At 43.1% G+C, this 144,179-nt stretch overlaps 3 protein-coding genes across 4 annotated transcripts; 2 read left to right on the forward strand and 1 right to left on the reverse strand.

Annotated features, from left to right (window-relative positions):
* Positions 1–21,769: 21,769 nt before the first annotated feature.
* HAO2 (hydroxyacid oxidase 2) lies at positions 21,770–33,624 on the forward strand. Of its 2 annotated transcripts, XM_063106977.1 has the most exons (7): positions 21,770–21,900; positions 23,889–24,040; positions 25,332–25,615; positions 26,849–27,058; positions 31,884–32,042; positions 32,394–32,463; positions 33,569–33,624. In XM_063106977.1, exons 1-7 carry the CDS (start codon positions 21,770–21,772, stop codon positions 33,622–33,624), a joined length of 1,062 nt encoding a protein of 353 aa, XP_062963047.1. The 2 variants fall into 2 exon arrangements, with proteins under 2 accessions (XP_062963047.1, XP_062963048.1); XM_063106978.1 differs by lacking the exon at positions 26,849–27,058.
* A 14,773-nt stretch (positions 33,625–48,397) lies between these two features.
* On the forward strand, positions 48,398–55,256 carry LOC134384801 (3 beta-hydroxysteroid dehydrogenase/Delta 5-->4-isomerase-like). The gene is made up of 3 exons (XM_063106564.1): positions 48,398–48,542; positions 52,073–52,237; positions 54,445–55,256. The coding sequence occupies exons 1-3, from the start codon at positions 48,398–48,400 to the stop codon at positions 55,254–55,256; spliced, it is 1,122 nt and encodes a 373-aa protein (XP_062962634.1).
* A 14,142-nt stretch (positions 55,257–69,398) lies between these two features.
* On the reverse strand, positions 69,399–72,802 carry ZNF697 (zinc finger protein 697). The gene is made up of 2 exons (XM_063107135.1): positions 72,559–72,802; positions 69,399–70,783 (listed from the first exon to the last, which is right to left on the reverse strand). Exons 1-2 carry the CDS (start codon positions 72,800–72,802, stop codon positions 69,399–69,401), a joined length of 1,629 nt encoding a protein of 542 aa, XP_062963205.1.
* Between the last annotated feature and the right edge of the window lie 71,377 nt (positions 72,803–144,179).

Genomic DNA, 144,179 nt, shown 5'->3' on the forward strand with positions numbered 1-144,179 from the left:
CCTTCTGTTTTTCCAAAAGGATGCTGGGATCCTTCTGCAAAAACTTCACAGCTGCTTGCCAGAGCTTCCCTTCCCAAGGACATAGGCAAGTCTGTGAAGGCTCAAATATCAGGAAGTCCACTTATATCCTTCTCCCAGAAAATGATAATGTGATCAGCCAATTCTTATGCAACTAATAGGTACTACTCAGGATGTGCCTTTACAGAGCCCTGAAAGCTTCTCTGGCTAGAAAAAAAGTCTCTGACAGTACACTATATCATATAAAAATAATTCATGGTGTGGCACCCTATTACACACCTAATTATAGGGTAGTGGTTTTAGGAACTAACTTTACATTCAAGAAAACTGAAGCATAGAAAGGGTATACATCTCTCCAGAATTAAGACACCTAAGGAAAGACAGAGCCAGGATCAGAATTCAGATTTTCAAGTTCTCCATTCAGTTTTCTTGACACTTAAACCATGTTGAGGTGTTTGAGGATGCCAAATAAATAGCTCCCCTCTTTGCCCATGTTCTGTACAAACTGACAAATAAAACAAAGGACTGGCAAATGGAGAACAAAAATACCCTTTGTTTCTGATAGAGGCCAACTTGCAGGATATGGCTATCCGTTAGCCAAAGGGACCTGCCACCACTGGAGCCCAGTAAAGAAGAAGAACCCTATCCTGGAAGAGCAAAATTAATTGCTTTGTCTCTGTGAGCAACCCACTCCCAAGAGGGTGAAGGGTGGAGCTTAGCTTAGCATGCTCAGATGAATCAGCCAGTTAAGGTACTCCATCCTGCCCTGGGGAAGGGTGGAGAAAGGAGAGGGAGAGGCCAGCAGTTACCCAAAATGAGCTCTCTTTCACAACAGGAAGAGTTGGGTAGAAATATTCCTACAATACACCAGACTTATTTAATATCAGTCTAACTTAGGCATCTTTTAAAAAGTCCACATGTCACCCACCTCACTTCCATAAAGCCAGATAGATATGTGTCTGTCTCTCTCTTAACAAAAACAATAACAATTTTTCAAGCCTTATTCTCTGAAGTACCGGGAGATGGAGTGGGATGGAGTGTATCATCCTGAAATCACACCACCATATTCAACCATCAGGTCTGCCTCTGTATAAATTTGACCTGGCTGACCCTGACGCAAGATAAACCTCTCTGCATTTCACCAATTTGTTAACTAATAAGAGGCTACCTTAATTTTAATAAAGTTGTCATTTCCCATCCTACCCCCACCTTCAGATGTAGTAGTGTTCTTTTAGACCCAAATGGACCATCTTCCAGAAAAATCATCTGTTAGAAGAATCTGGATCTGAAACAGTTTGCCATGTTAGCATATTCCCAATCCATGACCAAGTCCAGCTGCATATTAGCTTCTTGCAGCCAATGCACAATGAATGTTTTAAGAATAAGAATTGATAGATGGATTTCCCCAGACCAAGGCAGCAAAGGTAACCAATTGCCAAAGCATTTTATAAAGTAAGTGGAGAGCAGGGATGGTTCTCATCATACCCTGTCTCCACCATCTTGATTCATCTACAGTGCAAAAGAGGGAGGATGTGGGTGTAGAATTGCATGTGTGTGTGCGTGTGTATTCATGTGTGTGTGTGCGTGTTTCAAATTGCATTTTTTGGCTACATCTCCAGTGAGATGATTAAAGAACTTTAGCTCTTTGCAACCAGCTCAGCCAAAAGTTTGACTATGCTTCGCTGTTCCAATATGGTTCTCATTTGCTTTCAACCTCATTCATTTCTTATTATTTGTCTTTCAGAGAAAAAGGCAGCAAGAAAAATCAACCTTGGGCTTCGTTAATTAAGGCCCGCATTCTTGCTGGCATATTTCAGGAAGACAATGAGTAACTTTTGCCCCACTCTCTGGAGAACCTTATAATGTGGTTCTATTCATTCATCAGGGCTCCCTGCAGCTTTGGGGCCCACCCCAGTTTGGTGGTCCTCACATTCATTCTCATATGGAACTGTGGACAATGTATCAGTTTGTAAAACCAATGTTTCTCTCCGTGGAGCTCCAGCAAGCAACTGCTATGATAATCTCATAGATCTTCATTGGGAAGAAGACAAGGAGCAAGGATTTTTATCTGACCTTGTGATTTTCATAATTAAAATAAAGAAAAAAGGTCAGCACTAGACCACCTCCTCCCCGCTCTCCGCAAAACCAACCATTCTGATTCTGATTTCCTGTTTACTTGGTATGTGAGATCCTGACCCAACCTAAGCTCAGTCTCATTTTTCACGATAAACAGAAATGAAGGCAGAGAACTTTAGGGTTATTTTTCCAAATGTGGAACCTGATAGAGTCACAAAGAGAAGCCATATGTCTGCCTTCCTGTCTCTTTTCCTCTTCACACGTATGCCTGTGGAAAGAAGACTACCGTGGTTCAATCATTTCGCCCAAGCCCCTTTTGACATTTCCACCAAAATACAACATTCAGGGTGAGACTATTTTAGGTAAGAGAATTTTTTAGGTAACTTTATTAACTTTTTTAGGTAACAAAGAAAATTCTCCATCTATTTATTCAACTCTTCTGCTCAGGGCAATGGTATGGGTGTTATAGGGTTTCAGAAATGAACTCAAAATCTGTGTTAAAGGAGTCCACATACAGGACAGATGTGGAACAGAAAAAGGAGAAGCAGATGGCCGAGGAAGAGGAGAGATTAAATATGCCCCCTTATGATGTCACTGTCACTGATCTTTGGTTTTGTTGATTCTTTCTTCACATGTCATCACAGTTCTAAGCCACTTTTCCTCTGGTACGGTAGCCTGGTGAAACACGGTTAGGGTGAACAGCCACACAGAGGCCCCATGCACCCCGAGGGCATGTGCGGGACAGGTCTCTGGTCAGCTCCTCTTGTTTTAACCTCATGGTGGGATAGGCCTGATGAAAGCGGCCCGAGTAACTGGAAACATGGAATTTCCATCTGCTGAGATGAAGAAATTTGCAGGGTTGAATCCTGGGGCACTCCAATGCTTAGAAGTCAGGAAGAGGAGGATGGATCAGCAAAGGAGACAGAGAAAGAGCAGCCAGGGAGGTGAGAGGAGAACAGAGAGAGATTTATGTCCTAAAGGCAGACTGAGGAAAGTTTCCAGAAGGCAGTCACCTCCTTTCTCAGATGCTACTGACAGCTCAAGATGAGAACTGAGGATTAAGCCCTGGATTTAAGGCTTAAATCTTTGCAGACTTTGAACTGCAAGGGTTCTCACCACATGGCTCCCCGTCCCCAGGTCTCAGTTCTTTGGTAGCACTAGCTTTTGAAATTCTGGGGCTTTTTCCTCTAGTGGCTGCTTGCCGGGCATCACTCGATTCCAGTCACTGCAGCAAAGGAGGGCAGAGGAATCAGGAAGCTCATCAAAGCCCCGATTTTCTCTGTCCTCCACACTCTAATGAACTCTCATTCAGGAGTCTTCTGCCATCTGCTCTCCCTTATTAAACTTCCCAGACCTCAGCCACTGCCACCTGAGATTTGTTAAAAGCTAAAGTGGTGATGCTGGGCAGGGTACATGGGGTCAGGGGAGGCCTGAGGCAGTGCCAGGCTGCTGCAGGAGGAGAATAGCAGTGCCCCTTAATTTTTATGTCCCTGGCAACAAAGCCTGTTTTTGGAACCAAGGCTTGGCTCTGAGGCCTGTTCCTCCTACTCTTCCTGCTTTACCCTTCATGAGGAAAACACTGAACCAGGAAGAGAAGACCTGGGTCTGGGGTCAATGGGGGGCTTTGAGAGCATAGTGTGTAGAGTGGCCTGCCTGGGGAAGTCCCTCTGGAACAATGTGCCTTCCTTTTGCCCTGCCCACCACTGGCCCCTTGCCAGTTTAAGCGCTTGAGATCCCTGTTACCACACCATTGCTTAGCTTACAAGACAAATATGCTAAGCTATCTCTCTTTGGAAAAGAAAACCAAGGATCTACAAGATCCTTTTGTGGTTGAATTATAACCAACATTCCTCTCTGTCTACTCCCACTCGGCTTTCTCCATGCCTTTACTTGAACCCTTCTCAGAATGTTTTATGTACAGACTTCTTTGCCATTTGCAGTAGATTTTATACTCACTGGGAACCAATTATTCTGCCACCTCTCTATCCTTCACACCCACACCTAGCACCTTACTGTATCAGTCAGGATGACTGCAACTGAAGTAACAGGTAACCTGCTCAAATGGATTTAAAGGACAGCTTATTCCCTTATATAACAAGAAGTCCCAAGAACAGTGTCTCCAGGATTGGCAAACACAACCTCTCACTGACATCATCAAGGCCCAGGTCTCCCTACCTTTTTGCTCTGCTGTCCTCAGCATGCTGGCTCATGACCTGGGCTGGCCCTCCTCATGGTCACTACTGGTATGCTGTTACATGGTAGTCTCCAGTGGTGGCTCTTGCAAGAAGAAGAAATCTTTTTTGGAAGCTCCCTGGCAAACATCCCCTTACATCCATTGGCCGGAACAGAGTAACATGCCCACCGCTAAACCAAGCACTGGCATGGAATATGGACTTCCCAGGATTAGAAAAATCAGTTTTTACTCGTGAGCAATGGGATCAACTTTTCTAAGCACACAGCTACATGGGAAAGGGTGCACACCTGGAAAAAATCAGGGCTGTACTAGCCAGGAAGCTGGAGAAGCTGGGGGTGGAGGGAAGATGAACTGGGTGTGTGCAGCCTACAGTGTCTGATAAAAATAACACATGATAGCAATGTTTACTGCATTTCTCCTCTCCTTAGCTTGATTATCTCATCAGTTCTAGGATCAGAGCTGTGTGAGGAGAAGGGACCTGGGTCAAAGAGGCACTGATGAGGAGAGGGAAGAAACCTTGTAGGAAAGGCTGGAGCTTGAGACCGAGCCCTGCCAATGGCCTGTGCAGCGCATGGCCTACGTGAGGAAGCGCGGAGAGCCAGAACTGAAGCACTTCTACCTACCCAGCCCCACCGAGCTTATCCACCCATGTTATCCTGGTTAAGCCTCCTAAAACCCTTCTAAAATATAAACTATTATTCTCCTACTACAGATGAAGAAATCAAGGCTCAGGGAAGTTGAGTAACTTGCCAAGGGTTACTTGGCTAGTGAGTAGCAAAGAGAGTTATGTCAGCTGCTGACAATGGCTACAACATTCCCCCAAGGTACAGTTTCTAAGGAATTGTGGAAACAGAGGCCTACGCCAAATACCTTGTTATGATCCGAGGTTTTGGGCCCCATGTCTCCGTGAAGTCTCCCAGCTAGATGGATCATTTGAGAGCAGGGAGATTTTAAGGGGATCGGAGGATTGGAGAGTGTTGGAAATGAGGAAGCAAAAAGGAAATTCACAAAATCCAATTGGACGAAAATAAACTAGCCAAAAATTGGTTTTGTAAAACCATCAATTTGTTATGGTTAATGATCGATTTTCTAAACTATCAATTAGTAGATTCTTGTTTCTCTTACCCATAGCAATGTATGTGATTTGCAGACTTTGCAGAATTTTCCTAAATTTCATTTCCCAGAGGCTTTCACAGCCAGAGGAACTAGGTATCAGAGAAGGGTTCTGCATCTGAGAGAGCTTTGTATGTGTGTGTCTTTGATGAAAGAGTGGTCCCCACCTGCAGGGATGTTTGTGAGCACAGCCTTGGGAGGGATGCCTAGGAAGCTAAGCGGGGCCACCAGGAGCAGGACAGCAATGCTGACTCAGCTGGGGCCATGCAGGTGGGACCAGTGGGGCTAGATATTGAAGAATCCTAAATGCTAAATTAGTGAGTTGGAAATTCCCAGGAGGTGCTAAGGAACTATGAGCACTGGAGTGACAAGAGGTGAGGATATGCAGCAGTGCCTGGCACACGAGGGCACCCGAAACACACCGGTTGAATGAATAGCCCACCTGAAGATACCCCATGTTTTTTCCCTTCAGCTTGAACAACAAAGCTGTATGCACCCTTTTCTTTAAAGCAAAAGCCAATTCCACTGATAGCAGTTCTGCTCTCATTAGGTAGGGTCCGCAGCTGCATCTTTTTTATTAGGGTATAGGACTGGCAAAGGTGGTCACATTCTTATTCTTGTTTAATTTTCTCATCACCATTATCATTTGATAAATAGCCATCCTGCAGCATGGTACATTTAAGGTCGTGGGCCCATAACCCAGAGATTGATTGTTCAAAACTATCTCTGCTACTACATTTAAAACCTAGTGGTGGGGGGACTAGTTAGCATATAAAAATTAAGGAATGCAAGGGATTTTAGAAAATAATGTGTATAACATCTAAGTTTTATTTTCTTCTTTCCCAATCATTTGTCAAATGATTTGTCATCCCAGTTGTCTGTTGTTATAAACAAGAGTATGAGAATGTTCAGAATATGCTTACTTCCGTTGAATTTGAACACTGGACACAAGGTGCTACGATCTCAGTGTAAAACTGGCGTCTGCCCCTTCCTCGTGCATGGCCTTGAGCAAGCTTCTCACCCTTCCAGGCCCCAGTGTCCTCAGCTGTAAACTCATAGCACTACCACAAAATGTTCTTCTGGAGATCAGATGACAGTGCGCCTGTGACGTTTAAATGGGGCACTCCTCTGACTGCCTTGTACATTTTTTAGAACAGGTGTGGTCCAACTGCCTTACTTATTCTCTTAATAAAAATTATTAGAACAAGTATAATTAAAAGGAAATTACATGTGAGAAGCATTAAATCAGCAGATGGTCTTTGAAAATTCTTCTTGATGCCCGCATACCAGCCTCCTGCACATCCTCCACCACACTCATGGGCCAGAGGAATGGAGCCCACCCCGAAGCTTCCTCGTGCCCCTGCTGCCCGGCCCAGCGTCTGGTCCTCAGCTGCGCCACTTCACCCACCTTGACCCCAAGCTGAGGGCTGCCCGCTGCTCCCCTCCCTGGGCCGACTGCCACCCGCACCCTTCTCCTTTCCCTTGAAATGCATGGACCTCATGGAGGGGAACGCCTAGATAACTTCTTCCATCTTTCTTTGGTCAACCTCCTTTTTTTCCTTCTCGGGCAGTTACATCTTGACTTCTCTCTTTTTTGGTGGGAAGAGATTTGTTTTAATCTCTGTGTCTTGGAAAACCCCAGCCCCATCGGTTAGCTCATCCTACTCTCTTATGGCAAACTGTCCTTCCCACGCTGCCCACCCATCTCCCACTCCAACAGCGACAGCTTCTAGTTCCAGGTCCAGCTTCAACTACCTCTCTGAAACTCTTTTATATATTCCTGTGTGTGTGTATGTCTATGTATGTATATATGTGTATATATATATATATGTAAATGACATACATTTTATCCATATATATATGTTATTATGTATAATATCCATACACACACACACACCTATCTAGCATAAGCCTTGACTCTTTGGAGGCCCTTAACTCTTTTGTTCATACTCAGTATCTGCCTGTTCAACATAGCAGCCACTAGCCACATGTGGCCATTTAAATTTAAACTTAAACTAATTAATATTAAATAAAATTTAAAATCCAGTTCCTCAGTCACACTAGCCACATTTCAAGTGTCAGTAGCCACATGTGGCTAGTGGGTATCATATTTTATATGAACATCCCTGAAGTCTTATTGGGCAGCCCTGCACTGTATCATTTGTGGATGTCATTCTGTATCTCTCCATATTATTACCAGATCCTAGGAAACCCAGAAGACACATTATTTTTACTTCAACAAAATACTCCTTCTTTTTCCATTCCATTCAACGAAACCTAAGACCAAGATCGGTCCAGCACACACACACAGCTTTATCCTGGGTCTGGACAGAGGCAGAACCAGACAGCACTGTTTTCCAGCCGTTAGGAAAAATCCCAGGGTCACTGTTACCCTGTCACTCGAGATCCAGCCCCGGCTTCTGTGCGGGCACTGCTGTACTGAGTGAATGGCAGTGATGACATGTTTAATGAAAGGCAAATATTTATGGTCAGTCTCCAGCAGATGGACTCTGCAGGGGATGAGTGAGTGGGTGGGTCAGCAAGGCCACCAGCACAGGGGCCAGGATCCCCTGGTTATGCTCTGGATCTCACCTGGTAGGCTGCTGTGTGCCTAACTTGACCCTGGTGTTGTTCAGAAACCAGAGCAGGTGGGGATCCTGGGGATGGAAGTGCTATCAGCAGCCCTTCAACTCCAGAAGGACTGCAGCATGCACGGAGCTGGAGTTGTTTCCCTCAACTCCCAGGGAGGCACAGAAAAGCCATCCAGACAGTGTCCTGGGACACTGCTGGCATCTAGCGTAGAGTCAGGGAAATGTCTGCCTTGCAAATGTGAGAGCTTGCAAACATGGGGAGGGTCTCAACCAGACCTCCCCTGGTACTGCAGGGTTCACATTCAACACCTCCTGCTCTGACAAGAGTGGTTGCCGGCAAAAAGAGAAGCCATAGGGATGGAAATTGTTTCTGTAAATCACCCTTACAACACTCATGACACTGAACACTGAACACTACCAGACCCAATGCCCTCTTTTTATAATATATATATGTAAATATATATATGTAGTTATTGCCCCCTTTACCACCCTAAAATCAAATTCATAGAGTTTAACCCATCTATGCACATTATTGTAAAAATCAATATACTATCCTAACTGTAATATAAAGGTGAAAACATAGTATTATATGATTTAAAATATGTATTTCAATATTTATATATTCACACATGGACAGACCAGAACACACAATTGGGTCACATGCTTATACCTACATAAAATGATTAAGTATGAATTTAAGAAAAGTAAGAATATTAGAAGCCACTCTATACAAGAAGTGCAGGAAAATAAAACCGCAGACATATAGGTGGACACTAGAATAAAACCTTGCATTTAGGTGAATAATAACAGACCAACCTGATCATTTGTATGTGATAAGAGATAAAAGGAAATAACCTTAATTAATGAGAAAAGGAGATGTGTTTTACATTTGGGTCAATGTAGAATGGAAAAAAGAAAGCATCTAAAAGAGGCAAAACACAAACAGAGATGAAAAATTCAGCAAAAGCAGAAACATAAGTATCTGACAGAAATGTAGGTTCTCTGCGAGCGCATGGAAATACAGAGGAGGGATGGGAATTCCCAGTGTAGGAGTGAGGACGGGAGTGGGGCCAGTTTATTTGCTATTTAGTGTTGAAGAGAAGGGTGGCCTATGTGACCTGAGGACCAGGGACACCTGGGAGGCTGAAACCTGGGTTACAAATCACAGACTAGGCGGTGTTGCTGTCACTGTGTGAGCTTTATCAGCGGGACAGACCGTGTACCTGGTTCATTGCAGGTGCTCGACGAAGGTTGGTTGTCGACTGAGTGAATCTGCCATTTGTCTGAAAAAGCTGCCGATGGCACCCTTGGATAATTTAGACAAACAGACTGCCTAATACTGAGGTTTTGTGATGGCGCTTTACATACATTACCTAATTCTTATAACAACCCCATAAGGTACATATTATTACCTTCACTTCACAGGGATGAAAACACAGATTTGGAAAGTTAAACCCAGGTTTGGTCAAGGTCTTGGTAGGATGTGGTAGAGGCCGGATTCAAACACAGCTGAATCACATTTGAATCTCACACCCAGCCTGGTAGGTAGGTGGAGAGAAATAGGAATTATTGTTCCTGCTTTGATTTTAGTCACCTAAGGCAGGAGCAGTGATATGACCTGCTGAATGCTGTGCAGCTGGCAGGCAGCATCCCTCTTCTCACTGCAAATCCTTATATTCTCAGCATTTACATCATATCTTGTGATGTTTACATCACATTTTGTTTTAGGAATCTTGGCAATCAGCTGCAATCTTAAGAAAATTAAATTAAACTCTACTGGCAGGATATGAGCATGGTGATTTACCAACTCTATTATAATACAAACCAGAAATTTAAATGTCATTTAGGGCATTCAGTTAAGATCTGTACTCGGTATGGGAACAATTAGCTAACAGACTGCAAATAAATTCTCTGATTACTTTCAAGGATGGGATAGCGACTTGTTACAAAGCCACTCTTGGATATGATGGTATCTGGCTTGAACATCTGTCATCAAATTGGTTGCCGGGTTTGATCCTGCATGGTGGGCTGAGCAGTTCTGCCTTCCTGCCTCAGTGCTCCTTGAACACCCTTCCTCAATTTACATGCTGGGCCTAAGGTCTCAATGAGTGCAAAGCCCTTCTTCTCTCAAGAGTATTCCAAGTGTGATTCATCTCCCTGACTCACATATAAATTACGTTCAATCCTGGATCAACATAAACCTTTTGAAGGACACAAAGCTTCTCCAAGATGCCAATTGCCCTCACATCAGCAGGCTGTTGACAGTGGCACTCATGTCATCTCACATGTAGACACCTACACCTATGACCCCAAAAACCTTGCAGATTCTGGATCCTTCTCTTTTGTCCTGTACCCAGCACCTGACTTTCTCCATGATCTTGGGAAGGTCATAATCCCAGCTCTTGCTACCTAGCTCACCTCCATGTCTAGAAACTCCAGCTGCTTCCAATCAAATATGATCTATGTAGCAAGCCCAGCAGCTGGAGGGACACTTTTCCTTCCTACTTTAGACCCTATAAAACAATAACAAACAATGCAACCTCATGACAAAAGTCACTGGCCTATAACAAGATCTCCTGCAGGCCCTGCTTTGAGCCTTCTCCCCATCCCCCATGACTCACTCCACACAGTTGCCCCCACCCATCGGGCAGCCACCACAAAGGGGCTCAGGGCCTCTAAGGGCTTGGTGGCTGCAGAAAGATGCAAGCTGCCCTTGGTTTGACTTAGCCCTGTCCATGACTGGTTTGCCTTCGAGTTTCAAAAACGCATGTTTAGCAATTAACCTGACTGCAGCTCCAAAGGGTCAGGTAAATACTTAACCTTGATGACTTGAGCACACACCACAAAGTCCAGGTCTCATCCCAACTGCCAGAAATTACCTGAAGTGAGGTGGATGGCTGGGTCGGGGTGGGACAGCAGTGGGCAGGAAAGCCTACAGTGCCGTCCATCTCATCTGTCGTAGGCAATTCTAGTGTTCTCTTCGGCTCACGGAACTACATTTGTTGTCTGAGAGGCTGGGTCACAAGTGCCTGGGAATGACCTGCCATTTCTCTTCCCCCAAATTAAGCAGACATATTACTCAACAGGCACCCATGGCAACTGGAATAAAACCAACATCTCTTCACAACCTCGTCCTGAAACCACCTCCAAACATGCTGGTGCTGTCCTGTAGAACCCAGCGTGGGATCCGAGGCGGGCCTGTCTCACCCATGAACCAATTCTCTGGAATTCAAGAGATGCTGCAACAGACATTCCTTCAAATCGCTCTGCCTGTGGCCCTGTATCTCTCCACTGAGATTAACTCACTGAGGCTAAAACACTGAAGTGTGTCGCCTTGGAAGAGAGGATGTTCCTTAATTCAGTGCAATGATTAGATGCAAAAAGTCTCCATGATAGTAACTAGTTCAAACTTGAGAATCACCTGTGAGAACCTCCACTGTTCTAACTACCAGCACCTTATAAAGATTAACTCATTTACTTCTCATTACGTTGGCGATGTTATGAGGAAACTGAGGCACAGAGAATTTAAATAAGATGCAGAAGTCAGTAAGTGGCTGCAGATTGGGGCTCGGGTATTATCTTAGTTTTCTGTTGCATAAAACAGACCTGAAACTGGGTGATTTATAAAGAAACAGAATTTATTTCTTACGGATCTAGAGGCTGGGTAATCCAAGATCAAGGGAGTGCATCTGCTGAGGGTCTTCTTACTGGGGACTCTCTGCAGAGTCCTCAGAAGGCATGCGCCATCGCATGCCAAGTGGGCAGAACATGCTAATGTACTAACAGGCTTCTTCCACTTCTCATACAGCCACCAGATCCACTCCCACAATAACCCATTAATCCATTAATTCATGAATGGATCAATCCATTCATGAGGGCAGAGCCCTCTGACTCAGTCGCCTCCTAGAGGCCCCAATTCTCAACACTGCCACATTGGTGAGTAAGCTTCAACATGAGTTTTGCAGGGGACATTCAAACCACAGCAGGCATTATGCTTTAGCATCTGTGTTCTTCACACCCACACTGTTCTGCCTTCTGGAAGGAAGGGCGCATTCCAAGGTTGGAAAACAACAATAGAAAATCTGGATCAGGGGACTGGGAGCAGACCAGGTGATGTGAGCGCTGCCTTGGGCATGACCTAGGGGCTGATTGCGGAGGCGTAAAAATTGCTATGGTAAAGGAATTTCCAGATCCCAGCCTATGGCTGCTTTGGAAAGCATTTTTGAGGTAATCCTCCCATCTAGTGGTCATACAACAGGTAGCACTTACCCTCCAAGCAAATCCAGAATGAGTCTTGTGGGAGGATGACAAATCACAGGAAAGTTATTTTTTACTCTGACTACAGATTCTTATAGACTCTTTAGATTTTTTAGAATTTTGCTCATCTCCCACCTCCTCATCACCTCACCAAAGAAGCCCTTCCTTTTCCAACACGGGGGTTTCTGTAATTCTCTACCTGAAATCACCCCTCCCTTTCTCTAACCATCTTTGATGATAGACTGGGGACAACAGATGATTTGGGAGTAAAAAAGCAACTAGTTTATTTTGAAGTTTAATTTTGTAATGAACTCTACTTCATTTTGCGGCAAATTTGTAAAGCCAACAAAGTTTACTTCAAATTTAACCTTGGAGGCTGGCTTGTTAGCTCAGTTGGTTACAGCACGGTGCTGATAACACCAAGGTCCACGGTTTGATCCCTGTGCCTGCCAGCTGCCAAACAATTTTTTAAAAAAAGCACACACTGGCCGAGCCCGTGGCGCACTCGGGAGAGTGCGGCGCTGGGAGCACAGCGACGCTCCCGCCGCGGGTTCGGATCCTATATGAGAATGGCCGGTGCACTCACTGGCTGAGTGCCGGTCACGAAAAAGACAAAAAAAAAAAAAAAAAAAAAAAAAAAAGCACACACAAGAAAACTGTATCATTTTGATCATCAAAGTTAACCTTTCTCTGGCCTACCTTCTCATTTACTACTAAGCTGGATGTACTCATTAAATGATTCACTTTAGCATGTATTGAAATAACATACTGTACCCCACAAATAAGTACAAGTAAATGTTAAAATAAAAATTAACAAAATAAATAAGTAACAAGGTTAATTTTTAGCTGTGAACCACTTCTTTAACCATAAGCCATAGGTCGTGATTTACTGTTTTCTACCACAGTGAGTCAAGCTTTGAACAGCTGCCTTTTCCTGAGCACTGGAAGGTGTTGGGATCAGGTTTGTTGTGGGTGTCTTTTCTGTACTTGGAACTGGGGAAGGAGATGAAGCAACAGGGAGGGCGAGCACAGAGGCTGGAGACTGTGTGAGGTGTGGTGGCAGCTACCTGTGAGCTCTCAAGGTGGGAGCCTTGGCAAAGAGGGTCATGTAGAGACAGGCAGAAGGGGGCCTTGGGGGTGTAGGCAAAGGAAGACTTTGTTTCAAAGAGACTACAGACAGAGAAGGTTAAGTCTAGGGAAGTTAAGTCTTAGAACCACATGAGGAGATATTTGTGGATGTCCTTAGGAGGGAAAATGGGCCAACATCTGTTTACATGAAAGAGTTCTGAGAATCTGAAAGATATAGTTCCTGCCCTCAGGAATATATTTAGTAATCTGACCACTGCTTCCTGGGCACAGGCAAAAGAAAACAGTGACAGGGCTACTGCTTCTAAAAAATCAGTTATTATTTTTCAAGCAATTGGGCTGGTACAGTTTCTTGGGGAATAAGGTTGTTTGAAACTAGGTACAATTTCCCTGCAATAAAGAGCCTCCTGGGATTGTGATTGGATCAATTAATTGATTGGATCAATTCATCTATAGAATAAAATCTATAGATTAATCTGGGGAGAACTGCTCACAAACACTAATCAAGACAGGGTGGTATTGGTATAAAGATAGACAATGGATCGATGGACAAGATTAGAGAGTCCGGAAGTAGAATCAAGGGAGACATGGCTTTTTGTGGTCTTCTACCTCCTAACAGGAAGAAAAACTTTCAAAGCCTTTACTTTTAACCACTGTGTTATTCTGAATTTTACAAGATCCTTTGATTCTTACAAGATGCCTATGAGATAGATAGTAATATCCTAATTTTATAGATAGATGAGAATTGGAGATTTTCTAGAATGGACAGAGTAGAATAGCATCTGTGGGATACTGTTTGACAGGCAATGGGAATATTCCCAAGAGAGATCCCTGTTATTCTCTAAGTCATGTCAACTACCAGACAATGAGCTACTGAAGTCTGTCTTCAGTAGTCTGTCTTTGACTGTAAGATTCTTAAAAGCAGAGACCAATGTGGGATAGGTTAGTTTGCTTTTTAATCTCTAGTGTTTAGCACAATGCCTATGTGCATTGTTAGGTTAGGTTATGCTATAGTAAGAAATAAATTTTGAAAATTTAGTGGGTTAATACACAAATATTTATTTCTTGCTCACACAAAATCAGCTGATCTCCAGGGATACTCCTTTCCAAATGGAAGTTTGGGGATCCAAGCTGCCTTTATCTTACAGCTATGTCTTCTGGAGGACACAGCCTCCCATTGCTGGAGCAAGAGGAAATAAGGATGGTGGGGAAGGGGGCACATACCAGTTCTTAAAATCCTGGCCCAGAATTAACACATGCCATTCCCACTCCCAGCCCACTGACCAGAACTAGTCTATCACCTCGCCTATCTTTCAGCAGGAGGGAAATGTTGGGGAGCACATGGGGAGCAGTAAATGCCTTTGCCATCTCGGCTGAGAGTGTGTATCAATAAACCTTGTTGGATAAACCATGGAGTAAATTTGACATGAGGTTTAAATTATGTTATGACAAAATTACTCAAATCTTGAAGCAGCTTTCAACCTTCAGAGCCTCAGATGAAAATGCACATGTCATCAACAGGAGGACCAGTGAAAAGGGAACTGTCATTTATTGATGATCTGCTCTATACAAGGCATTGTTCCAGAAACTTTACTTTGGCCACAGTGTTTAGTCCTCATGAGGGTCCTGTGGGATAGATGTTAATATTCTCCTTTCACAAATTATCTTTGCATGGAACCATAGTGAGCAAGTAGCAGAGCTGATTCGAGCCCATGTTTGCCAAATTACAAAGCTTATGAGAGTCCCTCTTCTCTACTCCACTGACTCCCTCAGCCCTTAATTCGCTGTGGAGCACTGGAGCAGTGGGAGGCAATGGCCTTCAGAAATGCAGTGGGGGCAGATGCCACAGGAAGGGGTGCCAGGAGGAAGCACAGAGAGAGGGAGCTGCACTCTGTAGCTGCCTCCTCCATCCCCAGCTGCTCTGCCCTTTCTCAGTTCCCTCCTGCTACTGCTTCATGACTGCCGCTTCCTGATGCAGCCACACCTACAAGACCTGAGGTCAGTGGTGAACAGAGCAGAGTTCAAGGTCTGTTCTGAACTTTTGTGTAGTTTCTGATGTCCGTTTTGGACATTGCGTTGTTCTGGGCAAATAAGGAGGTGGGGACAGTGATCTCACAGTATCACACAGGACACTTTTCCCAGTGGCCTGGATTTTGTGGGAATTGACCAAGCTCATTATTTGCAGCTCTCCCGACCTTCCAGAACAGAGACTTCAATGTCTCCTCCCTACCACTAATGCTCTATACCAGCTCGAGTACATTGGACACAGGTCAGAAGGATTCCAGGTCAGGCTTTGCTGTTCTTGTCATGTTGGCCTGAATAATTCTTTTAGATTCTCTGAGTTTTAACTTTTTCATCTATGAAAAGGGAATCTCTTGTACCTTCACTCTCTGATTGCCCTTTATCTCACCAAGTTATTGTGAGCATCAAATGGAATAATGTATGGAAGGGTGCTGTGTAAATGGTTAAGGTCAATTTAAGTATAAGAGGTTATTTTTCCAAGTCCATCTATCACCTTAACTACTCAGCCACAACTAACCTGGCAAGAGGTTATTTTCTCCTGATCAGCTAAAAAATGATTTACTTTCTGACTGAGTTAAGATTTTGTTGAGGGAAGGGAAGCAAAACTGCATATACTCACAACATTTTAAACCTCTAAGGTCCTTGCCAACTCTGACATTCTATAAACCACATTTAGCTGTACACATTTCCTTCTTTTCATAGTGCTTAAGAGCCAGGCCATTGGAATCAGAGCACATTACTAGACATGTGATATTCGATGAAGTATTTTAAACTCTCGTCTGTGAAATGGGGATGATAATATTTGTGTTTGGGGATTATTATAAGTATTAAAACGTTAATGCACGTAAAGCAATTTACACAGTGCCTGGCACATCATGAAGCATTGGATAAATAGTTGCAATTTTACTGCCGTCATTATTCTTCATATTAAAAAGTCATCACCCTGTCTCCAAGGGTCTTTGCATGATCAAAGTATACTGTTGCTCAGCAGAATAAGAAAATCCCAAACTTTCAAAGCACTTTATGAACATTTGAACCACTGTCTCTCAGTATGCCCTAAACTCTCTCCAATGCTCTATAGAAAGCACACAATTTACTATATGGCTGGACTCCAAAACTACTTGGAAGGCATTTGTTTGGAACTCAGGACATATTTTCCCCTAGAAAGAATGCTATTAAAATAGTGGTTGGATTCCCAGGTGACTGAAAATACCCATTTGATTCATGAAGTAGCAGGGGGGAAAAATGACATATTTGCAATACAAATGACTAAAAAGCAATGCTTTTGTATTGCTAGTCATTAACCAAAACTAAAAACTAAGAAAACTGTGTAATAAATGGTTTCTTTTATTTCTTGTGAATGGTGGTGATGAGGAGAAATAGGCTTAATTAGAGGAAGGGAGAGCTCAGGGGAAGTTTAAGTAAGGAGTTGGCTGTTTCTGAGGGGACATTCACAGGCTGGTGAAGTTCTCCACTAGGTCTAACACGACTTCAGAATTTTTTGACTTTTTTGTTATTGATACAGGGACTATGTAGCACCAACCTCAACTGCCATAATGGAGTTATTTTTGGTTTTGTGAATAGAAAACGAAAGGAGATAAGAGAAATCAGGGAAAGGGAGAAAGGGTGAGAAAGATTTCCCTGAGAAAATCAGTCAATAGTTTGGAGAAATCAGAGGGAGGAAGAGGCGTACATATGTAGTAAGATAGATTTTGATTCCCTGGTCTGCGGCGAGCAATGAAAACAGGCAGCGTGAGAAGCCATATCCTCTTGTAAAGGGAAATGGCGACATGACTGATCAAATCGTTGCCCCACAAAGCCATAAGGTGGTGCCACAGGGCAGCTTGTAAAAAAAGACAGTCTTCAAGGCTAGGGAGGAAGAGTGAGGCAGGCTGTGAACACCCAGCTATCTGGTGTTAGCAAATAAGCCTTGATAATGTGCTGGTTCCCTGTTGTGTACTTCATGGCCACAAATTAAATGCTGAGGTAGAATGTTAATATGAACTCAGTTAAACCGAGGTATTTATGGGAGAGAGAAGCACAGAATGCAAGGACTGGAAGGACCTCAGCCCAGCCTTTCATTTCTGGTGGCTTCAAATCTAGCATGGACTAAAGCAGAGTATACAAAAACTTTATCTTTTCAAATGAGGAAACTGAGGCTTAGAGGAAAAAGTAGCCTGCTTTGGCTCATATAACTAGTAAGTGTCAGTAACCTCCCCTGAAGCAGGCTGCCTCTTACCTGTCCGGGGATTGGATGAAGTAAGAGCATACCTGTGCCTCCAACTTCAAGTGCAGCCCCTTTGTTGATATTGGCTACGGAGAATCAGAACAGAGGAGGTGTTGGAATGACTAAATCCGGTGTAGATGAGTTGAGTCTCTAGGAATCTTCGGTCCAACTGAGAAGTTAGTTCTCAATAAGAAGCTAATGCTAGGTTATATTGCCTGGCTATCCAGAAGTGATTGCAAGGGTCACATACTATTGCAGAAAGAGCTGAATGTGAAGGCAGGAAACTTGGATTCATTTTTTAATTCTGCTGCCAAACTTGTGTACATCTCTCATCTTTCTAATATCCCTCTCAGCTCCACCAAGCACAACTGTTCTATTATCTTCCAGTCATCCACAGGCAGGACTTGTGGTCATGACGACCTGAAGATGCAGGACACTGGGTAGCTAATGGCCTAATTAGGTCCCAAAAGTTCCAGGATGAGCATGTCCCTAATATAAATGTGCATGCCTCTCCCTCAGAACCTCAGAAACTCTTTCAACCCATGGTACACAAAGCTCCTAGAGTAAACAAAGATATGAATCATTTCCCTGTCACGACTACAGAGGTGGTTCTGCAGAGCGCAAGCACCACTCTCCTCCTGGTAGAACCTGCTCATGGGTCAAGAAGGCAAGTTTCATTACTGGGAAGGAAAAGGGCTAAGGAGAGTGGCTAAGGGGTGGCAGGCTGAGGAGAAGGAGAGATGATGATTATACGAAACGAAATGAAATCAAAAGACCATCATGGCCTGGAAGAGGTGCTGAGTCCTTGAGTCACAGTGGGTGAGGGCTCAGGGAAAATGCTGACAGAGGCCGGGAAATGTTCCTGCAGCATCCGACCGGACCAGCGCCTGTCAGGCCCTCGGGGGCCGTTTGTTTCCCCACTCCCTGCAAGTGTGAGCCTTGGTTCCTCAGGCCACTCCAATGTTAGGAACACTCTGGTCCCATTTTTACTCTGAGACCTGACCTGCAGGGAACCCAAGTCTTTCCCCCTGCCCTTTCCTTCGCATATTGGGGTCTCCCTGGGGGCTCATCTGCCTTAGTCACAGGGATGTTTTTCACTGTCCTTGATTCACATCTTCTCTGGACCTGAGGCCGCTGTGCACACGTGGGTTCATGCAGTCCCCAGCAGCTCTGGGCCCCAGGGCCTCCTCCTGCTGCAGTGCCTCCCCTGACGATGCTGCCGTTGCTATGGTAACGGCTCTACCCTTTGCAGCTACTATCCTTGAGGCTGGGAAAAGTCACCCCACATACAGAGATTAATACTTTTGCAGACAACCTTGAACACTTTAATCTCTCAAACCAGGCCCCCAAAGTGTAGCCTTGATATTACCTCTGCCATTCCACTGAGAAATTTGGCATAGGTTCTTAGGGAACCAGCCAGAGGGTCTTGACGGACACTATCCTGCAGCACCAAGCAAGTGGATTTTAAATTAACTCACTGGAGGCAGACTTTGTTTCCCCCATTGTATCTCCTCCATGTACTCTGTGGTTATCAGCGTGAGATTTCCTACAGAATGCTCAGGGGGTTTTCCATGCAAATACAAGGGGCTTCAGAAAGTTCATGGAACGATTCATATCATCTTTTAATTCCATTTTTCCACAAACTTTCTGCAATACCCTCATTTAAGCTCTGATAACCCAGAGTTCCTAAAGTGACATCAACATGAATCATATGAACCATATGAAATCTTCAAAAGAAGACAACTTGTTATCTAGCCCAACTGCGTTAGATCAGATTGCAACATTGAAGGAAGCAAGGTCTTCCTCAAAATGCTTACCAGTTTCTGTCTGTGTCCTTCCTCCTTCCCTAGGTCAGGGGAAAGAGTTTACACTTTCAACTGTTAGTGGCAGGTACCACTGAACGTCCATGCTCTGAAATTTTCGCATCCTGGTCACTGGTGTGCTAATAGTACCTCACCATCTTTTACCATAAGACAAAAAGCCTGAAGAGGATAAATGAGCTAAAATGAGCTAAAGTTTCTAGGACAATATCTTGCACTTGGTCAGTGGGGAGGACACTTTTGTTTTGTTTTTTCCTCTTGAGCAGGTGGAATAGAAAAGAAAAAGTGTGCTTCACTAGAAGGATTCACAGGACTTAGCATATAGCTGAGGCTATGATTGATCACAGTGAACAACTACTAGGCAAAATTAGCAAAGGGAAAAGGCTCATAGCTCAAAATCTGGAGGAAGCCAGGTATAAGGTTCCAAGAATCCTCGCCTGAAGGAATCATGCAGAATACACTTAATTCCCCCAGCAACGAGATGTTGCAACCCGTGTAAAATGTTATCTACCAGGGAAGCTCATTAGAGACTCAACGCCCAGAGTTTTATGTTGGAGGCCGGTCATATGGTCATTCTCTGCCCAGCCTGAACCAAAATTCTAGACTCCCAGAGGGAAAGCAGATGTTCAGTGTAAACCACATTGCTTGTATGAGCAGTTTAGACACAATGAACTGTTCTTATCAGAGAATGCTAGGAACCCTGCTGAAATCCAAGTTCCCGGAGACCTGCCAAGGTCCAACCCTGTAAGCAATACTCTCAAAGAATAGCATTCTCAGGACTGCTATGTTAACTCTTTTATGCACACAAAGATATAAATAAGTAATTGAAATATAGTTGGATAAATGCAATGATTGATTCGTTTGACTGAGGTTTACAGGAATGAGTTAAATTAGATATGCTGTACTTTGTCAGACTCAGCTCAGCACTTCAATAGCTCTCTGCCCACCCACTGACCAGGTACTTTGGCTATGAAAAGTTCTATGCTATGCTCCAAATTCCTCCTCCTAGCCTCCATCCAGAACCTACACACATCCAGAGGCTTCTGTTTTCTGTCTGTCCTGTAATTTCTTTCCACTTCGTCTGTCAGGTGAGTGTTATGGGCTACTTTTGTTTGACTTGACCAGATTCCGGCTTGACTCTGGATGTCCTCAGGCAAGTTCTGTCCCATCCCTACTCCAGCCAAGATTCCCAGAGCCCAAAATTTCACCTGGCTTCTCTGGCCCCCTTGTCTTAGAGGAGCTAACCCATTCCTGACTGATGCCCTAGATCCTGAGGTCTACTCCTTTCCCTCAGTCCACAACTTAACAGCCAGTCAGTTTCTATCCACAGCCTTTGGCTAATTTTCACACTGCTGCCAATGGCCGGGGGGTTCTCAGCCTTTCCTTCTGTAAAGGAAACCCTCTCAGGCCGGAGCTGTGTGCTGTAGCTGACGGCAACCAGTGCCTTCAGCATCAACGCTGCTACTGTTCCCACCGCCCTTGCTCCTACAGGAGAAATTTACTGGCCACCACCAAACTCTGCCCTCTTTCCTCTTTCTGGGGTGATTCTATCAGAAGTACCAGGCTCCGGGTTTACAGCGTTCAAACTGGAGATAGGAATGAATGGAGGCAACATATGTTGTTTTCTTGGTCTCAAAATTAGCAAAACAACAAAGAGATAGTTGGCGATATTTGAGTCTAGTAATATTAAGCAACATTAACTGCCAGCTAAGGAGCTGCAAAAAGTCAACTTCCTCTACTCCCCTCCCCCATCATCCACAGTCCCAGGCAATTCAGACATCCAGAGGTTCTTGGGAACTCCCAGGTATTAGTAACCAGTTGAGCCCCAATTTTCCCACATAGTGACTCGAATGACAAGTGTAAGGAGAATCCACCAGGAAAGGAAGCTGGTGAGGCAGTTGGGAGGCAGGTCCTGGAAAGCCGTGAATGCTGCAATACCGCACATTGCAAGACAGGAGGCCTTATCGGACATGCATTTTAGGAACATCTCAGGCAGCCAGAGGGAGACAGATGGGGAGTGAATCTGGAAACAAGAGGCAAAACTAAGTCGGTCTCGAAGTGGGGGGGGAGGGGGCCTCAACCAGATCTGAGGCAGTGTGCATAGAGTGGAGGGGCACACACGAGGGATATTTAGACACCAGATAATCAGGACTGGGAATGGGCTGGAAGAACTGGGGAGTGGAGCACGACTCCCTGTTTTCTGGTTCAGAATCAGTGTCATTGGCAGCAACTCCCTGGAGATAACAATACAAGGGATCGTGTTGAATCCAGACAGTTTGATAGTGTAGCTTCCCCTTTGCCCTCTCACCTGCATCTGAAGTGTTCTCACTGCATTGTGTTTTGTTTTCCCTTTGAAGGTCCAGAAATGGCCTTGGTGTGTCTGACAGACTTTGAGGCACAAGCACGACAGCGGCTGTCTAAGTCAACTTGGGATTTTATTGAAGGAGGCGCTGACGAAGGCATCACACGGGTCGAAAATGTCACAGCATTTAAAAAGTTTGGCCTTCTGTATCCATTCTATTGTTAAGTGAAGGCACATTGGTTGAGAGCTCCTTAGACGTAGCAGTCCTGGTTCCAGCCTCCAAAGAACACAGAATATTCAAGATATGATAATGGGTTTTTGGTGGTGGGGTGGGGGTGAGGGTGGAGCAGAGGGTTGGAGGGAAGAAGAACAGAGAAGGAATTTATCTTAGAACTAGCAGAAGTGAGTCATTCTCTGCACCCAGCAACTTTGCAACCTAAGGAGATAGGACAAGAGTCACCCCGGCAGGGAGGAGAACTGCTGGGTAGGCCTAGGTCTCCTGAGTTCCTAATCTTCTGGGTGGAGAAAATGTACGACAGGAGAGAGGACTCAGGTTTGGAGGAAATATAAAGATCCAAAGAGTCTTAGGGAAATTGATTCAAGGAATAAGAGTTGGACTGGAAAAGTAGGGGTACCCCAGCTATTGGTATATGGTCCACAAGGTAAGGGTGGTTTTTCTTTTTAAATGGTTGGGGAAAAAGTCAAAAGAAGAAGAATCTGTGGCACATCAAAATTATATGAACTAAAAGAAAAATTTATTGGGACACAGCTATGTTCAGTCATTTACTGTCGTCTATGGCTGTTTTTGTGCTACAACAACAGAGTTGAACAATTGTGACAGAGACTTTATGGGCCACAAAACTATAAATATTTACTACCTAGTCCTTCATAGAAAAAATTGGCTGACCCCTGTGATAGGGAGGTCAGAAGAGGACTGAAAAATGGGATACGAAGTGAACACTCTATCTGTATTTTCATACTTAATAGGACTGTACTATGCACTTTAAATGCTTTATCTTATTTTATCTTCCCAAGAGTATTTCATAGATGGAAGTAACTGACACTACCTTACTCAAGTTTGCACGATTGGAATTTCCAGAAAATTTTTATAAGTTTGCATACAGAAATTATAATATTTTGTGAAACACAAAAATTTTGGACCCTGGGGTTATGTATCTATTTGTCTTAAAAGTTTGCATTACATATTATCTGTAAATTCTACCTTCTTCTCAAGCAATATTTAAGTCAAGTTTTCAAATGCATTCACTTCTAACAAAAAAGCCATGATCACTGTATAGGATTTGTCGTCTCTCAGTGGCATTTTTTTTTTTTACTTTCTGGAGACTTGTTTCTAAGCAGAAGGAGAAAAAGACTGGAACGCCTTCCTACCTATTCTTTTCCATTCTAGCCCTTATTACGATAAATCAATCAAACCATCTCAGTGCACAGAGTCTAGTCAGGGAGGCACAGCTCAAAGATACAGAGTCCTGACAGAGCAAGGTGAGGAACAGTATGAACCACATGTGCACTAGAGTTCAGAGAAGGCAGGCATGTGGAGTAGGGGGTTGGGAGAGGCTTCCTGAGATGAGTCTCCTGCTGGATTGATGCTGGTACCTAGCTACCAGCCAACCGGACCCACCAAGGTTTCTGATGGAGTTTGGGTGTGTTGTCTCCTCCAAACCTCACGTGGAAATTTGATCTCCAATGTGGCAGTGTTGGAAACTGATTGAGTCATGGGGGCGAATCCCTCATGAATGGATTTTAATGCTCTCCCTGGGGGAGGGGGGATTAATGAGTGAGTTCTCGCTCTATTAGTTCCCACGAGAGCTTGTTGCTTAAAAAGACCCTGGCACCTTCTCTCTCTCTCTCTTGCTTCCTCTTGCCATGTGATCTGCTTGTACCCACTGGCTGCCTGCCATTTTCAGCCATGAGTAGAAGCAGCCTGAGGCCTGTGCCAGATGCAGCTGTCCCAGAATCATAAGCCAAATAAACCTCTCTTCTTTATAAATTACCCAGTCTCAGGTATTTCCGTTATAGCAACACAAAACAGACTAAAACAGTTTCACGGGACCCAGTCCCCACTTAGACCTGCACCAAGAATCAGCGGTCCCTAGCCCCAGACAGCACCTCCATGCTGTAGAGCAATCCCACCAGTGGAAAATCTCTTTGCTGTCTAGTACAGGATCCGCCTCCGTCCCCGGTACCTGAGAGATGTGTCCAAGGTGGATACCAGGACCACAATCCAGGGGGAGGAGATCAGTGCCCCCATTTGCATCTCACCCACATCTTTCCACTGCCTTGCCTGGCCTGATGGAGAAATGAGCACAGCCAGAGGTATGAACTAACCCCTCTCAAGTCCAAAGGTGTGTAGGAAGCCTCCCTCAGACCAGTGGCAGGGAGCTCCAGGATTTCTCTCTGTGAGGGCCTAGGGACAGCAATCTGGTTGGAAGATGAAGGTGGGGAAGGGAATGCTTACAGCTATGTTTATAAAACATTTCACCTAAGACTAAAAAAAATGCATTTCCCATAATAAAGAATAGAGTGGGAGAGGGGCTACTGATGGATAGGAGGGTGCTAAAACCCCACTAGGTCATCCCTCGGAAGAGGGGTACTGGCTCCTCTGACTCACACTATCTGTGGGAAGAGGGTTGCCTACTGTGGCCCAGGGTAAGGCTCTCTTTGGCCCCTCACAGGCCCCGGCTGGAGCTGAGTGGTGAGTCTCTGAATTGAAGGGGGAGGAAGAGACTCATGACATTAGGTCCTAACACAAGGCCCAGGCAGTTGCTCTTGCCCAAAGTTCCATTTCTCTTTCCCTCAATTGACTTGTCATCTTGTTTGACAAAAAGTTTCTTGTTGGGTTATGTCTCCCTCCTAGTAACCCTTGTTCTCTCCCTGCACCCCCCACCACAAATTGTAGCATGGTAGTGACATTAACCTGTTGGAGAATCCCACTGAAATGAATGAAGTAGGAAATGAGAAATGTCAACATCATTACCATCATCAGCATCAACCTTGTTATCATTAGCATTTATATAGTACATCACTTTGCAATTTAAAGAATGCGTCCATCTCTATTGTCTTATTTAATCTCCCAACAATCCTAAAGACAAGTATTATTATTTCCCCCATTTTACAAATAGAGGAGATGAGACTCAAGACCGCAGAGCAAAGAAGTGGCAGAACTAGTATTCTCCTAATTGCAGGTATCATGCATTTCCACTAGAGCTCAGGCTTCCCCATTGTGATTAAACTCCCTCATCCTCTGCCCTCTCTAATTCCCTTCTGCTTCATTGAAGAGTTCATAAGAAGCCAACTTTCCTGTCTGAAGACCATAACACGCCCAACATGGTTCTGGGGACTGAATGACATCTCTAGTTGGAAATTATTTTATGATGGAGTGCAGAGTTAGTAAAATAGATTGTACAGAGGAGGACCCAAATAGTGTTAGACCTCCCACTCTCATCAAACCACCTCGCGTCCCCATCCAATGGGGAAGCAGAATGAAGTCAAGTATTATATTCACTCACAGGGCAGGTTGGACAGAGAGAACCCAGACTTCTAGAGCTTCTCACCCCAGTCCAGAATGCCTCTGCCTCCTGTCTGAGTCGTGTCTTTTGCTTTGCAGCTGCCCAAGCAACTGGCATCTGCTACGTCACCAGCACATATGCCAGTTGTAGCCTAGAAAATATTGTTGCTGCTGCTCCCAGAGGCCTCAGATGGTTCCAACTCTATGTGCAGACAGACCAGCAGCTAAACAAACAGCTGATCCAGAGGGCAGAATCCCTGGGCTTCAAAGCTTTGGTAATCACCGTAGATGTACCCATGCATGGCAACAGGCGACAAGACATTCGAAACCAACTGGACTTGAAGGGGAACTTAATGCTAAAGGATCTTCAGTCGCCTAAGGAGGTAAGAAAACCAGACTCAATGGGAAACATTACAGGCGACAAATTTCCTTCTCTCTCTCCCCTTTTCCTCCCTTATTTCTTTCCACAAGTATTTGCTGAGTGCCTGCTCTGTGCCAGACACTGGGCATGCAGCAGTTCAAAAAGTACGTCTGAGTCCTGCTCCCCAGAGCGTCCAGACAAGCAGAACACAGGATCAAATGTTCTCCCCTCTGGAGCTGTCCAACCTGTCACCAGAAATACTCTGGCCAGGGCTAGGTCCTGAGAAATAGGAAAGTCAAGGAAAGGATTTTTGCTCAGAATAAGAGAGCAAATTAAAGAAGTTCATCCAACATTTTCAACTTTTTGCCATACTTAGAAAATGGTAATTTTAGATAGCACATGTAGATAAACCGACTCTCTGAAGAGGATGCTCACAGCCAAGGCAAAGGGCCAGTAGTACAGCCAGCCCAGGCCCTACCCTGCTGCCTTGAAAACTGAGGCATCAATATCTCTGCACACCTGGGACTTGTCTATGGAGCACCAGGGTGCTGCAGCCCACCCGTTTGGAATCTCTGACTACAAAGGGCACTTCTCCCTTTAAAATACTATAATTGAATGGGATGGATTTCCCCAGAGAGAGAAAGCCATGGTAAAGTTGGAATCCCTTGGCTATAGTAGAGATGTCAGCCTTTTCAGCCCGCAGGCAGCTGTGAGACCCTGCCAAGTGACTCAACAGTTCTACTCGTTAGCCACCAATTAGCCTTGAGGTACTCTGGAGTCCTTATCACAGAGTCCAAGGGCACATCGGGATTTTGGGGTATTTGATGCACATGATGAGCCAAGAATAAATATTGGGTAATATCTGATTTAGAATTACTGAAGTATTGTTCAGTTGTTATTACCCCGTGCATATCTCAACCATAACACATCACATTGACCTATAAATGCTTTTGGTTACCCAGCTCACGTACTAAACTCTGAATTCTTTTAGAGATTGTGGCTTATTTATCTCTGTGTCCCCAGATCCTGACAAAATTATTGAGCGGGGACATGATTAATGGTTCATGAATAAACAACTGAAGTAGAAATTCTTTTATTCAAATTTTGTTGCGAAAGGAGCTAGAAGCATTACTGGATCTGGCTGCTCCTCTTTGCAAGTGGACAAATGGCAGCTCTCCAAATGGTCTCATCTTTAGAGTGGGTCAAGAAGTCTTGTTGGAGTTCGGGACTGAGATTCCCTTTTTATTCCCCACAGGGAAATTCAATACCTTATTGCCAGATGTCCTTCATTAGCTCATCTCTCTGCTGGGATAATCTCTCCTGGCTTCAGAGCATAACTCGACTGCCCATCATCCTAAAAGGGATTTTGACAAAAGAGGATGCAGAGTTAGCCGTGAAGCACAATGTCCACGGCATCATTGTTTCCAATCATGGTGGGAGGCAGCTCGATGAGGTTCCCGCTTCAGTAAGTAGCACGGCTTCAGAGGGGTGTGTGCGGGGTGTGCCACACCAAGGTAGTCTATGAAATCTGGTGCACATTCCCCCTTCCCTTGGTATATACCTGTGAATTTTAAGAACTTTTTAGTATTAATAATAGCCTCGTGTGTGCCAAGGTATTTTTACAAACTTTGCATACATCATCTCTAAGTCACAACAGCGTGGCAAGATGGCTGTTATTATTCTGGAGTTTAGAGAAGTTAAGTAACTTGTCCAAGTTCACACAGATAATAAGTGGTTAGGGTGAAATTTGGTAAGGGAGATGTTCCAAAGACACTGAGGTCCCCTGCCTTCTGGACGAAGTGTTCAGCTTGAAGTTTGCACATCTACATGAATTGTAGCCTCACATGTTCCCATCCGACACATCCAAGGAAGAAGTAATGCCTCACTTAAGCTAATAAATAACCATTTTTCACAATAAAACTAAAAAATACCCCCATGTATCCTAAAATCTACGTCAGTCTATAATTTTTTTCCCTTGCTCATGAATTGATGTTTGTTATAGATGGAGTTTGTGGGGGAAAAAATGAGGAGGCATGAGATGGGGAAAGAATTTTTAAACAGGCATTGTTTGCTGATTTAATTTCATGGAGATATATATGTTACATTTTTTCAAAAGGTTTTTCTATTGCTGCTTGACTTGTTTTAAGAAAGGGAAATGAGGTTTTTCCCTCCTAAGTTTTATTGGCCTTTTTATTATATAAGTAAAACATGTTCACTGTAGATAAATTATAAAATATACAAGAGCAAAAAGGAAAAGATAAAAATCACCCTTAATTTCATCACTATCATTAATATCAATATTTTGGTCATTGTTGTCATCCATTTCTTAATGAAAATGTAAATTTTTGTGTTTAAAAAGACTGTACATAATTGAGGGAAAAAATGAAACACCAACTTTGCTTTCCTCTGCTCTCATAGCACAATCAGCACAGAAAACCAACTTCTGTGACCAAATGTGTGGGATTTTCTCCCCACCAGCAAGCAGCAATTCTCCAGCAGACACCAGCTAGATGTCTTCTAATTCAATTCAATTCTGACAATATCTACCTGGAGATAGCACCAGATCCCACAGGTTATGGGCTCAGTCCCCAAGACTGCCCCCCACTTCTGATGCCAGACGCAAGCCCAGGCCCCTGGAACTTCTGACCGACCAGCTATAAATCCAGGGTTCCCACAACCCCCTCCTTGGGCTTGGTTAGTTTGCTAGAGAGGCTCACAGAATGCGGGGAAACATGTACCTACTTTTACCAGTTTATTACAAAGGACATTTTAAAGGATACAAAGAAATAGCAAGATGAAGAGAAACGTGGGGTAAGACCTTAAAAGGTCTCCAAGGCAAGAGCTTCCATTCCCATGGAGCTGGGTTGCGCCACTTTCTTAGCACCAGGATGAGCTCAGCTGTCCAGAAGCTCTCCAAACCCTGTGCACTTGGGCCTTTTATGGAGATTTCATTAGATAGGCATGGCTGAAGCATGGACAACCACGTAGAAATGTGATTGGACAAAAAGGGTCTGATCTAACACTAACAGACTGGGTGGGGAAACTCAGCGAGGTCTGTTGGTCCAGATTCTTCTTGGCCTCTGTGTGCAGCATTCCTTGCTCCCAGGAATGGGGTAGGACCCTTTATCTAGAATGAGGGTCTCCTGACTTAACAATCAGACAAGTTGGGTCAGAGAATTTCTTTACGGCCAGTTCCAAGGCAGAAAGATTAGGGCTTCGTGGCTGGTTTCAGGACTGGTTTCTATGACCCACCTTGGGGAAGGGGGATTCTAGTTTCTACGGCTTGCCTCAGGGAGACAAAAGAGCAGGTGAAAGGAGGACAGAAGGTCAGAAAGAGGCCTAAAGTGCCCCAACATTATAACAAAAGAACAAGGGTTAGTGGAGTTATGAGCTAGGAACCATAGACAAAAACCAACATATATATCACAGTATCACAATAATATTTTGTAATTTTCTTCTTTTCACTTAGCATTATATTAAGAGGATATTTTTGTTTCAATATATATGCTTCTCTTATTTTTAATGCTGTGTAGTATGAATGGACAATTTACATAACCAATCACCTGCTGTTGAACATCTGTACTGCTTCCAATCTTTCACAATTTTACACAATGCATCAGTGACCATTCTTAAAGCTAAAATCTTTAGCACATTCTCTTTCCTTCTTTAAGGTGAACTCCAGGAAATTGAAATGCTCTAACAGCCAGTTAGGTATATTTAAGACTTGTGATTCTTGGGGTTAAGGTGGCCATCACTCCCCTCCTCTTTTCCCCAGCCTCTAACTGGTCTTGAACAGGCAGGGGAATGGCAAGGCCCCATGCAGAGCAAGGAGCACACTCCACTATGGCTCTCTGGTAAGAGCTGGATTGAAGGGCATCATTGGGCCTCCTACTTCCCATCCCAGCTCTTAGCCTTAAGAGAAAGGGGATCTGTAGAGCATACGCTGAGCTCTCTCACATGACCCCTGCCAGGATGCCTACAAGCCACCTCTTCCACATCCAGGAATTGGAAGAACAGAGAATGCAAATAAGCACAGCAAGCCTGAGTCATCCCAACTGTGTTTACTAGTTAGGGACAGAAAGCAATGAAGAGTTCCCCACCAACAAGCAGCAAACAGCGTAGAATATAGGCTTTTGAAATAAAACTAATAAAAATATTGTGCAATAGGTATCAGGCTCTCATTAATCAATTTAGGTAGTCTTGCTGCCTTGGGAGGACTGAGTAATGAGTGAAGAAAGAGGAAGACTAATTCTCCCGTTGTGCTCCCTCAGTAGAGAATGAGTATTGGCTAAGACAGGAGCCAGAGAGGGGAGGATCCCTTCTATCCCATTATGCTGATCAACATGTTGTTCTCCCGAGCCATTTGGCTTAACACTCAAACCCAGGGTCACTAGGGACAGTGCCAAGATTACTATGAGGCTAGTGAAGTATTCACCTGGGGCTCAAAATTTGAGAAGATGCCCAAAAAACTTAGTAAGATAAATAATATCTTATGCACTATTTAAAAAATAAAAATTAACACACAAAAAAAATTCCATGATGAACAAAGAATCAACATTTATAATAATCCGATCCTGCATTTGTATAACCCTGCCTCACTCATCTCACCTTAATCTTGGCCCTGGATCCAGTAAAACTTTATCTATGAAAACAAGCCTCTAGCTCACAGGTCAAAGTTTGCCATTTGATTTTTTTTTTTTAATATTGCATTCAAATATCATTTATCTGAGTTTTTTGGTGCCCCCTTAATTTTGTGCCTGAAGTAAGTCCCTCACTCCTCCCATGCTGGTGCCAGCCCTATGAGGGGAGAGACTTTTTGAGTGAAGTTCCCACTTCTGTGAAGTTCCATTTCTAACGTTGTCCTTATGTTTCCTCCTGGGACCAGGGGAAAGAATAAGTCAGCTGTTGTCCCCAGAAGATGCTAATGAATATCATGTTCTGATCTATTAAAAATTCTAAAGCCACACTGCACCTAGACCGAAATTCACCGCCTTCTCTATTTCTCCAATTATTGCCAGCTCCACTATCCGCTATGGCTCACACTGAAAGAGTTTGTGCAAGCACATTTATTTCTTCTTCACAACATCAGAAAAATATTCCAAATAATACCATTCTGGAACCATAAAATACCCCTTATTTAGACATGAATTCCCTCCAGTTATTACATGTAAGTCCTAAACATATGCAATTCCTCTCTCCACTTGCAAATTAAAGGTACAAAGTTCTTTCCTCCCTGGTTTTTTTATTCTGCTCAGTCTCAGCCAAAAGATCTCATTCCAGTAGAATTCTGATGGATTCCTCCAGCAGTAGAATTTCAACTGGGGGCCCAATTTCAACTCCTCTTCTCTGGCCATTGCTCAGAGCAGCACAGACCAGAACCATAAGGCAGTTCCAGAACTCCTTCCCCAAGGATCCTCCTCGCAGACCCCCAGAGGCCTGCTGTCACTCCTCGTTACAGACTTGGAGATGCCCTGGAGCATGGCTTGTCCAGGGATTCCTTGGGTACTCAAGGCCTGTGAGCCTCAGTGCCTGGAACTGAAGAGACATGATAAGAGACAAAATCCCATGGAGTAATCAGGCCAAACTGATAAGCTTGCTCTTGTTTTGTTTTCAAAGGCTAATGTTTCACTTGTGCAATGTTTCTGCTCCATTCTGCTCATTTCTCAAATAGACCATGAAGGAGTCAAGGACAAGCTGATCAAAAGTGATGTGTAAGGAACAATACACATGGGCACTTCAAAAAGTTTGTGGAAAAATAGAATTAAAAGATAACATGAATCTTTCCACGAACTTTTTGAAGATCCCTTGTACGTGCAGGCCAGTTTCCCAAGACAGGCTACAGTCCAGACACTCAGCCAGGGCCAATCATACCTGTGTTGCCACAAAGACTTAGTGCCTCAGCGGCGGAGAACATTTCGAGCTGTGCCACTCTAGAAATAGGGTAGAAGAAAATCAAAACTCAAAATGTTCTTTAAAAAGAAGAATGTTAGAATGGACCTTATAAATGAACTGTCCCTTTTAGAATGGGAAGAAGAACCAAGCAGTTCTTTAAAGCTGTAGACAAATTAACAAGTGAATCAGAGGAGTTTAAGCAGAAAATGCAGGAGGGAGGGTCTGCAGAACCCCCTGGGCCCTGGCAGCCTCCAGCATGGGAGGGGAGAAATTGTTTAAGGGTATCGCCCCAGCTGAGACCTCCTGATCCTATCCCCAGTTGAGAGGGCACCTCTCCGCATGGTCCCCTGAAAGTCAAAGCAGAAAAACCTCCAGCCACATGTGTATCTCCTTTCCAGATTGATGCTCTGACAGAAGTGGCAACTGCTGTCAAAGGGAAAATTGAAGTGTACCTGGATGGTGGGGTCCGAACTGGCAATGATGTGCTAAAGGCCCTGGCCCTCGGAGCTAAGTGCATATTTCTTGGGAGACCAATCCTATGGGGTCTCGCCTGCAAGGTAAGTGTGGCAGACTGGGAATTGGAAGGTCCAGAGTTTCTCGCTCGTTTCTTTGCTTTTCTGTAGTTCATCCTCAGAGCTTAGCCATTTTCCCCAGTGCCACAGATTTCTGAAGGACAGTCGTACCTCATGCTCAGCTCCATGCTTCCTCTGAAGCATACTGCAAACTTTCAATAGCTCTCCCCACCTATCTTTCTCTCTGCTTTCCTTTATTCCCATCATAATTCTAATTTCACAGATACCCCCATCTTCCCCACCACAGCCTTGACAAATCTAAAATTCATACTCAGTGGATGGTCAGAATGTTCCTTCATGGCTTTTTTTGTCTCTGTCTGTCTGTCATGGGAGCAGGGTGAACACGGTGTTGAGGAAGTTTTGAACATTTTAAAAAATGAGTTCCACACTTCCATGGCCCTTACAGGTAAGTTTTTAAATTTTTTTCCTGATTTGGAGATTTAAGTGGGAGGTCTAAAGACCAGGAGCAGAAACCCTTCCCTTCTACTAACTCATTCCCTGCCTGGTAGCTGTCCAGAAGAGAGAACAGGGGAGAAATGTCCTAGACAAAGATTAAGCATTGTTCCCTGTCCACTGAAATCCCAGAGCTCTCCTCACAATCATTGTCAGTTCCAGGGAGGTCACCTCTGGCTCTGAGTTCCCACTTTTGCAGAATTAATTTAATTTGCAGGCTATTTACGTATCCCGTGCCTGCTGTTTCTGTCCACTCCAATCATCCTGGGCATGAAACTCAACCCTTTCCTATGTTTCTATTGTTAGGAAAAGACCCTCTCATTGGTTATATTTTTGTGAGGAATGCATTCTGTTAAAGTTATGTTTAGGAAGTTAAGCTGCACCCATCAAAGAGATGGGAAGCACTTAAAGTTAAACATTGCACAGCCTGTTATTAAGTTCTTTTAGCCTTCTCATCACCAGGGACTTCTGTCTACTCCAGCCCACGACGCCCCAGCCCCATACCATCATGCTAACTCCTCTTTCTCCCTTTTACTTCTTACCTAAAGTTTCTCTCTTTAATCCTTACGTCCAGTCTCAGCTAGCATCCCCCTTTTGCATATTAATTCAGTCCTTCACCTAAAGAAGACTCTTTTCTTTGACAGGACTTTCCCTTTGAAGGCAGTTGTTGCCAGGGACGCTCATCCTATTTCTCATGCTATCCCTGAGTCATATTCCTTCCTGACAGATACTTCCTATATCCCTGAGCCTTATCAGAACCAAGATAAAGGTCAAGGATATCTACTGTACACAGGAATTGATTAAAAGTACTAAAATAGGGCTTTTACATTTTTACCTTGACATTTGACATGGCTGTGTTAAAAGACACAGACTCAGGCTGATAAAACACTTCCCAATATAATCAGAGTTGCATTATTCCTTCTGGACATACAACAGTTTATCAAGATGAACACAAAGATCAAGTCAGGTTTGTTCCCAATTGATCATTCCATACCCATGATGGGCTGAGTTACTAGTGTTTTAGAGAAATGAGTTTTGAAAGTGCATTGTTCTTTTAGGCTGCCGGTCAGTCGCTGAGATCAATCGGGACCTGATCCAGTTCCCCAGGTTGTAAAGCAAAAAAAAAAAAAAAAAAAAAGAGCTAATAACCAGACTGCCAAGGTTGCCCACAGGAGGAAGACAAACTCACAGCATGGTGTGTGATGCTGTCCTGCCTGGGCCCCGTCCTATCCAGCAGCTCATGCCCTACACACTCAAGCCCTCCACCACCTATGCTCCAGGCCCTCCAAACCTCTCGTCCTCCTCAAGTGTGCCATGCCCTTTTGTGCCTGTATATCTCTACAAAATAAATACGGAACTTTGCACTCTACACCGAAGAACTATACATATAAAACATCTCCCATAAAAATCATACTCCTATCTATAGATGATAGAGAAATCATATAGTTAAGGAATTGAGCCATACAGATATGGTTTGACAGTCAGGACAGCTGCTGGCAAGCTGTGTGACAGACAAGCTTCTTAAATCTCTCTGTGCTTCTGTGTCCTGATCTGTCAGATAGGGTTTATACTACCTAGGGTTAGGAGAAAGATTAAGTAAGATAATAGAACACAATGCTTAGCACCTAGTAGGAGTTTAAGAAATAGTAACTTCTAAATAAAATTTAAAAAATAAAAAAATAAAAAATAATAATAAAATAAAATTAAATTAAATTAAATTAAAAAAAAAAAGAAATAGTAACTTCTTATTCATGTTGGCCAAATTCCTGTTCATCTTTCAGGACCTGTTCTTACCCAGGCTACTTGCTCTGTGCTTCCTATTGTACTTTGCACATTCCACTATTACAGCCCTTATTATCATGTGTTATATTTATTTATTTGCATGTCTGTCTCCACAAATAGACTGTGAATGGCTCCAGGCAAGAAACTGTATGCTTGATACTAGGTTTGGCATATGGTAGCATCTCAGTGAAAATTTGTGTGATAGATGGATGGATGGATGGATGGATGGATGGGTGAAGGAGAGATGCCCTACCAGAGTAAAGCCTCCCCAAGCCAGGAGTCAGCTAGAACAGATTTCTAGAGCAGGGGCACCCAGCTGAATGAGATCTGACACTTGTGATATCAAGAAAGTCAGCGAGGAAAATCTATGTCCTAAAATACAGCCACAGAAGTGGTTCCTCCATATTTTTTCTTGCTCCTGGTTACATCCTTTTCTCCATACTGCAGCCTGAGAGATTTCTTTTTTTAAGTAAAGTCAAATGCTATGTCTCACCTATTTAAAACCTTTCTGTGGCTTCCCATTCCATTTAGTATAAACTCTAAGCAGATCGCCAGCTCTCCAGGGCTGTGCATGATCTGCTGATCTTCCAACTCATTCCCTAAACCACTCTCCCCCTCACCTACTGTGCCCAGCCACATTGGCCTCCTTTCTGTTCCTTAAACAAGCAAAACTCTTTCTTGCCTCTGGACCTTCCCGCTCATTGTTCCCTCTACATAAAATGTCCTTCCCCATCCTCTCGCCATGGTTAGCTCTTCTTTAACATTTTGATCCCGGTTGAAATGTCTGCTCCCCGACGAGGGCAATTTCTCTAGGGATCCTGTGTAGAACAGGATCACTTTACTCATCCCATCACCCTGCTTTTTCCCTCCTAGCACTCAACCTGCAATCAACATAACTTTCGTTTACTTGTTTATTGCTTATCTGCACCAGCACAGACACCTTGGTCAGTCTTGCTCACTGCTACATTCCCTAGAACCTAGAATCATGTCCAACACCATAGAGGTCCCTGAGTAAATAGCTATTAAATGGATGAATCCAGGAAGGCAAAGCTGGATCAAACCACGTTGTCGCATATGGAGAATTATAGCAGTCTCAGAGCAAAAACAACGAGTTAGGACAGAACCAAGTGGAACGGATCTCTACCGAAGCCAACAGATGAGAAAAGTCTCCTATCATTGCTGGGCTGGACACTTTTCTACATGAACCCATGTACAGTTCCACTTTTTCCTAGCTTATCCTGCATAGCCAAGGGCCTGGTCAAGGGAAAATTTGCATGAGAAACACCAAAACAGAGAGCAGTCTCATAGCAGTCTCCCTGGTCATGACTCTCAATGCTGTTTGCCTAACCCAAACACACAACCTACATAGTTTGAGAGAGACAATTGAGTCGTGTGGTGCTACACAGTCCTGCTTGCCTATAACTGGGGTTTACTGAGAACCCAGAATTCAGGGAAAGTGAACACCAAACTCCCGAATCACCAATCCCTTTGATACTTCTCAGAATAAAAATCCTGATTTTTTTTTTCTAGCTACCACATAAGTATGTGAAGAGAGTTAGTGAGTACCATACATGAATGAGGTTTTTCAGCATGAAGTATGATTTTATGTACCACAATAAAATAAATCCAGCTTTATTTGTTATATGTTCTAAATAAACAAGAACTTCTAATTTTTTCTGTATATTAGTTTGGTTGAGATAGTTTAGTGATGAGAATAATAATTTGCCAAATTTGAAAGGTATAGCATCATTGTATTATAAACTAATTTTTCTAAATTTCTCTTTCCTGCTTTTTCCTTTGAAGTTTAAAATTTTTGTTTGCGAATTAAAATATTTACACACACGATATCAAATTTCAATTTTATTTTTGAAATTCAAAAGAACATGTCTGAATTTAGTAAAAAAAAAAAAAAACCTTGAAAGAGGATATCAATAGTGACTGAAACAGACAATGGATTGTATTTTTTGAACATACTGTATATCTGTATGAAATAACTTTGGAACTTTACACTCTGGGTAGAAGAGCAACATACAGTCGTGGACTGCATAATAACATTTCGATCAGTGATGGACCACATATATGACAGTGTTTGGAGCAATAAACTATACCATATAACCTTGGTGTGCAGTAGGCTATACCAGCTAGGTTTGTATAAGTACATTCTATGATGTTTGCACAACAAAATCACCTAATGATGCATCCTGTCATTAAGTAACACATGAATATATATAAAATATTCTCCAATAAAAATCACATTATCTATCAAACAGTGCAGGAGAAACCAATCAGATGAAAGGAAAAGAAAGGAAAACTAGTATAAGTTAGGATACCTAGGAAAGTAGTGGATACTTTATAGAATTGTGGTCTTTGAAAAGGGGCTCAGGAGGCCAAGTTAGATGTCACTGCTAATGGGTTGGTAAAAGGAAAAAGGAAATTGACCGTGATCCCAGTGTTAGACCCCAACTTTTTATTGAGGTCCCAAATTGTCTCCTGCATTGATGGATAGTTGGTTCGAGGCCAAGGAGGGGTCTTTAATTTGGCAGCAAAGATGAGGTGCTTGTGTTGCAAGTTTAGGGACATAGAAAGTGGCATGTCGGGGGCAGCTGTCTGGCTGTCACAGCAGGCACAGTTTCATTGTGGGACAGGAGTGGCAACATGAGCCTTGAAAAAGATGGAAGCCTCATGTCTTAGTCTGTTCATGTTGCTATAACAAAATATCTGAGACTCGATAATTTATAAACAACAGAAATTTACTTCTCCCAGTTCTGGTGGCTAGGAAGTCCACAATCAAAGTGCCTGTAGGTTCATTGTCTGATGAGAGCGCAGTCTCTGCTTCCAAAATGGCACCTTATTTTTGCAATCTAGGAGGGACCAACACTGTGTCCTCACATGGCGGAAGGGACAAAAGGAGCCAGCTAGTTCCCTTGACCCCTGTTATAAGGTCACTAATCCCATGACTTAGTCACCTCTTAAAGGCCCCTTCTTAGTACTATCACATTGGAAATTAAGTTTCAACATATTAATTTGGGGGGACACATTCAGACTATACAACTTCATAAGAACAAAAAGGAATACTGGGCTAGGGTGACCTTGGTGTAGCCTAACTCATGCACTGCTGCAAGGAACTTTGGGAATTTTTTTTTACTTTGATTCACAGAACCCAGGCCGGAGATATCAAAGAACAGAGGAGCAAATAAAAGCCTAAAATATTCATGGTCATGACCTAGGATGCTGCCTATTGACTAATGTCCATTCTGTGCAGAGTACTGACCTCCAAGAAAAGTAGTAAAAAGAGAGTTTTGAGACAAGATATTCAGGGACTCTGGAAACAAACTAAAATTGACTATCTCAGTCCTTCACCAATAAATGAGAAAGGAGATACCTTTATTTTGGTTATATTGGATAGTTTTACCAGATATATGTAGACTTTCTCAAAAAAGTACTAAAGAGATGAACTAATTGCAGAGATTAAAGTCTGAGAAATCTTCTGTTACCCAGGTTCCCCAAGAGCATGGACTCAGGCATTGGGTAGACTCCTGAGAAAACGTCACTGCCAGCCACTTCATATAACATCTGACCATACCTGGATGGACCTTGCTCTTCTCTGGCCTGTTCCCCAGCCCTCATACCCCTGTCACCCATCAGGAAGCAGCATCACATACAGTGGAGCTAGGGGCACTTTCTAGAACTTCACTCTCTGGAATTTCACTTCTGTGTCATAAAACTATGTCTCAGATACCACTTGTCTCAGCCTCCTTCCATTTGTATCAAGTCCATAACTTTGGTCTCATTATTCTCACATCAGAAATAAGATGAGAACATCTCGGTGCCAAATTGTTCAAATTGTGAAAAAGAATAAACAGCCTTGAAGATAAGGTTTGAAAGCAGAGAGAACATCGGTAGAATAATATCCACTCCTCCAACCACCCTACCACAATCCTATGAATCAAAAATTTTTTCATGCTTTCATGCTGGCTAGTATATATATTGTAAACTTCTCCCAAGTTTCCCTGTAATAACTACTTGTTATAGGGACTTCAAAGCAGTCATGATAGCAAGGTCATCCCTTCAGCTCTGAACTCACCAGCTGAGGACTCAGTTTAGTCATTCCAAGTTGGTTTGGGGTAAGAGTGAAACCAGTCATGATGAATGGAGTATTAAAGCAACTTGGTAGACAGGCAAGGAAGTTACCTGACTTTACCAGAGGATACAGAATAAACTCTCCCTGTATAACCTCTACCTTGGTGATAACTGTGCTCTTTTTTGGTCCTGGACACATGTGTGTGTTATTTTTTAAGCTGCTTTTCCTTCTGAGTTCAGAGGGCTAGATCCAAAATTCTAAGGGAAACAAGTGAGAATATTATTAAAGGTAATGCAAAAAGGCTCTTCTCCATTACCCAGAAGCATGGAAAAAGGAATATCCACAGTGGCCTGAAGAGATGCATTTTAAATCTCAAAAGGAATCTCTTAACCCCTAAAAACATCCTTCATTGGAATGCATCCTGCTATAAAGATAGGCAGAAAACCTAATCAGACACTTCATCAAAGATATACAGATAGCAGATAAGCATACGAAAAGATGTTCAATTATGGAATTGCAAACTAAAACAACAAAGAGATACCATTTCACATGTACTAGAATGACAAACACTTGGGCTGGCCAGTGGCTCACTTGGAAGAATGTGGTGCTGATAACACCAAGGCCACCGGTTCGGATCCCTATATAGGGATGGTCGGTTGGCTCACTTGGGAGAGCGTGGTGCTGACAACACCCAGTCAAGGGTTAAGATCCCCTTACTGGTCATCTTTAAAAAAAAAAAAAAAAGAATGACAAAAACTTAAAACACTGACGACACCAATACTGCTGGTGGAAATGCAAAATGGTACAGCCACTTTAGAAGATGGTTCGGCAGTTTCTTATAAAACTAAACATACTCTTACACACATATGATCCAGCATTCATGCTCCATGCTATTTACCCGAATAAGGTGAAAACTCATGTCCACACAAAAACCTGCACACAAATCTTTATAACATCTTCATTCATAATTGCCAAAACTTGGAAGCAGTCAAGGGGTCTTGCAATAGGTGAAAGGATAAATAAACTGTGGTCTATCCAGACAAGGAATGTTATCCCACACTAAAAAAAAAAAAAAGAGCTATCAAACCATGAAAAGATATGGAAGAACCTTAAATGTATATTACTAAGTGAAAGAAGCCAATCTGAAAAAATCTAGATGCTATATGATTCCAACCCTATGACATTCTGGAAAAGGCAAAACCACAGAGAATGTAGAAAGAGCAGAGGTGGCCAGGGTTAGGGAGAAGGGAGGCATGAATAGGTGGAGCACAGGGGATTTTTAGGGCAGTGGAAATATTCTGTATGATACTATAATGGTGAACACATGCTATCATACATTTTTCAAAACCCATAGAATTTACAATACAAAAAGTGCATCCTAAGGTGAACTGTGGACTTTAGATGATAATGACATGTCAATGTAGGTCCATCAGTTGTAACAAACGCACCACTCTGACAGGCTCCTGATAATGGGCAAAGCTGTGCAAGTATGGGGTTAGGGGACATACAGGGACTCTGCGTACTTTCTGATCAATTTTTCTGTGAACCTAAAACTGTTCTAAAAAAATAAAGTCTATCGTAAAAATTAAATGAGATAATATATGTAGAGCACCCGACAAATAGTAAATGTCTAAATCAATAGGAAATATAAAGGGCTCATCTGTAGAGCATCCTATGTGCAGGGAGAGGTTCCATATGACCTCTTGATCTGATCCTAACTGATCATTCCTTAAAATAAATTTCCAGAGTGGACTTGCTGGGTCAAGTGTATGAACGTTTAAAATAGCTTGTCAGATACTCACCAGAAATTTGCATGAACTTCCACTTCCATAAGTAGCGTGCCCGTCTCCCCACGTCTTTGCCAACACATGGCAACTTCAGTTATTCTAATATTTGCCAGACTAGCTGTGGTTTTCAAACTGGGTTCAGTAAAGGGCTAATGAACTTTGCAGGGCATGAGAAATCTTCAAGAAGAGAAAGCAGCTGGCTGGGGGATATGACAATCTACCTTTTTGTTAAAAAATAAATAAATAAATAAATAAATAAAGGAGTTCCAAGAGCCAATAGTTTGGCATAAAGTGATAGCACACTGTTATTTTTATTTGTTCTATTTTGATTGCTTGTGAGGTTGAACTCAAGATTATTTATAATAGTAAAAAAAAAAAGAGAAATCACTTAAATATACAATAACAAGGAAATAGTGAAATGACTTATAAGTACATGCATATGATGGAATAGCATATGGACATAATGTTTTCAAAGAAAATTAACGGCATAGGAAAATACTCTTAAATATGGCTAAAGAACCAAAATAGGATATAAAACTATATCTGCCATTACTTCAATGCAATATACACACAAACACATATGCACATACACATGCAAGCACTCAAAATCACATAAACAAAGAGCTGAGAAGGAAACACAATCAACATTTTAACAATGGCTTGATGTGGTATAATTTTTTACTTTTCTTCTTTGTACTTTTCTCTAGATTATAAACTATTCACAATAAAAGGGATGGAGTACTCAAACACACTATAAACTAGACAAACCTTAAAAACATTCTACTAAGTGAAAGAAGGAAGCCAAAAAAGATCAAATATGGCATGAATCCATTTATCTGAAATGTCCAGAACAGTCAAATCTGCAGGGAAAGTAGATTATAGTTGCTTAGGGCTAGGGGTGAAGGTGGGAAATGGGTAATGAATGCTAATGGTGTGAAGATTCTCTGTGGGATGAGGAAATACTCTAAAATTATATGGTGGTGATAATTTCACAACTCTGTGGATATACTAAAATCTCTTGGATTGTACGCTTCAAGTGTACGAATCATATGGTATGTAAATTATTTGCCAATAATGCTGTTCAAAGAAAAAAGTAAATAATATATGCTTTACGTAGAATGTGTTTGTAAAACTTTTTTTGAAGTTGGGTGGGAAGAAGAAAAGTTGAGAATGGGGGCCGCTCCGTGGCTCACTCAGGAGAGTGCAGTGCTGATAACACCAAGGCCACGGGTTCGGATCCCATATAGGGATGGCTGGTTCACTCACTGGCTGAGCGTGGTGCTGACAGCACCAAGCCAAGGGTTGAGATCCCCTTACCGGTCATCTTTTTTTTTTTTTTTTTTTTAAAAAAAGTTGAGAATGAAGATGAGAACCAATTTCACTTACCAACTTGTACTGCACCAAATCCCTAACTACAATCCCAGTCTTGACCAAGACCCAGGGGTAGACGGCCCCAGCTGTCAGTCTCAGCCCACAGTGGCTCATATTGAAGTTCATTCGTGTCTGTTTTTCATTCTAGAACATTAGTTCTTCCAGGGAAAAGGCTGTGTCTCATTCACCTTCGTGCCCCTCGTCCTTAGCACAGGTCCTGCTACAAAATCAGCCCACTATGAATGGTTTTTAGTTAGTTTGTTTTGGGCTGAAAACAACAGAAATTTGTTCTCACAGTTCTGGAGGCTAGAAGTCCGAACTCAAAGTGTTGTCAGGGCCGGGTTTTCTCTCCAGGTTCCAGGGAAGAATCACTTCCTGTCTGTTTGTAGCTTCTGAGGGTTGCCAGGAATCTTTTGCATTCCTTGGCTTATAGACACATGGCTCCAATCTCTGCCTCCATCACCACACAGCTTTCTCCTTGTGTGCCTCATTATGAATTGTGAGGTCCCCAGGTCTTCCACTGTCCAGAGTTCCCTTCATCTCCAGAGACCCGGGTGTTCCTGGGCAGGAAGAATTCAATAGTGTAAACCCAGAGATTCTACTTCTACTCAAAAGCCCAAGGGTCATTAAAAAAAAAAATTAGCCTTATATTCCTTCTGATCAGGTTGACATGGGGCTAGGTTGGATGGAACCCCAGGGTCCTCTCACAGTACAGATATAAAAGAAGAATCAGGAGAGTTGGGTTAAATTGAGTAAGATGTCATGGAGACCCAGTCCTGCCCCTTTATATTTCCTGTCACCTCCTCTCTCACCTCAGCCTAACAGACACATCTTGATGGCTGAGTAAACAGGGATTAAAAAATATCCCCATTGGGGAGAAAGAAATGTGGTGATGCTGGAGATAAAGCAACCATTGTTTTGAGAAAATGTAGCACAGAGATAAGAGAAAATATGAGCACTTTAAGATGATTGAAGGCTAGAATCGTACAAACACAAAGTCTTCAGTACATTAAGTCAACAAAGAACATTTTTCACAAGAGTTAAGTTCAACATTTCTAAGGCCTCGATGAGTCAGTTCTGACTCAAACCTTTGAAATACAGATAAGAGTGCTTTGTTGCTACAAAAGGAATGTATTCCCAAGGCTTCTGCTACAGAGGCATGATCAATGATAATAACATCACTTGCATCACGACTGAATAAATCTGCACCCTCCATATGTTGACACTAGATAAAGCCATTAATCCTGCTCTAACTGAGTCCCACCATCCCTAGCCACATACCATGTTTGCAGCAACAATGCAGCAAGACACCCTAGTTTTATTGAAGGGGAGGAATTTGAGTGTGCTTTATACTTCCTCTCTAGGAGATTTAGACCTTGCCTATCGCTATGGTCTGAATGTGTCTCCCAAAAAGCATGTATCGAAAACTTGATTCCCAATGTAATGATGTTGAGAGGTGGGGCCTAAAGAGAGGTGATTAGTCCACGAGGGCTCTGTCCTCAAGAACGGATTAATGCCATTATCGTGGGAGTGAGTTTCTTATAAAAGGATCAATTTGGTCCCCTCTTGCTCTCTCCCTCACCCTCTCTTTGCCCTGCCGCCGTGGGATGAAGCAGCAAGAAGACCCTTGACAGATGCAGCCCCTTCATCTTGAACTTCTCAGCTGCCAGAACAGTGAACCAATAAATTTCTGTTCATTATAAATTACCCAGTTTGTGGTATTCTGTTGTAGCAGCACAAAACAGACTAAAATCCTCATAGAGGCATGAACATGGTATTTGGCATTCATTTCTTCATCATTCATTTATTAATTTATCCAACAAATATCCACTAAACCTCTATGTGCCAAGTGTTTGGGGAGATACAAAGATAAATAAGACATGAATTCTTCTCTGAGAAAGCTTATGATCAATCTTTTCACCAAGTATATTCATGGGTTCTGACTGACATCCTAAGTTATGAAGCAGAACAATAGCTGAAATTAGTGTTTAACTATCAACATTATTCCAAAAGTTAATCCCTACAGAGACCTCTCACAATTTACTTTGAGTTCATTTTTCTACTGAATTCTCTGGAATTGCCAGAGCTCTAAACCTTTCTTCATATTTTCCTTTCTTCAATTCCTTCATATTTTAGGTGAAAGATCTGAGACCTAAAGGGGTTCAATGACATACTGAAGGCCATATCGCGAGTTAGTAACAGAATGAAGACTTGAACCCAGATCTCTCCTGACTCAGTGCCCCTCTGGATTCACTTCAAATGTCCCAGAGAGAGGGTACATGACTGTGGCTTTACAGTGACCTTTTCGTGATGCTAGGCTCTACTTGTGCTCAGTCGCCAGATCAATATTCCACCACTCCTTGAGAGCCCACCTTTATTAGTTTTCTACAGCTGTGTAACAAATTGGCCAAAACTTAGCAACTTAAAACAACACATATTTGTTAACTCATAATCTCTGAGTGCCAGAAATCCAGGCACGGCTTCTCTGGTCCTCTGCTTTAGGGTCTCTCATGAAGCAGCAATCAAGGTAATACCCAAGGGTGAGATCTCATCTGAAGGCTGAACGAGGGGAAAATCTGCTTCCAAGCGCCCTTACATGGTTGCTGGAAGATTCAGTTCCTCGAAGGCCCTTGGACTGAGAGCCTCATTTCCTCACTGACTGTTGGTTAGAGGCTGTCCTCAGTTCCTTGCTATATTGTCCTCTCCAACATGGCAGCTCCCTTCTTCAAAGCCAATGAGAGAGAGGGAGGCTGCTAGCAAGATGGAAGTCATAATCTTTTCTAACCTAATCATGGAAGTGACATTCCATCACTCGTGCTGTTAGGAGCAAGTTACTAGGTTCAGCCCACACTCAAGGGGAGGGGATTACACAAGGTTTAAATACCAGAGGGTAGAGATCATTGAAACCACCTGACAGGCTGGTTACTATACTATCATTATGAGCCTCTCGAGCACATGCTAGAATGGCATCAGGCAGAGTAACAGGTGGGAGATGGGAAAGAGATCGCTAGAGTTATCGTCTTCTTCATCCTCATTCCCAAGGAAAAGACAGCCAAGTTGTGCTCATAGAAGCAAAAAGCTGTGGCCCTAGCCCTCTCTGTATGGTAGAGGGTACAGTTAATTCTTCTTTACATATGACTACTGGTTCTTCAAGCACACTTCAAATACCTGGGAATCTATTCATATCCATCTTTTTTGTGAAAGGAAATTGCTGCTCCTTGGCAAACTGCATTGGCCCGTGCAACAGATCCAGCCTACCATTAGTATAGGAAATCTTCCAATACCTCCATTTCTAGGGCCACTGTGCTCTTCTATATCATCTTATGACTGAGTCCATAAGGTTTTCAAAAGCATTGAGACCTCTAGAGTCCTTGATTGTTCACCCAGTCTGCCATCCTTTTATTCGTTCATTTAACAAATATTTATTAAGCTCCTAATATGTGTCATACATTGTGCTAATTCTTATGGTGATATAAAGATGTATGAGATATAGGCACTTTATTTAGTCAAATATTTAACAGTTTTTGAACATCTACTCTGTGCTAGGTGCTAAAGATTAACAAAGGGAATAGCCCATATTTAAAACAACACACAACAACAGGCTAGGAAAAAAATACTTTTGAATCATATATCTGATAAAGGACTTGTATCCAGAATATAAAATATTCTGACAAATCAACAATAAGAAGATAAATAGCCCATTTTGAAATGGGAAAAGATTTGAATAGACATTTCACCAAAAAGGTGTAGGAATGGCCAATAAGCACATGAAAAGATGTTCAATGTCATTAGTCATCAGGGAAATGCAAAATCAAAACCACAATGAGACACCAATTCTTAACCCACTAGAATGGCAATAATAAAAAAGACAGGTAATAACAGTTGGAGGCTGTGAAGAAATAAAGATGTAGAAAAACTGAGACACTTGTACATCACTGATGGGAGGTGTAGCCACCTTGGAAAATAATTGGGTAGTTTCTTAAAAAGTTAAAGACAAAATTCACCATATGACCCAGCAATTTCACTCCCAGCTATCTGCCCAAGAGAAATTAAAACATAAGTCCCCACAAAAATTTGTATGTGCGTATTCATAGCAGTTTTAATCATAATAGTCCCCATATTGGAAATACTCCAAATATCCATCAATCACTGAATGAATAAACAAATGTGGCACGTCCATACAATTGAATAGTATTTGGCCCTTAAAAAGAATAAAATACTAATACATGCTACAACATAAATGAACCTCAGAAGTACATTACACCAAGCAAAAGAAGCCAGATGTACAACACGCATATTGTATGATTCCATTAACGTGATGTCCAGAAGAGGCAAATCAGTAGTCAGGAAGTCAGCGAGGGCTGCCTAGAGCTGGGGAGTGGTAGCTAGTGGGAATGGGGGATCTTTGGGGAGTGATAGAAATGTCCCAAAACAGGATGGTAATGATGGTTATACAAGTCCAAAACTTTACTAAAGGTAATTAAATTGTACACTTGAAACAGGTGAATGTTATGACATCTAAATTATACCTCAGTAAAGCTATTTAAAAATAAAAGAAAGGTCATATTGTGGCCCCCATTGGCCTTGCCCTTTGTTTTCTTTTTCATTTTCTTTAGGGTTTCTATTTATTGGTTCCACCCAGAAACTCCTAACTCCTACTCTATTGGCTCTTTGGCTACAGGCAATTCCTACAGATACTAGCTGAAATCTATCAGCCTCCAGCACTTCCACCAGCTGAGACAATGAGTGTCCCAGTCCTGCAGGTGATGAGAGATCTGTAAGGTATGCTACAGCAGGCAAAGGTGTATGATGCACCTGTGTGGCCTCAGATAGCACTTCACAGGGGCCTTTAGCTAGTGCTGGTTGATAGGTTCAGAGAACAAGCTGCTACAGCTCAATGGGTAGAGTCAACCTTTCCTAAGCAAGTGTGCTTGGAGCACTGGGAGTCAGGTCCCAAGTGGAAAGAGGACAATGTCTACAATGCAGGGGGAAGGAAAGATCAAGAGTAGTGTCAAATCCAATTGTTTGTAGAGCATTACTCCCAACAACTGCAGAAAACATTATTTCCAAGTGTTCACAGCATGTTCACCAAGATAGACCATACGCTGAGCCATAGAACAAGTCTCAATAAATATCCAAAAATAAAAAGCATAGACAGTATATGCTCTGGCCAAAATAGCATTAGATTAGAAATCAATAACAATAAGGTATCTAGAAAATCTCCAGTTTTAGAAAATAAGCAACATACTTCCAAATAACACTTGGGCAAGGAAGAAATCACAAGGAAAATAAGAAAATATCTTTACATGCATGATGATAAAAACCCAATACATCAAAATTTTGTATGTAGCTAACACAGTGCTTAGAGCAAAAATTACAGCTTATTTTAAATACTTGTAGTCAAGAAGAATAAAGGGGCAAAATCAATTATCTAAGCTTTTACTATAAGGACCTTGAAAAAGAAAAATAAACTAAGCCCAAAATAAATAAATGGAAGCAGTTAATAAACCAATGAAATAGAAAAATGGACAAAGAATAAAGAAAATCAAGTCAATTTTTCTGTCCTCTACGAACAAAACTTAATTTTAGGTTGACTGTATATTTAAATACACATCTAGAAACACAGAGATCTTAGGAAAAAATTAAAAGAATATAGGAAATCTATGGGAATAAAAATCAGAAAGTAGCTGCCTCTGAGGTAGATGGCAGGGATAGGGGAGTTGACTGGGAAGAGGCAGGAAAGAACTTTCTGGGGTGAAGGAAATGGTCTAGATCTCTTCAGGGAGATACTGACATGGGTGTACCTAACTGTCAAGGATCACTGAACTTAGCACCTAAGATCGGAGTATTTTAATGCATGTAAATTACACCTCAATTTTTTAAAAAACAGTGTCTTGGGGAGCTTATAGCAGTGGCATTTGTGTACCTGTGGGGCATAGGCTTCAGAAGCATTCACAGCATCTTCCGTTCAGAAACTTGTTGAGAGTGGTTTTGCAGCCCAAATGCGGGGTGAGTGCAAACGTCTGCAGTCAGAGCCACTGTGGCACACAACCAGGAGTCTCCACACTTGTGATGTAGGCACAGAACCAGGTGGTTATCAGTACATGGTTTCCCTTCAGTGAGGCTCTTTTCCATGAACCCAGGGCTCTTCAGGGGGAAATTAAACATAAAACTCGGTCATTGGAGCTGCCGTCACTGTGAATTTCTAAACTTTGCAAGATGGCAGCATTTCAAATGATACTCTGAGAAAGGAGATGGTGGGCTTAAGCGGATTTTTCCTCCAGATGAATTTACTGCAAAAGGGCAAAATATATATTGCACTTGGAGATTTCTCAGTCTAGTTTAAGTCCATAGGTGTCTTGTTGAGGCTTTATCACTCTTGAGAGTCTTTATCACTCTGAGAGTCTTTATCACTCTGTGGCCTTGAAGCTGACTTTGTCTTCCTGAGCCTAGGAAGAATGAAAGATATGACTTAAAGGTCACCACTCTTTTGGGAGGAGGGATCCTGGAAGAGGAGTGAGCAATGTGTAGGCAGCAAGAGTTCAAGGTAATAATACTGAGCCAGAAGCCACAGCACATATAAAGTCCCAGTCCTCCCTTGGGGCTGAGGAGAGCAACACTCAGGCTCTTGGGTCTGGCTTTTAACAATCTAACAGGTTAGAGCTTTTCATTTTCTTTCAACTACTCCTGGTGGTGGTGAGGACATGGAACTTTTGCAAAAATGGAGTGGTGGGAACCAAGGGGATATTTGTGAGCCTGTAACAATTCCACCTCTCTTTTTTAGCCCTCTTCAGGGTCACCTTATAATCAGATCTGCTCCCTGGTGTTTTCTGGTTCCTGGTGTTTCTTGGTACCCTGAATTGACCATGACAGGATGGAGCTGCCTTGTGACAGGAGGAGGAGGATTTCTGGGTCAGAGGATCGTCCACTTGTTGGTGGAGGAGAAAGAGCTGCAGGAAATCAGAGTCCTGGACAAGGTCTTCAGACCGAAAGTGAGGGAAGAATTTTCTAGTAAGTGAACTTGAGTCATGCGTATGTGGCTTCATCTAAAACCTTGCATGAGTGTGGGGAGGGGGGTCCTTGTCTACCAAATTAAGAAAAGCTGTAGCCAAATCAAGGCTAAATTCCCATGTCCATAAGTCACCAGAAAGGAAATCACAGATGGAATAGTGTAAAAGATACTAGATGGGTGTCAGGAGAAACTGCATGCTTGCCTGAGCCAGAACTAGAGGGGATGGCCGTGGGACGGCCACTTCTGTGTGAAGTCTCTTTCTTTCTCATCTAGAAAATCACACCTCAGTTCTCTCTCTTGTCTACAGCTCTTTAATGTTCTGAGGTGTTTTGACTTGACAATTGCTGGGCATCATCTGCAAAAGACCATTAACCTGGAGACCTCACCAGTGGGTCCTCACCTCTCTCAATTGCCCTGGGTTTTGTGTTTTTGGTTTGTGTTTGCATGTGGCTCACTTAGCAGCTTCAGTGAAGGCAACATAAAAGGAATTAAGAGTAAAGCTGAGCATGTGTGTGTGAGTGTGTGTGAGAGAGAGAAAGAGAGAGAGAGCACTAGAGAGAGTAAGCACAAGCGCACAGTGCAGAGCCAGAGGCAGCGTGAGACTGACGTGCCCCATCTGGACCCCTTGTACATCTCTTTTTCTGCCATTTGCTTCTGTTCCTCATCATCACAAAGAAAATGACTGAGGAATTTGCTGTAGCTGCTCGTTATTCTTTTCCCAAATCGCTGCCCCTGGTGCAAATGCAAAAGCTGGATAGGTGTATTTTTCAACCTGTTTCATCCCCAGATCCTTAAAACAACCCTGTGAGGAAGGTAGGAAAGGGTCACACCCATCTAGACAATGAGGACATCAGAAGTCCAGAAAGGTAAAGTGACTTGCCCAAGGCCTTCTGATTGATGGGCAGCAGAGCTCCATCACTCGGCCCTAGGGCTGACTCTTGGAAAAGGAAGGCTTCAGCCTCTCCCATTGCCCTGCTGGGTGCCCCAAACCAATTCCCTATCCCTCTCCCCGGCTCAGGGAGATTGGGCTGCCCGAGGTCCTGCCCTGCACACAGAGGCTTTCTCGACAGCTCTCCAGGGCCCCACCCATCATTCTATGATCCTATTGCCCTTCTTTGACTTCTTCAATGTCTGATTTCCTCCACCCTCTAATTTTCTGGTGTCTTTGCTAATCAAATATGAACACAAGACCAATGTTAACTGTTTTAAAACATTTTGTCTCAGCAATATTTGCAATCTGATCCCAAGAAAAGGCAATGCTCAACCGAGAGGAATAGTTCCCCAATGGTGAAAATCCAGGGGGTGTAATGGATAGGCAGGGCCCACATAAAGATGATAACAGGGATCCTTACAGTGCTCTTTCTGTGCCAGGCACTGTGCTAAATGTTGTACATGTGTCCATTAATTTGCTCCTCACAACAACCCTATGAGATAGGTAATATTATTATCCTCCTTTTTACAGATAAGGAGACGGGAACAGAGAGGTTAATTCACTTGTCCAAGGTCCCACAGCTAGAACACGGCAAAGCTGGATTTGAAGCCAGGCAGCCTAGCGGCAGCGTCTACACTCTTAATTAATGCTTTGTCTGGTAGCTTCTCTCTGGGCTTTCCTCTGACCCAGCTCTCACCATAAAAGCAACTGTATATTCAGTCTGCATAAAACACTTGCCAAATCACAGTGCCTTGGACAAGGAGAGCTAGGGCTTCATCACCCAAATATACAAAGCGCCCTCTCGTGGTCTGTCTGGGTCCCTGTGAGCTAATGGGGTAAGAGTCCTTTTCTCTCCTGGCTTTGGAATTCTCCCGCTTTGACATAGAGACACCTTTGGGCCAATCTGTCTGAGGTCAGCAGCAAAAGAGAAGTGGGGGCAGGGGACACAATGAGAGAAAATTCCACTCTCAAGCTGTTACCCACCTCCTTTCTAGCAGCCTCTTCTCTGTCTTCCCCCCACTTCGGGGCCTTCCTGGAGTTGTCTGACAATGGAGGTAGACAAAACTTGGCAGAGGCTTAAGGAGAGCAAATGGTTCTGCTTATACCCCATGAAGGAATTTCTCCAGCCCTGAATTTTTCTCTCACTATTCTTTGGCCTTCATTGCCAATTTCATTTCAGTTACTCTGTCTCAGAAAGGTTGATTTCAAGCAGCCAGCCCTGTACTTGGGGTGTAAGGGAAAGGGAACAGGCTTGGAGGCAGGTGTACAAGTTCGAGCCTTCCCTAGAACAGTGACTTTAGATCTATCCCTTAACCTCTCTGAGCTTCAGTTTCCTCACTTATAAAGTGGGAATTGGGGACCGGCCCGTGGCTCACTCAGGAGAATGTGGTGCTGATAACACCGAGGCCCCGGGTTCAGATCCCATATAGGGATGGCCGGTTTGCTCACTGGGTGAGCGTGGTGCTGACAACACCAAGTCAAGGGTTAAGATCCCCTTACTGGTCATCTTTAAAAAAAAAAAAAAAAAAAGTGGGAATTGGAATAACTATTTCATGAGATAACTGTGAAAGGAAATAAGCAAACTGTGAAAGCTGTGTGCAATTAGAAAGCACAGACGAGTGCAAGGTATTTATCTAAACTGTATGTAGCACTATGTTTATTTCGTGGGCTAATTTGAGGTGACAGCATTATTGGCAGTGTCACTTGCTGTGGATTTCAGAGACCCCTGAAGACATAGATGCTGTATCCACTTTCCCTGGCTAGATGGCTGGAATGTTCGTCTCTTGGTGGTTGACTCATTTTCAGCATGATATCTGCTTTTGATAATATCTGATCTCTGATAAGAGTTTTTTCAACTAAATCCATCATTTGAGCCCATCCTAAATTCCTTGCTAATGTCTCCACTCGCCAGCTCATCACCCAAATAGGAAATACGAGGGATGACTTTGACCCTCCTCCTCTTCCTCTCATCTCAGATCCAGCAAGTACCAGGACCTGTTAAAGAGAAGGCCTGAAATTCAAACCTTGTGCGTCTGTCCTCTACTCCCACTGCTGGAACCCTGGTTCTGGTCCTCCTCATCTGAACTTTGGCACAGACATTCTGATTAATCTCTTGAATGCCTTGCTTTCCCTCATATCCCCCATACCAGTCCATTTTATATCCAGAGGCCAAGGTTAGCTTCCTACACCACAACTCTGCTTCTGTTTTTCTTCTTATTCCAAATCCACATGGTTCCTCTTTCCCTACAGAACCAAACCCCTTCTCTTATATCCAGTGCTCCACAATCACCCTTCTCTCCCTAATGAATTTTATGAACTTCCCATAATTCTCTTTAACAATTGTTATGTTCCAGGTACACCTGATAGCTCACTGCTCAAATTCCTCTTCTGGAATGAGATGGGATGGAAACAGACATTTGCTCTTTCTCAATAAATGCTACACGTTCTGATTTCTGTGCTTTTGTTTGCTTGTTTCTTCCTTGGAATGTGCTCCCCCATTCTAACTGTCCTTGAAGACCTAGATAAATGTCACTTTTATCAGGAAACTTCCCAGCCAGATCCAGAAAGCCTTCTAAGGCCTTCCTTCTGTTCATGCAGAGCTCCAGAACAAGACCAAGCTGACAGTGCTGGAAGGAGACATCCTGGATGAGCAGTGCCTGAAGAGAGCTTGCCAGGGCATCTCGGTCGTCATCCACACGGCCTCCATCATCAATGTCACAGATATCACTTACAGCGAGGCCATCATAAATGTGAATGTGAAAGGTATAGTAGCCCGGGGAGATGGAGCAAGGTGGGAAAAGGATTGAAAAACAGGATAAGGAAAGGAAAAGAAGCTCAGCACTGACCACCTGCTGCACTGTGTGCAGAGTGCCTTTGCTTATTGCTGCCAACTGAAAGAGCTCAATGCTGCTATCCTTGGGTTTTCAAATGGGAAACTAGGGCTGAGAAAGGGCAAGTAACTTGTCCAAGGCCCCACAGGTGGTAAGTAGGAGAACTTGAATTTAAACTCACACATGTGGGATTCTAAAGGCCATAAAAGCTCTTTCTACTGCTGCTCCAACTAAAAGTCAACTAAACTCTGACTTCACACTCTTGCTATCCAGCCACCCCTGCCTGCCCTGGGCCAGACCACACCTTACAGGTGCTTCCTCAGTCATCACTTTAGCCCTCGTGTGTGGGCTGAAGAGAACACTCAGAGCCCTCCGCCCATCTCAAAGGAGGATTCCTCTCTAGAGAACTAACAAAGCTGGTTCACAGAGGTCTGCCAAGACAGAATTATCCAGCACTTTCCTTCCCACAAAATTTTCTTAGTTAAAAATAGTTTCCCATGATCGATAATACCATCTCTTCGGCTCACCGCTGGGTCTACTATTAAATAGTAGTTCCTAGACAAGTGCCCAAAGTACATCCTCATTAGATCCTCATCCCTTAAATACTTAGTGGCTCCTTCTGAATTGTGGCTTTCCAATCTACTTTAAATCTAGACACATCAGCCTAAGGAACTTCGACACCATCCCTCTGATCCCTGGAGGCCAGTCTCTCTAGTACCACAAGCCCAGCCCTCCCGCCCATCTGCCCTCCATGCTGGGCCCTCCAAATTTATTCTTCTCAGACTCCCCTTCTAAAGCAACTAACTGCTTTTGGGTCTCCAGCACCATCTCTTCTTTCCAGTTTCTTCTTAGCCACACTCCTAACTACCTGCACACTGCAAGGAGGGTGCTAAGAGTAGCCCGTTTTTAGTTTTTAGACGCTCTCTCATAATTCCTACTCTCCATAGCTCCCAGCAATGGGGGACGGGACATGAAAGGAGTGGTGTGAGAGGCATCAGTTTACTGAAACCATTACCACTCCCAGGTTTGGAAGAGATTCCACAATGATGGTCACCTCCTCCCTGCAGGTATATGAACCCCAAATTTTTCCTTGCCAATTAGATTTAATTTAAAAAAAAGAAAAAAGATGTCCCTCTGGAAAATCAAATTGCACAAAGAGGTTCAAAAGGGGCAAAAAAAAAAAACATCCATACATCCATCCATACATAAAAATGATCCTTTTCACAGGAAATTCCTTCCTTCTTCAAGGGAAGGTGCTCTGGATTACCTCTGTGAGCTTCAATTCCACATGGCTAAAGGATTCCACAAAATCCTCCCACTACAGGTACTCCCAGCAGAGGGCGCACTCTTCTCTCTCCAGTTCTCCACCAGGTGCAACACAAAAGGCCAGTGCAGGGCTCCAGAAGGCTAAGTAGAAGGTGGTTTATCACCCCTACTTTTCATAACTGGGTAAACGGAGTCACATTGACCTTCGCAGAGAACACTTAATCAGCAACAGAGTGTGGGTCTCCAGCATGTCCCCACAACTCACTAACTCTTTGTTAAGTGACTCAAAGAATAGTCCTTGAGGCAAATCTTTTACTGGTCCTCAACAAAAGGAGAAAAATACAAGCAATTTAATGTACGTTTAAGAGTGTATATTGCCTATATATAACTGTGTGTATGCATGTGTGATGTGAATCCTCATCTGTCCTTTTTTGGCTAAGAACTAGGATTGTCCATATTCTGAGAGTACGGCCTCCTGATTTTTTGGATTTAAAATGATTTGTCTTTAACGAAATGGTAGGGATAAAAAATGGTAATTTTTTAATGTCCTTAATTGACAAAATTTCAAGTGGCAATCTTATGTTCTTTTCCAAAATTAAAGTACACACACACACACACACACACACTTCCATGAAACCCAAAAGCCTAGAAATTCTTGCTCTCCAGAACCCAAATGTCAGTCTCTTTACATTTGTGCATTTTTCCTATGGCTGCAGCATGGCCAGATCTCAGTCAGAGACATGGAAGAACGCACTCTGAATGTGTGATAACCACCTCACTTGGGGGTTGGGGGTGGGGAGTGGACATGAATCTGTGGACTTGGTTAGCCCTTTGGTTATTTCCTGACACTGACAGCATGTTCCCTGTGGGCAGGTACAAAGCTCCTGCTGGAGGCCTGTGTCCAAGCTAGTGTGCCAATCTTCATTCATACCAGCTCCATAGAGGTAGCTGGGCCCAACTCCTACAAGGAAATCATCCAGAATGGCCACGAAGAACAGCATCACGAAAATACATGGAATTTTCCATACCCATACAGCAAGAAGCTTGCTGAGAAGGCTGTGCTGGCAGCTAATGGGTGGACTCTTAAAAATGGTGGCACCTTGTACACTTGTGCCTTAAGGCCCATGTATATCTATGGGGAAGGAAGCCCATTCCTTTTTGACATTATGAATAAGGCTCTGAAGAACAACGGGATCCTGGAAGACACTGGCAAGCTCTCCATCGCCAATCCAGTGTATGTTGGCAACGTAGCCTGGGCCCACATACTAACCTTGAGGGCCCTGCGGGATCCCAAGAAGGCCCCAAGCGTCCAAGGACAGTTCTACTACATCTCAGATGACACACCTCACCAAAGCTATGATAACTTGAATTACACTCTGAGCAGAGAATGGGGCCTTAGCCTTGATTCCAGAATGAGCCTCCCTTTATCTCTGAAGTATTGGATTGCCTTCCTGCTGGAAATAGTGAGCTTCCTGCTGAGTCCAATTTACAAATATCAACCCCCTTTCAACCGCCACTTAGTGACATTGTCAAATAGTGTGTTCACCTTCACCTACAAGAAAGCTCAGCGAGATCTGGGATACGAGCCACTCTTCAGCTGGGAGGAAGCCAAGCAGAAAACCACGGAGTGGATTGGTTCCCTGGTGGAGCAGCACAAGGAGACCCTGAAAACAAAGACTCAGTAATCCAAGGTGACAGGTCCTACTGCCTCCCTTTTACACCATTTTGTTATTGCTAAGTTATTGTCTTCCTCATGTCACCAGAAACCTTCCCAGTCACTGGCCCAGCCAGAAGCTTTCTGCCCTAAGCATCCACCAGAGGACAGACAAGTGGAATTGCTTCAGCTGCCGTTACCAACATCTCAGTTGCTGGTTCTGAACTATTCAAGGGCTTCTTTTTACTTAGAGTTTTGCCTATTAGTACCATTTCTTCTCTTAAATGCTAAAGCATTTCTTTTCTTTTAAAAATTCTTATTCCTTCAGACAGCTTAGTGAAAGAACAATAAATGTTTTAATGCCTAATCTAGAGAGAGGTGTGGTTTATGTTCATTAATATGTACTTTCCTCCTTTCTCTTTTATCACCAGGTATCACCATCTCCAATTTAGAAAAGTAGCATGGAACTGGGGTGGGCAGAGTGGTAGTCAGGGAGGGAAGGTGGGAACTAAGATTGACTAAGCACCTACTATGTCTCAGACATATACAAGAGGTTGACCCTATCACCTCACCAGAAACTGTGAGTTTGGATTACTATTCCCACTTTTGATGAAGAAATTTGTTCACAGTCACACTAGCTGGAAGTGGCTAGGTCAGTCCACCAGGAAGACAAACTTAAAAGCCCCAGCCCCCTTGGGCTGCCTCCTTCATGCCCAGTCCTGTGCAGGAGACTTCGGAACCCAGGAGAATCCCTGAGGGGCATCTGGGAGGGTTTGTGTACCTTACCTACCATCTGGCCCTGGGCAGGGCAGGGAGGAACAAAGATGGATCCAACCTCCACCTCCAATGCCAGTTTCCCTGAAGGTCTCTAGAACACACCTGGAGAGATGTGCTGGCCGTTCTGGTACATAATTCATACCGCGCATTTCAGCCTTTCAGATGACACAATGAAGCCACACCATGGGTTCCTGGGAAAGTAAAGGGGACAGGTGTGAATTACCCCCCCCCCCCCCATTTACCTCCTACTCAGCCTAAAAAGCAGAAGTGCGCTATGCCACCTCGGACTCCACTCCTGGGCCTTCCTTCCTCCTCCGCCCCCTCTCCCTTAAATGGCATCCTCTCCTCCCGTACGCCTCGACCTCCTCAGCCTCTTCCCTTCTTTCCTTGCCCTCCAGGTCTCCTCTCCTCGGGCCCTCTCAGCCTTCTCCCTCTCACCGAGGAGAGGGGGCCAATCACGACACGCTGGGGACCTCAGGATGGCACAGTCACTAAGCGACCGGACAATCAACCGTCAAACCCCATCAGCGTCCCCAGGGACGATGGCCCCCCGCAGCAGGCGGGAGGTGGCTGTGGGGGCCGCAGTGCGACGGGGGAGCCGCCTCCCGAGACCCGGGGTGGCCCTGCCGTCCTCACGTAGGGACAAGAGTCACGCCCCCTCCAGCACCGCCTCCTCCTCAGCCGCGGAATTTACAGCTCATTCATTAGTCCAATTTGGGGACCGCAAAGCAGAGAGTTTAAGCGCTGACTCTGAAGGAGGGGACACACGCCGGCCCAGAGGAGCAGGTTCCCTCCGCCGTCGAGTCCCCGGGGAACAGATGGCACCGTTCGAGGGGTCACGTGAGAAGGGGACGCCAGCTGCCCCCCTCCGCGGCGCGAACCCGAGAGCCAGCGCCTGTCCCGCTCTGGTCAGGCGTGCACAGCTCCCGAATGTTTGTGCCAATAGCATGGGAGGGAGAGGGCGGTGGTGGAGTTCGGGACGAGAGCCCTTCGGCCACGTTTTCAGCCCAGTGAAATCCCACACCTGTGGACCCACCGGAGACACGCTCACAGGGAAGGGAAGGAGCATTGTGTCCAAGGGGTAGCGAGGGGCGAACGGAGAAAGAGAAGAGGGGATCGGATTCGCTGGAGGTCGCAACTGAATAAGCACAAACGCCTCGAAGGCTTTGACCAGCAAAGTCGCCACCCCAGCGTAACCGTGGGCGCAGGACTCCGGTGCCAGGAGGCCCGAGCTCCTGCACCCAAACCCGGGTGCACCGCACGCGATGCACCGCACGGGGGCAGCAAAGGCTCGGAGGGAAGAAGGAGCCCGGCCCTTCCCGTCTCTTCCCTCTCACCTGGTGACTCTGCAAAGCACGTGGAAGGGAGTGAATGAAAGCACGCGTAAGTGCTCGGTCACGGGGTTGAGTGCTATGTATCTACAGGTACAGAGAATGGAGCTGAGCTGACGTTACCGCGAAAAGCTTCACGGAGCAGGTGGGACTTGCACTAGGCCTTGAAGGAGTCCTGGGACTTGGGTAGACGGGTGGGGGGGTGGGGTGGGGAGCCCAGGCAGGGGGACAGCCTGAGCAGTGGTGCGAGAAGAGGGTGGTGTGGAGGTGGGAGAGGGGAGGAGAGCGACAGGAAGAGAGGAGGATGGCCCACCAGGTGAGAAGGGGTTACAGAAGGGAGATTGGGTAGTGCAGGTGCCAAACTCAGCTATGGAGACTTAACCAGGGCGCCTCAGAGGGCCGAGATGGAGCTGGCCAGAGGGTGATGGCTGCTGAAGAACTGGCAGAACAGTGGCGGAGGGCCAATTTTTATGTGAATCTCTTGATTTCTAAATATTGGCAACTAAGTCTAAATTTTAAAAAAAGTGTAAAGAGCAGCTCCAGGAGAAGGATGCCCGGGCTAGCACTCAAATTGTATACGTGATATTTTATTTCTTAAAAAGCAGGTGGTGAGGTGTCAGTGGCAAATCTGCTCATTCTTGGTGATAGGTCCCAAGAATAGATTATCTCATATTCTGAACTTTTCTGTATGTTTGACATAGGTTATAGTTTTTTAAATGAATTAATTCTGATGGGGAAAAAATGTGTAAACTACAAAAATACACCTGCAGGCCGGACCCAGGCCTAAGGCCTCCAGTTTTCCATTTCTGCTCCCAGACTAGTGATCTAGTGAGGTAGATAAAATATAAGACATGTTAGGTGCTGTACACCGTCAAATGTACAAAGTGCCATAAGGAAGGTCAAGTGCTTCGGAGGGTCCCTTCTGGGTAGGGGATTCAATGCAGCTGCATTTGAGCTGTATATTCAAAGACGTGTAGTATTTCATCAAGCAGAAATGTGAGGGAAAATATTCCAGGCAAAGGCAATGGAGTCTACCTAGGAGGGAAAAAGGGTTATTTTCAGGCCACAATGAGACCAGTCTGGATGGACCAGAGAGCACAGGTGCAGGGGAGAAGTGGAAGATATACCTGGAGAGACATGATGGGAACAGACCAGATCACCTTGGATCACCCCTAGGAGATACCTCGCCTCCTTCCTTCTTTCCCCTTAGAGTTGAAATTCTACGCCCCTTTTAAAGACCATTTGACATTCAGTTACTTCACATTTGATATATGCTTCATCCTCTATTAAAAATTGTACTCTGTTAGGGAAAAGAGCACTTCTCCTCTAGCAATGAATATTGATAGTCAGGCTAATGAACTTGGACATTATTCGATATGCAATGGGAAACCGCTGAAGATTCACGTTGAGCTGCCTCTAGAAGGTTACTTTGGCAGCAGTATATAGGATGGATTGAAAGAGATTAAGATTAGATACTTCAAGAATCTAGGCAAGAGATGAAGGCTGGATTTATGCAGTGTTAACAAAATGGAGTGCAGAGGCAGCTGACACAAGCCTGAGACAGGATGGACACTACAACAGGAAAGGACTGCGTGAGGTCACTGCACTCCCACGCACCTACTTTCTCAAGCCAGAGACCTGGCTGTCGTCCACACACTCCTTCTCCAACCCAACATTCACTCCTACCAATCATACCTCCAAAATACCTCTTGAGTGTGTCCTTTTCCTCCCTAGTAGCACAGCCTTGGTTCAGGCCTTCATCGTTCCTTGACTTATCCCCTACAAAGGCCTCCCTGACTTGGATAGTCACTGATGAAATCCATTCTCAACAGTGTTGCGAAGCTGTCTCTCCAAAATAAAATCTGACCATGTCACTCCCTTCCTTAAAACAGTTCAGTGGAGCCCCAGGACTATTAGATGAGCCTGCATGTCTTCAGATGACATATAAGGCCTGTTGAGACCTAGCCCCTGCCTACCACTGCAGACCAAACTCTCACCAATCCCTGCCCTGTCACCAGATTCTCTAACTTGATGCTCCAACAGTATGCCAAGACCTGGAACTTCCTGCAAATATCATATATCATGATATATATGATCATGCTTCCTGCATATATCATGCTTTAACAGACCCCCATGACTGTGTACAGTGTTCCTTCTGCTGGGAGTGTGTCTAGCTCTCCTGCTAACACATTCTTCTCAACTCCTATTCACCAACCAGTTTCTCATTTTACCACCTCCATGCCCTGTGCATATCTAATTGCATGTTATTTATTTATTTATATATTCTGCCCCTCTCTACACTGCCCTTTCATCTCTATGTCCCCAGTGCCTGACACAAAGTGAGCACATGGGAGGGAGGCAGGGAGGGAGAGAGAGATAGAATGAACACAAACAAATTGAACTGAATTGCTGAAACAGGGAGGGAAGGAAAGGGAGTTAGGGAGGCAGAATGCTTAGAATGTCAAAGCAAGAAAGAATTCAAAGATGACTTCAAGGTGTCAATGAACATGGAGAAGCTGGATGATCATTATGAGAACCAGGAAAAAGAGAAGCAGCACTGGAGTTATGGGGTAGAAAAATGAATTTATTTGTACTAGATGAAGAGTGAGTGAGTGAAAGTAATATGAGAGGAAAAAGAGAAAAGACTTATGAAGGCAAAACCTAGCTAGGACGCTTGTAAGGGGACTAGAAATTAGATGTAAAACCTGAAACAACAACAACAAAAACCTGAGATAATGTAATGCTCAAAGAGTTTTTATATTACAAAATTAAGGACATTCTGTTTTTAAAATTTTTTTTAAAACAATTCAGAAGAAATTCTGAATTCTTTTTAAGTTAAAAAAAAATTTAATTTAAAAAATTCAAAATCTTTTAAAAACAGAATTCAGAAGAAAAACTCCCACTCCCTTAGGTGACTAGAGGTGAGGACGACTCAATCCTTCTGGCTGCAAGTGCTTCTTAAAACATCAGGGACTCAAGGAAATGTCGGGGGAGTTTATCGTGGTCCCAGATCCCACACAAGGGTAATGAGCAGGGACCGGAGTCGGTGTTTTGAGGCATGAAAGAGGTTCATTATGAGGGAGTGGAGGGGGAAGGGAAGACGAACAGAAAGTGGATTGGTCCCTCTGTCCCCAAGGGCAGGGGGCACGGGGGTCAGTTGCAAATCTGAAACAGTCATTAATCTGTTCTGGAAACCTGAAGCTCCCTATTAAAGAGTGCAGTCTTTCCTCCAGAAACAGAGAACCAGTACCAGCGAAGCAAGCCCTTCTTCCAAAATAGGTGCTGGCGACAGAAGGGTGGGCATGAGGTGCTAGCCTGTTGTCATCCTAGCATGGACCCTAGCCACTAATGTAGGAATATCCCTCTCATAATCCCAGCCCTAAATCCCTCCTGCACTAGCAGGAGGCTGTCACATCACAGGGCAGCTCTGTGGGCCTGTGGCTGGTGTAGCCACACAGGGCCCACACATGGCTTAATGGTCTACTGTGGGGCCCACATCAATTTTGCACTAAGGTCTGCAAAATATGTAGCCAGTCCTGATTATGAGAACTTCTTTCAGCAGGAGACAGCACAACCATGGCTTAAGCAATCGTAGGTAAACAGGAAGGCTCCCTGCCTCCTCCAGGGGAGATCAAAGTGTTTGTGGAATTCAAATTTTAGAGCTAAGGAAGTCTCCAGAGAATTTTACTTCAGCTTTTAGCTGTGGGCTCCTTCCCTTTTCCCATTTTAGGGAAACTGAGAAAACTGAGGCCTGGGAAGTGAAGAGACTTTCCCAAGGTCAGCAAACCATCAGCAGTAGAACTGGGCTAGAACGTAGGTTTCTCCACTCTGCTGCTCAAGAACATGCTGAATCCGTAAGGTAAAGAAAGGAATAAGTTTGTGGCAGGGGGCCTGGGGCCAGGAGACACACAGACTTCTGGGGAGCACAGCCAGTGGGGGGGGGGGTGCGGAGGGGACATGCATCACAGTTTGTGCCACAGCTCCTGCATCACCCAAGCACTCTCCAGCCACGCCAAGCTTCCGCCACGGCTGCTCCTGCTGCAGCATGTCCCATTCTGTGGCACCCTTCCCTCAGCCACCCTTCCTCATGCTTCAGGCTGCACTTCCTCCAGGAAGTCTCCAGCCCTCAGAGGGGGCAAAGTGTCCCTCAGCCAGGCACCTCACTGTCCAGTGTGGTGGCTCAGTAACTTGTCAGTCTCCCCTCACTAGACTGTGGACCCTGGGACAGCATTGTGGGGTGCTGTACTGACAACCTGTGCACAGCTATATCCCCACAGCTGGTCCAGAATGAGCACTCAGTATACCCTTATGGAAAGAAGGAAGGAAGACAATGTTCTTAAATAAAGGGACCCGGACCAGAATGAACAGAGTATTAGGAAGTGGACTAGAGGTTGTTTAAGTTGTGTCTCTTGAGCAAGACAAAGTTGAACTCTATACCCACCTGTAATGGCGAGCTAATATTTGCTCGTCCTAAGCTAAGAAGGGAGTAGGAGGAGGCATAGTCTACTAGAGGCCACAAAGAATCAGCAGGCTGCCCTACGAACATATTTGTTAAGGGGAGAAAAAAAGGGAGACGAAAGAACATTTGGAAAGAGGGCAGAGGGCAGGGTTAACCAGAACACTGGCTGCATAAGCGTCTGTCCAGCCCGTACAGTTCAACCCTCCCACTTGCACATCAGCTTGTGGTATTGGGCCCCGCATGAATGGAGATGGGCAGGTGCTTCACGGCATAGCAGCAAAAGGGGAAGGGAGAGAGGAGGGCAAAACAGGAAGAGAGTATTCTCTTGTTTGCAAGGCAAACTGTCTCTGCAAATAAGAGTGAAAACCTGGGGTTCTCATTTCAATTTTGCCATCGAAGTTAAGCAAATCTCTTCACCTTCGTGGGTCTGTTTCCTTACCTGCAAAATGAAGGTTGTCGCACCTTCTTAAGGTCCATTGCCAATGGTATTTTTGAGATGGTTTTGCAGCCTCTGGCACCTCCATATCTCTGCAGCTGAGCTTCATGACAACACAGTCTTCTGTATGATTATTTGCTTTTAGTGTGAAAGCCAAAGCTCTCCGAGAAAGTGGTTTCCTAGACCCTCCCCAGCTCTAGTAGCACCTAGCACCTCATCTATAAAGGGGCATCATACTGCTCATAGGGCTGGGAAGGATCAAGGCCTGGGGCCACGTAGGAGCTCACCGAGTATCAATTTCCTCCCTCCTCTGCTATCTGATGACAGCCGAACTGCAAAACTTCATGCCGACTTCAATACAGCCTCGTGTCATGCTCGTATTGAGCTATGGATGCTTCCCAAGTACATTTTAAGCACTCTCACAATATCTAGACATTAGGGTGGGGAGAGCCAATAGAGATAGCACCTACTGAAGAGGAGAGAGAATCCCAGGAAAGTCAGAGCCTTGCTCTGCCCTGACGCTCCCCAGCACAGCACGCCCTCAAAGAGACTGCAGAACTGGTTCCTCCTTCCTTCCTCTTTCCCCAGGAAAGCGAAGACCACACCCTCCCATTCCCTCAACCCCCTGCCCCAGGAGCAGGAAATCTTTGAGGACACAGTCCACCTGCACAGCAATGGCCTGTCGCATCCTCCTAGGCTCCCAGGAGCTACGATACAAGATTTTAGGATGCCCCTCGGCAGCCCTTCACTGCAGCACTGGGCACAGCCACCCTGTGACCACCATGCCTCCTAATGTTTGCAGAGCCCCTAAATCTTCTAAGAAACTTCATGTCTGTTATTTTGTTTGATCTTCTCCCCACACCTCACACCTGCATCTTTCCACTGTACAGACAAGGCTAAGACAGAGTCTAATTAAAGCTCGGCCAAGGCTGCAGCAACAGTGAACAGTGCTCTCCTAATCCAGGGACCTTCTGGCTATGAAGTCATGTCCATGACCCCTGCTGTATCTACTAACTTCAACCCCAGAGAGCAGGTTTTACTCAGACATTCGCTAAAGATACACCTGACTAGAGAAATGTCTAGTCAGATCCTTTCCCAGCCTTGCTTCAGTAGCGTATCCAAGGTCACAAACGGCCCCTTCCCCTCACCCAAATAAAGCCAAATAAAATGGATATTGGCTAATTTGCAGGTGTTGTGGTGACCCTGACTTACAGTGGCACAAGTCCTCAGCCCAAAATTTGCTTAACCCTGAGCCTTTGCTGAAAATACCATCTTGCCCATGCAAAGCATGTGAAGCCTTGGTGTTAAGAAGTTCTTCCTGTTCCCCCACTCCCTTCCCCAACCTCTAGGCCAAATCCCACAGTTGTACTTATACTTTGCAAAATTATTCTCTACAAGGAAGCTGGGTTAGACGCTAGGCGGGGAACAAAATCAGCCTTCACCTTCACCCTTATACAGTATGAGAATGTGCAAACTTCTCCATTTCTCCCATACCTGTCTCCCCAGCATCAAGTGCTACGTCATCACATGGTCACACAGCATGTTTATGGCTGAATTTCTCAGGGGCTCTGATCTTAATGAGACACAGCCGTGGGGCATGAGGGAGGCCAACCATACACAAATACCATGTTCAGGGTATTGTGGGAACACCTATGCAAAACCACTCCAGCCCCAGTAGGTCAGGAAAGGCATCTCAGTGGAGAGTCTTCTGTGAACAAAATGACTGCATTGAATTGCTTCCAGGGAATCCTTGGTCTCTGTAATTGGAGCCTGTCGATCCTTTCACTTGGGTTGAAAATCCTCCAGATGTAAGTGTGGGAATGCCAGCTTGGGCACTGCACATACACTGATACCTTTTCAACCTTCTTCAACACAGGGCAGCTTGGTATATGAAACACCTTGCCACTCCCTCACTCGTTTCCAGAGCTGAGCATTTCCTGCTGCTGTGGTGAGGCAGGGCACCGGCTGGATGCAGAGTATTGGGAACGGATCCCACTGGGGCAGCTGGAAATTGAAAACCATTGGTATGTGCGTTGGGTTAGCAGAGATGACCTTGAAAAGAGCACTCCAGGCTCTGACAGGGAAACAGAAGAGCCAAGCACTCAGCAGTTCATGCTGGAGACTAGCTAGGTGTGGTCTTTGCCTCTCCCACCAGGAGCAAAATGTAGGGAAACAAGGTGATCACCCAGCGCAGCTGAGAAAAAGAGTACTTGTTAAGTGAGCTGAGTGGAGGGAATGAAGGTCAGAAAGAAGGGGAGGAAGGCAGACTGTGAGCGGCAAGGACAGAGAAGGGCCGGCGGCAGCCTTCCGTGTCCATTCCTGCATTATCTGATGAACGGCTGAGACAAGCATTTTTCCTGGCCCTAACTTATCTTAACTATCTGGGGAAGTTGTGTGTGAAAGGGAGGGCTTCCAAGAACAGACAGGCAGCAAAGCCTGTTGTACCTTACAATGCCCTTTGCTTCTGTTCCTCTGGGCAGAGGAGAGGATTTGAGGCTTATATGTTATACTTACTATAATCCCCAAGAAAGAAAGGAGGTGCCTAATTGAGCCTACAGAGTTCTCAGTCCTGTTTGCCTATTAAAACTGCCTGGGAGATGTTATAAAATCACAGGTAATTAGGTTTACTCCAATTAATCCCTACATTTAAAAAAATAATAACTTCTCCAAGGTTAAGAAAATATCTAGCCTAAACTAATTAGACCCCAAGAATTCCGAGTTGGCCAGATCATTTCTCTAACTGGAACGTGGGCAGAGGGCACTGCAACAGCAAATCCAGACTGGGCACCCCTTCAAGGTGTAGCCAGAGGACCAGATCTACTGCTGCACTTTTTAAACATGGGTTTATCTATATTAAAGTCCCTTTCTTAATACAGTCTTGTGAGAAGATGCCTGTGGGACCAGGAATGAGTCTGGCAGATGCTTCAAGCCAGAACAGCCAGGCCTGGGGAGCAGTGTCACAACCATGCACTGATACTGCCTCCTTCCAGCACTGGGCCCCAATACTAGCGTGACCCTGCTTGGATGGGAAAGGGTTTGTGGACACTCAGACAAGGAGGTTGTTGTGATCTTTAAAAGAAAATAAGGTGCCTTTCATGCTTCCTCTTTTCTATGCCTTGATAATCCCTTCCTTAGGAACTGCTGACTCACTGTTTCCATGAGGTTAGGCAGACACTAGCTAAAAAATATTTTGAGCAAAAACCAGTCTAACTGATAAATTCCATGCAGTATTTTCAGTAACCATTAAGTTACACTTCTGAGAACTGGGGGAAAGAAAATACTTTGTTATGTGGTTCAGGAATACATGCTTTTTAGAAATGAGACTGTCTCCCTTAATCCACAACCACCCATCCCTGACCACCCTCCTAAGTGCCCCACAGAATAATAAGGAATGAAGACATAGATCTTTGGAAATCGGTACCAGTGATATATCATTAACGCATTCCCAGTATTCCAAAGCCACAATAGCATAGAAGTGTTGCACTAAATTACTGGTTAGAATGGACAGACTATTTAGACATCAGCCATCAGCCAATTCCAGGATGACCTACGATCCTCCTGAACATTCTAGTACAGGAGTCAGCAAACTTTTTCTGTAAAGGTCCAGATAGTAAATAACTTAGAATTGTGAGAAACACAACCTCTGTCACAACTACTCAACTCTGCTGTTGTAGTGTGAAAGTAGCCTTAGACAATATGTAACGTGGCTGTATGGGTATGACTATACCGATTCGATTTTATCTACAAAGAGAGACAGGACAGATTTCGTAGCTTGCAAACCCCTTTTCTACTGGAACATAGCTTCCATAGATTGAGCTGCGTGACATTTAATGGGTGACAAATAAGGAAGAAAGGATGACATGGTAAAAGACTGATATGGATTTAATGACAAATATTCCATATTGGTTGCTGAACACCAGAATGCTGTCCGAGGAACTATTGTTAAATAAAACAACCTGAAAAAAAGGCAATTCTCACATACACAGCACACACTCACACAAAACCTATTACTTTTAGGATCATTAAATTATTCCCTATTTTACAAACAGCTGTAAAATAACATTACAGTGAAGGAAAATGTGCACAAACTTCAGAAACACAGTGGATTGTCTGTGAACACCAGATCTTTGTACTTTTTCACATATGTACAGCCTCTTGATTGTGAAGAGACCACATGGCTCAAGGGGTTAACGTCTCATCTTCTTGCAACTCAGGGAGATTTAATCAAAACCATTTAACCTGTTTAGACTGCTTCAGGTTTTGCTTAGTAAAGGACAGCAGAGGAAGCCTGCTCTTGACCAAACTCCCCAGGAAACAATTCATATACTTGCCTCTACCATCGTGAATGAGTTGGTGGAAGGAGTCTTCAGATTAACATTTTCAAGGGTGAACCACAGTTAACAGGGTTTGCTAAAGATATACTACTATTCTAAAACTAGGTACAAGAAACAACCTTCTGAATACATTTAACCTCACTTAATGCGGGTATGTTCCCTGAAGAATTGTAAGAAAAATGGAATCACATTTTCAATGCACCATGAGAGTGGGGTGTTGGGTTTGAATTGTTTTCTTCTGCTGAGGGATTGCTCATAGGAGGGATACTAATGTTGTGGTTGTCTCTCTTATCCATGGTAATAGAAAGAACAAGAGAAGTAAATGAAGTCCAAAGTTGTCCACTGCCACTAAATTTTTTTACATTAGCTTCAATCTCTACTTCCTGTTGAACCCTTTCTCTAAAGTTGCTAATATGTAACATATTTGATGCAGATGAGACTGTGCATAATGATAGCAACAAAAGACCAAACAACCCATACAGTGGATAATCAACCCACGAATAATCAAAGTTGGATGAGATTTCATAGGTACAGACTTGAGAGAACTTAAAACAGCTAGAAGAGGTAGATGTGCATGGGGAAAAAAAAACCACAAAGGAGTAAGATCACCTACATATTGACTATATTATTTTCAGTACTTAAACACAGTATTCAGACTACAAGTCAGAATAAATAATGGACATTTTGTATTATTCTTGACTAAAAGAAAATAAAAAAAGAATTAGTGTCTTTCATAACTGTCTATAGTTTAAAAATCTATTTGCATTTGAGAATAATAATAAACTGATCAACAGGGCAAGATTAACAGGCATTACACAAGCCCCAAATTCTCAGGACATTTTTAAAACGTGTTTTTATAACGACAAAAACATGCTTCCCAAGAGGTTCTTTGCTAGAACACAACTGATCAAGTATAAATTACTAGCATCCACAAAAACTTTGCTAAACTGTAAAAACAGTCTTGTAGCTTTTTTTTTCCCTCTTCAACTGTGTCCAACAGTTTGTTATTAGCACTGCACTCTCCCGAGTGAGCCACGGGCCGGCCCCCTGTGTCCAACAGTTTTTGAAGATGCTTTCATGAAAAGTATAGGATAACAATTGCTAGTGAAGCAAACAAGACTGCTTTCCACAACTCTAACTTCTAAAAGCTAACTAAGGGGGGGATTTTCAGCATAGGAAAATGAAATCTATACAAGAGTCATCTAACTAAAGCCCCCTACTAGAAATGGAACATATCCAGGACACCCTAATTAGGTGACAAAGACCAGCTTTGTCAATAAGGACATCTTTGGCCCTTCTAGGCTACCCTTAAGTTTTCCATCAAGCATAAGAATTTTCAGTGTCCTTATTTTACTATATAAATCATGAGAGGTAAAGGAAGCTAGCAGCTGAGCTGGAGAACACAAAAGGTCAGGCCACACCTATTCATACTGTCACCAGCCTGTCTTCTGGACAGCCTGACACACTCCTGTCCCCATGCCTTCCCTAACACAGGGGTCGTAATACTGATCTACCTCACAAAGATGTGAGAAACTAAAAACCATTAAAAAGCATAAAGCACTTTGAAAACACAAAAGTGCTATTTTGGCATCTATATAACACCCAGAAAACATTCATTTCTTGTGCTATTTGGCAATTTTGTATTTACATCTCTCCCTGACTGTGCCCTCCTTGTGTAAAGCCTTGAGATTTCTACTGTGCCTCCACATGTAGGAAAATGAAATTCCTACTTGGACTAGATCCTCATCAATATGGACAGAGGTGGGGGATAGTGGGGGACGGGGGACACAGACGCAAATGAAGGCAAATGAGACAAAGGAGCCTTACATCCCAACGTGTGAACACTTTGTCTTCCTGAATTTCCCACAGAAAGCCAGCAAAACTCTGAGCTTGTTGATTTTTGTAGCAGGTCGCTGGGGCAACTGTTTATGGTCTGAAGTTTCCTTGAAACATACCATCAAGCTGACCTGGGAAAGGGACACATAGCTGGGATTGTTCCATTTACCTGCATTTAAATGACCACAAGCGCAACCTGAAAGAAATACTTGGTGCGGCAAACATGTGACACAGGGGGCCGGGGGGCGGTCATGCATGTAGACGGCCTAGACCCAGCATGAAACTAGAATATTTTCAAGGAACTAGCAAAAAACCATGAGCAGAACCAGGAGTTCCCAGATCAAGAACCAGTTATAAGTAAATTTCTAAACCCCAAAGGTTGCTCCTTGAAATGAGGGTCTTTTCTGCCCAGTTTCCTCCGGATGCCTAAAAATAGCAGCTAACTGTGGCTCAGAGAAAGGAAGGGAAGATTACACTAAATATCCTATTATAGGATTGACAAGGTTCCCCTACTTTTCGTGGGAGTACCGCTGATGTGAGGGGACATGGCAAACACCAGCTTACCACCTGGTAGGACCAGGAGAGATGCATACCCGCGTTTTATTTTACCCCATAACCCTCACTCCAACCACACCCTCTCCCCTGATTCCCACAGGTCAGCATAGCCCAACCTACTCTACTCCCCGCCATCCTGTTCCCATCCCCGTCCCCATCTCCCCTTCCTCAAGGTCCTCAAAGCGCCGCTGCTCCTCTGCGCTCTTCACCTCTCTCACAACGTGTAAAGGAAGTCACAATCTTAAGCGCATCTCGCTGGGGAGGACACAGGCAAAGTGTGGCACCCAGAAAGGACAACTCTTACTCAGCCCTCCCCCTCAGGACCCCCTAACCAAAAGGCTCCCCGGTCACTCTGATTGTCCCTCCCCCACTTCTTTCTATAGCGTCTGTCCCCAGGACACCCACTCCCCACACGCTCCCAGAGGCAGCCTCCTTCTGCCCAGCCCTAGCACAGGTGCAGCTTCTGGTGCTGCGCGAGGTGCGTTTTGTAGCGGAAGCCTTTGCCGCAGCCGGCGCACTTGTGAGGCTTGTTGCCGGTGTGGATGCGGCGGTGGCGGATGAGGTGCGAGCTCTGGATGAAGCTCTTGCCGCACTCGATGCACGTGTAGGGCTTCTCGCCCGTGTGCGTGCGCTGGTGCTGCGTGAGCGTGGAGAAGTCGCTGAAGCGCTTCTCGCACTGGCCGCAGCGGAAGGGCTTCTCGCCCGTGTGCACGCGCAAGTGGTTCACGAGGTGCGAGTTGCGCCCGAAGCCCTTGCCGCACTCGCGGCACACGTAGGGCCGCTCGCCCGAGTGCGTGCGCTTGTGCGTGAAGAGGTGCGAGCTCACGCTGAAGGTCTCGCCGCACTCGGAGCACATGTAGGGCTTCTCGCCCGTGTGCACGCGCTGGTGCTTCACCAGGTCCGAGCGCCAGCTGAAGCGCTTGCCGCACTCGCCGCAGCCGTGCGGCTTCTCGCCCGTGTGGATGCGCTGGTGGTTGGCCAGGTGCGAGCGGCGCACGAAGCCCTTGCCGCACTCCCCGCAGGCGAAGGGCCGCAGCGCCGCCGCCCCCGCGCCGCTGGCCGCCGCGTGCGCGCGCCGGTGGCTCAGCAGGTGCGAGCTGAGGCTGAAGGCCTCGCCGCACTCGGGGCACGGGTAGGGCTTCTCGCCCGTGTGCAGGCGCCGGTGCTTGAGCAGGTCGGCGCGCCAGCTGAAGCTCTTGCCGCAGTCGCCGCACAGGTTGGGCCGCTCGCCCGTGTGCAGGCGCAGGTGGTTGGTCAGGTAGGTGTTGCGGCTGAAGCCCTTGCCGCACTCCCCGCAGCGGAAGGGCTTCTCGCGCGGGGGCCGGGCCAGCGCGGGCCCCGCCCCGAAGCCCCCCGCCACGCCCACCCCCATCATCCCCACCACCGCGCCGCACTCGCCCGCGAAGCCGAAGGGCTCCAGGCTGGCCACGGCGGCGGCCTCCGCCAGGCGGTGAATGCGCTGGTGCTGCAGGAAGGCGGCGCCCGGGCTGAAGCTCTCCCCGCAGTCGGGGCAGATGGTGGGTGCGTCCATGATGCTGGCCACCAGGCTGTCGAGCTCCCCGAGGTCCACGGCCATGGGGTGGTGGAGCCGGTGGAAGCGGCGGCGGGCAGGCTTGTCACTCCGGTGCCGACTCCCCAGGGAGAGGTGCCTCCTCCAGGGAAGTACGGGAGCGGGTGGCCGCTCCTCTTCCTCCTCCAGCTGGTTCTCCCCGGCACTCTCCTCCTCTTCCCGGGGTGTCCGGGATATGCTGTCGGACTCAGACAGTCCTGGAAACATCGCCAAGTCAGCTCCACCAGGTTGAGCGTCTTCTTCCTCACTCAGCAGTGCCTCTGCAACAGAAAAGGCGGCAGCGGGGGGTTACTATACTTGGCGTTCAGAAGGTAAGCCGGAGGAAGCCAATCTCAATAAGGAGTGTGGGCCAGGGAGTGACCCCCAGCCCGCAGGGAACTCTCCGCCCCTACCCGTCTGACTTCCCCTGCGATTCCAGCCTCCCTCCCACCTGGCTCCAACAGGGAACGGTCTAAAGGAGAGCGCACTGACTGGCTCCCTTTGCCCAGACCCCACCGACTGTGCCACGTGGGACTCTTGGGGATCTTGGGCGAAATGGTTTTCTCACTTCACGAGCGACCAATGCCTTTTGATGCTCTAGCCTTAAAAGACAAGACCAGTCTGGCCCACCACAAAAAAGACCACCGGGCCTAACCAGGCCCTGAACTGGCTTTGAAAATATATTTGGTCAGTCTGGAACAGCTTAAAGTGAAACAACAAACTGAACTCACCGTAGGGACTTTACTATGGATTGCGGTGTTGGGGGTGGGGTGGGATGATAGTAGAGTGAGAGCACAGAGCCTAGAGCTGGTGAGCCCAGGTTAGAGGCTAGTCCAGGACACACACCTTTTGATGTCTGGCTGTTATCCCCAAGCAGAGGGCACTCCAGGAAGTTACTGAGATGTGAAAGGCCACATTCTTGTGTGCACTGTGGGGGAGGGCAGCAGGAAGCCTAGGACTGTAACCTCACAGTTCTAGCCATAAAGTATTTCAGCTCATATGTGTCCACAGGGCACGCACTGAACAGAACAAAGCAATGAATGCCCAAAGAGGAAAACAAGGAGGTGGATGGAGGACTAGCATTTACTTACTCTTTCCAGCGAGGAATAGTGAGGAAGAGGAATTAGCAGAGGCCTTGGCACTTTGGAAATTAGCCACATGAACCTAGGCAGGTCACTTACCACTGAGTTTACTTATCTACAGAGAGATACGATCACCTTAACTGTAAACATCTGGATACTTTCTGTTTGCTTAGTACTGTGCTAAGCGACTATGCAGCAGCTCATTTAACCCTGCCAACAACACCATAGTGGTTCTAATACTGCCTGTGTAATTCTATTGTAGTGTTACATGTGTTAATTTATAGCAAGTATTTTTTATGCTGTAAAGTGCTACACCAGTGAGGGAGCCTCTTCACCCATGCTTACAAGCACAGACACCTCAGACTGGATTGAAGAAACGGATGCCTCTTGAGGCTAACACTAGAAAGGCTGAATCAGTACAAAATCCTGCTTAATGGTCTCTGCTATGGGTTGAATGTCCACTCAGAAACTCATGGTGAAGCTTAATCTCCAATATAGTATTTGAAAGGTGGGGCTTTTAAGAGGTGATTGGATAGTGAGGACTATGCTTGCAAGAATTGATTAATCCATTAATAGATTAATGGGTTAATGATTTAATGGGCTATCTTGGGAGGGGCACCGGTGGCTTTAATAGGAGAGCAAATGAGGATGTTAGTGTGCTATTGCTTAGCCCTTGCTATGTGATTCCCTGCATTGCCACAGGACTCTGTAGAGTCCCCACAAAGAAGAATGCCCTCACCTGATGTGCCCCTGGACCTTGAACCTCCTAGCCTCCCAAACTGTAAGAAATAAATTCCATTTCTTTATACATTACCCAGTTTCAGGTATTCAGTTATGAGCAACAGAAAACGGACTAAGACAGTCTCCCCTAGAGAGCTTTCCCACAAAGCATGCTGCCCATGGTTATGACTCTGGAGGAGCTAGAAGTAAATGTGAGTGGGCAACTTCCATAGAAATTCCAGCTGCCTCCTCACCTGTGCAGATGTTGGGCACTACTTCCCTCTCTTCCAAGCTTCGTCTTAGAGCTTCATCCTGTGGGTTAGAGCACATCTCTTGCTCCAGGTGGCCTTCTCTTTTGTCTGCATTCAGCAGATTAGAGCCCATTTCTCTTTCTTCTCGTTCCTCTTCCCTGTCCTCAGAGTTCTCAAAATCAGAGCCCATCCCCTTGTCTTCTGAGTCCTGGTGTTCACACACACCCTGATTATCTTCTTGTTCCATCCAGGAAGAAAAGGGCAAGGAAGATGATCAGAGATCCCTGCTCCAGACAAAACACAGAAAGGTCACATCAGTTTGGCTTCATCCCCTCACTGTGTCTGGCCTTGATTTCCCGGTCCAGTAAAATGTATAGAGTTCCAAGCCCCACGTGGCAAATCTCCACTATTCCCCACGTTTTAAGGTAAACAACTGAGGGCCAAGGAGGTTGTTCTGGGTGGCAGAGGAACAGTGGCAACCTCATTCTGAGGCCACATGCCAACGCTCACTGGATCAAAACTTGATCTGTTTCTATGAAGTGGATGTCTATTGGTGTGGTTTTATAGTTTAACAGTGAGGTAGGTATTCTCATTTTACAGCTGAGAGAAGTTGGAGCTCAAAAAGAAGACCCTGCTAGCCTAAGACTACATACCTTGTAAACAATAAAGTGGGGATTAAACCAAGTGTGCTGCCTTAAATTCCATGTTTTCCTCACTTTTATTAAGCTTGCACTCCTCCAGCCCAGTCTTGCAGGTATTTTAGCTAATTATGAGTGGGCCTTTAAGGAGCCAGTGGAAAAGTACATTCAAGATACAAAAAGAAACAAAAAAAGTACACTCAAGACACAAGAGGAAACAGGAGCATCAAGTATGGTAACTTCTTATCTAAGACCATATCACCACCAGCACCACCAACCTGGCTTTGAGGCGAGGATCTGCTGCTTTGCTGGGAGCAGTGAGCCAAGATGATTCAAGCTTTAGTAGGTCTGTTGGTGGTGGGTGGAAGAGATGCAGGGACCTTCTATATTAGAAGCCATCTCTGTAGTCCTAATTAAATATTTTACAGTATCTTTACTGTAGAGAGCCCTTAACAGGAACGTGCACCAGGGATAATTGCAGCCCCTTTACAGAAAAGGCCAACAAACTGTGAATTGTAGGGAGATAATATCAGATTCGTAAACCTTTTGTAGATGTCAGGTTTACATTTCAAATTTAAAGGGCCCCTGCCAAGACTGAGCAGTTGAGCCAAAAATAATTTCTGCCATCCATCATTCCTACAGCTTAGTTCAGGGCAGCAAAACAGTTTCTAGGTCGAGGATCTTGGACTTGACTTTGAAGAGACCAGCTCTCTCTCTGCCTCAGCCGTCCCCAAATAAGACTGCAAGAATATGGCTGAGCAAGATGCCCCTTTCTAGGCTAGGAGCTTTTCTGGCCTCTCTTGAGGCCATCCTGGCTCTGCAGAGCCTTTGGAGTGGAAAGCGGGATTTACAGGCAGCGATATTCCTGGCTGGGTCAGCCTCACTGCAGAGAGCCCAAGGCAAGTCAATTAACCTCTCATTGTTTCAGTGCCCTCATCAGTGGAAGGAGGGTAATGCTACTTAACCTTTCTCACAGGGAGGGTGTCAGAAGGAAACTAATTAAAATGCACTTTGGAAAATACTACCAGGAATAACTGATGCTTTGAGTTTTGCAGATGTGGAATACACACATTCCTCTTTTTAAGTCCTGATGCCTTCCAGCGTACCTCAAAGACACACTGGCCCCTCTGTAATTTTGGCAGACACATCCTCCTAAATAGCATATTAGATTCTTTCTCAGGGATGATGATATACTTCCTAGATTAGAGTGAAAAACATCAAGCTCTTCCCTTAAATGTCTTAGGAAAATGGCTATGTCTGAGATTGGTCAGTCAACAGTGTCCTAAAATGTGGCTTAGTTCCTTTAGAATTATACTGTTTCAAATGTCTGGTTTCCAACACTTGGGGATTTCTTCTGTTAGACTGAAGGAGAAAAATCTCATTAAAGCTATAAATCTTTTAAAAGGAGAATCGAATCCCACAAGAGACTATTGATCCTGAACCACTTCTGCCCATCACTCTTTTGCCTCCTGGAGCTCAGATTCAACAAGCAAGTACCTCCCTTGAGTCTGTATACATAGTGCACCTGAAGGTGGGGGGTGGACAGGCAACGGTAGGCTTTTCAAACATGACCTATGGCTTATGTGACAAAAGGCCGAGGAGGGGTAAGGTGATTTTAAGGGGGAACTAATCAAAGGTTTCTGCCAATCTGAGACCAGGAAGAAAAATTTTACATCAATAAAGTAATCAATCAAAAAAGCATGTCACCAGAAATTCAAATAACTAAAATGGCAGTGTATGGTGCCCCCCGTGGTATAGAAGTGGCTGCAGCTCTCCACCCTGAAGGGTAGTGTTTAGGGGTCCAACTTGGGAAGAAGGGAGTAGGGCTTTACCTCTAAGCCCTTTCAGGAGGACAGTCTTCTTGAAAGCACCTCAGACATAGCAAGAATGGAATAAAAGGACTTTCTGATTTGTGATTTCTTGGGAACCAAGAGATAATTCATATTAGAGGTATTAAAAACAGAAACATGTTTTTTCTAGATTTAAGGCAGGGGGAGTGGGGAGCCAGAGTCTGAGTTCCCTACTTAGGGCTGGTTTATGAGAAGTTCACAGTGCTGCCAGAGTCAGAATTAAGGCAGGTTCTGATCTCCAAAAGTAGACTTCCCAATCCTCATTCACACCAGGGGAAGTAGGCATAGGTATGCTCTGAAAGGAGCTAGAAGCCATCATTCATGGTACAACGATCCAAATTTGTTTACAATGCACTGTTACTGCAAAACTGGAAATCTGTGTGGCCAACAATAGGAATTCAGTTCCACTCCCGTCATCACATCCTGGGGTTGTAGACAGCTGTCAAGTAATGGAGAAGGCTCTTTAGAGGGAAGGAAAAGGCGGTCCTGATACGTTACTCAATGAAAAGTGGCTGGTTTGAAAAGTACCTTAGTTTTGTTTATTAATATATGCACACTAGCTCTATATTACACAAGTATCACAAGTTCAGAGAGGAAGAACTGAAGGTTACTTATTAAGGCATTAAATGGCTCTTGGTCACATCTGGGAGTTTTGTGGCTATTAACTCCTTTAATCTTAATAAAACCCTAATGAAGAATATTATTTACAACTTCACAGGCAGGAAACAGGCACAGAAGTGACTAGCCCAAGTTCATACAAACTCTAAGTTTCAGAGCAGGGATTCACACCTAGGCAGTCCCGCTCCAGTGCCAACATTCCTAACCGGAAGCTGGTGTGTAGTTTGGGACATGTCCTTTTTGTGTACATCGGTATTTTCTACAGTAAACATGTATTTTTATCAGGGGGAAAAAAGCCAACTTTGTTTTTAACATGATAAAATCTGTTCAAAGAAAACTTATAATTATTCTAGAAGCAACAAAAAGGAAGACAGGAGCAGGAGTTGTGGTAATGTTTCTGAAAATTAAGTCTTCTAGACTGAGGTTATCTAGACACCATGGCGTAACTAAAGTATCAGTCAGTAGATACCCAGGAACATTTTGTTCCAACTCCTTTCCCATTCATTCCCAAAATAAAAACTAGCAACATGTTTTCTTAGGCAAGGCCAGGGTTGGATAAGAGTGGGCAGCAGGGCAGTGTGACAGCTTTGTGGCCAGCTTGACGTGAGTTCAGATCCTCTGTTCTTTGCCAGCTACTTTATCTTGTGCAAGTTACTTAACATTGTGGATCTCAGATTTTGCATTCATAAAAACAAGAATGCCACCACCTACCCTGCAAGGTTCTGAGAACCATATAAGATTAATGTTTATGAAAGCTGCTGGCACATTAGAGACACAATAAATGGTAGTTATAACTATTATGAAACTTCAGCTAACTTTTCCATTTAGAAAATTATACACACACACCCTTCCTAAATTAGGGATCACCTATTCATAACTACATTCACCTAGAATGGTCTTTGGAAAATACAAGCTGAGCTTCCCCCATCCTTGCTGCTAAAGGTTCTATTAATGAACAACCCACCATGTGGAGACAAGAATCAGGGAGGGGTCAGTTGCTTAGAGGAGCTGGATAGAGGAAGAAAGGCTTAGTTCCATATTAATTTGTAGTTGCTGATAACCCATCCAGTGTTCAGAGCAGAGGAATAAAACTGAATGGAGCGTGGGTGTACAGTTCAACAAACCCTGACTTATACCATCTGTAAGAGAGCTCTCCTCCCCCCTGTAAAAAAGGATAGAAGTTTAAGGGGAAAAAACAAGACTGGTGGAAGCAGTCAGGCAGACAAAATTAATTCCACATCTAGTTCTAATCACTGAGGGTGAAAAAAGAGCAATAAGTAGTAATGGAAGAGAGCCCTGGTTTTTGGCTAGCACAGCCATGTGCTGTGTGACTCAGAGCAAGTATTTGCCCCTTCTGGGCTTCTGTTCAATGAGGACGTTGGGCTTCAATGTGCCTGAGTCCTCTTCCAGCCCCTCATATGACGCTTAGGCTAGTGAATTAATCCAGGGAGGCCCCACTGTCAGTTTCATAAGACATGTTCAGGTCCAGCTTAACTCACAAAGCAAACTGTTAATCCCCAAACACCCACCACCACCATCAGATCACTTCAGGGTGGGATTGGGCAACTTCACCATGCCTGCTCAAATCCCAGTTTCTAGAACTTGCAATATTTTCATGTCACTTCCTACTACTCCATACCCCCAACTCAAAAAAGAGTAATGTTTCCTGTAAAATCACTAGGAAAATGCTCAAATGCCTTCTATACAAACTCAACCCCGTTTGAAAGATTAATCAGAGCACTTTGAAGACACGGCTACAGAGTGAAAGTAAATGTGATAAAGTAATTTTTTTTTTAAAAAAGAGAAAGAGGGAGGGAATGGGGTGAGGAAGGGAGAGAATGAGTGTAGATGATGGGGGAGTGAAGCCAAGTAGCACAGCCAGAATTAGAATTTAACCCGAGTTTATTAGCCCGTTCTTCCAAAGGCCCCTCAAGCGCACCTGCAAAATCCATCCCTTCTGAACGGCGAGAGCCCCATCACTTTATGAATTTAACCCAACTTCCTGTGAAGGGGTTGGGGTAAAGGAGCTCACACCTCTCCCCCACCTTCTTGGATTTTACAGAGAGAAACAAGGCCAGAAATAGCACCAAATCTCCCGGTCTCTAACAAGCAAAGCACTGGGGAGCCGGGTGGCGTTGTGCCCAGAACCACCCTGCCAGGCCACCTTCCGACCTCCATGGGCGTGGTGGAGGCGGAGGCGAGCAGTGCGGGCTGGGAGACAGTGTCCCATTTGCATAGGCCTGTGCAACTCACACTGCACTTTAGGAGGTCCCAATCCTTCGCCTCCGGTAACTGCAAGGTAAGTTGGGCGAAGAACACCGAGGCTCGGTGAAGCTGAGCCCCGGCTGACGCATCTCCTAGGTGGGGACTGACACCGGCGTCTCCCGGCCCCACGCCATCGCATCGTCCCCTGCGCCCGGCTCCTGGGGAAGCGGGCAGCTGGCCAGAGCGTTTGGGCTGGGAAGAGGAAGGGCAGTCCCGAAGGGAAGGCGCGCGTGCTGCACCTGGCTGGCCTGGGCGAGCAGAGAGGGCCGGGCCGGGCCGGGAGGGGCGGCCGCCAGACAGCGCCCCGTCCCCGCACCGCTCCCCGGCCCCGCGCGGCCCCCGGCGTGGCGGGCGGGGGAGTCATGTGCCGGGTGCCGGGTGGCGGGGAGCCAGGCCGGCGGGGCTGTCGTGTCAGGGGAAGGGAGCAGCGGCCGGGCCGGGGGCCAAGAGCGGCTCCTTTCCCGTGTCCCACTCATCTCGACGTCCCTTCCTCACCTCCTCAGGGCGCAGTTGCAGGCTTCCCCTCTCCTCTTCCCACGCCCCCTGCCCACCACTCTCTCCCGGGGGAGAGTTTCCATAGCAGAGTCCAGGCATGGCCACCGACTGGGTATGATGCGAAAACCAAGTCCAGCCTGCGGTTCAAAAGGCCAAACTCATGACTGTAACTGGGATCTAACCAGGGATTCCAGGGGCTTAATCATTTGTCTGTCTTCAGCACCCACCGAGTAAACAATCAACTAGCCCCTCAGGGGATAAGGCCATCACGGCCTCGCCTCCTCACTGGAGAGCTTGTGCTCAGAAAGAACACAAAGGGCAGAGAAAGCCACCCCACCATATCTCAGGGGATGGCTCTGGAGAGCAAGGAGTCGCCTTCCACAGAATGTGTTCGCATCCAAAGGGGGCATTTGGCTTTCCCAGTCACAGACCCAGATGGTTCATCCTACAATGCCAGCCCCCCAAGTGGCAGACTGCTGCATGAGGGGAACATTAATTCCAGACAGGAAAAGCCAAACGATTACTGCAGTTAAGCATTGACTGCTCACCAGACAGGAGAAGCTAAAATAATACGGTTTCTGCCTTGTGGTTACTGCTTTTTTACTTGGAGAGGGAAGCCCAAGTTGAAAAAGAGGAAGGCTCAAAACCAGGGGAACAGAGAAATCAATCTACAGCCACATGGGTCAGCGCTGGTCTGAAACTGCTTCCAGTCTCTGTGGACAAGAATAGCATGAATGCCTTTGGGGTCAAGCATTTCCCATCCATTGGTTGAACTAGGGCCCCTCAGTTTGGCCTGAGGGACTCCACTTGTCACAACTGCCAAGCCTCCACCTCCATCACCACCCTACTAACCCTCCTGCACAAAATAAGAATTGGTGCAGAGACTGATCCTAAGTGCCCTCAAAGCTACACTAAATGCCCTCAGATAATACGTCATGAAAGCTAATGGTCTTCAGGCGAGCATTTACTTATCCATGTTTTAGTTTTGTATCCATATTTTATGTTTAACTAATTAGAATATTCTTTCTGATACACAGTAATTCCTTCTACCCTTGATTTTTTGTCCCCTGTACTTGGCATTGTACCACCACTACCTTTATACACTCTCGGGTTTTGTTTTATTTTATTGTCTCAGTTAGCAAGAGAAACCTTGGGCATGCCTCAGAAAAATTATCTTTAGACAACTTCTCAGCAGCTGACTCAAATGTTCAATGTTTGAGTTTCATGGAATCACAGACATTGGAAATCCCTTAGTTCACACTCCCTTTTCAGAGGAGAAACTGAGGCTGAGATACAGAAAGTGACCAGGTTAGAGACTGAAAGGCAGGTTTGCTGGAAGAGCTGTGTCCAGAATCTCAATTTTATGTTGAGCTCTCCAATGATCTTTGTATCTCTTTAATATAAAACACCACCTCAAAAATAGATAGCCAGATAAATCTAGGACATATACTTACTTGTCTTTTTTTTTTTTTTCTACACACGTTATTAGTCAGAGTTCACCAGAGAAACAGAACCAATAGAACGTGTACATATTTTTAAAAGAGATTTATGGGCCGGCCCGTGGCGCACTCGGGAGAGTGCAGTGCTTGGGAGCGCAGCGGCGCTCCCGCCGTGGGTTCGGACCCTATATAGGGATGGCCGGTGCGCTCACTGGCTGAGCGCGGTGTGGGCAACACCAAGCCAAGGGTTGATCTCCTTACCGGTCACAACAAAGACAAATAAATAAATAAATAAATAAATAAATAAATAAATAAATAAAATAAAAAGAGATTTATTATAAGGACTTGGTTCATACAATTAGGGAGGCTGGCAAGTCCAAAATCTCCAGGTTGGGCAGACAGGCTGGAGGCCCAGGAAAGCCACTGCCGCACAACAGGCTGGAGACCCAGGAGAGCAGATGCAGTTCTTGGCTGAAGGCCATCTGCTGGAAAATTCCTCCTTGCTCTGGGAGATGAGTCTTTTTGTTCTATTCAGGCCTTCAACTGATTGGACAAGGCCCACCCACATTATGGAGAGCAATCTGCTCTACTCTTAAAGTCCACTGATAGCAACATTAACCTCATCCCAAAATACCCTCATAAGAGGCTGGCCAGTTAGCTCACTTGGGAGAGCATGGTGCTGGACCAAGGTCTAAGGGTTCAGATTCCTGTACTGGCCAGCTGCCAAAACAAAAACGAAAAAACACCACCCTCACAGGAACACCCAGAATAATGTTTGACCACATATCTTGGTACCCTGTGACCCAGCCAAGCTGACATGTAAAATTAAACATCATACGCACTACAGCTAAAAATACCCATAAAAACATCTTATTTTTCATGAAAATAGTTACTATATAGATAGTTGACTGGAGTCTCGGGGTATATGTGCTATGTAGTACAGCTGGGAAGAATCAAGACTAATCTTAATTAAAGATCTACATAGACATATGTGTGTATATGGACACACGCCCCTATCGCAGAAAGAGATGCAATTTAATAATATATTGCACTGAAGAGAAAACAGACTTAGGATGCACAAGAGGTTTATGTGAGATATGGGAGTTAACAAACAGCCTTGTTCTGGGAGAGCTGATGCTGGAATTCCACGTTAGGGTTGCCAGATGGGGCTGGGTGATCTCAGGAAGTCTTTTCCAACCAAGATGATTCTGTGATCATATTCCCACTGGAATGAACAAGAGGATGTTCATCATAGCAAATAAGGAGCAAAGTGTGTTGGGGCCAAAGGGTTTGAGGCATACATTCAATTGCCCCCAGCATCCCACTGCAGAATCAACAGGAAAAACTGCTTTTCCAGTTCTCTGCCCAAAATAACTGGTGTTGTTGATGAAGAATGGCTGGTGTGTTCCAGCCCAGTGCATTTCAGCAGTGGGTAAGGGATACCTCTGCATGTAATCTGCCAAGGTATCTTCCAACAGAGAGAAAGCAGGAATAAAAATGTAAAGAAGTCATTTGATGCCTGAATATCCTGTCTAATTAAGTTCTAAACTCTACAGCTGGATTGTTTTCAGTATAAAGTAAAACCTCTGCATACACAAAACACCTTTTTAAAAATTACATACAATGGTCTCCTTTTATCTGTAGGAGATACATTTCAGGACCCCCAGTGGATACCTGAAACCATGGATAGTACCTAACTCTATATACACTGTGTCAGCTGATGTGATAACTGAGAAGCCTACTAAGTGACTAACAGGCAGGGAGTATACACAGTGTGGCTATGCTGGACAAAGGGATGATTCACATCCTAGCAGGACAGCATGAGATTTCATCACACTGCTCAGAAAGGCACACAATTTAAAACTTATGAATTGTTTCTTTCTGGAATTTTCCATTTAATATTTTTCAATCGAGAATAACTGAAACTGCAGAAAGTGAAACCATGGATAATAGGGGTAAGAGGGGACTACTGAAATTGTATTACTATTATTTCCTCAGAAATAACAGACTACTAGCAAAACACCATACAAGACTATATAAGACACATGATCCAGTTTCTTCAACAACACAACAATGACAAAAATGGCAAAAAAAAAAAAAAAAATAGAAAGGACAGAAACCAATAGGTCAAAAATTTAAGCAATGTATCAGCCCACCTTAATTGACCTTATTTGAATCCCAAATCAAATTAACAAACTACAAAACAAATTATAAGACAATTAGGGAATTGTGAATGCTGATTAGATATTTGATATTAAGGAACCGCTAGTTTTTTAAGGTGCTGGTATTGGATTTAAGTTTACAAAGAGTTCTTATATCTTTAAGAGATATACAATGAAATATTTACAGGTGAAGTGATATATCTGGAATTTGTTTCAACGTAAGTCCAGGGCAAAGGGGAATGGGCAGGGGTGCAGATGAAACAAGACTGGCCACATATTGACCACTACTGAAGCGGGGAGCTGGTATACATAGGTTTATTATATTACTCTATCTACTTTTATATTTGCTAAAAAATATAATAATAAAAATTTTTTAAAATGGAAAACATAAATTATATTTTTTTGAAATTTATGGTTGATTATATTTATTTAAATTCTAATTCTAGTATGGTTGACTATATTTATTTGAATTCAGAACATAATAAAATGTCAATGATTTCCATAAAAGGAACAGCCTGTTTTTACAAATCATACCAAATCAGGAGTGATCACTACACATAATTTTGAATAGAGCTCATGGGAAGTGGAGGGAGGACGAGTGGAATAAAGATACTACAGGAAAGAAACTTAACTTTGATGCTTCTTGGTCTTTTTTTTCTTCTTATGAGATAGAGGAATACCTGTTACATCCAAAATAGAATCAGAGTCCTGTTTCCATTTTCATCTACTTTTATATTTCCAAAGAACTCAAAGAACGATGATGCTAGCTAGTGCTTGTTTATTTCTGCCATTAATTCAGCAACTCTACATTCACCACCAAGGGGAAATAAACTGGGTTAGGGGTCCTAGTTATGACAACTCTGCAAGTAAAATGCTCTATCCCCAGGACAGTCAAACTGATGAAATGATGCGAGCATCCAACAGATTAAGCACATCAGTAACTGGTCATCCCCAGAATGATCTTTTAAGAGGATGACAAATGTAAGAGTGTATATAAATGAAAAAGATAATACAATAGTGATTAATGAAAATGTGATCTCTGTGAGATAAACCATTACAGGAACGCAATTACTTTACTAGCCAAAACTGAGAACTTTTGAGTTTAGATAGCTTCCACCTCAGAGAAACTCTGAGGATGACTTCCAAATGTACAGAGAGCAGCTAGAAGACATCATGTTCCTATTTTATGTTAGAAACCCAAAGCTCACAGATATTTTCCAGGTATTTCCAGTTATTTTCAGCCAATGGTACGCAGTAAGTCTTTGGTGCACAGAGTTAGTCACAGGACACAGCTTTCCTCCAGGAAGTGACGCATCTGTCTCAAGAAAGAGGCTGTAAGAGTCCAGGCCTCTTTCATAACTTGAACACCAGAGTTACTAAGTCATTCATCAGGCTTAGTCTGTTTGGGTTCTTTATGTTTCTCTTACCTACAGTTCCTAGAATTTCCCAAAGAAAGCAACAGTACTATACAAGCTTGTAAAGAGAATAATGATATATATATGATAATATATATATATTTAGCATAGGTTCTTAGCCTGAGGGCCTTTAGAGTCCATAACTCCCGAAACCTTATGTAAATGTGTCTGCAGACACTTCAGATGAGAAGGCCCATAGCTTTTCTTTGGATTCTGAAAAGATCCATGGAACAAAAACACAAAAACCCTGTCATAAACTACCACTACAAAGGACTCGTAAAACATTCCTTATCATAACATTTCAGAAATCATCCAGAGTGGTTTTGGAGAAGGGTAATAAGAGCGATTTCACCACAATATGCCTCAGGATCTTTTGGTGGGCTGCTGGAGAAGAGGAGATAATGGCAGTAAACCCAAAAGCAGGCAGTAGCACAAAAATATCAGTCATTTCAAGCAGGGGATGGAGAATGAGAAACCTAGCAAATGCAACCTGCCTGATCCCCTTCCTGATCTTATCTAGTACCCTATTTTACATATGAGTTAGAGTTAAGCAATGGAAACCCAGGAAGGACACCAGTTAGGACACATGCAAGCCTAGAGCCTAAAGCACTTGGAATCTCAACTTTTGTTTCAATTTCCCTTCACTACTCAACCCAGCATTGCCTGTGTGCTTGGCTCATTCACACTGGCAGTGTGGGTCTCCCCACGTCATCAGCTCACTTGCTTTGCACTTCCTAATCACTGTGTTATGTGGCGGGTGCACTAAGAAGCAAGCTGCTCTTCAAGGCTCTAACACACTGCCTCGCTGGGATGGATCTAATTTATAAGTTTGACCCAGGGTTTATGGCTCCCATTAGCTGCTTACTTGGGCAGTGAGTCAAATCACATTAATCAAGCCATAACCTACCCAGTACACAAAATGCTTTGTTAGTTAATCCCTCTCTTCTCAAAGGAAAAAGAGTGAAAATATGGCCAAAGTCACCAACTCATTCCTAACAAATCCTTAAAGTGTTAGCCACGTCATCTTGCCTGCAAATAATAACATGGAAATACCCAGGTAAAGAAGGGGATTCTGGGAGTTACACAAAACTGCAACATAGAGAGGCCCAATTCATGTGTAATGGTGAGTTAAAAAGTGCACCACTGGATCAAGGACCCAGCTCATTCAAAATGACCCATTACTACAAACACAGTTTCTCAGATTCACTCTCTTTTCTATTACATCATTTTGCTACTGCTTTAATAGCTTTGCATTTCCTGTGTGGGAGGTTGTGTAGAAGCAGGCCAGATGGTAGGGGAAGCCCAACTACAAGTAAAATTTGCTGAAGAGATAATGAGAAAATCTTACAACTTTTTGTTAGAGATTTCTTTAAAGGATCCCTCATTTTACTGATAAGGAAAATGAGAACCAAAGATTAAATACCTTATTTGAATTCACAAAGGTAGAGAGTTAGTGGAGAACCGGGACTACCATTCAGGTTACCTGATTCTTTTCAAATGCCATCTCCCGTGCATTAGATTCTCTTGCAACCTACTCTGTCAAATTTATGGGTTTGTGCTCTGGCTTCAGTGATAGCATTTCACTGACACTACCTTCTTACTTCCTACTTTTCTTGTTCTCGTCCAGGTTCCTACTGATTTTTTGCCTGTTGTAATTTTAATTATTTTTCCTCTAAGAAACAGAAAATCTTCTTCAAACTTAACATCATGTGAACCTCAGAAACAGTCTCTGACAACAAGTTTCAGATTACCTAGTATTTTTACTAGAGGAAAAATGTAACATCTTGTTGGCTAGAAAAAGTTAGTTGTTTGAATTAGCATTAAGGAGTGTTATGGACTTAATGGAGTATTATAATAAAAACTGAATAATTCCAAGTCCTCTGCATGGTATTTAAAAGAAAAATCATCATGAGATAGAGAGAAGCCCATGAGGCCTCAGGCTACAGAAATAGTACTGGTTATGCCATTTTAAAAGAATCTTTAAAGACGTTTTTCCATTCAAACTATGAAACATTCTCATTAAAAGGGGAGACTTCCTTATCCTGAAGTATCATTTTTTAAATGCCTAAAACCAATTATCAAACTATATACCACGTTTCCTCCTGCGGTGCCATTTTTTAGGCCAAACAAATCTTACAGGCTATTGGGAAAAGGGGGATGAGCTTCCAGGTGTGAGCCACCTCTGCCACCTCTGCAGAGAGTATTAATTGTTAACATGCATGGCCCAGGCTCTTGTGAATATCAGCCATATATTTTCTCTCCCTTCCAAATCTAGTGGTCTCTTCTTCTCCTTTGATCTCACCATCAACACTGTAAAGTATACATGGCATATAACAGAAATTCAATAAATAACCTTGGAATTCCTGTTGAGACACTCTTTGGAAATTCTGTCCTTGCTTAGAGTCCCCGATATTCACTGTCTAGTCCTTCTCATACTTCACTCTCCACTCTGTCTCCTCTTCTTAACTCCTAAAACAGGTCAACCTTCCAGGATCTTTCTTTACATTTTCTTCTCTCTCCCCTCAATTATTTTGCTTCTTTCCCTAGTTCTAGATAAACATTTCCTCTGTCCAGAGGCCTCACAATTTTGAACCTCTTACCCCAACCCCAGACCTTCACTCCAGATCTACTGAGGAGCCTGAATGCCCCTTCCAGTCCTGAAATGCTGCCCTGCATGTCCCATGTGACAAGGGACAGGTGGCACCCCAAACAGGAGGAAGAGCACATGCTAAGGAGTCAACAGACCTAAGTTCAAATAGAAATTTGCCACTTTTACACTGTTTGCCTCAGGGACAGTTATTTCACTCCTTTGAATTTTAGTTTCATCGCCTATACAACGGGGAAAAGCAAGCTACCTTGAGAAGCTGCTGTAAAAACTAAATGAATTTCCATTTGTAATCTATGTATCTGGCCTGAGTCATATTAATGAACAAGTAAATAAGTATCAGTTCTCTTCCCAAATCTTCTCTACCAACCAGCTCCTTCTGGCAGGGTTCACTTATGTTAACACATTCTTTGTTGTTACTCCTCAGGTTCCAAACCCTGGAGTCAGCTTTGACCCATCCCTCACCCCCTTCAGTCAAATCAACTGCCATGCCCGTGCCTTTCACTTTTCTCTTTTTCTTTGCCATAATCACTACAGTAGAAACTCTTACTAGTCACATGTACTTCCATATCTCTGCTGAATCAAACACAGAGTTGCCACTCCATTTTTTCTCCTGCTCAGAAATGCCTAATGACTCTACCACAGAAGCACAAACTCCAAGTCAGTAATGCAGCCCAAGGTTCTCTTACCTCCCCTTAACCTTTGTCCGCTAACCCCAGCCAAAAAGAGTTGCTCTAAATCCCGCAGCAGGCACCCTGTTTCTGCTCTCTTGCCATGCTGCCCTCCTCAGGAAAGGTGATACAGTCTCCCCTTTCCTGCAGGGAAGCAGTGCCTGCAGATTCCAGAGCCAGACCACTGTGTGAATCCAGTCTCTAGCTGTCAGCCGTAAGCAAGTTGCTCAACCTCTTTGAGCCTCAGTTTTTTCAGCTGTAAAAAGAGAGAAACACTGAACCTACCTTACAGGATTATTGTTAAGTTCTCAGAGAGAATTATTATTATTTTACTTTGCATGACTCTTTTCCTTATCTTATTCTGCCTAATATTAGGTTTTTAAATATAATTATACTTCTAATCATTATTATCTTATTGTTGGCTCTCCGTCTTCCCTACTGCCTTTCAACTATAAGTTCCTTATGGGAACAAGTTGAGTTTTATTCACTTTGGTGACTCCCCCACACAATGAGCCCTCAAGTATCTCCTGAAATGGATAAAATTAATGTAATTATTTCTCTCCCTCAGTCTCAAAAAGGAGAAGCAAAAAGACTAGGAAATCTAGTAATCTGGCCAAGATCACATCAGGTAAAGTAGAGCCATGGAAACAACCTGGCTCTCCTAACTGGATCCAATAACCTGCCAGCATCAGGGGCCAAGCATGCTTAATTATCCTGCTAAATAGGTAGCCGGGAGAGAAAATGGCAATTAGCTTCAAAAGTTGAACAGAATATTCTCAAAAAAGAATTCTGCATCCCTTTGCCAAATGTCAGCACCCATAGTTTGAATCAAATGGCTCTGGTGGGTCCTCCTTCCTCTCCGAGCTCTTCACCCTCAATCCAACTGTGCAAAGAACAGAGGAGGCACAGAGCTGTTTTGTGTTCACGGTGGGGATCCTACCAGACTGTCCTACTTTGACAAGACAACTGCTTCTCTACCGCCCAAGGAAAGACAGGACTAGCAGTAAGAGAAATTAAGTGATTAATTTTAAAAAGACCAACATTCAACTTTTTCAAAGTAATTATAAGATTAAGAAGTTGCTGGGGTGGGGGAAAGGCAGGGAGAACATTCAAATACAAGAGAAATTTGTATTTAACATGAAAAGTATCTATTCAGTCTGAAGTTTATTCCCTGACAGTTTTCAAGGATTTTTGGTTTTGTTTTTTTACTACATCAAGAAAAGCATGGATTTCCTCTTCTCATCTACATATAATCATAAGCCTTCAAAACCCTTTCTATGAGGTTCCAGAATCGAGCTGCCAAACAAACAGGCTGTTAAAGAAGTTTGTAAAGATTAGATGCCAACTTAGTTGACTCGGTTAGAGCATGGTGTTATAACACCAAGGTCATGGTTCAGATCCCCACACCTGTCAGCCACCAAAACAAACAAAAGAAAAGATTACATGCCATAGAGGAAGTGATGACCAGAAATGTTTACCAAACCACTAATTTAATCAATAAACACAGTACCTATTAGGAAGTGAGGAAACAGAAATAAAGGTGTTCCTGTGGTAACTGCCCCCAGGCTAGATCAGGTTGTGGCTGCAGTCTGGTTAAAGTCAATTGACATTTACCTTATTAAAAAGCAAAACAAAATAAAAAACAAGGGGGTGAAGGGATGGTGTTTCTTCAAGTTTATTTCACACTTTGGTTTCTCATTTCTAGGGTAAACTAATTTTACATTAAAACAGACCTGGTACACGCACAGCCCACAAAAAGAAAAAGGGGGAAAGTTCATATATATAAAAAAAAATGTATCAAGAGAATTAGAAGACAAGCCAGTGACCGGGAGAGAATGTTTGCAAAGGACACATCTGAGAAAAGACTGTTATCCAAAATATACAAAAAACTCTTAAAACTCAACAATAAGAAACCAAAAAACCAGATTAAAAATGGGCAAAAGATCTGAACAGACACCTCACCAAAGAAGATACATAGATGGCAAATAAGCATATGAAAAGATGTTCAACATCATATGTCATTAGGGAATTGCAAATTAAAGCAGTAAAATACCATTACCCACCTATGAGTGTACTACAAAAAGTTCATGGAAAGATTCAAATCATCTTTTAATTCTATTTTTCCATGAACTTTTTGAAGTACCCTCACATGAGAGGGGCCAAAACCCAAAATACTGACAACACCAAATGCTGGTGAGGATGTGGAGTAATAGGAACTTTCATTGATTGCTGGTGGGAATGCAAAATGGTACAGCCAGTTTGGAAGACAGTTTCTTACAAAACTAAGCATACATTAAGATCCAAAAATTACACTCCTTGGTATTTACCTAAATGAGGTAAAAACGTATGTCCACACAAAAATCCCTACACAAATCTTTATAGCAGCTTTATTCACAATTGCTAAAACTTGGAAGCAACCAAAATGTCCTTCAGCAGGTGAATGGATAAATAAACTGTGGTATATTGAGACAATGAAATATTATTCCATACTAAAAACACATGAGCTATCAAGCCATGAAAAGACATGGAAGAACCTTAAACATATATTTCTAAGCAAAAGGAGCCAATATGAAAAGGCTACATACTATATGATCCAATAATACGACATTCTGAAAAAAAGCAAAACGATGGAGACAATAAAAAGATGAGTGGTTGCCAGGGGTTGGGAGAGGGAGATATAACTGGTGGAGCACAGAGGATTTTCAGGGCAGATAAACTATTCTGTACAATACTATAATGTTGGACACATGTCACTGTACATTTGTCAAAATGTACAAAACCCATAGAGTGTACAACACCAGGAGTGAACCCTAAAATAAATTGTGGATTTGGGGTGATAATGATTTGTCAATGCAGGTTCATCAATTGTAACGACTGTACTACTCTGAAGCAGGATGCTGATAGTGAGGGAAGCTGTGCATGTGTGGGGACAGGAGGCATATGGTAACTCTCCTACCTTCTGCTCAGTTTTGCTGTGAACCTAAAACTGCTCCAAACAATAAAATCTATTTTTTTAAATTATATATGTGGGTATACATGTATAATTATTTTCCCACTTTATACAATTTATAAGCATATACCCTTTCCCATAGCTCACTGTAAAAAATTGGCTGCACCATCACATTAGGAAAGAATCAAAATAAAATATTTAAAAGTGTAACATATTCATTCATTCGATAAATATTTATTGAATACTTACTATGTGCTACCCATTATTCTAAGTTCTCTGTTGTAGAAATTTCACTTTAATGGATTTTTTTTTTTAATTCCAGCCTGCAAAACCACCTACTATTACCAGAAATCATTGTCAATACCTGCCTGAGGGATTATAAAAAACTAGGGGGGAAAAAGTGACTCCTTGAAATTCACAAAGGTTCCCAGGTATGGCAAAAGAAAGGTCAACAACTGGAAAAGTCTTCTTCCTAAACTTCATCAAGAATCAAAGATGTACTAACCACATGAATATGCAAGGCACTGAGACTCTGAGACCAAAGTGATATATTTCTTAGTCAAGAAAACCTAGAAAGAATGGTTCCTGTTTTGTAATTTATGGTGAGATCCTGATAAAGTTCTCAGAGGGCATTATATATCTAAAACATCTCTCTGAATAAAAGTCAGCCCTTTTCCCTTCGCTACACATAGCAAATTAGAGCAGCATGCACAGGACTCAGACTTTAGCCTCTACAGGAAGAGGAAAACTGAAGTATTGCATGTGGCCCTCCTGCACACCTAGTTGCAACACTGTTGCTAGCCCCTGGATGCACAGAACATGACTTCCTGAATAGATGTGTGACCCTAAGAACTGTCCTATTCTCCTATAAATGACTAAAATACTTACAACAACCCATATAAGCACACTGTGTTTATACCATGGCTTTCAAAGTTCTATGTGGCTTTGAGGTCAGAGTAAAAGAAGCTTAATCAGCCTCAGGAGATGGGTCCAATCTTGTAACAGACAAAGACCTCTTCCACTCAAAGAGGAGAGGCTGCTAGACCTCTTACCATTTCCCCAATATATGATGCAATAAAGCCCAAACCTACACCCCACACAAATCTTACTACTTTCTCAGAGGTGAAAATGGAATGAATTATCTTCCTTCCTTACCCTAGCCTTCGTTATTATTATTTTTTTCTTTTTCTCTACCTGAAGAGTCAGGAAGATCCTTCTGATGCTCTCAGATATACAGCAAAAAGCCTTTTCCTAGAAGATTTGGCAGAGGGTGAGAAGGACAGCAAGGGGAACGGTATTCAAGCAAAGGCCCCACCCATGCTACCCAAAATCATTAAAGCACTATCATCATCCAGCACTAGTGTTAGTCAAGCTCGTAAAACTCAGCACTACACAGATCTGCTCTGGCATATTTCCAGAGGGTGCTTATCTCTTTTGGCAATCATATGAAAAAGGTGAAAATTAACTGAGAAAATCACTGTCCTCTCTCTGATCCCTCTTCTGCATAGGAGCAAACTGTCAACATGCAAATAATGTTTCATGCCTACATTTCTGCGTTTTAGTCATTACCGATTCATTACTAACTCAGTTTCTGAAAGTCCACCATATATGCCAGGTTGTGTCCCTGTCACATGCAGGAAATATACAATATGTTCTGGACATACATTTCCTGTCATATGCAGGGGCTCACTCAAGTCTACTTTTATTAAGAAGACATTGAACCCCAGGTATTTCAAACAATGCAAGATATTAGAGGAGAGGCTGAGAGTGACCTGGTGTTGTCAAGAAAGGCTACCCAGAAGAAGTGAGACTTGCCCTGGAGAGAGAAACAAAAAGAATTCAGATGGGCTGGAAGAAAAAAGAAAAGAATTCCAGACACACAGATCCATGTCCAAAGGTCATGTTAGGAATCCTGAGCCTGGCTTTTCCAACTGATGGCCATGAAAATTTAAGGACACAAGAATAACGAATTTATGAAAAAAATAGTGCTTCTCAGAATGAGATCCACTAGGATGATTTTAGAAGCTCAACAATGTTCCTGGTAGAAAACATGGAAAGTGGAGGACTTCAGAAGAAGGAATAAAGATCTGGCAGTTTTTTCCCATGGAAAGCAAATTCTGAAGAGGCTTGGCAGTCAACAGACCTAAATTCCAATCTATCTCCAGTTCAGAATCTGAGACTCCAGGCAAGTTTCTTAACTTCTCTCTGAGCCCTAGTTTCTTGAATCGAGATAATAGTATGTAAATCAGCAGATTAAATAAGGCAACACATGTAAATTATCTAGTTTAATAGCTGATATATGGATGTTCAATAAATGGTGACTGATGTTGTAATCACATAAAAAGGAAGCCTGAAAAACTGCCCAGTTAGAGATAAGTGAGGGTCTACTAAACTGCAATGTGCTTGGGGAAAATTTGAGAATCTTACCTGTCTTGCACTTCTATATGCTACATTTTAATCCTGGTAGATTGCTTGGGCTATAAAAACAAAAGCAACATGGTGGATACCTGGCTGAGCTGCAAACAGAAGGACAGTAGTGCTGCTTTCTAATGAGCTCATCACACCTTCACAATTGAAAGGAATCTGTTACCTTCTTCGGTCTAGAGAATCACAAAAATTGTTGATCGTTCACCTGGGACGAATCCATTCCACATGCTGCCTACAGAGTATGAAAAATAGGCTGGCAAAGAACCTATTCAACAACTTTTCATGAATTTCTTTGTACTAGACACTGTGACAGGTCCTTTTAGAGTCTCTTAACCCAGGGGCAAAAGGAAAAGCTTCAGTCTATCATATACTAGACGCTCTATTTTCACAATTGCACTGAATCCTCACATGTCTACAAGAAAAGTGCCATCCCCTTTTCTACATGGGAGGAAAGAGATAAATTAAGATATATGCATTCTTTCACTCGTTCCTTCGTTTATTTATGTGTTTCAAATCAAACATACTTTGTGTACTTGCCAAGTATAAAGCACCAGGTAGAGTTAGTCATTGACTTCCAGGGGTTTACCATTTGAAGGGGGAAAAGATGAATATCTATCACTGGGCAGGCTGAGATAGGTGTCAGCAAAATAATACAAAATACCATGGGGATAAGACTAATTCTGACTGAGACATCTGGGAAGACTTCTATAAGGGACCTAATCAGTTGGGCTAGGATCTGGACAAAAATAACCAGGGGCAGTGCAGGGATATCCAATAGGCACCAGGTTGAACCTAACAGAGTCAAACTGGTGGAAGAATGTTTACCATCTGAGAATGGCGAGCTGTCTGATGCAAGGATAGGTAGGTAATTCAGAGTGGTCCAGGTCCAATGGAGGATAGAGATAGGTAGGCACTGAAATGTGAAGAGTTTTGAATGCCTAAGTAAGGAGTTGCTTTTGTTGATTACATTAACACTATATATAGTGTGTGGTTCCAAGAAACCCGTTAAGGGATGGGGAAAAAAAGAAAAAAGAAGAAATATATACAAAGAAAAGCTCAAATGGCATTGGCATAGGCTCAGGCTCCAGACCTCTTAATGGCACTGCAGCTTTTTTTTTCTTTCTGCATGAGCAGGCAAGCTCTTTCTTGCCTTAGTTTATCATCTTTGTAACCAACTATTATCCTTTCTCCTTCACTGGACACTAGAGACTAGGCAAACATATAGATTCTGAGGAAATCTAAAGAGGTTTTTGGAGGAAGGAGAGGAAATGTGATGCAACTCCATGAGCCTTAGTCATGCCACCTTCAGTGAGGTCACCACTTCCAACCAGCTGCATCAGCTGGTTTTTCTGATTTGTATCCACTTCCCCCTTAATCCAAGTCGTTTTTCAAGGCTGTCTATGTTTTCCTTTGTGAAACATAAAGGGCAGCCTGACTTCCCACTTATGATCTCGGCTCATTCTGGTGCCATCTTCTTCTTTCTTGGGCCAGGCTGAACTTCTGACATCAGTCTTCCCCCAACAACACCATCCACCTCCAAAACTCGGGTTCCAACTGGAGATCATCTGAATTTACAGAGCTTTTCCCCTTCACTTGGCCATCCTCATGCCCTCATCGTGGACAACTACGTTTTTTTTTTTTCCAATTCATTCTTATCTCAGTTCAGATGCCTCATCTGTCCTACAGAAAAATGTTTTGTTTCCCCTACAAGCCATTTATATAGGGTGCAGGGCTCTGTCTATTTCCTACTAAATCCTTCTTACCACGATCCTTAGGTATTCCCACCTCGCCACACAGGTGACATTTTTAAAGGTTCGTTTGGCTTTTAAAATGTATTCCACATTAAATGGCATCCATACGTTGGTTTTTATTAAGAGAAGGAGTAAACACGAGGTGAGTTCAGTTACAACAGTCACACTCGGGCTGTGTTCAAAGTTGCCCACTCATCCATCACCGCTCCTCAAAGACTTGCCAGCCATTATACAACCGCGTTTACCAGACGCTGTCCACTGGGAGAAGGATAACGCTTTAGGGGATGCGGAGTATTCGTGTCACCCTACAGGTGAAGGGCAAATAAGCCCGCTAGGAGGGCAGGGATACATCACCAAAGTGAATTCAGCCTGGAGCTTTTTGTAGCGAGGGGTGGGTGATTCACTACTGTGGGGGAGGGGAGCGGTTAGGAAAAAGGAAAATCGTGGAAAGTCCCAGAGGAAGTGGTAATCTGGTTCTCGAACCCTGGCCATAATGTACACCGGCCAAAAGGTACACTCAGCACCCCTGTGCCGCTGCTCGCCCCTCGGCCTGTCCCTCGCCCTCTCCTGCCCACGCGCGCCTCACCCCTGCCTCCACTCACAATCCGGAGCCCCGGCACGCCCCCTGGGTGCAGGCTCCAGCTCTGCCTCACCGCCCACCCTCCTGCCGACAGGGACATTTGCAGTTGGGAAGCCTGCGCCGGCTAGACGGCGACCCCTGAAGGGCGGCGAGCTGCTGCCCATCCCTCCATCCACCCGTCCTTATTGTGCCATTTGCCCAGTCTGATGGCAGCCCAAGCCGCTAATCCGAGTCGGGCTAGAATCAAAGGAGAGGAAAAGGGAGGGACACATTTCACCAGGACCCAAGGTGACCTGCTGCCCCTCTCCTCCCGCTCCTTGAAGCCGCACATCCCCGCCCCCTCAGCCCGGGACAGACACGGCAAGGGGAGCGCAGTCCGTCCCGGTCCACAGCGGCACACAAAGCCCTTCACCTTCTCCTTGCCTTGCAAGCTCCTCCCTGGCTTCCTTTTTCCGAGGGTCTCTGATGCCCCCTTCGGTGGTCTGCGGGACGGTCCGACCCCCTCTCGCGGCGCTGTCTCCTCCCTCGCGTCTCAGCCTCCTCCTCCCCGCACCTCGCCACAGACCCCAGAGGGAGCTGAGCCCCGGCTTTGGGGGCGCGAGGTCACCCCATGCACCCGGGGCCCCTGCGTCCCGGGGGGAGCGGACAACGGTCCTGTCTACGAGATACAACTGCGCGCCCAGCGGCTCCGCCACCGCTCTCGGGCACACACCCCATCCCCGCAGCGGTCAGGTCGTGTCCCAGTCAGCCCCCTCCCCGGGCGGCGGGTGAGCCCAGCCCCGGCCACGGTCTTACCTGCGCGGCGGCGGGCGCGGCGAGGGGTGAGGGCACCGAGCGCCCGGGCCCGAGCCCCGCACCGCGGCGCGTCTGCCCTTGTGCTGCGGCGGTGGCGGCGGCGGCGGCGGCCGCTGGCTGGCAGGCTGGCCGACTGGCTGGCTGCCCGGCTGACTCCTCACTGGGGCTTCCTGTAGGGCTGGACAAAGGACATTTCCTGGGAGGAGCAGGGAAATGTTCCCAGCATGCCCCGATTTGTAGTTTCCGGGGACTTCCTGCCACCGCAGCAGCGGGTGCTGGAGGTAGCTCCAACCGGCCCGGGGACTGGAGCAAAGGCGCCCTTCCCTGAGCGCGGTGGGGGTCGGGGGCTCGGGCAGGGGGCGGTGGTTGGTGGGTCTTGCCCCGGAGCCCGCTGCCCTGGGGGACGCGTAGTCCCCGCGCAGCCCTCTGCGCTCCCCGCACGGGCTGCGGGCGCCTGCTTGGGTACTGACGCTCAGCTGTCGCAGCGTGCTGAAGGGCTCTGCGGTGGGAGCGGCCTTTTCCTTAGAAATAGAAAGTTTGTGCTGGGTTCGTCTTGGCTTGACTTGGGGTTTTTTTAGTAGATTTTCTCTCTCTCTCTCTCTCTCTCTCTCTCTCTCTCTCTCTCTCTCTCTCTCCCCCCCCCCTTTCTCTCTCTCTCTCTCTCTCTTCTCTCTCTCTTCTTCTCTCTTTCTCTCTCTCTTCTCTCTCTCTTCTCTCTCTCTCCTGGGGGCGGATTAAAGAACTTGACCGCTCACCGGGAATTCAGGTTCCTTACGATCTTGGTGCTTTATCCTTACAGAGGTGGTTGTTTCCAGATCCTGACCCGGTGACATTCCTCCCTCCGATGTTGGCCTCGTCCCAGGCATCTTTTCAAGAGGAGCAATTAAATCAAGAGATTGAAAATAAATTACACAGACAATGTAAAAACCCATGTGCTGTTGAATTAGGAACGTGCTAGACTTTCTGCTCGTCTTTCCCTCATTCACCCTGAGGATTCAGTTCCTCGGTTCCATAAAACAGACGTGATGGCGACTGCACATTGAGTGTGTGTGTTTGGCGGGTGGAGGGGCAGTGATGACAGAAGACATTGGCTACAAGATAGGAAGTCCACTTCTAGCCTGGTACGAAAGAGTCCAGACCGTCCTCCGCATGTTCCTGTTTCTGGGACTACGCTCTCAGGACTCTGGTGGGAAAATCAAAGGGCTACAGAGACTGAATGACTAAAAGCTGTGTTCTCTCGAGGAGAGTAAGCAGAATGTGATGAACCCAGCTAGGAACGCAGGAGTTCTGGGATGCTCTAGACTGTGTTTGAAAAGTGATCAGATAGGTCATAACTACCTGTCCTCTCCACTCGGCATCTCACATTTTGAATCCATATGAATTAGAACATTTGGGTAAGGGGGTTTAGCTTACACTTAGGAAAAGTTTAACCAGTAGTAGCATGCTGTAGTTCTCTTTCTCTAGAGATCCTTAGCCACAGGAATAAGATGGGCTGAGTTAATTTAAGGTGTAGAATTGATGAGAAGTAAGCAGATAGGATTGTCCACCTCCCAAAAGTTCCCTGTTGTGTCACTCTGTTGACCGTCCATCTAAATTAATTGTGCTGCGATCCTTACATTTTCTGGACCCTACAAATTGGTGCTCATCCCCGGTTTGAATCCTGGTAACATTCCCCTGAAACTGCCCTGCTAAGAAAGAATTGAAAGAATTGATAGTCAGTGTTTGGCAAATCAAGTAGCCTCTAACAGCGTTCAATTTGAAAACATACGTTTGCCTGTAGCATTTAATATTGTCTGCTATGCCCGCATTGAAGCTACTTTCTGCCTTGCTTCTAATACAGTACACTCTCCTTTGCCTCCAACATTTCTAACTTCAGTTCAGGATGCTTAAAATCTCACTCATTATCCCCACCCCATGCCAAACCTGTTCCTTCTCTTTTGTTTCCAATCCTGGTTAATTCATTATTTCAACAAAGATTCATTTAACACTTACTCATGCCAGTCACCATGCCTGTAGTCGACATGTAACATTCTACAGTAAGGTATTTACCAAGTAACCGTAAGTTGTCTTACCCCATGGCCAACTACTTACTACACAGTGTTTAAGTACTGCAACAAAGCCTGAAACAAGGATTTTTATCAGAAAGTGGTGCTCTTTCCATAAGCCCTTTTGTTTCAGTGAAGGGCGGCAGTGGGACAGGAGTGGCCAGAGGAGGGAACAGGAGGGAGGAAATGCAGACAGTAAAGGGACACTTAGTGTGTGAAATTTTGTTGTGAAAGGGTGGTAGCTGAGAAGTAAGTGGGATCAAAGGAAGATTTTCTGTTTGTGGGGCTTTTATTTGTTTGGTTTTTAAGATGAGAGATCCTTGGAGATGTTTAAATGCTGATGGGAAATGTTTGGGAGAGAGGCAGAGGGTAAGGATGGAGAGAGAATGCATAAGGGATTAGCATTCAAAAAAATACTAGTTGCATTAACTAATTCCTGCAATGTTTCATTGTTGAAGATGTTGAGATTGAAATGAATAAACTGTATGTTCCCAGCTAAGATACGCAGAGTCTGAGACCAGACAGAAATGGCATTCCTTTCTCCCTCGTCATGCACCCTCCCACGCCCTTCTTATCCTCAAGGGAAGGTAATAGAAAGTGAAAGGACGGAGTCCAGGCCTCCCCCACTGTTAGAGGACGAGTCCTTTCCCAATGTGACAGAGGTTCAAAAGGCATCCAGCAACTTCAGAAAAGTGTAAACTTTTAAACCTACGAACTTTTATTTAAAATTAAACAAATGTTTTGCTCTTGCCTTTTTTTTTTTTTTTCTTTACCACTTTGATTGAGGTAGAGTAGATAACTATTCTCATCCTTACCTGCCAAAGCAGAAGTTGAGCCTGGACAGATTTGCCTAGATTTTTTAAGCTTTCAAGTATAAGGCAGACATCTGTTGTTTTTCTTTACCTAGCAAGAATCCATCTTCCCTTTTTTTGGTAACAGCACCTTTGGGAAATAGCACCCTTCCCACCCTTAGTCCTTATGGTTTAGAGAGGGGCAGAACATTCCTCCACCTCCACTTTAGTAGTGGGTACCTGACCAAGACCTGGTAATAAGCCAGTTCTAGTGCTGTACAGGGATAAGCTATTAAAGAAAGCAGAGCTGAGAAAAGGGGTGAGTGTGTATCTGTGTGTATATGTGTGTGTGTGTGTGTGTGTGTGTGTGTGTGTGTGTGTGTGTGTGTGTGTGCAAGAGAGAGAGAGAGATGCACAAGCAAATCTTATATTGTTTGATCATTCCTGAAGCCAAGATACCCCTAGACTTGTTAGTTACGTGCATCAAAATATTCCCTTTTGGGCTTAAGCTATTTTGAGTTAAGCTCTATCTCTTGCAGCCAAAAGCTTTCTATACAGCTGGACGTGGGATGCTGCAGTGCAGATCCTTAAGTGTGCAATTGGCTGAGTTAAGGAAGGGTGGAAGCAGAGAATGAAGGAACTCTCTGTGCCAGGCTAGGGATCTAGAAATCCTCATGATAAGAGGAGCCAAAAAACTGAATGAAAGGTCTCAGACCCCAGCGTTTCAAGGGTGGTGTTTCAGAGGTCTAGACCTGACAAGTGTCAGGATTTTAGAGGGTATGGGCTATTTATAGTTTTTATAAATGTTCTAAAGACAGAGTCAAGCTAATGTTGAAACTGGCATATGTAGAAGCAGAGAGAAAGAAATTACAGCCTGGCTAAGCAATGCCCTTTCTGCTTATAGCCAGCAAACCCAAATGGCCAAGAATCAGATATATCGGGCAATGACAGGTTTGGAAAACTGAAATTCTCAGCATCTTGCACGGTGACAGCAAAGGCATAAAGGTAAAATGATAACGAAAGGACTGTCTCCTGGTGTTCTACATCAAACTCTTCCTGTTGTGCTGTGCCTGCCTGAGGAATGGAAAAATTAACCCCATTTTAAGTAGGGTGGCCATATAATTTATCATCCAAAATGGGACAATTTTGAATGTGAGTATGGGTGCTATTAATAATTATACCTCGATGACAGCTCTAAATCAGGTCACCCTAATTAAAGAGCTATCCGCTATGACACAGCCTTTCGTCAATAGGTGAATCCATTAGTCCTTATCAACCCAAGATAATTATTTCAAATTGCCTCTTAGCAGAGGCCAACACAGTGGCCATTACACTGAAAACTAGAGAATGTATCAGCCCTAAGGGCTTTCCTTAAAAGACAGACACACCCAGGCCAGGTCTAGAGTGTAAATGAACTCCATCCCTCTGAAATACTATGGCAAGTGGGTGGCTAAGGCAATGCAGTCCCAAGAAGGGGAACTCTCCCCAATCACCATCACAGTTGTGGTCATGGAGGAAAATAGTCAATGAGAATTCTTGTCAAGAGTAAAACTGAAGGTAGCTAAATTGGCCAAAGATTCAATTCCCTTCAGGGCAGGTAATTCTTGTTATTTCTAATTAGCAAAATTTATTATATTCTATGGTTCGGTCTCCCTGCTTATTATTTACCCTTTCCTTTACTTTCCTATAGGAGTTACCCTATTTTTGCCTCCACGGTTTTACACTGACTGTGTGAAGAGTGATCAAATTTGTAGTTTAGCCATAGGCCATCAGAAAGAATAAAAATCACTTCAAAGTCATGGACTAGAAACTCGACATGAAGAAAAAATGAGCCACGTGAGAGGAGTTGGACATGAAGAAATGCATTCTCCCTTTGCAGTGCGGGTGAATGCATTTCCATGCATGTGCAGAATGATCGCTTGCTATTAAGTGGGGGCATTTTAAAACCACATACATGGAGGAAGGGAAGCCAAGAGATGACCTGCAGTGTGCGGTTATTATTTTTTGATAGCTAAGCATCCATTCCCACTTTTACTTGTAACAAGCCTAGTTTTCCTTCTGAGGAACCACTCCTCCTTCAACTTTAGTCTTATGTGGAAGAGGGTGTATCTTCCCCCACCTCTAGCTCTTTATTGCCCAGTTCCAGGGCAGGGTCCATGTGCCTCCCACATCCCATACACCAGTGATTGGGTCAAGGATGGGCATCTAATCCACAAATCTGAACATACTGGAAGGTGTAGCCTGAATGTGGAGTCAATACAGAGAAAGTAAGAGCTGAGAGAGGGAGAGACAGAAAGAGAGATTTATTTGAGCTCCTCAATTCAGTCATTCTTAATCTTTGTTCTTTCTTGTTTTGTGAACCATTAAATTCCCCTCTCCATTTTGTTTATTTATCTAATTTGAATTGGATTTCTGCCAATTTCAACAGAAGTAGTTCTGAGTGAACTCAGAGGATTCGAGTGGTTTTCAATGTTTTTCATAGTGAAATTATTCAAGAAAGAGGGAAGGGAAAACAAGACGAGGGGGGAGGGGTAGACTTACATGAACAACAGCTATAAAGCATTTAAATGATGAGGGACACATTGATCAGTCAGTGCCTGATTGTTGGGAGAAGTCTCCCATGTTTTCAATCACTGTATTAGTGATCTTGACTTAAACTAAAATGATTTCAAAACATTAAAATTCAAAATTTAATTCAAAGATTTTAAAGTTATTATTTAGCCTGGTTGATTTATTAACAGGTAACATACAGCTTAGTTTTTTGGTCTTATGTTTTGTTTCGTTTCCTGGTGGTGCTTAGCTGCTTCCTCTGAAGTTCTAGGACTTGGATTCCCACCCATATCAGGGCCTTTTCCTCTCTTCTGCCTAGAGTCAACACTCCAACTCCAGTCCCGGCCTTTCTGTGGGTAGTTCCCTCTCATCCTAAACCTAAATGTCACCTCCTTGTAGAGATCTTCTCTGACCTTTCTATCTAAAGTAACCTCCCCTTATTCTCTGTTAGTCCTTTGTTTTCTTCACATTTGAAACACTTTAAACGTTGTTTACCTGCTTTTCATTTCTCTCCTTCAACTGGAATGGAAACTGTATAAGAGTAGGGACTATGTCTGTCTTATTAATAGTTTTGTCCCAAGAGTCTAACACGGTGCTCAGATTTTACACTAGGAATTTACAGGAATATTTGTTGAATACACCTAATGAATATTTTTTAAGCAGCTGTGAGGAATATCAATGTTCATTTGTGAGCAACTTCTCTTAGATGTGCTTTTACAATGTCAATTTTTATTAAAGTATAATGTATAAAAATGAATATTTAGTCAATGGGTTCAGATTTTGGAGTGCATCTTATTGGATTTGGAGTGCATCTCCTCCTACAGAGGAGAATTTGGGGAAGAGGAAAGTGAAAGTATTTTCCATCTGATCAAAGGAAGTGCAGGAAGGAGACGAGGACGCTATCACCGGGATCAGCCGGGCTGAGGGCTGGCTCTGGACTAGCCTGCCCACTGCAAATACTTCCCCTAGGAAAAGCCCAAGACTTTGTTTCCTTTCTAGGCTCCATATAGCCAGAACCTCTTGTCTCTCAAGGATGGGGAGAGGAGGAAAATCAATTATGAGTCACAGGATAAAACAGGTAAGGTTTTACTCACCTCAACATTCTAAAGACTAGTCAGATATGTAGCTCACTAAGCTTTTAAGACAAATCTGTATCTGATTTAACGGAGAAACTTCAGATGGCCCCTCTTTAAGATCAGAAGCAGCATAAGGATGCCCAGTATCACCACATCTCTTCAACTGGTCCTAGAAATCTATGCCAACCCAACAAGAGAAGGTATAAAGATTAGAAACGAACAAACAAAACTGCTATTTGCAGGTAATATGATCATCTACATGGAACTTATTGTAAACCAGGAACCATCTCATTTATTTAATTTTCACAAATAATCTCTATTTCACAAACAAGGAAAGTAAGGTTCCGAGAGGCTACATTTACCCAAGATTGTTCAGCAGTAGGTCCCGGAGGCTGAATTTAAGTTCATGAGACAAGATGAAAGAATAGCTACGTTCAGAGTGAGAATGTGAAGTGGAGAGCCAGGGAGACCAGCTGTCTCTCTCTCCATCCATCCCTCCCTTCATTCATCTCTTCACGCATTCAGTACTCCAACACTTACTGTGTTAGCATATGCCTTTTCTCTTCCCTGCACAGCACTCAGTGTTAGGGACACCAAACCAAAAGATACAGGCCTTTGAGAGCAATCTGGTGGGAGAATGATAACCACAGGAGGACACAGAGCCATGCCTGAGCTTGTATAGCAGGCAGTGGGGGAGCAGAAGAAAGAGGGAGTGTCAGGGATGGCCTCCCCAGTGATGACACCCGAGCTGAGTCTTGAAGAGTAGAGGCAGGTTTTCTGGTGGAGGAGCTGGGCACTTCAAGTAAGGGCAAAGACCGGAGGTGAGGTAGGGTAGGGGTAGGGGGTGGGGAAGGATGGTCACCCAGAATGACAACGCTGCAGGACAGAAAAGTAGGTATGGGTCTAGAATGACATTGTGAGCCATACTAAGGAGTATGAACAGTGGACGCAGCACTGCCTAATGAGACACAGACTGAATTAAAAAATGTCTATACCAGTAGACTGACTGAAAAGTGACTCAGTCCCTGCAGGTTGAATGAGGTAATAGAGTTAAATTACTTTGTTCTCTTCTATTGTGTCTGCACTCAGTGGCATCAATTATTCCTTTCATTGGCATGCTAATTTTCTTGTAATTTACCTCTAGTCACACCTTTTAAATGGTGTTACCAAAACTTCATCCTATTGTGAATAAAATTGCCTTAGCATCTAGCTGGCTTGACTAGTCCCCCGCCACCTGCTCACCATCTTTCCTCTGTGAGCATTGTGTCTTCATCGCCGGGTGTATCATCTTCAATCTAGAGAGAGGATGTGGCTTCAATGAAGGAGAAAAGAAAAATCCATTTATTCAGTAAATATTTATGGATGCTTTACAGTGCTAGGAATACAAGCAGAGAATAAAATATGGTTTCTACTCTCAAAGAGCTACGGGCTTGAGTTGACCAAACAGGTAATAGTAATAATATTTAATGCCCAAATCGGCAGTATGTGATACTCCATGCCACGTTCTATATGCTCTGTATATGAGTCATTCAGTCACTTAATCTCTCAACAACCCTACAAGGCAGGTGCTATTGTTACCATCCTCGCCCAATTCAGCTTCGGTCTACCTGGAACCCCAGCAATACAGTGCCAGTGTCTGTGCTCTGACCGTCTTCATCTTCATTGCCTAATGACAATCTACTGTGATAAATGACCTGATGCAGACACACTGCATTAGAAAAATGTCCAGGGTCCTACTGGCACCTACCCTTATCTTAGGGGTCAGGAAATATTTTCTTAGAAAGTTTCAAGCTGAGCCTGGAAGGAGGAGGACGAGTTAGGCAGGGATAAAGGAAGGGAGGGAGGGAAGTGATTCTGGGTCAAAGGAATCTTATGTGCAAAGACCCTGATCCTAGAAACAACTTGGCACTCAGAAGGACTGCAGAGCACCCTGGAAGGCCAAATGAGGCCAGGCTGAGGGAGTTTGGGGAGGGTGTGGAGAACTAAAAGCAAAGTTAGCTGTTTTAGATCTTAACATTTTAGGACTAGAAGAAATCACATAGACAAGGCAATGAAGCTAAGTTCCAGAAAATTTTGAGTTTAAATATTCTATCTCTTCCAAGGCATGATGACCGTTTTTCTTCAAACCAAAAGCAGAATCATTTTTTGGTCTTGTGGATTTATTTAGGTAATAAGTCTTAGAAAAGTATTTATTTTTTATTATTACATGGAGCTAGATACCTGGAGTTAGGTATTCAATCATTTGCCTTTGTCGAAATGAATAAAATTGCATTAAGAGAAATATAAAATTCCTTCAAAAATGAATAATACTGTAATTGGCTGTCATTCTTATATTCAACATATATTTTTATTGAGCACCTACTATATGCCAGGCCTAGTGTGTGACTCCAGAGGACATCTCAGTGAAGACAGGTTCTCCAGCTTGCCATATGCATATTTCAGCAAATCCTCAGTATCTTAGACTGAAAAGCATGGTGTCTTAGTGTGTTTTGTGTCATTAACAGAATACAGTCGGCCCTCTATATCCGTAGATTCTGTGGATTAAACCAACTGTGAATAGTAAACCTGTGGATGTGGAGGGCCAGTTGTACAGATTTCCCACCTGAGTTTGGTTGAATCCTTGCACGTGGAACCCACAGACATGGAGGGCTAACCGTACTACAACATCTTACACCAGGAACTTGAGCACTGGCAGATTTGGGTATCTGCAAGGGTCCTGGAACTAATCCCCCGCAGATACAGAGGGCTGACTGTATCTGAGACTGGGTATTTTATAAAGAGAAGAGGTTTATTTAGTTCACAGTTCTGGAGGCTGGCAAGTCCAAGAAACATGGTGCCAGCATCTGGTGCAGACCTGACTGCAACATACATAGAGGAAAAGTGGGAAAGGAAGTGGGCATGCCAAAAACAGCAAAACACCAGAGGCAGGAGTGTTTTGTAACAACTCACCCTCATGGGAACTAATCCATTCCCACAAGAACTAACCCAACTCTCCCGAGAAAGAGAGTAATTTATCTTAACACCCTAATCATCTCTTTTTTTTCTTTCTTTCCTTTTTTTTCCCCAGTGGCTGGCCAGTATGTGACCCTGCTGTTATAACTCTAACCAACTGAACTGATGGGCCAGCCTCCTTAATAATGTAATCACCTCTTAAAGACACCACCTCCCAATACCACCACATTGGGGACCAAGCCTCAGCATGAGTTTTGTTGGGAACAAACCATATTCAAACCACAGCACGTGTTATTCATACTTGTGAGGGCTTTTGTCCAAACATCTCATTTTACAGATGAAAAAGCTAATGAGGTTAAGTGATTTACCCAAGTTCATGCATCTGTTCAGTGCGGTGCTGGGGACTTGACCTAGCATCACATAGTTGCAGCTATTGCTCTTTCCAGTAACTCCCTACTCCCTTATATATTATGAATCATGGGTTCAAACACTCATCAAGTGTTTGATGAAGAGTCAAGGAGTGCTGTAAGTCAGGATTCTCATTGGAATACGCCTCTAACTAATTCTTTCCCTGTCTCATAAAATAACAGCCCACGAATGGCCAACATTATCCAGTTTGCAAAAAATGTTTTCACATTCATTATCTCATTTGAGCTTCATGTGGCCCTATGAGGTGGACTTTGTAGATATTAATATTCCCATTTAACAGACGAGGAGACAGTTCTACAGAGTTTCAGCAACATGAGCACGGTTACAAAGTAAGAACCTGATTAAGGGCAGGCTCAGCTGCTCCAGGCTTCAACCCATAAAGGCACTGAAACATCATGAAAATTAATCAGAAATTTGGTGCCATTTAACTCGAATTTTACCAACATACCCAACACAAGTGATAAAATACAAATTGGTTTTACTCTTACTCAAGAAGAAAGTGTCCTTGGATAGAAATGTGAAAACACTCCTAGGGCTGTAGATTTATCTTTGTTGAGATTTTCTGTAATATATTCATACACGTTTCTTGTTGTAATTAGAGACCTGTCCCAGTCCCAAGAAGACTTGAAGCTGGCAGCTAAATTCTGAAACTGAACAACATGTAACATAGTACAGAGAATAAGATATTTTTTAAAAATATAAATTTTAATCCCTTTACTATACCTCCCATGAAGTTATCTGGTTGTAAAATTGAAATGAAAACTGGAGAGAACAAAAACTATTAAAATGTGATAAATGTTTTATTGGTATAAAAGCTTATAAATAAATAACTAATAGAAAGTGTTGTCTAATATACCCTCTGCCAGAAAAGTAAAATGGCTTTAAAGACTGAGATACACAAAATGGCCCCTGAGAAAGTTTCACAGAAAACCCCCACCCAGAAAAATCCCCTAGCTGCCACGTCACTTTCCCGCGTGTGCAATTTTGCCCACCTATGAGAAAGTCCCAGCTCAGCTTAAACCCCGCTCGCTTCCCTCCCCTTCCTTCTTAGCCAATACAAACAGTCCAGCTCAGCCTAACTGGATACAAAAGGCCCACCCCAACTCTCCCTGCTGCTGCTCCCACTCTCGAGAGGGCAGCCTGCTTGTTCATTTTGCCTGCCTAATACACTTTGGTTGAGTCTCCGTCTCCTGGTGTGTCTTATTTTGCACTTAGGCTGGGGTTTTTCCTTTCAGAAAGGAAACTTTAAAAAAATATTCATGGGCTGACCGTTTAGTTCAGTTAGTTAGAGTGCAGTGTTGTAACACCAAGGTCAAAAGTTTGGACCCCCAGACTGGCCAGCTGTCCCCTGCCCCTGGCAAAAATGTTTATATATTCATATGTATGGATTATACAAGTGATGTGTGAATATATTCTTGCTATTAAGAAATTACAACGAAGTGTTTAGATTAAAAAGTAAAAGTCACTCTTCACATACCACTAGTGGTCTTCCTACTTTTCCAGCAATTTAAGGAAAATATTTTTGTTAGAAAATATATTTTGAATAAGACTGTGTAACTATATCCAAGTAAGTTATCTCTACTCTTGGTGAGTGTCAGTGACTAATGTTTTCCAGTTATGAGTGCTGGAAAAACTGAAACAAAAGACAATTCCAAATAAGTCAAATATTCTGCTATAGTCAGTGCATATAATAAATCCCTTATTTGAACATAGAGATTTGATTTTTATTAATGGAAATAATCATCAATTTTCCCACCCCTCTCTATTAAAGAATATTAATTTGAAGGGACACCAACTTATCCAGGGTCTGGATCTGGCTCTTGAGGCTTCTATTTAGTCGCCAAGTCTCAGTTCTTTAATTCTTCAGTTTTGGGGTTTGTTTTTTTTTTCATTCTGAATTCCTTGCTTCTTCCACTATCATATTTCCCACACTCCTGTGAATGTCTATAGTTCTGATACACTGTGCTGCAAAATACTCGTGTTTTATTTTATACTGTTTTCATTGGCTCCTGAGATAGTTCTGTCTCCCCAGTGCAGTCAAAGCTCTTTGGCACATGTTGCTTTGCCTCCCACGAACTTGTCACCCCTTTTCCACTGGGTGATGGGGCCACCAAAGATTACTCAAAGCCCATCTCTTCTGAGCAGTGAGAAGCCTCAAAAAGGGGTTAGTGTCCAAGAATCCTCAAGAGCGAGGCATCCTTCCATTTGGGAAATTAACCATGAATTAGGTTCTCCTCCTGCATTTATTCTCCAGCCCAGGAAGTTACAGGAAGAGACATTGGTGGGGTTTTGTTAAGTACAGTTTAACAAGTTTAACAATAGAAGCTGCTAACATTCAGTAAGTCAAGCAAGGTGACCTTCTGTAATGCAATTTGCAACAAAGGCTTGATTTTAGCAAACATTCTCTTCTTACTACAATTTCCCAGGATCCTTATGTATCTATCAGTAACTTGTCTGTCTTTGAGCCAGCAACCTTGCTGTGTTACAATTCTTATCTTGCAGCAGGGACTCAATAGCCTGGGGAAAATTTCCTGTTCTTTGCAAGGTCAATATTTGAAACTGCAAGGCTTTGGAAAACCAGGCCCTGTGAAGTACATTTGTTTTATGAATCCTCTACAGGCACAGGAATCCTGCCTCAGGCTTTTCCTCTACCTGCCTCCCCCACTGAGTGCTCCAAGCTGTACTGCATGCAGAGTAGTTCACATGTCCCTGGAGGAATGCAGCCCTCCCCTTTCTCTTCCACAAAACTCAGAGTCACAACTCAGTAGCCACTGCTGTCATCCAGCAGAAACTTTTCAGAGGTGGGCAACAACCCAGAGTAGATGCAGAGATTATGTTTCCCCTGCATAGAGGTAGGTGAAGTCTTGGTGGGCCCTTGGTGCCTGGCTTTGTGAGCCTCCCTTCCCACAACCTCACTGAGCCTCTTTCTGGCCCTGATCCCCACCACAGACTTTACCTGGTCCTGTAGTTACTGCTCCAGGACCTGTGCTCCAGCTGCACTCAGTTTCTGGCTTAACTTCCTGCCTGTTCTCAACCAGAAATCCTCTCTGGTCCATGATCTCAACTACATTAACTCTCTTATTTCTCAAACTTTGTTTCCCTCTCCTACTCTGGGATTTACTATATGAGCTTGTTTCTTTTGACTGCTTCCAGAGGCACTTCATCCATTACCAATGGATTCTTTAATACTTGCCTTTATTATTGTCATTTGTAGTTATTTATAGAGATTACATAGACCAGCCCATGAAATATTTACCTCTATCCAGGACCATGCAATGAGAACTTCTGTTTCAGTGTGGTTGTGTCTTAGGTGCTTAGATTGTATCAGTGTGTTCCCCATGAACATTTTTTTTTTTGCCTGTGAGATTTATTCATGGTCATTTACTTCAGCTGTTGATATAAAGAAACCAGTTTAACAGCTTCAAAAGGTCAACTGAAAAAGGAATCAGTCAACCTGAGTATCGATTAAAAATAAATGGAATAGTTATGGAGAATTATTATACCTTACGTTCAGACTTTTTTTTTCTTTTTTGAGGAGAAGTGGAATGTGGGGCCAAGTGGGAGGTAGATAATTGAGAATATGTCCTTAGCCACATCTGTTGTGATACTTGGGTCTTCTCTGTGTGAAGAAGCTAGAAAATCAGAACAACAGTTTATCCCAGGCTGGGGTCTCTAGAGATAAGGATTACGTGAAGGGTTTTGTAGACACAAAATCCAGAGGAATAACTATTCTAAGAGTTCAGATGCCTATAAAGAATGCAGTTTCCCAAAACCATATTGAAAAGTTGGCCAACCAAGTAGAAAGAGAAAGAGATAGGAGCTGTGAAGCCAGAGTTCGGCTAATTAGGCTGGATTCAGAATCCATGGTTAATACCAGTAGCTTCTCTACCTACATATTGCTTACATCAACACCAATCCTCAGTCTAAAGTAGAGTCAGTTTTTAAATCTGAAAACTCAAGTGTGTCCTGGACTGATAACCAGCTGAGAAAGGAAGGGAAGAAAGGAGTAGTGGGCAGGGCTGAATTGCAGCCCAAATAGAGCAGAGCAGAGGTACCGCATTTTCTTGAAGGTGGCAGAAACCTATTGTCACCGAAGAGAGTTTACCCAGGAGACCCTGAGGCATTACATTAGCAGACCAGGATACATACTGTTTCTGAACTCTATCACCAGTTTGGAACCACATGTTTGCTGTAAATAGTGTTTGGAGAGAAGGGTGGGAGATGAAGTATTTGTTTTCCTGCTTCCTGTGTCTCTAGTAAAATATAGGTGCTGTGGGCAGGGTATTCATCGTGACTTTCTTGGTAACCCCTCAGATTGCAGTGGGCCACTTTGCAGTGGCGTTTCTGTTTGATAGTACAGCCAGGAAGGACGGTTAATGCACAACAGCAGATGGACAGGGCTCAGTCAGTCCTGAATATTTAGATCTGGTGCCCATCTGGGGATAGAGCTTTGGAAAAATAATGGCTGTTAATTATTGAGAGCTTAATATGTTTGAGACTGGGCTAAAAGTCTTCAATGTATCTCTTCATTTATTCCTTACAAGAATCAAATCAGGCAGTTACTGCTTTCTCCTTTGTAAATATGAGGACACTAAAGCTCAGAGAAGTTCAGAAACTTGCCCAAGGTCACAGAGCTGGTAAATAGTGGAGAAAGGTTTCAAACTCAGGTCTGATTCCAGATCTCCTGCAGCTGCTCATCTTGCTGTCCTAGGAAAGGCACCGTCAGCTCACGGGCTGAAGGTAAAGCTGGTGCTGCACTTTTCTTAACCCTGAGGTTAAAGCGTTAAAAATAGAGATAAGGTGCTTATTTCCTGCACTTTTTTCTCCAGTTTTCTTCATTTCGTATCCCATATCCCGATGCTGGTATCGCGCTTTCATTTACATGCTCAATTGTGTAGAAGGGCAACAGGGTTTATTTCTACTGAAGAACGCTCATCAATCAAATCGACCTGCCACTATATAGCACCTGTGTGGGTGATACGCTCCACCAGGGTGTGAAGTGGGGCGTCTACAGTCCTCACGCGGGAAATTTACAACTTTCTTTAGAAGATAAGATATGCATACAAAAAGATAATCCAAGACAGCATGTGATAAGCTGATAAGCACTAAATCACCAGGAAAAACAATTGCTCTCCACATGAGAGGAGAGAGAAATCACTTCTGAGCAGGTGATCGAGGTAGGATTCCTGGCCTGGCGGACAAGGCAGTTTCTGAAGACTGAGGGAAGACATTTATCTGGGAGTAGTAGAATCATGAAATGGACTCATGGAGCCAGGGAGTGAAAGATGTGTTTTGGAGCAGTGAGGGCACCAGGTCAGCTCTAGCTAGGCTCACTAGGGGAGGAGTAGAAAATGAGGCAGGAAAGGCAAGCTGAAAGTGGATTGTGCAGATACTTGGAAACAATGTGTAGTAGTAGTTTGAAGTCATTGCAGTAAATGAGATTCACAATGTAAAACACCAGGCCCATGGCAGGCACTTGATACATTGGGGAGGGTGTTATGTAACAATAGCAGAGTGAGCAAGAGTTTTGGAAATAAGGACCTTGAATTAAATTCTAGCTCTGCCACTTATTAGTAGTGTGACTTTGGGGTACTTACGTAAAGTCTCTGAGTTTAAGTTTATTCATCAGTAAAATGTGAATAATTCACATCTCACATGGTTATGGAGCAGGGATCAGCAAACCTTTTCTGCAATGAGCCAGATTGTAAATATTTTAAACTCTAAGGGCCACACAGTCTCTGCCATCGTATGCTGAAAGCACATGGACAGTACATATGAGCATGCCTGTGTTCCAATAAAACTTTATTTACAAAAATAGTCAGCCAGCCAAATCTGGCCTTTAGGCCATAGTTTGCCAACCCCTATTACAGAGGAAAGTGAAATAATATCTATAAAACACAAAAACAGACTTTAAATAGCCATTCCAAACTTTGCCAATTTTTTTTATCTCAAGGTGGTTTGTATCCTCATTACCACACTCTGTTGTAGTTGATATTTATGCAAATATTCTGTTTTGGGGTTTTTTTTTAAAGATGATTGGTAAGGGGATCTTAACCCTTGACTGGTGTTGTCTGCACCACGCTCTCCAATGTGAGCAAAACAGCCGTCCCTATACGGGATCCGAACCCGTGGCATTGGTGTTATCAGCATCACACTCTCCCAAGTGAGCCACGGGCTGGCCCCGCAAATATTCTTTATCACTCATTTTTCTCCAGTATTGGCCATAATATTGTCCCATAAGAATGGGCTTTGAAACCAACAGACTTTTGAGGGTGCTTAAGTGTATTATGTCTTTTTTTTTTTTTTTTGGCAGCTGGCTGGTAAGGAGATCCAAACCCCTGACCTTGATGTTATCAGCTTAAGTGTGTTATATCTTAAAGGCATAAAGAAAAGGGACTTTTCCTGGGAATAATCATACATGAGAACCATGTCCAGTTTCTAGACCGAGAGGTCATGAGGCAGCACCCTTCCCTCCCTTGCACTAAAGGCTAAGAAAAAAGCACTGGAATTCCACCTGCTGAATTTGGAACAGAACCCTATGGGAAATTTGGGATGAAAGGGCGCCTCCTAAGGGGACTTTACAGAGCTCAGTTGAATTCTGTTTGGCTACTCCAACTAGGATTAATCAAGATGAATGTAATACATAGTAAGTGGTTTGCTCTTTACAACCCCCCTCATGTTTTATCTAATTTGATCAACAACTGTGTTGTGAGATGATTTTACTCCCAAAGAAATTGAAAAAGAAGTGGTTAAGGACTGGGCCAAGATTATACTTCTTGAAATGAAGCAAGAGAGAAAGCAGGCTAGGTGTTGGGGGTGGACACAGCCCCTGGTAAGGAAAAGGCTTACCATCAGTGGGAGATTTTGCCCTCCCCCACAATTTTATGTAGGGCCTGTTGCAAACACCATAGCAAACTGAATTACACTAAGAAGCCGTCAGTCCATCTCACTGAAACCTCTTCCACTGAAAACGAGTTCTAATTGAGCTTGATATGTTTTAAGCAAAGCTGTCCTCCAGCTGGTAAGCCAAGCTAGCCATCAGGGATGACCTAATGGTTCTTCACCAAAGCCGCCCTTTGGAGTTACAGGACACTCATTTGCAACTGGCTCTTTTTCATTCCCTTCCCCCCTCACCAATAAGTCACTTCCTTCATTGCTGAACGAGGTTTGTTGGCTATGAGACCAAATCCCTGCACTGCATTGCAGAGAGTTTACACAGTCTTCCTGGAGCTCTCTGGTAGTCACTGAGGAAGACTGAAAACACAAGAGTAAGATACAAGTGGGCAGCTGGCCAGTTAGTTCAGTCGGTTAGAGTATAGCCTTGTAACACTAAGTTAGTCAAGGGTTTGGATCCCCATACAGGGCCAGCTGTCTATCCCCCTCCCCCCACATAAAAGGAAGTAAAGGGGACCATGTTAAGAAAGGAGAAACCAGCTCTTGTTCCTAGAGTTAAAACCCCAATGATATGGACATCTCATTGTTTTTGCAAGGTAAATTAAGAGCAGGGCTGGCCTATCAGCTCAGTAGGTTAGAGCACAGCCTTGTAATACCAAGGTCAAGGGTTCGGATTCCCATACAGGGTAGCCACCAAAATTAATTAATTAAAAGCAAAACCGAGATGGTGGTAGGAAATGTTCCATCTGAGAAGACAGACATGTCTGAAGCAAACTGCAGTACAGATCGTAATGAGTCTCACGTGTTCCTTACAGCAGTGGTTCTCAAACTCAGCTCCTACTTATTCCATAGACAGAAATGTCTCCTGAATTGAATTTAAATCAAATAGTGACATTTCTCTACAAAAAAAATTCAGTTAATGAGAAATACTTTCTCAATTCTAACTATAATTGCTTACCTTTTACTTGTTATCAGCACTGAAGTATTCCTATAGTGAACATTTAACATAACAGCAATTTTATTATATTTTTATTTTACTTTGGGTGAAGAACACTTTTACTCTAGCACTGTTCTTTACCTGAACGTGTTTAAGGACCACTGCCTAAGATCAACACTGTTCACAGTGTGTTATCTGAGAACAGGGGGCTAGCTGGTATTTCATTATTCTTCAGCTTTGTTTAATGGCAACGAGTCTCCCAGTTGAATGCAGTTTTGCCAGTTCAACCTCTCATTTACTTCACTCTGGGGACCATTAGAATGAGAATTTTTTCTCCGTGGTTGACACCCATTCTAAAGAATTGGGTCTTCCACCTGTCCTCAGGATCTCTCTTGATGAATCACCAGGATATTCAGGCTGCCCATAGTCAATGGCCATCACCTTTCTTTGATGATGATCTGTGATATTCCTTATCATAAGGCTGGCTTCCCTGTGAGCCCTGCCTGTATGCAAGTGACCTAGTCTGAAAAGCCAACAGATGAGAATTGGCCAGACACGTTAGATGTGTTGGCTGGACATTCTGGCCAGGAAGAATTAAGGCTGACAGATTTAGGCCAGACTCTTCAATTGACCAAGGGTCCAAGTGTTCTTTTTTTTAATTCTCAATGTTCTTGTCAAGGCCTCAACTATAGGCTTGCATGTGGGCATAAGCAACACTGTCCCCTGACACAGTCATATATGTGCTCCGGACATATTAGCCTCCCAACTGCTATAAAAGTAAACAGACGTCCGGCTGTCTCTAGTGGGGCACATTATAGGACCCAGAAGCTGGGTTGCTAGGGAGACTGATCATCCCAATTTGCCTGGGACTACAAGGCCTCTAGGGACATGGGACTCTCAGTGCTAAAACCGGTAAAGTCCTGGGTAACCTAGGATGAGGCGGTTACATTACTGGTTGGAAAGAACTAGAGCCTTGTCTGTAATTGAGGTTCAGAAGTATATGGAGCTATCCAACAAACTGGAGAAACCTGAGAGAGGTGGGACTGTAGGGACTCTCAGCTGGTCCCTTGAGAGCAAATGACCAGGAATAAAGAAACATGTCTAGAGTAGGGTCAACTGAGCAGTAGGATCTAGACGTAGGAGGAGCAGTGGTTTCAGGCATAATGTCAGATGGTTATTTCTACCCCTTCCTGCAGTTCCCCTATTATTCCTGGGGTACCCATGAGCCCTGGGAGGGTAAGGCTGTGGTGGAAACGCTAGAATTGTAACTGAGGGCTCCCATAGCATAGCTGGAGAGTCCTCCCTGGAAGAATTGGACATGTGGATGTCCTGGCCAGAGAGAAGAGAGCACAGGAGACTGGGAGAAAGAGACATAGCCAGAGACGGACAGCAGTGGCAAGACCCAAAGATGGTGAAAGTGACAGTGGACAGCAAAGGACAGCATGAGCAGAGGCTCTGATTATATATGAGACCAGGGCCTACCTTCTGGAAATCTCAAAGGAAGAGACCACCAGAAACTGGTGTTTCCACTAAAGTTACATATTTCTGAGAATTCTCAGGAATGGTTGGCGAAGTAAACACTGAAAAAATAAAATCCTGCTAGTAAGCAGTTATGGATACGAAGGACTAAGATTTGAATTATTATTATAAATATGACTCTAGGCTATAATTACATAAAATTGCCTAGTAAAGCTTGAAACAGACTATAATTACATTAGGCTACTTTTTAAAGTAAACTTTCTATTGAAGTACAAGTACTTACAGAAATGCACACTAATCACAGGTGTACGGCTCAATGAATTTTTCCAAAGAGAACACACCTTTTCACCCAAAATCCAGAATAGGAAACAGAGCATTAACATCATCCCTGGGGCTCGCCTCATGCCCCCTCCCAAGGGTAACCATTATGCTCACTTATAGCACCATACATTAATTTTGTTTGTTTTTGAACTTTATATAAATGGCAACATACATAACTCTTTCTTTTGCCTTTTTTCTCTCAACATTATGTTTACGAGAGTCATTCCTGTTGGTACATGAGTTTGTGGCCATGGATTTAATTGCCACTGTGAGACACTCCGGAGTTTTCTTTTCCCCTCTGACATGATGACTGACATTTCAGATAATGATTCCTCCATCAGCCTGAGAAGCAGAGCCATCAGCCAATGAACATGTGGCATACAAGAAAAATAAATCTTTACTATTTTAGCTGCTGAGATTTTGGAGGGGTGTGTTATAGCAACCTAACCTAACTGATACACCCAGAGCATAGCATCATAGCATTTTGCAGGAAATACAAGCTGTGTCTTTTAGGAAGAGCACAAGAAAATTAAGGAAAAGGTTGAAAACAGATTGCATTATCTCTATCTGTATGCATGATTTATTTCAATCTACAGGTATGCATAAGGGAAGTGATACATAATTTTGGTTTTTTAATTCACTATTTTCTTTGTTTTTCCACTTAGTTCTTCCATCACTGTCTTATTTCTCTCCTCTTTCCTCAATTGCAATACAGCGACCATATACGTAAAGCCAGTCCCTCATTTACTCAAATGCATATTCCACAGATAATTATAGAATATGTAACATACATCCAGCACAGTGATACATATTGGGATAATAGAGATCAACGTAGATCCTATCTTGAATGCCGCCAGGGACAAATTGATGTCAGCACAAATTTGAGGCTGAAGTCTAAATTCTAAAAGTAATCTAGGTTAATACCACACCAGTAACCATATATCGTGTGAGTCATATATATGAATATATATTGTTTATAGCAATAAGCTTAAATCAGCTGCCTCACTTTATAAATCTATATTCCAAAACAGAACAAAAGGAAAAGATGAATCTTTAAATCTTTTTAAAAGACCTTCACAGAGATATAATTCACACTTAAAGTTCCTCCTTTTAAAGTGTACAGTTCTGTGGTTTTTAGTAGTAACCATCACCACAATCAATTTTAGACCATTTCGTTCCTTCAAAAAGAAACCTCTTGCGCACTGGCAGGCATTTCCTGCTCTACTCCTTCACCCCCATCCCCTCATTTCCCTCCCCCCCCATCCTAAGCAACGACCAAGCGACTTCCTGCCTCTGTAGACTTGCCTAGTCTAGACATTTCATGTAAATAAAATGACATAAAATATGTTTTTTAAGGACTGGTTTCTTTCACTTAGTGTAATGTTTCAAGGTTCATCTACATTGTAGCATGTATCGGTATTTTGTTTCTTTACATGGCCCAATCATCTTCCATCATATGGATATAACACATTTTATTTACCCATTCATCAGCTGATAAGCATTTGGGTTTTTTGCATTTCTTAGTTATTGTAAATAATGGTGCTATGAACATTTGTGTGCAAGTTTTTGAGTGGAACTATGTTTTCATTTATCTTGGCTATATCCACGGGAGTAAAATTTCTGGGCCATGTGGTAACTGTTTACTTTTTGAGGAACTGACAAACTCTTTTTCCAAAGCAGCTATACCATTTTACATCCCATTAGCAATGTATGAAGGCTCCGGTTTCTCCCTATCTGACTAACACTGGCTATTATCTCTCTTTTTATTGTAGCCATGCTAGTGAATGTGAAGGGCTATCTTGTGATTTTGACTTGATTTTGACTTCATGTGCTTATTGGCCATTTGTTTATCTGTCTTAGAGAAATGTCTATTCAAATCCTTTTTTCATTTTAAAAATTGGTTATTTATTTTTTTATTGTTGAGCTTTAAGAGTTCATTATGTATTCTGGATATGATCCATGTTGTACTTTCTTCAGATTTAGTCTTGAAGTCGTTCTCAGGAGAGTGGCTATAAAATCTATCCCTGCCTGAATGGGGCTCCAAGAAAGGTGGTCATGGATGTTTACAGTGTGCCCTTCACAGGATACATCTTTATTCTGGAGGACAGCTTGACACCTAAGTGTCCAACCTCTGACCATGTGTCCCTCTCACAGGAAACTTGTTTATACTGGCAGACACCCTGGTGGCTCTTGTCTGGCCTGTGTCCAGTTTATTCCTACCAAGATAGCCATTCTCTAGGAGAGCCCTGACTAGGTAAGAAGTTAGGTTTGGGTTTGTCAGTCAGGTGAGACACTGAAGAGGCAGCATGACACAGCACATGAATAACAGAAGCAGTGTGTTACAGATCTCAGGGAGAAGAGGGCAGCATGCCTCACAGGGCCATTGGGAAGGGGGTAGCCATCTGGTATGAGAAAGTTCAACTTGAATTCAAAATGGATGTTGAGTCAACATAAAATTATAAGAATTTACTACAATGCCTTATAAACTATGGTTTTCAAATATTTTTTCCTATTATGTATGCTATCTTTTCACTTCCTTGATGGTACTCTTTGAAGCTCAGAAGTTTTTTTATTTGAAGAAGTCCAATTTATCTATTTTTTTCTGTTGTTACTTATACTTCAAGTGCTGTCTCTAAGGAGGATTTGCCTAAGCCAAGGTCACAAATATTTACTCCTATGTTTTCTCCTGAGAGTTTTATAATTTAAGCTCTTAAATTTAGATCTATGGTTATTTTTAGATAATTTTTATGAATGATGTGAGGATGAGTTCGACTTCATTCTTTTACTTATAGATAACCAGTAGTCAACAGTTTCATTTCTTCAAAAGACTATTCTTTCTCCCATTGAATGGTCTCAACTCTTTTGTTGAAAATCAAGTGACTGTAATTGTAAGGGCTTAGATCTGGACTCTCATTTTTGCATAACTGACATACATATTTCTCCTTATGCCAACACAACACTGTCTTAATTACTGTAGCCTTGCAGTAAGTTTTGAAGCCAGAAAATGTGGGTTTTGTTTTCCATATTATTTTGGCTATTCTGGGTGTCTTGCATTTGCATATGAATTTTATGATTAGCTTGTCTATTTTTGCATATAAGCCTGCTGAAATTTTTAGGGATTGCATTGAATCTATAAATCAATTTAGGAGAATTGACATTTTAACAACACCAATTTTTCTGATCCATGAACATGGGGTGTCTTTCCATTTATTTAGGTCTTCTTTATGTTCTTTCAACAATATTTCATTGTTTCTTGGAGTACGAGATTTACCCTTCTTTTGCTAACTTTATTTCTATTTCTATTTTATAATTTCTGTTTTATTCATTTTGATACTGTTGTCAATGGAATGGTTTTCCTAAATTTTTCAGGTTTTTCAAAAAGTGTATAGAAGTACAATTTATTTTGTATGTTAGTCTTCAGTTCTACAACTTTTATGAATGCATTTGTTAGCTCTAATAGTTTTTTTGTTGTTAACTTTCTTACTATTTTCTATATGAAAGATGATGTTATCTGCAAATTGAGATATTTTTACATTTTACTTTCCAATCTGGATTCATTTTATTTTATGCCTAATTGCCCTGGGTAGAACTTTCAGTACCATGCTGAATAGAAGTGGTGAGAGTAGCCATTCTTGTCTTGTTGCTGACGTTAGGAAGAAAGCATTTAATTTTTTTACCTAAAGTATGATGTTAGCTGTGGGTTTTTTATAGATGCCCTTTCTCAGGTTGAGGAAGTTTTCTACTATTCCTAGTTGTTGAGTGTTTCTATCATGAAAAGATGTTGGATTCCATCGGATGCTTTTTCTGCCTCTCTAGAGATAATTATATGATTTTTGTACTTTATTGATTTGGTATATTACATGAATTACATGCTGAATGTTAAAACCAACTGTGCATCCTAGTGATAAATCCCACTTGGTCACGGTGTATAATTCTTTTTACATGTTGCTAGATTCAGTTTGCTAGTATTTTGTTGAGGATTTTGTGTCTATAATAATAAAAAATTTTGGTCTGTAGTGTGTGTGTGTGTGTGTGTGTGTTTGTGTGTGTGTGTGTGTGTGTGTGTGTGTGTGTGTGTGTGTGTTGGGAGAGTGTTTTGTTTTATTTTGGTAATGTCTTTGATTTCAGTATCAAAGATCATAGAATGAGTTGGGAAGTATTTCTTCCTCTTCTTTTTTTTTTTTTTGGAAAAATTTGTGAATAATTGGTGTTAATTATTTTAAAAATGTTTGCTAGAACCATGCAAAAAGCTGAGAGAGCATATTCTTTGTAACCTGAAAGGGACAAACTAATTGTAAAAAACAGATTTTTTTAAACAGTCAGAAAGAAGACAGGACCCTTGGCTCAAATTTTGCCAGAAGAATGGCACAGAGTGTTTGAAAGGTTCTCACAAACACTCTTCTCATAATCTGACAATACAGATTACTATAGAAAATTACAGTCTAACTCATTTATGAGCTTTCAGATGAAAACATTGACCAAAAATACCAGTGAATCAAATGTGACAGAAAATTCATGATGGCAGAGCAGGTTTATTTCAGGACAAAGTACTATTTTTTTTAAAAGTTTTATCTTATTTTTAATTGACAAAAAATAATTTTATATACTTATAGTATACAATGTGATTTTATGATGCATCTACACATTGATAAATTATTAAATCAGGCTAATGGACATATTTATAACATCACATACTTATTATTTCTTTGTGAGGAGAACACTTAAAATCTGCTCTTTTAGCAATTTTTAAATATAAAACGCATTATTAACAACTGTGGTCACCATGCTGTGCAACAGATCTCTAGAACTTATTTCCCCTGTCTAACTGAACTTGGTACTCAGACTAACATCTCTCCTTTCCGCACTCGCCCCTCCCTCTGCAACCTCTAGCAACCACCATTCTACTCTTATATAAATTTAATGTTTTTAGATTTCACGTATAAATGAGATCATATGGTGCTGGTCTTTCTGTGCTTGGCTTATCTCACTTGGCATAATGAAGGACAAAGCACAATTAAACCATCTAGTAATATCAATAATAGCTCAAGAAAGAAAATCAGACAAACTCAATTGATGCTAAAACAGCATTTGACAGAATATTCATTCCTGATAGAGGCTTTACAAAGCTATATATAGAAAAATGCTTCCATAAAAATGATAGAGAATATATATTTCAGAACAAGAGCCAACATTGTATTTAATGATGAATCATTGAAAGTTATCCCATTGTAATACCTACTATTTCTATTATTATTTTATGTCATTTGAGTAGTCCTGGCTAATACATTAAGATATGACACAAAAGTAAAGGGGGTGACTTTTAGAAAAGAGAATGCAAATAATTACTCAAGAAATGATGATATTCACTAGAAAATACGAACAAATCAACTGAAGAAATTGTTAAAATTAATAGAAACAGGAAGTACAATGGCTAGACCCAATGCAAATATAATTCAATAGTTTATTTCGCTAATAATAATAAAACCCTTTTTCTTTTATTTTTTTTTTAAGATGACGGTAAGGGGATCTTAACCCTTGACTTGGTGTTGTCAGCACCACACTCTTCCAAGTGAGCGAACCGGCCATCCCTATATAGGGATCCGAACCCGTGGCCTTGGTGTTATCAGCACCACACTCTCCCAAGTGAGCCACAGGCCAGCCCTCCGTTTTAAACTATTCTGATTGTATTGTTATAAAATACATGCATGTATTGAAACAACAAACTGTATCCCATAAGCACATACAATGAAAAAATTAATTTAAAAAAAAAAATCTTACACAAGAACACGTTGTATGGTAGGCACTGTGCTAAGTGCTTTGCTTGTATAATCTGATTTAATCTTAAAATCCTTCAGTCATTAATTAATAGAACTTCATAACTCTTATGAGGTGTGTACTACTATTATTTCCATATCTTCTTCTTTTATAGATGAAGAAACTGGGGTTTAGGGATACAAATTAACTTGCCCAAGGCCACAAAGCTAGTATGAAACAAAGCTGAAATCAATTGAGCCTCACTCTTCATTATTATTGTTATTATTAGTATAGATATTATTATTCTCATTGTTAATATTATTATAGGCTAAAAGTGTTGGAAGATCATTTTTGATGGGCCTCTCCCGTTTCTACTCATTTTGTGAGTGGAGGCACTGGCAGCCTTGTTCCTATCTTTTCCAGGCTGTTTGTACAGTGAATAGATTTGAAAGCTAGAGATAGAATTTACATCCAGAGCAAAGGACAGGTTTGTTTACTGTCTGGTATAATAAAGATAATGTCTCCCTTCAGGCAAAAAGTCCCTTGTAAAATATTTTAAAAACAGGAAAAGCTCAGGATTCTTCTCATATAATGCAACTCACTGCATGTGTGCGTGTGCAGGCAGAACCTGACCTTCTTTATCTTGCCTTGTGGGAACTGGGGCTCAGGAAACTGGTGCAAATGCTGCCACTCTGGCTACAGCTAATGTTGTGAGAAATACTGTCCTTTGTCTCTGACCCTGGAATTTCAAGTCTTCTGCCTACATCCATGAAACTGGCAGGACTAACTTGTTAGCTTGCAAGGAGAGTAAAATCTCAGACCGTTCACATGTCTGGAGAGACACACCATTATGGGAAGATCGATGATTGTCAGATGCTAAATTTCCAAAATTAAGTTTTAACATAACCTCTATGGGATTTTTGGTTTTGAACTTGTTAAAATTGTTCTTAGTTTCCACTGGAAGAATAAATCTCTAAGAATCATTAAGAAGTTTTAAGTGAGAAAAAGGGGACTAAAGAGGAAGTACTTGCTTCACCAGATATTAAATAATTTATAGAGCTAGAATAATTAAAACAGTAACTGATTCTGGAATAAGACAAGATAGGCAAATCAATGAAATAGAAAGAATAGCTCAGACACAGAGTCTACAACACAGAAGAGGCTAAAATATCATGAGGGAAGCATTACAAATAAATGGTGGAAGTTCGAGCTACTGAATAAATTGTGGCTCCAAAAAACCTGTTGTACATTTTGGGGAAAATCAGCTTAGAGATTCAAGTGGTACATCAATATATATTCTTGATGAATAAGATTTAAATATGGAGAAACATATTAAACCATTAGCAGATACAAGCAAAGCCTAGAAGAAAGTCTGATCTCTGGACAGGGAAGAAAACAGGGGCTGAAAAACAAATGCCTTTCAGAATTTTTAAATTATCATGTCCTTCGACCCAGCAATTTAGTAAGATAATATAAATAGCATTATGGATCTAAGACACTGACTAGCTTGCTTTTTGCTGCATCCATAAAATGGTAGGAGTTCAATAGATATTTATGGATTATACAAAAAAAATGTTGCACAAAAACTTAAAGGTGTATGTTCAAGGATGTCATTACAATCCTGTCTGTGTAAGTCAGTTGCCAACAGTCACCCTATGCCTTGAGATTTAAATGAAGTTGGCTTGAGAATCCCAAACCTGTGGGATGTTAATTGCCCTACTTACGATTTCTGTGAATTTTGTCAGATTTATTTTCTCATAGTTACTACTATCTTGCTCAGAGTTCTGGCTAAATCTTACTTCATCTTACCTCTTAAAGCTGGCTTCGTCTTTTTGATCTAAACCAACCTACATGTAGAATACGGTCCCCTTTCCTTAATTTTCCATCTTCTTAAAACAAAACAAGACAAAGCAAAACAACAGAAATACCTCCCAAGGCATTTGAATGTGTAGCCACACAAATGGCCTAATTCAAAAAAGAGTCCTTTGGCTTTTCTCCCATGAAGACTTTCTCACTGGCCACATTTGTCCATGGACTCTGGTATCCTGATTGTCACTTGACCTTCTCTCTCCACCCCAGGAATTTCCTCACATCTTATCAGTTCTGTGTTTTCAGGAGTCCCTTTCCTGTGGGCTACTTAGGGACAGTCGAAATGCCTCACTTCAGTATGCAGAGCAAGCCTGCTTTCTGGGTCCTGCCCTGTCCTGAACCTATCTTAGCATTTCTGAAGCTTCCAGAATATACCAGACTACTCAAAGGACCATTGATTTGACCACAAGCTTTAGCAATACAGAAAATGTGTAGAAGTTTCTACATTTTAGACGTCCTTTTCTCTTTTGCCCACCTAGATTTAAAAGTAAAAGGAAAGCAGTATAGATACTTGTTTTCCCTGTGCTATGCCTTTCCTCTCTCTTTAAAAGGCGGAAGTGGCTACAGACAGTTTGGATTCTGAATAATATTTTTTCACCCAGCCACATTTGTAAAAAAAATTAAGAATAATCCAAATGACCGTCAATAGATAATACCATGTTAAATAAAGCATAATACAATTTAAAGAATGTAATAGATCTAAGTGGTCTGAAACGGAAAGATGACCAAAATCTGTTATTAAGATAAAAAAAAAAAAAAAAAGAAATTAAATGAAATCCAAAAAGCAAGTTGCCCAAAAGCATGTACAGCATGAAATCATTTGACAAGGTCTGTATACCTTTTTGGAGACTACTACCAGCTTCTAGTGGGTAGAAACCAGGGATGCTGTTAAACATCCTACGATGCACAGGGCAGCCCTCCAAAGAATTTTCTAGCCCAAAATATCCATAGGGTCAAGATTAAGAAACGCTGATATCCAAACAAAACAAAACAAACAAAAAAGAAACCCTGTTCTAGATAAACATACACCGCACTCTTAAAAGTGGGTGTCATTTCCAAGAACTGAATTTTGGAGGAATTATACTCTCTCTAAATGATTAATATCTGTTTGAATTTCTTTTAATGAGCTTATTATAATCAGAAAAAAAATTTTTTTTTGAAAAGCTATAAACAGTTGGAAGACTTGCACACACACACACAAAATCAATATATTTAATCAAACTACACAGAGGGACAGGGAGAGAGAGCAGGGCCCAAGCAGCTAGGGGAGGACAGACGTCCGTTTCCGAAGGACGCCAAGCTGGGTAATAAAATGTCAGAATCAGCCCTGCATCCAAACGAGGCACTCCGTCCTGAGAGCACACCTCACCACGGCCTGCTCTAGCCTAGCCTCACTCACGTGCTCTGCCTTCAGGATTTGGCAGCGTTGGAGGGGCAGGGGGCTTGTGCCACTCCCTGTCCCAACACCACACCCAGAGACCAGGGCTTGGGGAATGCAACTGTTAGACGCTGGATAGAACACGAAAGTACGGGTGAAATAGAGGGCATAGTGCTATTTGTTCTTCCACAGTGGTGAATTTCCCTTTTTTATTTTTTTCTGTAGTTGTTTTGTGGCACTGGAGTCTCTTGAGCGCCGTCTGGTGGACAGATTTCCACTACTCAATCAGATGGTCTCCCACCTTCCCAGCAAACGTTTGAGTCACATTATGCCATTGTCTGCATTTTAAGTTCCTCGCCAGCAGGACCGCATCTTGCCTTCAGTTCCCTAGCACTTAGTACAGCTGACACATTATAGGCAACCAGAAATTGTTTGTTGAAAGAGTATACATTGATCCATGATAAGCTGGGAGTCAAGTGTGAACTGGTGTTGGGGAGGAGCTGGAAACCCAGAGCAAGCTGTCTCAGCTGCGAAGGGAAGTGAGGAATAAAGCCAGTAAGGCCAAAGTGCATCTGAGATCCCAAGCAGGCTACCAGAGGACACACAGGGAGCCCAACAGAATTTCCCTGGCGCCTAGTTAACTTCCGACAGGAGTGAACTCAGGCCATCTTCCCAGATGAGATGCCATGAGGTGGACAAATTGCCCTAGTCTGTAACTTAGCTCTTCTCTGTCCCTTCAGCTCTGCTCCTCTCAAATTCTCCAATAACACGATTCTCCGCCTCCAGAGAGTGGGCCCCAGGGGAATGGGGTCAGCTGCCACTGAGTGGCCCAGGGGGTACTCCAGGACAGTGTTGCAATGCTTTCAGACTTTTCAAAAGAAATGGAAATCTTGCTTATCATGTGAAATCCCTTAATTTCTAATTTCTAATTTCTAATGTTGGCTCCAATTGCTTTTGAATGGGCCAAAAAAAACATGTTTGTGGCCAACAGTTAGTGACCCATCAAAGATCTCTAAGCTTCTTTCTACTCTTCTGACATGCTGTGACTCTGACCTCTGCCCACATCTATGCATGGCTAATTTTTAAAGGAGGTCAATGGATAATCCTAGGTCAGCAAGAACCACTAGGTCAGGAATGTTCTTTCTTTCAAGTTTCAGGACAATAAGCTTCTCTTTAGGAAAAAAGACCAAGGTGTTTCTCTTTAGGTAAAGTATCTTTCAGAGCAGCAACTCCCGTCCCACCCCCACCCAAATACAGCTGTCTCCTGTGCTTTTTTTGCCACAGATCTCTGCAGAGTGTTGTGTTTTATGCATCTGAACTAGACCAAGCCTCTGCATTCTGACTACTTCCCCATGGAGCAGTCTTTTTCTAAACTTTGTTTTCGTTTACTTAGAAGGCTATAATGCTATCAGACTCACGATTTCAGTCAAGTACCACATGCTTAAAAGCTAGTGAATCACTTTGCCAGTTGTACTTTAAAAAGAGCAGGGTTGAATGTAAATATTGATATATTATATATATATATATATACATAATACATATATATATAATACATTAGGGCCTACATTCAACCATGATACACACATATGCACACACGTGTACACACGGTGTTTAATACCTTAACTCAGGCTTGCTGACAGTTGTGGGAAAGTTTCTAGAACTGTCGGTCACAAGCCCCTATGAGAATCTGATCTAAGCATCTCAGCCTTCCCTCAGGAAAAACACTCATAGGCATACAATTTTCCAAAGCCTGTGCATAGACCCCTAGGCATACGTGAACCCCAGGTTAAGAACCTCTGCTGTATAAATGAGAGGCAAGGCAACTGCTCAGAGACTGTAGATCTAATTTGATTTGCAGGCAGCCTATTGACGTGAAGTTCTCCCTCATATGTCCCACCTGCCAGCAGAACTGAACTGAGATTCTGAGGCACCCTTTTTATGCTCCTGTAGGAACTCAGGGTTCTGTACTATGTATAGCTTCTCTGGGATGTTTTCTGATACCAGTCAATTCTCCAACACCTACTGGATATCCAAAAATTCAATTTTGACATTAACTACCTGGAGTTAGTGCAGATCCCACAGGTGAAGGGCTCAGTCCGACAAGACTGCCCCTCACTTCAGATGCCAGTCATGTTTCAGGCCACCCATACATCTGATTTACCAGCTTAAGCATTCCCATAACACCCCCCCGCCCAGTTCAATAATTTGCTAGAATGGCTCACAGAACTCAGAAAAACAGTTTATTTGTGTGTGCTGGTTTATTATAAGGATACGATTCAGGAACAGCCAAGTGGAAGAAATGCATAGGGCAAGGTACGGGGGGGAGGGAGTGTCACAGAGCGTCGGTGCCCTGTCTGGATGCGCCACCTCTCAGCACCTGCCGTCTAACTCTGATTATTCAACAGTTTCTATAGAGCTCCATCTCTAGCCCCGAATCCCACTGCCTAGAAGTCAGAGGGTGGGGGCTGAAAGTTACAGCCCTCCTGTCACTTGGTCTTTCCGGTGACGAGTTCTGTTGTGAGGATATCAAGGGGTACCACCCTAACTCATCTCATTAGCATAAACCTCAGTGTGCTCTAAAGGGGCTCATTACGAATAACAAGTAACACTACTATCCCTCAAGAAATTCCAAGGGTTTTAGGAACTCTGTGCCGGGAACCGAGGACAAAGACCAAATATATTTTTTTATTTTATCACAGCTTCCCTGTGCCATAAAGGCCTATTTAGATCGTATCTGATCACGAAGCATTCCCACCTCTAACTGTTGGCTTGGTACCATCTCCTCCACTCATCTGTATCTCTCTCTCTTCAGCTGGGTTAGGATAGGGTTTAGGGTCAGAACCAAAGTTCTATTGGCATTGGTGGTGGAAATTGACACAAGAGAATAAAACACACACCCGGTCACCAATGCTGAGATACAAAGTGGTATATGTGAAATAAGGAAATACTCCATAAACAAAAGTACAGTGTCTCAGCAGGGCTAGCAGTGAGGCTGACTTAATTCTAAATCAATGAGCTTTGGACCTAAAGTTCCTGACACTCTTCCGGGGCAGAGACACTTCATCACTGTGTTAAGATGGAGTTGAACCTACAAGTGGGGACCAAATGCACCTACTAGGGGGTTTAAGATGTGGGGAGAGAGCCAGGCAGGAACCACCAGGAATGTCACCAGCATCCCCATTCTTGGTAGTGTTTTAAATAATCAGTGTGGGAAGACAGTGCTGAACATACCCTAAACTAAAGGCAGATAGTCAAGGGATAATTTCTTGGTTTTATTTATTTATTTGTTTTCCATAAAACAAGTAGAGAGACAATGGATTGCTGTGAATGTAAGAATCAATTTGGAGCCAGACTGCCTGGATTCAAATTCTAGCTATGCCATGAAGTTAGCTGCATGACACTGGCAGGTCTTTAAATCTCTATATTCCTCATGTAGAGGTTAATGTAAACTCTTTTGTGATATGGAAGATAATAACAGAACACACTTCATAGGGTTGTTATTAGTAGTGAATAATAAATGTATATAAAAGTGCTCTTAACAATACCTAGCATATAATAAACACTATAGGTTGAAATATAAATAAAACAATTGAAAACACTTCATGGCTCAGGCTACCTCAGCATGAGTCCTGAGTCTCAAGTGAAATTTCTGTGGAGAAGGAGGTGCTCAAATAATTGTCCAGAATGAAGACAGTACTGGGAGACATTAGGGAATGACCATAGGACTCAAGGGTTCTATTGAGAATTGGCCCTAATATATTTGGGCCTTGGTTGTCTGGAATCCAAAACGTCTGCCTAAGAGTGAAAAATGAAAGTCAAATCATCAACTTTCTAGGAAGCAACTGTCTAGGAAAATTCATAAGGTAATGGAATTGGTGTTATTTGTGTCACACAATACAATCCCCTTGGACTTGTCAAATTTTAAGGAGGTAAGCAAGAAATGCCTGTCTGGATTATCCAAATATCATTAATACCAGTTGATTTCAGTCTCTCAAGGTCTAGAACAATGTTCAATTCTTGTCTGTATCCCCTGTACATGCTAGAGGTCCTAGACTTTGTAAAGTTTCAAGAAGTATCTGTTGAATCAAGCAAGCAACACAAAGCAAAGGCATTGAGTACTCCTTTTGTTTGTCTGTGTCTAGGTTTTAAGATGTTTAGAAAGACTGAGTGTCAAATATAGGTGAAGTAGGGATTGCCTCAGAAAAAGAGGGCTACATCATAACAGGGAGTGGGGGAAGAAAGGAAGAAAGAAATAATAAGAAAGGGAAAAAAAGTCAGAAGGAAGGGATTCTGATTGAATGATTCTGTGTTAAATAGCATGTTGTTAAACAGAACAGCATTAGATTGGTGTTAGTCAGGGTTCTCTAGAGAAACAGAACCAATAGGACTTGTATACACACATATATGAAAGGTCTTCAAAAAGTTTATGAAAAGATTTATATTACCTTTTAATTCTATTTTTCCAAAAACTTTTTGAAGTAGCTTTGAGGAAAGAGATTTATTATAAGGAATTGGGTTCATGTGATTATGGAGGCTGGCAAGTCCAAAATCTGCAGGGTGGCTGCAGGCTGAAGATGCAGGAGAGCCAGTGGTACAGGTGAAGTCCAAGGGTGGTATGCTGGAGGATTCTCTCTTGCTCCGGGAGGCCAGTCTGTGTTCTATTCAGGCCTTTAACTGATTGGTGAGGCTCCTCCCCATTATTGAGGGCAATTTGCTTACTCAAAGTTCAGAGAGTTAAATGTTAACCTCGTTCCCAAACACCCTCCAACTTGACATTTAAAATGAACCATCACAGGCTCTGAACTCCCTTTGAAACCAGAAATAATCCATTGTTCTTAAAGCTTTATTTTGAAGGAGAATTAACACATTTTATATCTTTCTATTCTTTTCTAACACATGCTTGCAGTGTACTTGTATTGGAAAATATTGGACACTGTCTGGGGAAGAATGATAAATTCTTACTCAAAGGCAATGTTGATCATGAGAAAACAAGGACAATACCAAAGGAGATGGTGCAGCAACGAGGTGGAGAGAGGCTGAGTCCTTAGTGACCTCATGGAGGAGAGCTGCTACCAGCTGGAACTGCTGGGACCAGTATGTGTGTGAGAAATAAACTTCAATTTTTTTAAGAACTATATTTTGGGGACTTTGTTTCAGGAGCTTAGCCTTTTCTAACCAATGTAAACCACTGGTACCTGGAAACAGGTGCTGCCATAAAACCACCTTAAATATATAGCAACTTCCTAGCAGTCAGGGGTAGGCAACAAGGACAGATGTTGAGGCCAAGAATGCTGGTGAGCTTTGTGGGAGGCAGACAACTCTCCTTTCTTTTCTCCTAGGGAAAAGCTAATGTCTCTCTCAACTATGTTCCACAACATACATAAAATACTTTTGATGCCTAATTGTTTCTATATATTTCCTCAGAATATTTGCTTAATGGAGCTGTTCATTCCCAGCATCTGACACAATGTCACACCCAGAACTATAGGCGAGATGAATAAGTAAATAAGTGCTCAATGAATAAGTAAATGAATGGTGAGGAAATTATCTTCTAAGGCTTAGACTAAATAGGACTGACTATAAATGCACAGAATCTCCAGATGTCATGAGAACCTTTCGGTCATTCTAAGTGATGAGACTCATGCCAGTTGTCCATCAAAGTGAGTTACTGGAGAGCCAGGGCTTCAGAACAAACTGGAAACACCAGGTAATAAATTCTAAGCTTTGCTGACTCACATTGTCACTGTTGGCCCAGGGAAAGTTCCCTTTGTTTCCTGCCTCAGATTTCTTTCTATAAACAGGGCCATGATCCCCCAGGAGAATGGTAAACTTGCTATTGAGATGATACAAAGGATGCAAGAAATTAAAAATTTTTTAAAGTTTTTAAACCCCCAGATATCTTTATAATAGACCTATATTAGTTTTAGAACATACACTGGTCAGAGAAGATCCGTATGTCTTATTCATCCTGTTCTTGTAATGTAATGAGAACAGAAGGAATAAATTACTCAGAAATTATAGAACAATAACTGGAGGACTGAATTGCATATCATATTAGGTTCTATAAAAACAATAATAATATATACAAGGGCCGGCCCCGTGGCTCACTCGGGAGAGTGCGGCGCTGGTAGCGCCGAGGCCGCGGTTCGGATCCTATATAGTGATGGCCGGTGCGCTCACTGGCTGAGTGTGGTGCGGACCACACCATGCCGAGGGTTGCGATCCCCTTACTGGTCAGAAAAAAAAAAAGAAAATAATAATAATAATAATATATACAGAAGTCAAAACAAAAAAAGTATCTATAATCCCACCATCTTAAAAGTTTTAGTTTTTATATGTTCTGTTTCACACTTTATTCATAGGTTTATCAAATTTTTTAAAAAGGTTCAATGAAGAAAACACACATACTGTCAAATCTTTTGTGTCTACAGGCTAGACCACCTGGGGGTGAACACCAGGTCACACTAACAGCAATCACAAAATATTTCTCTGATTCTACTCCTACTGGTTCTGCAGAAATTCTGGTCCTCCTCAAATCCCTCCTAATTAGTTTTTGAATTCTCGGGAACTAGTCCTCTCCGCTATTATGCGTCATCTCCAATCTTCCTCTACTTTTCAGCATCTCCCTTCAGAAATGTCTCCTGCTGTTGATGCTGCCACAGAAACCTCAAACACCCCGAGGCCTCGTCCTGGGTGTGACACCCTCTTCCACCAGCTGCTGAGGCCAGTTCAGCTCCACACTTAGCTTGTTTATACTCCATCAACAAATCCGCCGTGTCAGAATCATGGCCATGGGCTACGAAGCAGTGCAAATGTGCAGATTGTAGTGAAACTGCCCTTGTGGTTTTTACAGGCTTTTTATTGTAACCCATGCTCCCTTGAGTATCTGTGAGACCATAGTTTGGGGGAGAAACAACAGAGTCTTCTCAGGATCACCTTCTTTTTTGCTGATTCTGTTCCTGGGCTGAGCTTATGATATTTGATTCTCTTTTACCGATGATGAAGTGTCACTCAATATGTTCCTCAGTCCCACATGCAAACATATGCCAGGTAGGTCTCTTCAGACAGGCCTAAATATGTTTAAACCTTTGGATGAATACAATTTAAGGTGTCTGGGCCTCCTAATACAATGGGTAGATAGGATTCTGGGTTTTGCCTTTTTTTTTTTTTTTTTTTTTTTTTTTGTCTTTTTTTGTGACCGGTAAGGGGATCGCAATCCTGGGCGTGGTGTCGCCCACACCGCGCTCAGCCAGTGAGCGCACCGGCCATCCCTATATAGGATCCGAACCGGCGGCAGGAGCGCTGCTGCGCTCCCAGCGCCGCACTCTCCTGAGTGCGCCACGGGGTTGGCCCTTGCCTTTTTCATTTTACATTTTGAGTGGGTTTCCAGGTTACTACATAGTTATCATTATATAAGTGGTTGTATAATAAATATTATATAGGATGATATGCCATAATTTCTTTCTTTTTTTTTTTTTTTGTCTTTTTCGTGACCGGCACTCAGCCAGTGAGTGTACTGGCCATTCCTATATAGGATCCGAACCCGCGGCGGGAGCGTCGCTGAGCTCCCAGTGCTGCACTCTCCCGAGTGCGCCATGGGCTCGGCCCTATGCCATAATTTCTTAATTGTTCTCTCTGAACATGTAGGTTATCACTAATTTTTCTCTGGTCAAATGATGTGAATTGAATTTCAATGGTCTTGATTGTGTGTTTTACTTTGGAGATACCAAGTATATAATAGTTAAGGAAATTACTGCTTCTGTAACCCCAAAATTTTAGGGGCGTAACACTGTAACCATTTATTTCTTGGTCATATAACAGTCCAGTGTGGGGGTTCTCTGTCAGCAGAGTTGGGGAGAGCTCTGCCCCACACATTCACCAACACATGGCTTCCAAGTTCTCTCTGGGTGCCATCCTCAGCCAGCAGATAAGTAAGAGAGAGAGGTTCATATGAAGGTTTATTAAAATAAAATTCACCCATTTTAATGGTACAGTTTGATGAACTTTTGGTAAATGTATATGGTTGTATAACCACCATGAAACTCAAAATATAGACTTTCCAACATCCTAAAAATTCCTAGTGCCCTCTCACATCTGATCTCCTCTTCCAACTCCTAGCTCCAGGCAACTTCCTGTCAATCTAGGTAAGTTTTTCCTGATTTGAATTCTATGAATGGAATACATATTGTATTATTGTGTTATGCTTCCCTTGCTCAGCATAATCTGTGTTGATCATTGTATTAGTAGTCCAGTGCTTTTTTATTGCTGCATAGTATTTCATTGCATGGATACACCATGATTTGTTAATCCATTCACCAGTTTATGAACATTTGGGTAAGCCCCAGGCTTTAGCTAATATGAATAATTCTGCCATGATTTGCATATATGTCCTTATTATACATATATTTTCATTTCTCTTGTGTAAAGATCTAGAAGTGAGATTACTGGGTCATATGGTAAGTGGATTTTTAACTTTATAAGATACTGCCATACAGTTTACTAACCTTCCTGTACCATCTCTGTCCCCAGCAATGTCTAAGCATACCAGCTGTTCCACGTTCTCATCAATACTTTGAATTAGCAGTGTTAATTTTAGCCACTTTAGTGGATGTGTAGTAGAATCCTGTTTTTCATTTGCATGACCTTAACGAGTAGTGAGGTTGAGCATCTTTTCACATTTATTGGTTGCTTGTATATTTTCTTTTGTGAAATGCCTGTTCAAATATTTTGCCCATTTAAAACAATTGGGTTGTTTGCCTTACTGAGTTGTAAGAGTTCTTTACATATTCTGAACACAAGCAACAAGTGTACTTATCACTGTCCAGTACTTTCCAATACCTTTAGGTTGTTGCTTTTGCCTTATGTTCAGATTTGATCATTGTTTTCTGTGAGGGAGTTAGTCCTGTAGGACCTTAATGTGTCATTACAGGGAATGGAAACTCTAAAGGAGGTTTTATGGGCTGGGAGTGGAATTGGCTCTCATCAATTCTGCTTACATTCTGTTGGCTAGAGTTCAGTCATGGGACAACACCTAGCTCCAAAGAAGGCTGGGAAATGTGGTCCATCTGTGCCCACAGAGTAGTGTGCCCAGGAGAAGAAAAGGGCTGGTGATCAACTAGCAGTACCTGCAGTGGGGCCACATGGAGTGGCAGAAATTCTGGCCCACATTGTATGTCTATTTCTAGATCCCTTTCACAGTAAATAATCGTGGTGTCTACCATATGTTAGACACTGAGCTATAATAACTGAGGCTTACATTTATTGAGCACTTAGTGTGTGCCAGGCATACATCAACCCTATAAATGTTTCTCGACTGTTGAATGGACCCGATTTCTTGGGGTGGCCCGGGGAAGACTATCCACACCTTTCACTGTTGCTGCTGTATCACGGTGTGTTTAATGGTGCCTCCCAATCTTGCCAGTCCCAGCAGAAGCAGGGCTGTGAGTAATAAGGCTGTCTGCCAAGCACTCCGCTTCCCCTGAGGGAAAGGATCACTGGTGCAGCAAAGCATTATTAATACACCCGACTTCGACAAGCCAGTTTTTCCACTCTCCAAGTAATTATTTGTGTCTTCTGTTGACCCTTAGGGGTTTGGGTTAGATTCCAATTTGCAGGCTCTCTCTTTACTCTCTGCTATGTCTCTATGCCAAACTCTTGATTATTCACAGCATTCCATTCTAGAGCTGTTCACGGACCAATGTTTCTGATCTTGTAGTCAATTCCCTGACTCCCTACATGGTGTGGCCAGATTTATTTGTAATAGTCCTTTGATTATCCAAGTGGATTGAAAATTCTGCTTATGTTTCTATTTCTCTGTTCAAAGCAGCTAGACAAAAAACATATCTAATAATAACAATAATAATAGCTAGTGCTCGTTCAGCACTGTTGGCCACAAACTGCTTCCACACACGTTGTTCCACTTGGTCCACCACCATCGCATGAGTCACTTGAGTAATCAATGGTAGAGCTACTTCACTTGTTCACACACTTCTTAGAGTAAAATGTTCAAATTTTAACTTATCTTTTTCTTCATCCTATGTATTAGTCCGTTTTGTGTTGCTATAACAGAATACCTGAAATTGGGTGATTTATAAAGAAAAGCAACATTTATTTGGCTTATGATTATGGGACAGCTGCATCTGGTGCGGACCTCAGGCTGCTTCTACTCGTGGCAGAAAACGGCAGCCAGCACCAGGTACGAGAAGATCACATGGCAAGAGGAAGTGAGCGAGAGAGAGACAGACAGACAGACAGACCGAGAGACAGACAGAGAGACAGAGACAGACCCTCCTCTCCTTTTAAAGCCCTCAGAACCACTCCCCTGACCACCATTTTTAATCCATTTACTACTGCATGGTCCTACAGTCTAATCACCTCTTCAAGGCTCCACCTTTCGATTACCGTAATAGGATTTCCCACCCTCTTAACAGTCACAGTGGGGGCTAAGTTTCTAATACATAAAACTTGGGGGACACAATTCAAGCTTCAATGAGTGTGGGGGGGACATAATTCAATCCACTACATCTCACTCTCTTGTTACAAAGGTAATGGGCATTGAAATGGTCAAAAGACATTCAGTAAGGAGGGCCAGTAAGAGAAGTAAAAGGAACAAACAATAAATAAGATCAAAGTCTCCTCGATAGTTTATAATTGAATGGCTGTCAACACATCTGCACCTAGAATCTCTCATGCATTCCAGATAAAACCCCACCACCTGATCATACCTTCTGTCCCTTGAGTGCTGCCCTGTCTCTTTTTTGATACCATGCACACTCCTTTGATTGCATGGCTTTTCCTGACCTACACTCTGAAATTACCAATCTCATTGCAGTTTCCCGGATATGTCATGGCTTCTCATGTATTGATACTTTCAGGCATCCCATTCCCTCGGCACACAGTGTGACTTATTTATTAGATTGCTTCAGTGGCCTTCCCATATTCAGCTCTGAGTCCCTGACATTGGAAATTTCCCCAGCCCAGCCCTGCCACCCAGCCAGCCAACCTGATTTCTCCTAGAGCATCTGGGCACCCTCATCAGGGCCCTCTGACATTGTTTTGTAATAGTGTTGCTGATTTACATGACTGTGTAGCCCATACGCTGAGCACCTTAAAGATGTAGATTCTTATTTGCTTAGTTCCTGGCATATTTTAATTGAACAATAAATGTAAAGAAACAAACACATAAATGAATAAATAAATATTTATACCATATGCCTCAACTCTTTCCCTGTTTGACTAATATTTAAGGTACATTTTACAACTTTGTACAGATGGGCAAAGCAAGAAGGGACACTGGAGCAAAGGAAAGATGAATAAATAAAGTGGCTATGAGAAGAACAGGCTCAATGAAAATGGTTACAGAATACCAGAAAACAAATGGTCATCTCTGAACACATTTGCCTACTTTTTATCAAGTATATACTTTTCAGACGCACTCAGAACAATAGGAGTTCTTATTCCTCGTCACTGTATAGTAATGTGACAGTTGTTTAGGATGTGTGTTTTCAAAGCATTTTCACATCCCTTTTTTTCAGGACATGTTCACAACAATTCTATTTTTCAGATGAGGGCACTGAGCCACACACAGGAGAAGTGACTTATCAAAGATCACACAGTCGCTATGAACAAACTGAATGTCTGTCAACTCAGGTCTTTAACTCAATATGGAGTCAAGTCATTGGGATAGCTTTTGATCATTGGATTGCCAGTTTATACTTTATCTACCTATCTAATTTCTTATTTTATTTTATTTTTTTGGTGGCTGGCTGGTATGGGGATTCAAACTCTTGACCTTGCTCTATATAACACCATGCTCTAACCAACTGAGCTAATTAGCCAGCTTTCTAATTTCCTTAGAGTCCCTGATTGCCTTCTGGTGAAGACAAAAATCTAGTGCTTACTGTGTATCATACATTGTCTCATAACTGGTTTAGTTGGAGCAAATTATTAATGAAAAATCATGGGTTTTAATCTAGAATTTACCAGTTAGCCTGCCTTTTTTCCCCTATTAACAGCCTGAGCCCTGTGCCAATCTCCAAATTAAAAACTGTTCCATGATATAAAAGACTTTTCCATAATCTACTTTTCTAGTCTAATCTCCTTTCTTTTCTTCCCCAGCAAAAAGCATCTGCTACAGCCAGGCCAGACTCCACCAACATTTTATGCACATTGTTGCTTCCACACCTGTGCTTAGAACCTTCTGGAAAGGCTCACCCTTCTTCACTGCCTATTCTCTTCTATCCTTTCTTAAAGCCCTAGCCCAGCCATTCTATGAGTCCTTCCAGGAATGGTAGCCACCAATGACCAGCCCTCCTCTGAGCTCATCACCAAACACACGGTCCATTCCACTTTGTTGGTGCTTAATAATACCAATCATAATAGCAGTGTGTCTTGTTACAGTTTTCAAATCCTCAGTATTTGCTGCAGCTCATAGCAAAGCCCTCAAAAACTGCTTGTCAAATGAAAGAATAGGAATTGTGCTATTATTTAAATCTCCTAATGCCAGACTCAGCTTGAATTATCAATGAGAAATGTTTTAAGACCATCACAGGCCTTGGGCTCCCTGGGCCTGTAGTGCCTAATGGACGAAGTGGCCTTGCTTTTATTTGAAAGCAGACCCGTTATATATACCAGCATTTTAATTTGCAATTTTGATGGTGGAGTTCCATTCTCAGGTCATATTCAAAACATCCCATGCCATTCCCTAAACTTCACCCTTTCCTTTCCATGTCTGATTCCCAAATAGAATGTAAGCTCCTTTAGGAACAGAGCATGTACTTTCTTTACTCTTGGATTCCCCCAACATCGCCAATCTTGCACAACACTTTGTACAGCTTTTGATCATCAGATTGCCAATTTATACTTTATCTGCCTATCTATTTCTTTTTTTTTTTTTTTTTCAGCGGCTGGCAGGTATGGGGATCTGAACTCTTGACCTTGGTGTTATCAGCACCACGCTCTAACCAAGTGAGCTAACCTACCTGAATACTCAAAGAAGCTCCTCTTACAGATGTCAGAATTATCTCTATATTCAACTCTCTTCTCTCCAGCATTCTCCATCACACAGCTCCATCTCCTTAACTCAGGGAGATCGCTAGACTCCACCTGGTTTCTACATCCTTGCCCTGTGGCCTAGAAACTCTCCAGACAGAAAGCTGGGACAATCAGACCCACCGTGTTTGTTTCTTATCTCTTGGACGCCAGTGTCTTTTGTTGCTTCATGATCACTGTCTTGAAAACCACTGTTTCATGTATTTCGTCCGTTGTTTTAGTTGTTTCGGGTAGGAGAGTAAACCCGGACTCTGTTACTTGGCCAGAAGCAGAAGTCCAGCGCAGTTTCTTTGAGCCTCAATTTTCTCATCTTTGAAATGGTACTGATAATATCAGTCTGTTCTATATCACTGGGTCATTGATATTTTGTAAAATATATAATTCCTATATAAATTAAGATCTTATCTGAATAGGTTAAATGTGCATACAAATAACTGAGAAAAGCTATATTAAAATTGTTTCAGTCATTGGTACTTTAGTGAAAATGTTAATCAGGGCTTTTACTAGAACAGATTCACAGTTGACAGTAGCATTGCAGGTAGAGACCCATTTTTGCCACAGGCCTTCTAACTCCATTTGACATAAGATAGAGATTAGGGGTTCAAAATAGAAGAACGAACCTAGATGAGAGCAGATTAGTCAAGGAATTATTCCAGATTGCCCTAAAATGCAATGTTAAGTGTTTCTATCAGAAGTCAGAGAATTGGACCTAGAGCCTGGGTAAAAAAGGGATGGCTGCCTCTTTGAGGGCGTAAGGGCTTGGAGAGAGGACAACCCTGAAAGTGTGAGAAGGTAATCTATGAAGAGAGAACAGTAATCCCAAGGTCAAGAGTAGGAATGGCAAGTTTGCTGTCTGGAAAAGCAATAAAACTAGAAGAACTTGAAAAGAAGAAAGATTAATGCCTTCAGCACATTCAGTGCAAATTGAATAAATGGAGACTTTGAATGTGTACCTCATCTCATACATACATATTTGTAATCTGAAATTCCCCATGCTTTGAGCTATAGAAGTATGGACATTGGACTTGATATATGTTGAGGAAGCCTGACCTGAGAGCCTGAGTTTTGGGAGGAAAATCCTAAAATTGTGAAGGGCTGTCACAGGAAAGTATTTCTGTCCTCCACAGGTCTTTTTGATTATTTTGGGAATGACAGTAGATGAAATGGGAAGAAACTTTCCATCTGGTGTCTTCTCAGAGATGCTCTTTTCATCTAGAATTCTACTTTCTATGTATGTGGCAGTCATTGAAGGAGTGACAGGGCCAGGGACCTCTCCCAACCCAGTCCTGCTGAAAATGCAAGTCGTATTAAGGGACCAAACTGCACCTTCTCTAGGTATTGTGACAGTGGTGGAATCGTCACAGGTATGGCCGAGGACTACACCTCAAACCACAGAAGACCTTTTCACTTGTAACTTCCACGTGCTCACATTACATTGACAGTGAGAGTCTAAATTTCCTGGTTCTTGCCCCTCTTGCCTGCACAGCTGGGTGACTGCTTCCCCTCTGTTACTCTGCTGATGCTCACTTTGACAACAGAACAGTGTCTGCCAACAATACAGTCACTGGTGCTGGAGGTACCAGAATGAAGTTCTGCACATGCCCTGCTCTCTGGACTCTGGCCACAGGGCCTTCCCTCAGTTTCAAGAATGCTGTGCCCTTCTCCACCCCATGCCCAGAGGATCAGCACGCACTGTCCTCTGCCTGCAGCATTCTTCCCTCTTTGCCTTTCCTCCACCTCAAAGGTTCAGAGGGCCTAGCTAATACCTTTGCTTTCTTCAGATATCATCTGGAGCTTCACTACCTAAAAAAAAAGCCTTCCTTCTCCCCTTCCTCCTTCCCTGACAAGTCTTATTAAGTTCTCTTGTTAAAAATTCTCAAAGAACCAATTCTATAAGACATTTATACTAGGTTATAATTACACCCTCATTTGTGTGATTATTTGATTAATGCTTGTCACTGCCAATAGAAGTAAATTCCATAAATGCAAGGACTCCAGTACCTCCAGGCATGCTGCAGTAACTCATTTATGTGTTGTTTCCGGAAAGAAGGAACGAGGGTTGGGGACAGTGTTTCCGCTGCCCCCTCTGCGACCTCAGTGCACCAAAGCAACATTCCCTATGTTTCAGGGACACCTCCCTTAAATAGCTCTTTCAGATCTTGCCTATAGAGCCACACTCCAAAGGCTGAAAATCCAGATCTTTGAACGGGTTGGGGGATAGGCAACATTTCCTGTCTTCCTCATCTTTGGCTTCAGGCGTACTTAATTAGCTAATTACTCTGGGAAATAGATGCTTGAGGAGTGGGGATGGAAGGGTGGGGAGAGTTGCCTGGTCCCATCCATTCTGTCTCAATTAGACTTAGCTAGGACTACCCTGGTTTTTGTTGTTGCTGTTGTTTTTAATGTAAATTTCCTGGTTAATTAGAGGCAAGGAGGGAGGTAAACTAATGTTCTTTCTATCCTTCCTGTCTTCAAAAATTTCTTTTTATTTCACTGCTACTTAATCTCTCTGTCCTTAATGAAATTTGTTCTTTTCATTTTAGCTGTTTCCAAGTATATTAGTTTCCTATTGCTGCTGTAACAAATTATCACAAATTTGGTGGCTTAAAACAATACGCATTTATTCTCTTACAGTTCTATAGCCCAGAAGTCTGAAATAAGTCTCACTGGGCTAAAGTCAAGGTGTCAGCAGGGCTGGTTCCTTCTGGAGGCTCTAGGAGAGAACCCATTTCTTGCATTTTCCAGTTTCTAGAAGCCATCTGTGTCCTTGACTTGTGGCCCCTTCATCCATTTTCAAAGCACATCACTCCTGTCTCTGCTATCGTCGCTATATGGGCTTCTCTCTGACTCCAGTTCCTTCAGTGTCCCTCTTATAAGGATCCTTGTGATTATATCGGGCCCACGCAGCTAATCCAGGATAATCTCTCCATCTCAAAATCCTTGACACCATTATATCTGCAAAGTCCCTTTTGTCATATATGGTGTCATTCACAGATTCCCGGCATCAGAGGACAGACATCTTAGGGGACCATTATCCTGCCTACCACACTGAGGCTCATGCTTGTCAGTAAATACCAATGTCTTGGACAATTTAGAATCCCTGATTTCTGCCTGTTACATAGTTATATTCAAGCCTTTCATACTGGTGTTTCTAAATGGAATATAATACTTTAGAGATTGAAGGACCTTACATTTCAATTTGAAAGGTTCAAAGGACAGCACAATTAGAAGTTTAATTAGAGATTTAAAGAATGCTATAATCTCAAGTTTACTACTTATTGCCTATAACTTTATGTAAATCATTTCACTTACCTAAATTATAAAGTTGGGGTAAATATAACAATATATCTCAGATTTATCATCTGTAAATAAGAATAATAATGCTACCTATCCCACGGGGTTGTTGTGAGGATTTACTGAGTTATACTTATCTAGCTCTTTAAAATGATAAATAAATATTTGTATTATTATTATGGATTTTTTGCATTTTACTACCATGCCTAATCCATGTAAAATATGAGTTTCTAACAAGAGGCTCATGGGATACTAGGAGACCCATAAATAGGCTTCAGGAGATGAATGAATCCATTCATCAAAATTTCATGCACAACTTAGAAAGTGGGAGAATGTGTAGCTTTCATCAGATTCTTAGAGTTCAGTGAGCTAAACAAGTTTCAAGACACTATAGCTGAAGGTAAGGACTTCAACTTGAGATATCAAAGGAAAGTCCTCTGATTACTAGACTTCCAAGGTAGCAGCTCACACTCTATCCTTAGGTCAATAAGTTTTAAAATGTGATTTTATAGGAGCCCCCACTGGTGATCAGAGTTTCAGAGACCTTCATTAGCCTAACTCATAGGAGATTAGTATGTAAACCAGAATGAGCAGGGGGCCTGCCTGCCTTGTGACCACAATGCCTGTTCCCTCAGTCCCTGTTGCTTGGTGGGGGTGCCTGGGCAGCATTTCTCTATCAACTGCTGGGAAACAGATCCATTCAGCAGCCACTTACTGGCATCAGGGTATCTGGAAAATAAAATAATTACTCCAGAAGAATGGTAAAGAAAGGGAGTTGCATAATCAGAAGGGATATTTTTATACAGACTGTGATAAAACCTGATGAATTCCCCCTGTACCACATCAAAGTACATCTCATTAATGACCACCATGCTCCCATTTGTCACATGGACTGCCTTCCTCTCTTTCTCTTGGAACAGTACTGGGTAAAAGCCAAGATTCGCCTTGGCCCGTCTCTTTGAACATGCAGACCAATCCTATCTATTAATATGTTCTTTCTGTGGAAAAATTATACTGCAATTGACTATGTTACAGGTTTGTTTTTTCTTTTCAACATTCAATTATATTCTGATGAAACAGTATTGTTCTTTGCTTGATTTGATCTGGTGTCTCCCCAAATTCCTTCTTCAGGCATTTGCCTTCTCTCGGGATGGGTTCCTCTCTCAGGTGGCTAACTTCACCCATTACTCATGGATTCTTATTAGTTTTCACTGTGAGGAAGCTGCCTTTTCAAGTTCTGGGTGTACCTTCCGGAGTCACTGCATGTCCCACCCTCTCTGCTAATCATTACCATCATTGTATTCACTGCCATCAACATCATCATGATAAAAACACTGTTAAACGGAGCTTTTTGGGGGGGGGTGTTAATATAGAGTGGCCTGTTTAAAACTTAGATAGTAACAGTCCCTTTCTTATTACTTACTATAGTGGATGGAATTATGTCCCCCCCCAAAACTCATTGAAACTTGAATTGTGTCCCCCAATTTTTATGTATTAGAAATTTGGCCCCCACTGTAACTGTTGAGAGTGGGAAATCATATTATGGTAATTGAAAGGTGGAGCCTTGAAGGGTGATTAGATTATAGGACCATGCCATGGTGAATGGATTAATAATGGTGGTCATGGGCATGGTTTGGAGGACTTTAAAAGGGGAGCACGAAGAGTCTCTCTCTCTCTCTCTCTGTCTGCTCTCTCTGCTTCCACCATTTTTCAATGTGAAACCCCTGGGTCACTGTCACCACCACCAGATGGACTTTGGACTTCTCAGCATCGGAAAGTATAAGCAATAAACTTCGTTTCCTTTATAAATTACCCAGTTCCAAGTATTTTGTTATAAGCAACAGAAATAGACTAACCCTTCAATTGTTTCCCATCTTACTTAGAATAAAATCTAAACTCCTTACCATGGTGGAGTGAGTGGTCAACTGTCGGCACTCCTAGCCCATCCTCCAATCCCCATTTCCCTTTTTTGGCCTAAAGGACCTGAACTTTCTTTTGGGAACACACTGTTCTCATGTTCTTAGTGTATATTTCAGTTGGAACCAATTCTTTCCTGAGATCTGAAGTGGGTGCTTTACTCAGGACTGACCAATCAGCATATCCATCACCCTGGCCACAGTGATTGGTCCCAGACAGACACATGACCCACATTGGTCCAATGAGGATCAGGTCTGGAAAATTTGTGGCAATTATTAGAAAACTGGTGCCGTCTTCTAGGATTGCTAAGCTGCTAGAATATATGGCTGAATCTTGTAGTCTTCACTAACTTGTGGACAGTCTTGCAAATTTTGCGTTTCTGGAAATGAAGCAAACCCAGAGGAAAACAGACAGATAAGAGAGAGACATAGATTGCCAGTGACACCATTTAAGCACATTTCTGTTCACACATGATCTCTTTGGACACCTTAGCCAGTAAATTTTCTTTTTTCCTTGAACCAATTTAAATTGGGTTTCTGCTACTTGCAGAAATAGTCCAGACTATTTACATAGTCTGAATGGTCCCGCCCTGCTGACCTCTCCCATGTCGTGCTGTGCCACATTCCCCCTTGTTCTCTATAGCGCAGGTGCTCTGGCCTTCTGTCAGTTCCCAGGAAAATCCATGCTCTGTCTGCTCTGTCCTACCCAAGGGACTTTGCTCTTGCTGTTCTCTTCCTCCACCTTCATATCTCTGTCTAAGTGCCACCTTCTCAGAGGCTTTCCTGACTATCCAATACAGACCACACATGTAGCACACACCAGCTCACACACTAGACTACAAGGTCCCTGAGGCAGGGGCACTCGTCACTTGCTCGGCATTGTTACTGCAGTGCCTGGCATTGTGCCTGGCACATAGTAAATGCTACAGAAATACCTGCAGGCAGGTTCCTTGAATGTGCCACACTGGTTCCGCTCTTCCCTCTACCTAGAATCCTCTTTCCTTAGTTCTTTGCATAGCCGGCTTCTTATTTCTATCTCAACCCAAATATCATTTCTCAGGAAGGCCATCCCTGATCATAAAATCTAAAAAAGGCACTCTTGCTCCTACCCTATCTCATCACCCTGTTTTATATTCTTCATCATACTTATCATGCCCTGAGATTATGTTGTTCAATTTTTCATCTATTTATTTATTGTCTGTCCCCATTCAGAACATAAGGTCCATGAGAGCAGAGCTGCTTTAGTCAAAGCTTCATTTCCAGCACCCTCAGCAGTGCCTGTCACATAGTAGGGTCTCAATAAATAGGCACTGACTGACCGATTGAATTGAATGAATGAATAAATAAATAAAAATCAAGCACTACAGATCATACTCATTTCTATGCTTGCCTTATTTAATCCTCACAACAACCTTATGAAGTAAGCACAATCATACCATTAGTTCCATGTTACAGAGAAGAAAACTAAGTCTTAGAGAGGCAATGTAATTTGCTCAAAATCACATTGTTAGTAATATGAGAAGCTGGAATTCAAATCCAGATATGCCTGTTTTGTGGATGACAAATTCATTTTCTATTTCTGAAATATCCTCTTTATTTCTTATAATGCAAGTTTGGACATCACAGCTGGGCTCTAAGTAGAAAAATGAGGCTCCTACTCCCCCCCACTAACCCCATTAACCTTATCCTTACTGTGCAGGCAGAGCAGCTGGACAGCTATAGCTCCTGTAACCCCAGGTCCATGGGGTGGGGTCAGCTCCATGGGTTCAGCCTACACAAGGAAGCAGGAGAGAGCACATTATTTGCAGGCTTCCAGCTCCAAAAAAGAGAGCCAAGAGGGGGCTGGCCTGGGCATGCACTAGGATCTTTTCCCCAAACTTCACTAATTAGAAGGGCCTCTCTCCTCTCAAGAGGCTAGGGGCAGGGGAGGGGAAGAAATGAGGGGTCTAGAGAGAAGGGCAGAAGTATTTTCCTAATACGTCCGAGAGGGCCAAAGTTCCTGTTTTATAGATAGAGGCAATAACAGGGAGAGGGAGAAATTTATCCATAATCTCCAACCCTTAATTATAAAAGAAAAATCCTTAACTTGAAATTGGTGTTGCCACAGCCAACTGATTTTTGACAAAAGAGCTAAGAACATACATTGGGGAAAGGACAGACTGTTCAATAGATGGTGCCGGGAAAACTGGAGATCCATATACAGAAGAATGGAACCAGACCATCCCTAT

This window comes from Cynocephalus volans, chromosome 8 (assembly GCF_027409185.1).
Source record: "Cynocephalus volans isolate mCynVol1 chromosome 8, mCynVol1.pri, whole genome shotgun sequence".
Lineage (NCBI taxonomy): Eukaryota > Metazoa > Chordata > Mammalia > Dermoptera > Cynocephalidae > Cynocephalus > Cynocephalus volans.

Bases quoted from the DNA above. Each gene is read 5' to 3' on its own strand.
- HAO2 (XM_063106977.1), top strand. From the start codon at position 21,770: ATGGCCTTGGTGTGTCTGACAGACTTTGAGGCACAAGCACGACAGCGG. The intron at 24,041-25,331 runs GTATGAACTAAC...TTTGCTTTGCAG, and splicing joins AGAAATGAGCACAGCCAGAG to CTGCCCAAGCAACTGGCATC. The intron at 25,616-26,848 runs GTAAGAAAACCA...TATTCCCCACAG, and splicing joins ATCTTCAGTCGCCTAAGGAG to GGAAATTCAATACCTTATTG.
- LOC134384801 (XM_063106564.1), top strand. From the start codon at position 48,398: ATGACAGGATGGAGCTGCCTTGTGACAGGAGGAGGAGGATTTCTGGGT. The intron at 48,543-52,072 runs GTAAGTGAACTT...CTGTTCATGCAG, and splicing joins AGTGAGGGAAGAATTTTCTA to AGCTCCAGAACAAGACCAAG. The intron at 52,238-54,444 runs GTATAGTAGCCC...CCCTGTGGGCAG, and splicing joins CATAAATGTGAATGTGAAAG to GTACAAAGCTCCTGCTGGAG.
- ZNF697 (XM_063107135.1), bottom strand. From the start codon at position 72,802: ATGGAACAAGAAGATAATCAGGGTGTGTGTGAACACCAGGACTCAGAA. The intron at 70,784-72,558 runs GTGAGGAGGCAG...TTTCTGTTGCAG, and splicing joins AGTGCCCAACATCTGCACAG to AGGCACTGCTGAGTGAGGAA.